General features: G+C 62.1%; 2 protein-coding genes across 3 annotated transcripts; one reads left to right on the top strand and one right to left on the bottom strand.

Moving 5' to 3' along the window:
- Positions 1 to 28,834: 28,834 nt before the first annotated feature.
- On the top strand, positions 28,835 to 131,699 carry GSE1 (Gse1 coiled-coil protein). Of its 2 annotated transcripts, none has more exons than XM_087739305.1 (17): positions 28,835 to 30,790; positions 65,291 to 65,456; positions 115,553 to 115,771; positions 119,632 to 119,831; positions 121,286 to 121,467; positions 121,609 to 121,803; positions 122,065 to 122,256; positions 122,381 to 122,703; positions 123,153 to 123,477; positions 124,861 to 125,441; positions 126,117 to 126,229; positions 126,464 to 126,734; positions 126,874 to 126,996; positions 127,121 to 127,492; positions 127,913 to 128,191; positions 128,612 to 128,715; positions 128,918 to 131,699. In XM_087739305.1, the coding sequence occupies exons 1-17, from the start codon at positions 28,835 to 28,837 to the stop codon at positions 129,050 to 129,052; spliced, it is 5,736 nt and encodes a 1,911-aa protein (XP_087595431.1). In that variant the 3' UTR covers positions 129,053 to 131,699. The 2 variants fall into 2 exon arrangements, with proteins under 2 accessions (XP_087595431.1, XP_087595432.1); XM_087739306.1 differs by having other exon boundaries at positions 29,741 to 30,790; positions 126,889 to 126,996.
- A 150-nt stretch (positions 131,700 to 131,849) lies between these two features.
- GINS2 (GINS complex subunit 2) lies at positions 131,850 to 136,751 on the bottom strand. The gene is made up of 5 exons (XM_009477424.2): positions 136,505 to 136,751; positions 135,223 to 135,337; positions 134,258 to 134,357; positions 133,056 to 133,182; positions 131,850 to 132,686 (listed from the first exon to the last, which is right to left on the bottom strand). The coding sequence occupies exons 1-5, from the start codon at positions 136,592 to 136,594 to the stop codon at positions 132,561 to 132,563; spliced, it is 558 nt and encodes a 185-aa protein (XP_009475699.1). The 5' UTR covers positions 136,595 to 136,751; the 3' UTR covers positions 131,850 to 132,560.
- Between the last annotated feature and the right edge of the window lie 619 nt (positions 136,752 to 137,370).

The raw sequence follows: 137,370 nt of genomic DNA, 5'->3' as shown, positions 1-137,370 counted from the left end.
CTGCAGGGACAGCTTCTCCTTGTCCCTCAGGGGCGATGCATGTCAGTCGTAATCCCTGAGCATCCTGCTGTTTGCTAGGGATGCTCAGAGCTGATCCTTGGCCCTGGTGTAAATCAGGAATAACGCCCTTAAAGGCAGTGGCACCGAGTTAGCATCTCCCAGTGCTGTGACAAACGAATGCTCCATGTGGGACCATGCGGGAAAGCAGGGCTGATAGGAACAATCAGGTTTTGTTTAACCGTATTGAACTTTGGGGAGAGGGACAACCCCCCGCTTCCTGGCTTTTGGGCTTTACTTTGGTTTCTCAAATGCCTGCAGGCAGCAGATCTGTCTCATCAAAAGCTCTAATGGAAAAAAATGGTTATTAATTCAGGGGAAGCGTTTTCAGGCAGGGACTCATCTCTGGAACCACCGTCAAGGTACGGGAGCCATTCAGCTCAAAGCGGGAGCGGCGATTTTCCTTCCGGCTGCATCCTGGACCGTGAGGATGCTGAGGGACAAAGCTCATTTCAGGCCTGTCCCCTCTGTCCTGGTCTCACCCCGTGCCCTTCCCAGACCAGTTTTCCACCGTGTGGAGATGTGTCCTGGCCGGGGCTGGGCAGAGCAGCCTCGCCGGGGCTTACCCGGGTCTGCTTCAGACGGGTGCTGTAGAGCTTCAGGGGCTCAATGACCTTCACATCCAGCCTCTCCACCTACAAGGAAAAGGGATGTTTGCCTGCCAGGTAGAAAGGCAGAGCAAGCATGAACAGGAGCAGGCAACAGCCAGCATGGTTGGACCAGATCCAGACCTGGAGGTCTCCCAGCTGATGATGCCAACCAGAGCATCTAAAAATGCCGCTTACCTCCAGGTACCACGTACCACGAGGTGGTACAGAGGATGTGATTTCCCCCCTTTCCACCCCAAAATGCTCTGAGAAGCAGAGATGGCTCATCATCTTGGGCAAGATCCAACCCTTGGCTTGGTTCCTCCCCAATGGGCTGAAGGACCCAGCCGGGCATCACACGAATGGGCATTTCTGCCTGTGGATGGTGAGGGCAGGAGGGAGCACGTCCCTCCCCGGCCGAGGCAGTCGCTACCGCGCTGCAGAGTACTTGCAGCTCGCTTTATTGCGGGTGTGCGTTTATTGCTTCCTGATGGGAAGGCCCACATCTGGGACCTATTTGCTTAGGACCTTGTTAGGGGGTTGTGGTCTCGACCGCTCTTTACCTCGGCCTGCCTGTAATCCTGCACTTTGGCTAACTCCCCGGCAAAGCCCTTCGCGGCACAAGGCTCTCGGTGTTGGCGTAGTCCGCAAGCTGCTTTACCAGGAGGTCCACCTCGTTGCAGAGGTTGGCCACCTTCTGCGTGTAGGAAGCTGTCAGGGTGCAGAACCGGCCAAGGACCTCTCTGTGTTGGCCACTGTCCTCTCCATGAGCTTCACCCAGCTGTCCCTGGGGGACACACACACCCGGGGGGTGGCTGGGATTGCTAGCAACACTGGGCTGGGAATTTGAGCCATGATGTTCCTCAAGGCAGGCAAGGAACCGTCTTTTGCACATCCTCAATGGCTGGGCTGCTGTTCTCCTTGACCACTGCCTTCCCAAGCGGTGATGTCCGTCCGTCAGATGGACTGCTGAAGCTGTAAAGCCAGGAGTCCTGCAGACGCACGCCTGGCCGAGGCTGGCAGGAGCTGTGCTCACTCTTCCAGTATCCCCATTGCTCCTGCCTTTCCCCAGTGCACGATGCTGGTGGTGCTGGTGGGCTGTGGGTTGGTGACTAGCAGGACCTTAAATTTCTCAAGTTCTGGAGCTCCAGTGAACTGCTGCTCCCCCCTCCCTGCTTTCAGTGACCCTCTGCCAAAAATAAAGCATTTGCAAGCAGCGCTAGTGCTCCGGTGGGCTGTAGTGCCCTAAGGAATGGGGGTCATGCCCATTTGCCTGGATGAGCTGGGAACCAGTGAGAGGAAGGAACTGGGACCAACAAGGGAGAGGTGGGGAGAGCTGAAATGCAAGTGAAGGGTGAGGGAAAGCTGGGGGGAGCTGAGGGCAGGTCTGGGAGATGCTCTTGTCTCCAGAGACAAGGGATGTTCTTGCAATAGCAAGAAGAGGCTGAGCGGCTTGGATGCTGGTGGGAGGCACTGCCTGAAGCCGTGATCCCTTGGGAACACCACCGCAGGAGCCCTCCCCACCACCTGCCAGGTAGCAGGGTGGTGGGGATGGAAAGGGCCTCTCTGCCGGGAGGAAGACCTGGGGGAGGAAGGAGGCAGCAGCCTGGTTGCAGCTGCCTGGGAACCTCTTGGGCTCTGGTGCTTTTTCCTGATGAGGCCCCGCAAATCCCACAGCGAGATCTTGGCTCGAGTTGCACGGCGTAACGTATGGATCCAATATAGCGCAAACCCTCTTTGTCAGAGCAGCCTCCGAGCTCCAGCAGATGCAAAGTTTCTAGGAAATTGTGGTTTTTGCATGTGTCTTTAAATGCCGAATCCAAACAGGGTCTTTCTCCTCCACCTCTCGCTCTTGCTGGGAGGTAGCAGGACAGCAGGCTGCTTCTCTCTCTGCTTTCCTCCCTTGAAAGGGATGCAGGAGGGGCTGCGTTTCCAAACACATGGCTTTCCTCGGGAGGGTGTGCTGCCATTTATGCCGGGGGGAGAAAAAAAATCTCATGTATTTGGGGAGCGAAGCTGTGGGACAGCCGTCGTGGCAGCCAGCTCGCAGCATCATCATGCAGGTAGCCGCGGACGGGTGTGATTGCTGTGCTCGTTTCCAATTAAAAGCTGATTTGCTACAGACCTCTCCTGACCTTCAGCCTGGCAGACTGCTGTTTTGCAGGGAAAAACAGCCCTGCTCTCCATCTCCCTCCCTCAAAGCTCCTGTTTCCTTCCACCGTGCCCGAGATAACACCCTGTCTTGCTCTGTCATCATGTCTTTATCTTAACCCTACAGATTTTTTCCTTCCCTAGTGAGCTGGATGCTTTCGTAATGCTTATTGACAGGGTTTTGCAGGCATGATATAGGACCTGGGTGTAGGACACGCAGGAAGCTGGGTCCTTGCTCCTGTCTCGGGGAAGGGAAAGCTATTTGGGGCATCTCCCTGTAGGGTTGGCCCTGGGGGTTCCTGGGGCTCAGCACAGCCCCGTGCCCCGGGGGGACTGGTGGTGGGAGGTACCATAAACACACAAGACCCTCAGCTCGACCCACGGGTGTGCCCATCCCCAACCCCTGCAGCTGCTGCTGCCGCCAGTGTTGCTGCCGCAATAACCAGGGTCCCAAGAGATTCCCCTTCCCCGGGGGTCCTGAGGCATCTCCCATCCCCACTGGTCCCAAAGCATCCCTCCTCCCCATGTGCTTTGGAGATTTTGAGGCCGTCGCATGGCCAGGAGCCAGGAATTGCCGGGCAGGGTCTGGCTCAGCATCCCTGGTGCTGAGCCTAGGGACCCGCAGGCAAGGCAGCTTTGGCTGGGCCCTCCGCCAGCACTGTGACTGCAACGACAGCTTTGAATTTAGCAAGCTGCGGACTTTGCCTTCTGGTCGCCAGCCTCTGAGTACCTCCTATTGATTTGTTTGTGAGAAGGAAAAATATTGAGCTTGGAGCAAGGGAAGGAGGAGAGAGTTACCTGTTGGGATGGAGAGCTACTGCTGTGGGGGAGATGGAGGGGTGGGAGGCAGGGTCGTCCCAGGGGCCCTGCAGCAGAGGAGGTAGGTTGCAATCCCCTGGGGATAGAGGTTTCATTTGTTTCCCAGAGATTTGATTTACTTCCCGCATGAGACCTGTCCCCCAGTTTCGCTGAGTGTCTCTGCAGGCTCAGCCTGCAGCGGTGCCTGGAAGAAAAACCCTTGTGTGAGAGAAAACACGGACCTGGGACCAGAAAGGCTCTTTGCCGGCAAGGCGGATCGAACAGCATGAGCTTGCCGAGGCGGTGGCAGCCTGGCTGAGCACGGGCGCATTCAGCGCATGTGTGACAGCAAGGGACAGCAGGGTCCCCGCCAGTCGGGGTGCCAGGCCCCGGGTGCAAGCCGGGCTGTCCCTGCTCTCCCTGTCCCTGGACCAGCAGAGGGCAACAGTGACCTTTGCAACCAGCCGTCCCCACAAAAATCACCCTGCCTGGGGGCTGCTTGGCCGGTGCATCCCCGCTGCAGGGGACAGCGGGGTCCTGGGGGTCCCGTGGAGCGGGTGGGTGCACTGGTCCTTCTCTGCGAAATACAGGCTTTCCTCATCTTCTGCTGTGCAAAGTGGTGGGGTTCATGCTTGACCTGGCATGGTCACCCCATCAATGGGGTGACGATTCCCACCTTGGAGCCCATCGATGGGATGACGATTCCCACCTTGGAGCCCATCGATGGGCTCCAAGGTGGGAATCGTCACCCCATCAGTAGGCTCCAAGGTGGGAATTGTTACCCCATCATCAGGCTCCCAGTGGCCTATATAGCAGAGAGGGCTGGCCCTGCTGTGGAGGGTGAGGGTGTTAGCAGAGGCACTGTGCTTCCTACATTGTGTGTCTTCCAGATGGATGTGATTTCAGGTAAGCACCACTATAATCCTCCTGAAAGATGTTTGGATGCTGCCTTGAAGCCTGAGTTGCAGCTGTGCTGCTTTGGGAGGTTTGTGGGTGACCATGTGTGTAGGGATGGGTGGTGGGACATGGAGGTGGTGGAGTGGCCCTTGCAGGGGTTGGGATGTGGGAGATGGTCCCAGCCAGATCCAGCTCAGCTGTATTTTGGAGGCTGGAGCAGGATGAGCACTGAGGAACCTGAAACCCAGAGTGGATGTGAACCAGCAACCCCAAGTCTCAGTTACCAACCCTTCTGCGATTAGCCTCCTGAACCAGTCAGCAGCCTGAAGTTGCAATTTTCTTAACGAAATAGCTTAGTACCTTGGCCTGCACGAAGGTCAAACCCAGAGCGGTCGTTAGCCGTGGCATCGACTTCCCATTAACGCTCCTGAGCTGCTGGGAGAGTCTGGCAGCCGCTGTCCTGCCACCCTGGCCAGCCGGAGGGGTGGGCGGGGGGGCCCTTCGATCTTCCCGCAGTCATGGGAGTCCAATCCATTTGCTGAAATGAATGGGAAATGGTTGAAAGGCTAAACCTCAAATTAGGTATTGACTGTCTGCCGAGCTGGGCAGCGCTACCTGCTGCAAAGCAAGTCGTGCTTCCCATCGCCGTGGACACGTGTGCGTGTGCATGGGGTCTGGACCCCCTGGCTGTGCCAAGGGGCTGCTGGCATCTCCTCGCGGCTAAAAGGGATGCTGGAGCTGGCTGGGCTTGGGATCAGGTTTTACCCTGCCTGCTGGAGCCGCTTGCCGGGGAGCCGGAGCCCTCGGTGAGGCTGACGCGCTCCAAGGCGAGACAGTTGGGCTGAAATCCTGCTGTCACGCTTCGGTTAATATTAAACCATTAAATGTGCTCAGCTCTTAATAGAGGGGCTGGTTGGAGCCTTAACCCTGTGCTTGCTGGTGGTGCCTCTCCCCTCATAGGGATGGCAGTCCTGGCCCCCGTTTGCACATCCTTGCTGCCGAGGCGTGTTTGCTCTTCAGGCAATTTTAATCTTTTTTTTTTTTTTTTCTCTCCTCTCCTGTTTTTTCCCCCCTCCAGATATTCTCCTGCCTCCTTCCTCGGTCACAAATTCAAGGCCACCCCGCAAAATATGTTTTTAAAAGTCTATTCATTTGAAATCCCATGATACTCTGCAAAAATGGTGTTTGAACAAACTCTAAATTGTACTTTAAAGAAAACACAGCTGTTTAATTACAGCCTGAATGCAAAGCAGCCTCCATCATGTGAGTGGTAGGAGCTGGGTGCTGACTGTGTGTTTGGCCTCTGATCCCCTTTACTCTCTGCAGTCAAAGGATTTTGGTTTGATTTCCTTTTATTTCCCCACCCGGCTTGGAATCTGCAACCAATTTGTTGTTGTTGTTTGGGAAATAAACCCCAGGGAAAAGGTCTGGATCCGGCGCAGCCGGGCTCGCACCAGCTCTGCCGTGCCGCCTCCTGGTTACCCCAGTGCCAAAAAAAAAAAAAAAGTGTTTTCCCTTTACCCATCCCACTCTGCTTTTTTATTTTTTGGTCTGTCTCTCCCCCGCCCTGAAGGAGCCGATGACTTTTGCATCTGCTGCCGCATCTGTTTTACCCATTGGGTCTGAGCGTGGCGATAACTTCAGCTGGGAATGGGAGCCCGCAGGCGAGGCAGGGCTGGGGGGGGGAAAAAAAAACTTCCTCTGAGTGTCCCTTGCTCCTGGAGGAATTAAATGGGAAGAAATGTGGGGGTATGTGAGTGGCTGGGGGCTCGGACCCCTTCGGAGGTGATAAATCCAACCTGGGATTTTAGGTGTTGAGGAGGGGATGAGGATGCTGGTTGCACTGAGCCAGGCTCCTTCCAGAGCATTAATTTTTTTTGGATGGGGAGCTCTTGGTGAGGCTGCTGGGCTGCTTGGCTTGTGAGGGCGCGGTGATGTTGTTGCAGACCTGGCCCCAGGTTCATCCCTGGTACAAATCCATTGCTTCCAGGCCTGGGCTCTTGCCTGAGGGGGATCCAGTAGCAGTTAGCAAAAAAGCAAATAAACCCCTGGCCCTGGATTAAAGCACAAAGCTCCAGACAAATCCCGGGTTTGCATCACTGGTGGGGTGGCTGGGGGCTGTCCCCGAGCTGCGGCGGCAGGGGCTGGTGTCCCGGGGGATTGCCGGCTGTGGACTGGGACCCCCAAGGCAGCAGGATGAGCTCCCTCGGCTCCAGCAGCTGGTTGCTCACCCGAACAAGATGTGGTCAAGGTGGAAAGGCTGAGCGTCCCCATGATGTCTGGGGACACCAGCTGTTGGGGACAGAGGGTAATGTCCTCTCTGGCTGCCTTGGCTCCCTGGGGTGACCCTTTGCTGCTGCATTAAGCCAGGGGTGGCTTTGGCCAGGCTCTCCTGCAGCTGTGATGCTTCAAGCAATGCAAACCTTTCCCCCTGCACCTCCTTGTCCTGCTGAGCTTTACCCTGCGGCTCCAGGCTGGTCCTGCCCAAACCCTGCACCCCTCCATGGGCCCGAGCCGTGCTCAGCTCCAGTTGCCGTCTTTGATTTCCCCTTGGAGGCTGCACCAGCCTTTCATTTTGCTCTCCTTCGCCGTGCGCGGTGCCTGTGCCATAAGCCTTTTCAGGCAAACATTAAAGCCTTTGTCTGGTTGGGAGTGCGGAGCAGACCATTTAGGAGGAATTAGTGGTTACATTGAAAGGGGAAAATAAGGGCTCCTGGGTTAAATGCACTTTAAATGTCTTAATAATTGCAATTGGCCAACTCGTTCCTCCCCGGAGCCAAAAGCCTGTAATATGGGAAGCTTTTCTCTAATCAAGAGCAGCACTGATACCTTATGTAGGAAGCCACATAGGATGGAGAGAATTATTTCTCGGAGCCTAGTGAGCAGAGCTGCCTGTCTGTCATCCCCCAGCCGCCAGCCGGCCCCTCCGAACCCGCCAGTCACCAGTGCAGCCAGGCTGGGGTGCGGGATGGCTGCGTGCCACCTTCATCCCAGGTGATGTGTCCCCATGGGACCCTGATCCAGCTCTCTGCTCTGAGGCAGGGTGGCCCTTCCCTTCCCGGTGCAAACCCCCCTCAGGGACCCCGGGTTGCCCCCTTGCCCGGGAAGCACCGTGGAGCCCCAGCAGCCGCCGTGGCACTGGCGGGGAGCCCGTTAGTGCCATCCAGGTGGTTGGCTGAGCCCCTGTGCAGACACATCCCGGCTCCCTGGCTCCAGCCGCCGTGCGGCCACGTCATCCATCAGCGATGACAAGCTCCTTTTGCAAGGAGCCTTTGTTGGCACCCTGTGCCGAGCCGGGAAGGGGTGGGGGGGGTGGGGGGGAAAATGGGCTCGCTGGCTTGCGGCAGACCTCCAAGGTGAGAGCATCGTCCCCGGCAAGGAGCAGCCCCCTTCCTGCCAGCGGCCCGGGGAGGGAGGTTAAAAGGTGCAGCTTGGAGGAGGTTAAAAGCAAAGCAGCTTTTAATTTATAATGTGGCCGAAAGAGAAATTGTAGCCAAAAAAGATAAAGATGTTGGAATAGCTGGAATTCTCCAGCCACTGTGACTCCGAAGGGTAAAGCTGCTGGAATGCGTGCGTGTCGGGGGTGTCTGTGTTTCTGCTCTGTCCCCCCTGGGGTCTCCCCCACATCCCCTCTGCAAGAGCAGGGAGCTGCCTGGGGGAGCAGCAAGAGGCAGGAGGGATGGAGGCGGCGATGCCCGAGGGTGCATCTGCACCCGCGCAGCTGCATTGGGGATGGGACCACTGGGGTGCAACCCTGCCCTTGTCCCCCCCCGGCTGCTTTCGGCGCTGAACCAAGACCTGCCGCTGTGCTGCCTGGGCAAGGGCAGGCTCGGAGGCGCTTGCAGGGGAGGAATGGGGGCCAAAGCGCCTCTGTATTTGGGCTCGGAGCTTGGCCTGGGGTTTCTGCGAAGCACAGGCAAAACAGAACGACTGCCTGAGGAAGATGGTCCGGGCTGCTCCTGCCCTGGAAAGCAGAGAGAGCAGGGGCTGCTGCCCAGCCTGCACCCCACCAGCAAAGTGGGTGGCAAAGAAGGGGTGCAAGCCAGAGGGGAGGTCTGCTCCTTTAGCGGTGGTGAGGGGCTGTAAGGATGGATCTGCCCTTTTGCAAGGTCTTTTGCATCTCAGGTTTCGCCAGTCTGGGTAACCTTCAAGCAAGGCTGGCCTTTAGCACCTGGCCGCATCGCTCAGGGCTCGGGCCACCAGCCTGCAACGAGAATGAGCCCGCTCCCCATCTGCTCCCTTCCCTCTCCCTGATCCGGTTACAATAGCCCATTCACAAAACCATCCCAGATCACGGAAGAGGGGAGGAAGGAAAGAGCCATCAAACCCCTTACAGATGGGGAAAATGCCCACAAAACGGGTCGAAGCACTCCGTCCCCTCGCTGCCGCGCTTGCAGTGATGGGGCAAAATGCATGCCTGCTCAGGCGGGAGGCTTTGAGACTGAGCTGGTGCTGCCTGTGCCACCTCCCTGCACCACGCCATCTGCTCCGTGCTGGGACAGCCGGCTGGAGCCTTTGCAGAGGTTGGGGACCAAAAGAGGACAGATGCCCCCGGAATGCCATGTGTGCGGCAGCACTGCCCCGAGGATGCTTGGTGGGAGCCGTTCGTGTCCTGGCTCCGTGCTGGAGTATCTGTGCGTCTCCCTGGACCCAGCAGCATCAGCAGGCGTGGGTCAGGGGGAGAAGGGGGCTGTTGGAGCTGTGCAAAGTGCAGAGCCTGGGTGGGGATTAATCTCCCGGCCCCTGGCAGAACAAGGAGTCCCTGTCTGCCACTGGCAGCGCAGAGCCGGGGCAGGCTCAGCCGGAGACACTTTTTTTTTTTTTTTCCCCTCTGTAAGTGGCTCCGATCTGCTCTCCTGGGTTTGAACTGGGGTGGACGTCCATGCCCGGGCTGGTGGACCAGGGCTTGGACAGGTCTGAGCCTCCTGCCCCAGCCTTGCCGGCTCTACCTGCACGGATGGATGCTCTGACCCAGTTCTTGGCTCTTTGCTATTGCAAACTCCAGCCAGGCATGAAAAGCAGAGCTGAGGCTGCCTTGACAGAGATGCAGGAGGCAGAGCCAGTCCTTCCCAGCCCATTCCCATCCCAGTACGGTACAAAATCACCCAGGGCATCCCGGGTGGTGCCGACCTGCCCAGAGCTGGTCTGGGTTGCTGCCACTTATTTCAACTCCCCGATTTCTCCTTTTCATGGTTCATTTCCCTTCCCTTCATCTGGGAGACAGGACAAAAGCTTCCTTGATTTTTTTCCATGGTGTTTGTAAGAGCAAATCTTGCACCTGCGGCCGCTTAATGGGAACGGTGTTAAAGCAATGGGGTTTATTTGTTGCTGCACCTCCAGGCTGCCCAGCATCCCCTCCCCAGCAGGGCTGGAGGCAAAATCCAGGGATGGCAGCCAAATTATCCATGCTTGGTTTATGCAACGATGGGCAGCAGCCCCTGGGGTGGCACAGCCCCGCTGTCAGGGCAGAGAAGCCCGGGATTCCTCCCTTTGCGATGTGAGTTTTGCAGAAAAAAATAACAAATATTTTCTGCTTTATGCTCCAGTATTTTGCTCCCAGCCTGGATATGGAGAGCAGCGCTGGTGAAATAAGGCAGCCCCTTGCTCCTGTGGGTGCTTAGGGAGCAGAGGTGCTGCTCAGAGCTTTTGGGTCTGGGTGGCAGCCCCCAAAAGGCACTTTTCTCCCCTTGCTGTCCCAAGGGCTCAGGGAGGGACCACGGCAGGCGTTTGGCATCGTGGTCGTGTCGGAGCGTGGCTTTGCAGAGTGAGACAGAGCTTCTGGGGTGGGGGAGACCCCGCTGTGACATTCGGGGAGGAGGGAGTGAGATTATATCCCCTTCTGGGGAAGAAAATTCCCATTTTCCAGTGCTTACAGGGGGATGTGAAAGAGAGGGTAGGGACTTCTCCCTCTCCCCACTGCCCTTGCACAGATGTAGCTTCCAGCATCCTCTCGGCTGGCGAGGAGCCTCTTCCCCTGCCTCCCCTCCAGACCAAAGCCGAGGCCTGCCCAGGCTGCGTTCATCCCAGGCCAGGCTTTAATACAAATAAGATCATTACCAGGAGCTAATGGGGCATGTGTGCCACGGCTTCCCTGCTCCATTGCTGCACCTTCCTTATTTACTTTAAGTTATTTAGGGGGAAAGAAGAAGTAAAACAAGGGCTGAGCCCTCCCCTGTTGCTGCTGCCACGTAATTAGTGTTACAGCAAAACCGCTAATATCATTGCTGGAACAGGAACTCCTCCAGCCGCTGGCCTGGGAAACAAAAGGGATTTTTTTCCCCCTATGGCTTTATTGTTGTGGGAATACCCAGCGCCTCAGCTCAAAGCCCTGTCAGGCAGATGTCGTCGGCCTGCCTAAGTCCCGGCTCCTGAAATCCCATCCCTCTTGCTCCCAGGCTTTCCTGGTCTTCCCTTCCTCTCCCCACGATGGAGGTTTGGCCCCGGTTGGCAGGAGGAGGAGGATGCAGCTCCGTCCCCCTGCACCCATCCCCGGCGGCTGCTGGTCCTCGCTCTCCTGAATCGGTGCAGACACCAGAGGAAACCTCTGCGGAGCAGCAGTGATGGGGAGGGTTACCTTCCCTGCTAGAGGCTTGTTTTGCTGCTGAAAAAGCTGCATTATTTTACCTGGGGTAAGTAACACCTGAGAGCTTTCCTGCAGCAAAAACTCCGGCTGCACCAAACCCAGCAGGTCTGGCCCCAGGAGGGTGCCCATGGCCCAGCGCAGGGAGTTATTTTGTGATAAAATTAAAGCGACTCATCTCTGCTCTGTTTTCACCCCGAGACGGCTCACAGGCACTGCTGAGCTTTCCCCAGCTTTTTAAGCTCAAGTCTAAGCTTTGAAATGGCAGCGCCGTCCCTGCGCTGGGACACCGGGTGAAAATAATGCTGGGGAGATGAAAGGGGATTTGCCATTTTTAGTTTAACTGCTGGAAGTTCTGCTTTTTGGCATGTCGTCAGGGCATTGCAAGGGGGGGCAGTTCCCGGTGTTCCCCCCCAGCGCGGGCTGTTGGCTTCGGCGGGCTGTAGGCATCGTGCGTGTGGAGCGAAAGAGAGCGGTTTTACCAGATGGGAAACCTGTCCTTTTGCAGCCTATGTTAAATAATTTCTAATCTATAATCTGTTAACAAATAAGAGCTTTGTGGTACAGGGTAAGGCTTTCTTCTCATCAAATTGAGCAGAGCTGCTGTTTTTTTTCCAGTGGTTGGGTATCAGGATGGCAGCAGGGAAAATTCACCTTCAGATCTGACTGGATTATGGTTCTACAGCCTGAGGTTTCCTCTTATGTCCATGCTTTTTATCACAATAAATGTACCCACAGATGCTCTTGCTGTCCATGTAGATGCCTAATAGATATTTATTTGTTGAAAAAGGAATTAGTCCGTGACTTTAATCCCATTGAGCTTCTGGCTTTGCTGCTGTACAGTGGTGGTGAGTCCCCCAGGTTAGCGCTGAGCTCTGTTTGGGGGGGGGGGGGGAAGGGAAATAATTTTCTTTCTGTGGGCTGGCTCCCCCTGCTTAATATTTCCTCTGCAGCTCTTCTGATCCCTCTTAACCCCATCGCCCAGGGGTTTCTCCTCCTTTTCCTCCCTGCTCTTGCACTTCTGCGCTCGGCTTCGTTGGGTGGCGGAGCTGCCTGCTCTGCCCGCTCGCCTCTGCCTGCTCCAGCTCCTCCTCCTCCTCCTCCATCGCCTTTGCTTCCTTTCTGGTTGTGCCTCTCTCCGCTGGCGTGCAGCGAGCCGAGCGATTTGCATTGATCTGTCTGCCGCCACGCTTAGATCTCCTTCCTGAGGGATTTCAACTCGTTTCGAGCCCGGCAGCGTGCAGGAATGGCTCGCTCCATCTTTCATGTGCCTTCCTCAGTGCCGAAACTCATCTGCTGCTGGCTTGCCCAAGGCCCTTCCCCAAAACCTCGCAAACGTGCTCGGCGCCGGCCCCACGGCCCTCTCCAGCACGCTCCTGCGTGCTTGGCTGAGTCAGGCCTCGATTCCTTCCCTCCGGAGCTATTTGCAGCCCTCCCGACGTCGCTGACCTCCGCGGAGGCTGTGGCAGCATCTGGCAGCGCTCGGCATCCTTTCACCCCCCACCCGCCTTGCAGCCTCCCACCCCCCGTGCCCCCCGCCATGCACTGGCTGCGGCATCTCCCTCCGTGCACGCATCCTGCTCAGCCCCTGGCGAGCTCCCATGCCAGGAGCCGTTAGTGGGAATATCTTGGCTTGGCCAACCTCCCTAATTCGAAGGTTCGCATCCAACATGCCTGTGTTGGCGCCCAGCACTGCGTCTGGGCTGCCGCGTGGGTGGTGGGGAGCAGGTTCAGATAGTTTCCCTTTATGGGGGCGGGGGGGGGGGAAAAGCTTTCCTGGGGATTTTTCAGCCATAAAGCTGCTATTTCTTTTCCACAGACTCGCCAGCGGTGACGGAGCCTGGGCCATCCTGCTCTGGTACAGCAGCAGTGAGTGATGGGGGAGAGCGGGGCCGCCAGAGCATCCCCCTTTCTGCCACCCAAGCGCCCTCTCCCAGCTGGTGATGGTGGCCTGAGGTCCCTAAATTAGGGAGGGGGAGCCTGGACCACGTTTATCCAGGTGTTTCCGAAATGTGGAGGGTTTGCCTACGCATCCCAGCCTCTCTCCCTGGGTGTGCTGCTGCCTTCTCCTCCCTCTCCGGGAGTCCTGGCCCTGGGGCAATGCTGGCGGTTCCCAGTGGGGAAGGGTGGGTTGAAGGCTGGGGGTCCCCTCTGCCCGGTTGGGGTGAGGGTGGCTGGGGGGGTCTGGGCCCGTATTTATAGGAACTGGCTGTTTCAGCGCTGGTTTGAAAAGAAAGCCCCATGTAGAGCCGGGCTGGATCTGTGTTCTCCGGGACTTTCCCTCCTGCATTTGTCAGTGTCAGCAGGAGTAATTTCATAAATATGCTGGGAGCAGGGGTGGGGACTTCACCCAGACTTTACGTCAATGTAAACAGCCCTAATTGGTGCTGGAGCCTCATAATTCCAGGATTTCCCCCCCTCCTTGCCCGCATGCATCGAGGAAATTTGCAGTGCCAAGGCGAAGCGTGTTTTCATTCATAAATCCCGGGGGGGGGCCAGGGGAGCAGGGGCTTGCTGGGGGTGCTTTTTATTTTCCCTCCCCTCGCCCTCCCAAATCTGACTTATCACTTTCTTAAAGCGGTGGCGGAAACGCATGCATGTTTAATGGTGTGAGTGCTGGGAAGAGAATATAGCCATTTACTGCTCAAAGGCCACGCCGGGGGTTGCCTTACGGCCCCTGGGAGTCTTCCTGCCTTCTCACAGTTAGTCATTTGATGGCGTACGAGCTGGTTGTATGACTGTAACCATATGGTCTTTGTTGGGAGGCAAACTGGCCTGCCTGCACCCAACCTGGGGGTGGGATTGCTGCAGGTCGGTCCGCGGGAGCAGGCAATGAGCCCTGTTTGCTCGCTGGGGTGCGTAGCCCAGGGGCTGTTTGTATTTGCAGCGGCAGAGGCGGGCTTAATGCACCCTGTGCTGGGAACCAGCTGGGATGGGGGAGAGGTGGGTGGCTGCGTCGAGCAGGGGATCACAGAGCCGGGAGCGTCTGCCTCTCGCCCGTGTCCAAATCTCTCTGCCCTGGCGTGAAGGTGAAGCCACCCAGGTCATCTGCACCCATGTATGGGCTTGGAAAGCCAGGTCAAGGCTGTGCGTGGATGTTTGCCTTGCAGGGCACTGGCCGGCCATGGCTGATGCTGCGTGGGAAGGTGCTGGGCTTGCCGGTGAGGGCAGAGCTGAGGGTGATGCTGCTGTCCCTGCCACCAAGCATCTTGCAGCGTCTTTGAGCTCCTGAGCACCAAACCAGGCAAGCTGGGCAGGTCCTGCCACGAGCTCAAGCAGACATCAAATGCCCACTCCTCCTCTGCGTCTGGGAGGGTGCAGGGGTGTGATTTGCCTGCGATTCCTGTGGGATCCAGCTTTTTCCATGTGTGGGGGGTTTTGGTTGGTGTGTGTTTTTTGGTTTTTTTGTTTGTTTTTTTTTTTCCCCGAAGGGCTTGGAGGAGGAACTGTTTGGCTGGGCAATCTCCCCACTTGCATTTCTCAGCCTCTGCCATGCAGGATTTGCAACCTGGCCGAGCTGGCAGCTGCTGGATGGGGAGCTGAAGCAGAGCAAGGGGCTGGGGGCTGCCAAGGAGGAGCAGCATAGCTGGGGGGGCTCCTCCTTGGCAGCCCCCAGCCCCAGGTACCCAGGAGCTGGCTGCCAATCACCCACTTGCATTAAAGCCTCTTTCCTTTCTATGAAATTAGGATCATAAAAGAAAAAACAAAACAAAACAAAACAAAAATCTTGGCAGCAGCCAGGGCAGAGTTATGCTTGGCTGCAATTGCACCCGGCAGCTGCCACATCCCCCTGACCCACAGCCGAGGGGCAGCAGCCTCGGGATGCGGCTTTGGTGCAATGCTGCCTGGCTGCTCTGCTGACCTGGGGGTGGGTGGGAGTGTGGTTTTTGGGGGTTCCATGGACGGCAGCATCATCCCCACTTCTCCTTTCGAGGCTGGGAGGCTGGCTTGGTGGGTGCAGGGTGACATGCAGGAGGGATTGCGGTCCCTTTTCTATGCTGCTGTTTCACTTCTGGTGCCCAGAAATAGGCTTAAATCCTTCCCCCTTCTGCCCCCACAAAGAGCTGAAGTGAAATCCAGAGCAAATCAGCCATCATGGCCGCATCTTGGCTGCTGCCAAGACCCTCTATTCCCTGAGCCCGCTCCCATCACAGCTGCCCTGCCAGCACGGGATGCAGGGATGGATGCTGGAGCAGGGCAATACACCTCAAAACATCCAGATTTTGCTCTGGATGCAGGCCCAGCTTTCAGCATCTCTTAATACTGCGGCAGAGAAGGGCTTTGCTCCCTGTCCCTCCTTCACCCCAGGGTGAGGGACCTGCTGGCTCCTGCAGCAGGGCTGAGTGGGAGCAGATTGCCCCCTTCGGGGTCTCTTTTGGCTTTTGCAGCCTGAGCAGCCCCATGCTCAAATGCACCAGGGGAGCTCTGGGTCTCCCGCAGGGTCACCTTTCCCTCTGGGTGCCAAGAGGAGAAATGCTGGCTCTGCCAAGGAGTCCCCAAATGGGACAAGGTGTTAATGCCACTGCAGAAGCTGAAGATATCATCTCGCAGACCAGGACTGGTCCTGGCAGGCTGCTGCTTAAGAGGCAGTTGGGTCCAAGCTGTTTCGCAGAGGATGTTTCGCTTGCAGTCCTGGCATCAAGTGGGTGTGATGGGAGCTGAACTGCAGGTCTGGACAGGAGATCCCCCGGTCCCCTGGGGCCAGACTTGTCCTTAGCTCTCTCCCTGGTGTGATGGGGCCCGGCCTAGCGCACTCTTGGGTTATAGCCGTGCCTTGTACAAGGTGCTTGCACGCACTGTTAGCAACGGAGATGCTGGCGCATTTGCGCAGCTGGCAGTCAGGCCCCAAACGCTGTCCCTAGCCTGGGACACCAGCACCTTTGTCCTGGGGCTTTGCTTCTGGTGATAGCTGGGACCTGCTTGCACAGAAAAATCCCATTTCCATGGTGGGATTTGCTGTTTGCTCCCCAAAGCGGTGGCTGCCCTGGAGCCAGGGGTCTGTCTGTCCCACAGCTCCATCGCTGGTGTGAAGAGATCCCGTTCACCTCCTGCATCCCAGTCCCTAGGCACCGCGATGGATGGCAAAGCCGTGCAACCATGGTGGGGGACCCCAGCTGGTCCCGGGGGGCTGCGCGTGGGTCAGACCCCTCCGCTGGCAGCACCTGCACGGGGCCGGTGTGGGTGCAGCTGAGATGTTGAGAGGAGGTCAGAAACATCTGGGATGCTGCTGCGGGTGTTGGATTTGGCTGGGGTGGGAGGGCTCGGCAGAGCTGGGGGCTGCCGGGTATGCTCCCACCCACGCTCCGGGCTTGCCAGGGTAAATCCAGCATTAAACAGAGCCGGGCTCCATCCCCCCTAACTGGCTCTGGTGGGAAAGGCAGCCTGTTTATTTAAAGCATGTTTTAGTACCTCTCAGGCTCCGCTGCTGGAGGGGAAAGCCCCGGGAAGGGCAGCGGGCAGGATCGGGGCGTCCTCGAGTGGGACCGGCTGCTCTGCTGCCAGCAGCCCCTGCCCTGGCTCAGCCGGCACCGGGCATGGGGACATGCTGGGACTCGTGTCACCCTGCCCTCCAGCACACACGCCTGTTTACGCCTTCATCCCTCTCGCTGACTTTGATGTATGGCAGATGTTTTCTTTTCGGGCTGGTCAGTGGAAGAGGAATGGCTTCGTATACATCGGAAGCACTGTAAATCACTGCGATGGGTTTCTCAGAAGGGCTTCCAGCCAGGGCCATAAACATATTGCCTTCAGCCAATATGACATCCACGGAGCTCCCTGGCCATCCACCCAGCCGGCGTGCAGCTCAACGGCTCTCTCGCATCCAGCTAGCACTCAACAGCTGATAACTATTCCTCCCCCCCACTTTTCTTCCAAGAGTTGAGCTGTTCTTCAACTAAAAAGCTCGAAAGGGCCTCCAGCCAACAGCGTATAAACCCAAGATGTAGGTTTTGTGAGCTGGGTGGTTTAGCGGTTACAAAACATACGCGTTGGTGTTCAGGTTGCTCAGGGACCCCCAACATGGGCCAGGTCCCCCCAAGCAGGAGCACAGTCCCTCCCCAGCGAGCAAAGGGTCTGGTAACTCTGGAAAAGGCAGTTTATTTCTGCTGGCCACAACAACTCCCACTTCTTTGGGGGAAAAAGTGGAAGAAAAAAATAGATCTTTGAGCACAATTAATTTTTTTTAAATTGTAGTCATCCCCCTCTGTTCTTCACAGTGTTTTCCCACCGGCAGGGTTAGGAAATTGTGTTTTACATCGCTTTGGCTGCTGACCCTTGCGAGAGATGCTGGATTTCAGACAAAAGAGCTGGAGGGGGGTCTTCTGAGCTCACCTCAGCCCGGGGCAGGAGCGGTTGTTTCATAAAGAGGTTTAGTAAGCAGCTTGGTCTAAAGAAAATGGCATGGAAAAAAATCCTGGGCGATGGACGCCCTGGTCACGTTGTGGATAGATGAAGTCTTCTGCTGGGGAGAAGGTGCTTCCCCGTGAGTGCCGCTGCTCCATGTTTTGGGGCTGCTGGGTCCTTCAGGACCTTCAGGGAAGGGTCGCCCTTCCGAAAAGTTTGCAGCAGATGTGGAAAAGAGCAAATTGGGGATTTTAATTTAAACTTGTTGATGTTTAATCACTGCAAACGTGGCGTTTTCATCCACAGGTCGCAAGCAGCCTCAGCAGGATGGCTGGGGCACGGGGGACACGATGGGGCTGGGACCAGCATGGGAGCAGGAGGGTTTTCCAGCCCCCTTTTCTGGGTGTCTCTGAGCCCTGCTGGTGTTTGCAGCAGGGTCTGGCTGGGATTTTATCCTGGCTTCCCAGTGGGTCTTTCCATATGTGTGGCTGCCTGGCATAAGCCCCTGTGCGTAGCGGAGCCGCCTGCCCTCGGGATGCTTGCGAGAGCCATAGCTTGGCCCCTAGACAGGTATTTGCTGCCTTTTAAAGGCAGGATACTGGCTTTGATGTTCTCTCCCTCTCTCCTGCAGCTTCTCTGTGTGCGCTGACCCTGCGGGGTTTGGGGACCCCTCCGTGCCTGGGGGCTCGGCATCCTCACCGCTGCTGCCGGCAGCCCGGACCACCACTGGCGCAGGTGAGCTGCTGGCAGCAGAGCAAGCCGGGAGCTGCTCCCCCCTCCTGCTCTCCCTTCCTCCCTCTCTCCCCACGGAGTGTTTGGACAAATAAAGTTCGGAAAAAATCCGAGCTGGAGCTGCTGACTCCTTGTGCAAGCGGTTTAAAATAGGCCACGCTGTTCCAGCCCGGCGGCAGCCAGCTGGCCCCGCGGCCTCCCCGCTGGAAAACAACCGGGAACAATAACACGGGAGCCCCACGCCGAGCCTGTCACCACGGCGCAGGCAGCGCTGGGACGTGACCCGCTGCCACCCTGCCTCCCTGCGCAGCCTCCTGCCTGAACATGGGGCTGCGGGTCCCCGGGGGCATCGCGGGGCTGGCAGGAGCAGAAGGGGCTGCTTGTGGCGGGGGGGAGCAATTTGGTGACGTTAATGAGACATTTCCCTTTGCTGTGCAGGTGGGATGTCACCGGGAGGGGGAACAGAGGTGCCAGCATTGGGGGTCTGGGGCGTGTAGAGGAGCATTCCCTGCCATTGCGTCTCCCCCCACCTTGCGAGGGCTGTGCCCATATCCCTGCCTCCGGTGGGGTCCTGGGCAATCAACCCGCTGCCCCTATTGTATTTCTGCATTTTTAATACAAAGTGGCGCTGCTGGCCGGGAGCCCGGCGGGAAGCGGGCCCCAGGTGGGCTGGACAGCGAGGTGCCGTGGGGTAGGACCGCATCCCCCCGGGGCCAGCCGGTGCCGTCAGCCCGCGGTGCCTTTTCCGTGCTCGGCGGTCCTTCGGGGACAGGAAGGGCTGCATTGTAAGATGGCCTTCCAGGATTTCCTCCGGCAGCCCTTGGAGCAGGATGCGGCAGCACACCGGCTTCCAGGGGAACCTGCAGCCTGCATGGATGCTGGGGTGGCCTGGGGACCCTCCACCGCTCCTTTCCAAGGCAGCCCCAGGGCAAGCCTGGGTGCTTGTGGTCCTGGTAATCCCAAGGGGACTGTGCCGAGCATGGGCCAGTTCCCATGGCACAAGGGAGGGCTGAGAGCTGGCAAAGAGGTGGGAGCCCTGTCAGCCCTGGCCTGCTCCAGCACAGCCAACAGGCTCTTGCACCACCCTGGCCCAAAAGTGTTGTGTAAAGGAGGCAACGGGCTCCCCAGTGCAGGCAGTTTAGCTCCTGTCTGCTCCTGAAGATGATCCTCGAGCATCCTTGGCAGTCTCATGGACCGGCGTGGCAGCGAGAGCTCAGCCGGACGTGGAGCAGGAGGAGCGTGGTCCCCCCGGGGTAGATCCCAAACCGCAGGCACTGCGATGCAGCTTGTGAGGATGAGAGCAATGCACCGGGGGACCAGGGACATCACCCCGTCCCAAGCTGTCTGCAAACACTGGGAGCACCCCATCGCTGTCCCTGAGTTGTTTCCTTGTCCCTGGCCACTGCCGCTGGCAGCTGCTTTGCTTCCCCTCGTCTCTGTGCTTGGGTTGTTTCTGATCTTCCTTCCACCATGGTCTGGGAAAGCGGGAGAGCAAAAGCATCCATCCACGGGGACACAGCGGCCAGAGCCATCTGCTCCGGCAGCACCACATCAGCCCGGCGTTGGGGCATGAACCAAAACCTATCTGAAGGGTTCAGCATCCTCACCGGCACCGGCCGTGCACGACATTGGCGCTGCCACTCGTCCTCTGCGCCCGCTCCCTCTGTGCTGGCTGCACCAAGAAGGATGATTCCTTGTTGCGAGGATTAATGGTTGCGTGCAACTTGCCTTGAAGAGCTCGGCACCTTGGCTTGGGGGGGAGGAGGAGGATTTGGCAGCCGGGAGCAGGGGGATTAGCAGAGATTTGTTGGATCTCAAGGAGAGAGGTGCCAAGTTTTATTTGCTGGAGTAGAAGTCCTGCGGCAGGGGACCCTGAAGGATGCTGCGTGCCCCTATCAGCTCGCTGCAGCACTCGGGGCCTGCCGAGGGGGACCGGGGCTTTTTGCATGGGGCAGCTCGTGTGCCAGTGCCGCAGGGAGATGCCACGGAGGCAGCTTTTGGCTTGCATGGTTTTAAATAGGTACCGTGGGCTCCTCGCTGGCACGGCCAGGGCTATGGGGATGTCTGGGTGCCTGCAGTCCCGAAGGCTGGAGCTTGACGGGGTGGCAGGAGATGGATCGAATGCAAAATGCCTTTGGGAGCGCAGCCCCTCGCTGGCGGGGAAAGGGGCGAGCTCGCACCCCCGGCGCTTCGCTGGGCGGCACGGCGAGCCTGCAACATCTTGTGTAACAAGGAGCGAGCATCAAAGGGAAATGCCTGAGCGAAGCAATAACCCACGCTAACAACAAAAAAAAAACCCCTCTCCCCTTTCATTTCCCTCCCTCCCCTCTTGACCTTGAAGAATGCTGGAAGGTGTCATGTCATCAGCATTTCCCAGCCGCTGGGAGCTGGGGGGGGGATTTTTTCTTCCTTCGGGGCACCCAGCCAAGAATAACAGCCGACTCCAGCAGGTCGGCACAGGAAGGGAACGGCTGGAACCTGATTTGCAGTCAGACGCTCAGAGAGCCAGAACGCGTTTTATTGAAGAGGTCTCCAGGGAGGCATAAACCTTTCCCCCAAAAAAAAAAGAAAGAAAAAAAAGCCTTTCCGATGAAGCTGTATTTTTTTTATATGTATTTAAAAAAAGCCTTTAAGATAAACTTGTTTTTAGTTCACGTTGCTGGCGTTGATGTACAGCGGGGGTGGGAGTGGGGAGGAATGAGGAGAGGTCTGGATGGGGACCCCATCCCTGGTGCACCCTGATTTTGGGCTGGGCATGCGTCGGGTCCCCTCTGGTGCTTTGCCCGCTGGGATCAGGCTTCACCTCCACTGGCAGGGCGAGCACGTCCCTTGGGATGGATGCATTTAGCAGAAGTCAGAGGGAGACACACAGGCGCAATTCCTCCCGGGAAGGGGCTGTTGCTTGCCTGGGAGACAACCTGAGCACAAGGTCAAGAGGTTCAATGTCCCCATCGTAACCGGTGCTCCTGAGTCCTGTGCTGCTGTTAAACGCCCTGTGGCTGGAGGCATGGGAAGGTCCCCAGGGCAGGGACCACTGGGTGCTGAGAGCATCTGCATGGCTGGAGGGGGAGAATCCCTGCTGGAAACCCACATTTGGTTGGGAAAGCAATTAGCAGGACGCAGGGACGCACTTGAACTGGACAGGCTGGACAGGAGCTGGCCAAGGAGGAGGTGCCCAGCCCATGTGGAAGCTGCGGGAGGATGGAGGGCTGCACGGCTGCAGAGGTACCTGCCAAGCTGGGGAGGGGGCTCTGGGGGCTGGTGATGCCTCTTGACAGGCACGGGGGCAGAAGGGCTCGGTACAGGGAAGGGATGAGCTACTGGTTGTGGGAATTTGGGAGGTCTGGGCTCACGTTCCTGCAGATGAGCCCCTTTGCCTCTGTTTCCCCAGGCGTGATGGCTGCATCCTGTGTCCGAAGGGATGTGTCCGTCGTGGCTGATGGGATCCCGTGCCGTGCGGGGAAGGTGGGCCCGCAGCGGCAGTGATGAGTGCCTGCTTGGCCTGCATGGCTGGCACCTTTCCCGTACATCAGTGCTTGCCACAGCGGGGCCGGACCCTGTGTGGGCTGCGCTCGCCACCGTGGGGCTGCAGGCTTCTGCCCTGTTATTGCCAACAAAAATCTTTCCAATAAAGCAGTTTCTCTTCTCAGGCTGCAGAAGGGGCGATTGATTCCTCATCCACTCCAGCCTGCGTTTATCAACCTGCCTTCAAAAAAGAAAGAAAACAAACCCCCCATCGCTTGGCCACCCGAAGACACAGGAGAACCTCCTAAACAAGCACTTCCACCAATTCTTAGAGCGAAGACACCGTCGGCAGCCCTTGATCTGCAGCCTCAGTGGTGAACCTGCTGAGCTCCCGGCCCTTGGTCTGCTAATCTCCTCCCGCAGCTCGCTAAATCCTGCAAGATGTTCCCAATAACGAGCTCAGGCTGGGCTCGGTTTGTTTGCAGAGCTTCATCCTTGGGGACATCTGGTACCCTTGGCTCCCCTGAGCTTCAGATAAGCAGCAGTCGGCTTTGGGGGAGCAGGGACCGTGGGTGTTCACACCCCGGTGAGCCATCACGGGGTGACAGCAGGGTTGGGGTGACGATGGGGCCGGGGTGACAGCCACCGGTGCCGGGATCCCAGGGTGCCGCTGGCTGGGTGCTGTGCTGACAACTCGACTGTCCCGGCCGATCCGCATCCCTCTACTGGGAAGCACTGGGCAGGAGCGGGGTCCTTGCTGCCGGCTTGCAGCCGGGGCCGCGGGATGTGGTGAAGCCGTGCAGCTCTCCAGCTCCCTTTTAATTCCTTTCCCAGCTGCGTTGCCTCATCACCATGACCAGGCTGTAACCGGAGCGGGTCAGCGTTTTGCTGATGGAATGTTTTTCCATCGGGAAATACCAATTTCTGTGGGAACATCTCAATTTTGACCAAATTTTTCTTTTTTGGGGGGGGAAGAATACTTAAACACCAGGCCTTTCAAGGAGGTTTGCCTTCCTCCTCACGTTGCTTTTGAGACGAGCACAGCAGGGTGGGTTGTGGAGCACGCAGGGTGCGCGCTGATGTGGGAGCAAAATCAGGGCTAAGGAAAGCCTGAGGTGCGCTTCAAAAATAGTAAGCTAGAATACTTTTTAAAAAAGTCAAAAATGGAGTAAGCTGGCATATTAACCTCCAAAAGATTTTCAGTCTGGATTTTGGAGAAAGGTTCAGCCTTTGTTTATCTCTCTCTCTCTCTGCATTTATACAGCTCGTTTTGCTTTTTCCCATGCCGTGCTATTTGGGCATCCCAGGCACCGCCGCATCTGCCTGGGTTTGACATCTCGGGTACCAGATATCGGCCGTGGGGAGAGGCAACGTCGAGGGGGATTTTAGCTGGGCAGGAGCTGTAACCTCCGCCTGCTTCCCGGGGGGATGAGGGTACCTAACTCCCTTGGCTCTTTTGGAGCTCCACCAGCCGCGGATCGGGCCCTGGCTCCCCGCGGCTGCCCGGCGGGGCAGATGGCATCTTCGACTGGTGAATAACGGGCCGGGAATAGAAAGCTGAAACTAGAGACCGCGTCTTCCTGTTGCATCTTCGGCGTCATGTGAGAGGCTCCTTCCCTCCCATCCCACTCGGCAGCAGCCAGGGTTTGCCTAGAAATAGCTCCTGGCACTTTTGCGGCAGGACCTCGACCTGCCCCGCCGCGTGCCGGGGAGCCCATGCCACGCACAGCCCTGCCGCGGCTCCCTGCATCGGGGCTCAGCGGCCGAGCAGGAGCGGAACGGGCTCGGAAAACACTCGGAGCTTGGAAAACACTTTGTGCTGCCTGCAGCAGGGATGCCAAGTCGCTGGGATGGGTTTGTGCCCCGGGCCTCTGGACCCCGGGGAGGACACGGGGTGCAGAGTCCCTGCTTGGCGTAAGCCCCTGAGGGCACTGCGGGGGCCTGGCTGCTGCTCCCCAATTTTTACTGCTGTGCAAACTGTTACTATTTGCACTGACAAACCTTTTCTTCCTTTTTTTCTCCCCCCCTCTCCCTCTCTTCTCCACCCTTTTTTAATAGCAGCCTCTAACAGCCACACTCATTCTTCTTTGTTGACACGGCCCTTTGGCATCAGCACTTGGCATTTGCAGAGCAGCTCGTTCTGGAAAGGAAAAGAGAAAAAAAAAAAAACCTTGAAAAAAAAAAAAGCAACCCGGCCCTTGTGCCTTGCAGGGGACGTGGCTCCCTCCTGCCTCGCAGGGCACGGTGCCACGGGGTGAATCAGCGCCCGGCCCCGGCAGGGATGAACCGGGAGGTGTGGTACAAGGTTAACGCCGCTGGGTGCCCACGCAGGGACTCGGAGCAGGGGCTGAGGGTGCTGGGTCTTCACTTCGCTTCCACGTATGTTCATGCACTCACACAGGCGGGTGCACGCTCGGGTGCACCTCCAGGCTGGCCCTGAGGCTCCTGGTCGGACCCAGCCACCGGCAACTGCCGGGCCAAGTGCCGAATGCGTCCCCGCGATGGCTTTGTCCTCTGGCTGTCGCAGGAACAGCAATTTCTCTGCCGCAGCATCTCCGAAAGCACTTGGCGGAGCAGAGCGGCTCCGGCTGAGCCGCAACGTGTCCCCGCAGGGCTGCGGTGGCTGTCGCTGGCCCCCTCCTCTCCCAAGAGTCACCTTTCTCCATCTTGCCTTGTGGGGACCATCCCAGCAGCATCCCTCCCTCCCAGGCATGGACCACCCTGCATCCCCCCTCACCCCAGACCCCATGCCCTGGTCTGTGGCTGCGGTTTCAGCACAGGACGGCTGCCTCTCCATCCCCTCCGCTCGCCCCACAGCTCCCCGTCGCCTTCACGCAGCTTTTCTTGGGTCATCTTCTTTTTTTAATTCAGGTCCCAAGCCGCGCAGAGGCAGATGTTCCTGCTCGCACCGGCCACGATCTTGGCTGAGAGCATCCTTAACTCACCTGCGTGGCCGCGCGAAGGACCGGGAGAAATAGTTTACAAGCAGGAGAAAACCTGGCTGGGCTTTTCCAGCAAAAGGAATAGAAGAAAAAAGATCAATTATGAAAGGAAAAAAAAGTCAAAGAAAGGTTAAAGCAGCAGTAAAGGATATATCCTGGCTATTTCCATGAGCCAGCCCTATCTTTTCTGTCTGAAAAAGCAGCACCAACCAAGTGCAGAGATCAGTCTTTTTTTTAAAAAAAAAGAAAAAAAAAAAAGAAAAAAAATAAGCTTGCAGAGAAAAATACAGCTGTTGAGCACAGAGTTCAAGGTCGTTGAACGCGAGGCCAGTGCCCCGGTGTCCCGCGGCCATGTCCTGCCAGCCTCGCCCCAGGCAGGTGACACCGTGGTGCTCAGGCTGGCTGCCCCGTGCCTCAGTTTCCCCAGGTGGCATAGCAGGGATCGTCACCCCTGCCTGCGTGCGGTGGCATTTATATGTCTCGGTTGGATTTCGAACAGGGATGACGGCAGGACTGGGCTGCCCGCCACGGTGCCCTTCCCCGCCTGGGTTTGCTCTCCAGCAGGACGCCGGGAGCCCACGGGTGGAGGTGGGAGCCTGGTCAGGCGCCGCAGCCAGGCAGCGGCTGTTCTGCCTCCCTGGCCGTGCACGGCTGGGAATTGCCTCCTTGGAGAAATATTCCCTTTTCAAACACCAGACCCCGTGGAGGATTATCCGGAAGGGGTGGCTGGGGGAACAGTCACGCTGTCTCGAAGGCACTGTGTTGTTTGAAATGCTCTTTAAGGCACTTGATGACTCACAGCAACAGCTGGAAGGAATAAGCAGTTGGTAATTTCCTATTAACCTCCCGGTCCTGGGGATGGGGGGAGAAATCTGCAGCACGTGCCTGCTCGTGAGGGTGCAGTGGCACCTCGTCGGTGTGCTGCGAGGTGGGTGCTGCTGGGCACCATCCTGCAGTGCCCGAGGGGCCGTGGGGATGGGGACAGAAATGGGGATGAGGATGAGGATGGGGATAGGGATGGCCCCAGCACTGGGCAGTCTACTCGTGTATCCATCCCTAGCCCCTGTGTGCTGCGAGGTGAGTGCTGCTGGGCACCGTCCTGCAGTGCCCGAGGGGCTGCAGGGATGGAGATGGGGATGGGGACAGTAATGGAGACAGGGATGGGGATAGGGATGGCCCCAGGGATGGCCCTGGCACCGGGCAGGCTGCTCGTGTACCTATCCCAAGCCCCTGTGTGCTGTGAGGTGGGTGCTGCTGGGCACCGTCCTGCAGTGCCTAAGGGGCCGCGGGGACGGGGATGGGGACAGGAATGGAGACAGGGATGGGGATGGCCCCAGCGCCGGGCAGGCTGCTCGTGTATCCATCCCAAGCCCCTGCCCGCTGCAAGCCGGGGGAGCGCCGCACCGTGAGGCTGCTCGGGGCTGTTTGTACAGCACCATGCACAACCGGCGCTGAGTCCTGATGCAGTAGGGTCACGCAGCGGCTGTCCGGCCCCTGCCTCGTAAGGGACATCCGTCCCTGGGGCTTGCCTTTCTGCAAGGGGACAATTCTGCATTGCAAGCCAGCAAGGAGGTCTAAGACAGGCGCAGCGAGGATGTTTGCCTCCTGAACCTGGACTGCAGCCGTCCAGCTTGAGAGAGGAGCCATCCTGCACCGCATCCCGCTCTGTCTCCATTGCATTCTGCTATCCCCACGGCATCGGGCTCGGGGGAGCAGACCTGGCTGTCACCATCCCCAACCCTCGGGTCGCTTTAAAACGCCGGCTCCAGCAGGAGGGCTGTGCGCCGGCGGGAGCCGCGGTGGAAAATCCTGTGCTAGGCTCGCCTCGATCCCCGCGCGCCCCGGGGGACGTGTTTGCCGCCAGGGCATATGTTTTCAGTTCTTGCCGAGGCCGACTTGAGAAATTTTCTCTCCCTCCCAGCTTCTCTGTTGCAAACAGCAACCGCAGGGCTGGGGCGGCACAGGATGATAAATGAGCTGCTCTGTCCGTGCGCAGCCAAGGCCCGGGAAGCTGCTCCGAGGCAGCCCGCATCCCGGTGGGACACGGGGGGAGACGGGGGCTCATGGTGCCTCTGGAGAGCAGCGGGAAGGGTTGGAGTTTTGGGGCAGGGTGGGGAGGGGGGGGTCTGGCCCTGCTGAGCTCCGGTCCTTGAATGCAGCACGTTGTTTTCTCGCCCATCTGCAGAGCAGGCGGGAGAGCATCTGTCGGCCGCACTCGAAGGGTGGGCTGAGCCGATGGCCGCGTCTCCCCGGGGAGCTCAGGCTGGGGAATCGTGGGCAGCCCGAGACCCCGCTTCCCAGGGAAAACCCAGAGGCGGCAGCAGCGAAGGGTGCACGGACGGGGTGAAGCGTTCCCCGATCCGGTGCTGCCGCCCGGGGTCAGGGACCCCATCCCGCTCGGGCGGCCCCTTCCCAGCGGGGAAAAGGGGTGTCACTGAGAGACCACATGCACCTTTAAAGAACATCTGAGTCATGTCCACCCTGACACGCGCAGCCCTCCCAACGCCCTCGGTGCATAGAGCAGCCGCCACATCAGGCCTATAAATAAATAAAATATAACAAGGCCCTGCTGTCTTCTGAAAACCCCTGAAAAAAGCCCCGTAGAGCCAGTTCTCCCAAGGTATCGTGTTCCCCGCTTTGTGTGTCGCCTCCCACCCTCCCCTTTGCTTCTTTATTGCCGGAGCCATCTGCGTGGAAACTGGATCCGGGTCCCCGAAGAGCCCTCCTGCCCCCTGCCCGCGCTCCAGCTGATGTCACACAATCTGTTTGATCTCACGGCCAGTTGCCGGGGAGCGCCGGACGCTGTCACCCGCGGTCTGGGTGGGAGATGACATCAAGGGCTGGTCAACCCCAAGCGGGGGACGCAGCCGGGGTGTCCCAAGGGCGAGGACCGCGCTTGCTCACACCAGGGGTGATGAGGAGTGGGGACGATGGGGCTTCTCCACATCAGCCGGGTGTCCCGACGCGTGGCTCGGGTGTTCAGCCCGCGGTCCCGCCTGTCCCTCTGTCCCTCCGTCCTACTGCAGTTACCCGCCTTCCCTCTTTGGGTTTGATCCCGCACAGCACCCTCCTTCAGCAGGAGAGCCTTTGCAAGGACAGGACCGGGGATGTGGCAGTGACTTGCCATGAACTCAAACTCAACAGTACTGCTGGGAGCAGGCTTCTTCCTAAAATGACCGCTTGAAAAATATCCTTACAGCTGCTAATATATTTTTTTAATCGGCTGGTGGGTATGCTGACTAGATGCTCGGGCGGTTAATAAGTCAGGTTTAATTGTGGCTGGACCTCGGTACAGTTTGCACTTCCGCGGTGCCTATTGTCCAAGGACAGCAAAGTGCTTTACAAGCATTAAATCTTATCACAGGCTGCAAGGCAGGTAAGGATATACCGGGATTATTGCATGCGTCGCTGAAAGGCGGCCAACTCCGGCTGGGAACACATCAGCTATTTACCAGCGAGTGGCAAAGCGATGCAGCATTTTAGGACCGAGCGGGAAATAGAATCTGGTATTGAACTGGAACAGCAGCAGGACTTTTTAAATGTGAAATAAATTACCGGGGCTGATCGTTGGTCGGGACACTGAGTTAATGGCCGGTGGGCAGCGCTGTAAAGGGCAGGGCCGTGGCCGGTGCAGGATCCGTCCCGCCGGCGTGAACGCGGACACGGTGCCTTTTCCACGCTGCATTTGGGGAGGGGGAGCCGTGGCGTGGGGAGGGGGCCGCGGGTGAAACGGCGGTGATGGAGGGGGAGGGAACAACGCGGGGGGGGGGCGCGAAGCCCCGCGTGGGGCCGGTTATAAACCCGGTCGGTGGGGGGGCTTTGGACCTCCCCCCCCCCCCCTCCGTGGGGTCCCTGTGCACCCCCGGCGGCGGCTGCCGGAGCTCCCCGCCGGGCTGGCGGCGGGGGGGGGCGGCAGGCGGCTCGTTCCTCCCCCCGGCTCCCCCCTTCGCGGGCAGGTCGCGGCGGGGGGGGACCGGGGAGGAGCCGGGCCGGGGGCGCCGGGGCCGGGAGGCGGCCGGCAGCCGCCCTTCCTCCGCGCCGCCAGCGGGACCCAAACTTTCGCACCGAACTTTTATTCCGTTTTTTTTTTTGGGGGGGGGAGTTGTTTGGGGATATTTTTTGTTGGTTTGGGTTTTGTTTTGTTTTTTTTTTTGCCTTCCCTCGTTGCTTTCCCGGCGGCGGGAGGAGGCGGGCTGCAGCGGGGAGCGGGGGGGGAGCGCTCCACAAACCCGCCCCCCGAGCCTGCGTGTCCGGCGGAGCCGCGGGATGAGCCGGGGGCGGCGATGAGCGCGGCGGGGCCGGGGGCGGCGGCGGCGGCGGCGGCGGCGGCGTTGCCGCTCTCCCGCAAGCAGCGGCTGATGGCCGCGCTGGCGGCCGGCGAAACGGCGGTGGCGGGCGGCCCCGGGGCTCCGCAACCCCCGGCGCCTCCGCTCTGCTGTTTTATCTGCGGCGGGGGCATCAGTCGCGGCAAAGAGCTAAAGCTTCAAGTGCGACCCCCCCGCGACCACCGACCCTTTTTCCCCTTTCTCCAGCACCAGGAGCCGGCGCCCGGCGCCCGCGCCGTCTCGGCGGAGGGCTGCGCCTTGGTCTGCGCCGTCTGCCGCTGTTTCTTGGGCGAGCAGTGGGACTCCTTCGAGCGCAGCCGCACGCCGGTGGAGAAGCGCATGTACTGGCTCAAACGGCCCCATCAGTGCGAAGCGGCGGCGGCGGCGGCGGCGGCGGGGGGAGCCGGGCTGCGGCGGGGGGCGACGGGCTGGGACCCCGCCGCGCCGCCGCGCCGCCCCGCCGGCCAGGAGGAGGAGGAGGAGGAAGAGGAGGAGGAGGAGGAGGAGGAAGGGCCAGCAGCCGGCTCCGACCTCTCCGAGCTCTCCGACGCCGAGCCCCTCTCGGAGCCCGAGGGGGCGGGCGGCGCGGCGCGGACCCCCCCGGCGGCGACGGCGGCGGGCAAGCGGGGGCCGCCCTGCTGCTCCTCGGAGGACAGCGAGATCAACATCACCAGCGAGGAGGAGGAGGAGGAGGAGGAGGAAGGCAGCGAGCGGCCCGCTTGGGTGCCGGGCACCGCCTGCTACATCTGCGGCAGCCCCTTGTCACCCACCACCCAACACCGCGTCCACGTCCAGAAGCAGGAGAAGACCTCCCCGGCACCCTTCTTCCCCTTCCTCTGGCTCCACAGCCCCCCGCCGGGCGCCCAGCCCCTCTCGCCCACCGGTAGCACCCTGGTGTGTCCCTGCTGCTTCGCCTCCCTCATGCAGCAGTGGCAAAGCTTCGAGCTGGCCAACGTGCCCGTGCTGCAGCGGCTCTACGTGGTGCCCCTCAACGCCGGTGCCATGCCCGCTAAGGGCCGGCGAGGCCTGAAGGAGGACGGGGCGGGCGCCCCGCCGGCACCCGAGGCTTGCTACCTCTGCGGGGAGGAGTGCGGCAAGGAGGCGAGGCCGGTGGCGGCCAAGATCACCAACGGCAATGCGAAGAGCACCATGCATTTCCCCTTCCTCAGCCTCCTGCCTTGCCCGCCCAGTGCCAAGGGGCTGAACAAGCACTGGGAGGTGAGCAGCTGCCGCAAGTGCTTCGGGGTCTTGCAGGACCTGTGGGCCATGTATAGGGCCTGCCACAACGAGGAGCTCATCACCTCCGTGCAGAGCTTCCTGGGGAGGTATCACCAGGTCTTCTCTGCCGGTGACCCCGGCGGCCTGGCCGGCCACCCCGCCGTCAAGCCCGGTCCCACCTCCATCTGCTACATCTGCGGGGCTGAGCTGGGAGCCGGCAAAGAGTTCCAGCTCAATGTCAACCCGCCGGGGCGATTCGGGGAGAAGGAGCCCTTTTTCCCCTTCCTGACGGTCTACCCACCCGCCCCACGGGCCAGACCGGCCGACTCGACTGGGCTGGTAGCCACCTGCGTCCTCTGCTACCATGACCTGCTGGGACAGTGGCTGCAGCACGAGGGCAGGAACTCCCACCACCCCAGCAGCGCCTGGTCCCGGCAATACAAAGTGGAGACCTTCGTCTGCTTCTTCTGCCGGCAGGAGAAGAAGCGATGCCTTGGATTAAAAGCGGTTCAAGTGGCCAGGCTCCCCGTCTTCCTCTACACTCTCCGCGTGGCCAACAGCTTGCTGGTGGATGACGGGAAGCAGCTGACCATTGGCGCCTGTGCTGAGTGCGGTGCCGTGGTCCTGGCCGGCAAGAGCATGACCCCGCCGGAGCTGCTGGCGGCAGCAGCGGCACCCCCGGCTCTCCTCCCCAAGGTAAGGCGGTTGGCCCGGACCCCATCCCTCCCTTCCCGGTGTTTCCCACTTCTGGGATCGAGGAGGAGGTAGAGCGGTGACATAGATGGATGCTCTCCTTTTGGGTCTGATCCCTGGGGATGAACGCTAATGGATGGGGTGCCTTTAGCAAGGAACTTTTGGAGCTGTCAAGCCGCGAAGGAACAGATAAAAATCCTTCCAAGAGGTGGGGAGAGCCAAGACCTGTCCTGTTGCAGAAGCGTCTATCTGTGTTATTGGCGCCTGCTTGCTCGCAGCCCTGCGTGAGGGAGGTGGGGGCCAGCACGGAGGAAATCCTGATCCTGTACCGCTTGCCGTCAAGGTGCCAGAGGGCAGGGAGGGCTGGTGGCCTGCTGGCCGCGGCAGCATCCTTGGGAAGCTCACAGGAGCGCGTGGCCTCCGCCGCCATCGGAAACTTCCCAAGTTATCTCCGGTTTTATAAAGTGCCTTAATCAAAGGCTTTCCCCTCGGAGAAACCCCAGCCCTTCCCGCAGCCTGGGGGCTGATCTGCAGGCTCGGGGCTGGGTGCCCCCCACCTGCGCTGCTCTGGTTGTCCTGCAGCGAGGGACCCCCGGGCAGCATCCCCCCGCGCCTCCAGCCCCCCGAGCCGCCGTGATGGAGCCCTGCAGCCCTGAAGGGCGTCGTGGGTGTCATCGCCCAGGTGCTGCCGGTTTCCCGGGTTGCTCTTTTCTGCACCTCCCGCCAGGGTTATGCAGGGTGCTGCGGGGGCATCACCTAGCAAGCAGCACGGCAGAGCAAAGGTTTACTAGTTGCAAGCTTGCTTTTCTCGTGGGATAGGGAAATAACTGCTTTTACCCCCAAATTTCCAGCTTGCAGGAGTGTGCTGGAGAGCCGCTGCTCTGTGTCTGCAAACCAGGCCCCAGGCCGGGCTCTGTAAAATGCCAGAATCCTAAATCCCTGAGTTCGTTTTCAAAGCCTTTTGGCTCCATCCTAGCCAGAACCCTGCGGCTCTCCAAAGCACTGGCATTTTCTTTAGAAATGTAAACTAGCCCTTCCAAGACAGCGCTCCTTTTCTCTCTGGTTGCTCTCCCTTGGCTGGTTACAAATATAATTTTTCGTTCAGCCGTGACAGCTCCCGAGCTGGGGGGATGCTGCTTGGAAAGCCACCGGGCAGGAGCCGCACGCAGCAGAGGGTCGATGCGCAGTGCCGGTGCGGAGAGTGCCAGGATGGCACGGGAGGCTGGGTTGGCGCCGGCGATGGGAATCCTTCGGAAGCCATTGCTTTCAAGCGGTTTCCCCCGGGCTCTGTCGGCCCGAGCCGGACGGTCCCGACATCGTTGCAGGTCGTTCGTGGATGCAGATGGTGTATTTTCAGGCTCACCCGCGCGGGCGTCTGCTTCCAGCCAACACAACTTGCTGTGTGCGGAGGGGTCTGAGATGGTGGAGACTTTCTGGATGTCGGAGCTGGTGTGGGGCTGCATGGGTTGCCGTGCCCGTCTGTTTGTCTGTCCCCTGGTCTGTTGGCATGTGCAAGGTGCTGGAGCCGTTGCTGGCTGGTGTCCGCAGAGGGATCGGGAGGCAGGCGAGCATCCCGCGGTGCTAACCCGGGGGGTGATGCTGGGGTGATGCTCCAGCAGAGCCTAGGGGGGTGGTACCTGCATGTCCCCAGCCGGTGTTTCACGCCTCTGCCCTGTTAATGTCCCCAGGCCTTGTTATGGGGACATGATGGACAGCAATTCTGTCCCAGTGCGGATGCCAGCGTTGGGTGCTTGGGGATGCTTCGTTGGTGCCCCTGCGGAGCCCGGCATTTCTCAGGCGTGCCAGTCCTCGTCCCTGCTGGCCCCAGCCCCAAACTCCCACTTGGGCTCCTGCCTGCAGCCCTGTCTCCGACCCGAGCGGCTCTGAAAAGCTTTTGTGTGGGACTATGAAAGGCGGAGGGGGAGGAGGAGGACGCGGAGGGTGTCCCGGGGAAGGGATGCTATTCAGTTCCTCCCTCTTGTTCCCGGGTTTGCTAATGAGCAAATTAAGGGGCTGCTACAAGGGGCAGGGTGGCAGGAGGCAAGGCAGAGCTCTTCCACCGCACGGCTGGTCTGGGGACCATTTCGCTTAGCTGGGCTCTGCCGTGTCCTGGTGGTGACTCTGGCTGGCCAGAAGGTCCTCTTGCCTTATCCCTCCCCATCTCCATACCCTTGCCATCAGGCTGAGACCTCACAGACATCAAGGTTATTTAAAACATGGCTTAATGCTTGGGTAGAGTGCTTGGCTAATTTAACTGTACCCTCATTCAGCCACACTGCCTGCTGGAAGTCACCCTGGGCAAGCCTTTCACCCTTGTGGGACACCCAGGTCCCTGTTCAGATGGGACCAGGCAGGAGGGAATGAGCCTGAGGGGTTAAAACCATCTTCCCATTCCTGCTGGCAGCTCTGCAACTTCATTTTTTGAATGCAGGTGCTTTTCCACACTCCCCCGCACATAGAGCTGGTGGTTTGCTACTGTCCTGCCTGCAGGTGTTTGACCCAGGTGGCTCAAAGTTTGAGGCACTGGGTAGATGCACAAAATGCCACCAGGCACCCCCACAGCCCCTTCTCTTAGCAGGGCAGCAAGAGCAGGATGGGGCTCAGGTCCTCTCTATTACAGCTTGGAGGTGCTAACGAGGGAATCTCACATCTGAGGCTCGTCAGGAGGGTGGAGGCTCTGGTATTTTGGGTGGAGTGGTGCCTCTGCTGCTGGTTTGGTGGTGGGGAGCAATGGGGCAGGTGATGCTCTCTGGAGGTGTGGTGGTGCCTGTGGTCCTGGCTGCGGCAGGAGGGTCTCCTGGAGGTGAGCTCTGCGGGCAGAGGGGCTGCTGCAGAAACCCCGCTGTTGTTGGCTTGTGTGGGGTGGGTTTGGGTTCTCCCACCGAGAAAAAATGGGCAATTTTTGATAAGGGTACCCTGGCGTGGGTGTCCTTTGCCTTGTCACCCTTGGTCCTCTCCAAGGTGTGCAAATGTGCGCCGTGACAATGCGTCTTCTCTCCAGCTGTGCCCCTTGCAAGGGGGACCCGTGCAGATCTATGCCCCCATCAGTGCAGGGCTCCTGAATGTGGGGTGGCTGCTGCCACCAGGTACGATGCCTTGTTCTCCTGATCCGGCAAAACGGTCTGTGCATCTCACTGTCGAGCCCCCGCTGCCGGCCAGGAGGAGCCGGCTCCCTGGGGCGCTGCGGGACCGGCAGCCGCTGCGAGCAGAGCAGGTGTAGAGGTCGATTGCTTTGAATAAACCGTAAAACGCCCAGGCTTGGCCGGTGTCCAGAGGCGATGCTGACCTGTGTCCCCGGCCGGCCGTGCCTGCTGAAGAGGCCTCTGAAGCCGCCCCTCGAGCCCTCCTGCCCTCTCTAAGGGGTGAAGCGCTGCATCGCCGGTGGTCCCAGGTCAAGGGCTGCTTGTGCTTGACCTGGCTGGGGTTTTCTGTGCTTGCTCCGATCCTTTCTCTCTGCCAACACTGGGAAGAGCTTCCCCTGCCTTTCTGACTTTTCCCATCTTTCCCTGCCACCGTTCTCGCTGCAGTTACATACCTGTAAGAGTGAGCTCCGTTGGCTTGGTTTGGTTTTGTTTTGTTTTTTTTTCCCTTGCATGCAACTTTCTGTAAATACCTTCAGGTTTTTGGAAAGCTCTCAGATCCCTCCATAACTCGAGCAAAGCTGTTCCAAGTTTCCTTTGGGTGCTGCATGGCACCGTGCAAAATTTGCAGCTGGTGCCATCCCGCTCCTTGGGAGGACCCAGAACTTTCTGCCGTGTCTCCAGCCCTGTCCTCAGGCTGGTTCCTGAGCATTGCCCCGTGTTTTCCATGTCCTGCTTTGTGGGGGTCACTTGAGTCTCCTTGCATGGGCACAGTCAGACTCACGGGGCCGAGTCTGCTGCATCTATCGCTCAGCAGGGGTGGTGTTAGCTCAGCTGGGGATTTGGCCCCTTTTTTCAGGTTACAAGCTTCAAAGGTCATGCTGCCTTTCCAAAATGCTACGTCGAGCTTACAGCTGTTGGTGGGCATTTTCTTTTTGCCTTTTGAAAAAGGTTTTGGGTGAACATCAAAGAGTTCTTGTGTTCTCGTCTAAGCGTTATCCTGATGAAGCTGAGCAGCAGCAGAAACACCTGGATGCCACGAAAGCAAACCCAGGAGGTGGAGGGTGATGCCTGACCCTCCTCCTGCATTGCACCGGGCCGTATTCCTGGTGAGGGGATGGATATTTGGGTGTATCGTGGCATGAGAAATAAGAAGCCTGTGCAGCAAGGGTCCCAGGTCGTGGCTGGGCAGGCAGGACCTCTGGCTTGTTTGCATCTTTTATTAATTTTGAAGCAAACCAAAAACCTTCTGGCGACTGGCAGTGTTTTGGGTGGTTGCACTTTCTCTGCCAAGCTGATGGCTCCTCCATGTGTCCCCAGCCTGGGCTTCGTGTGTGGGCTCCAGAGGGGTGGCAGGGGATGCACCAGGCTTCTGCTCGTCCCTTAAACGTAAGGGAGGAGCAGAGCCGGTCTCACTCATCTCAGTTTTTTGGCTTCCAGCTTTGGTGGTAATATCTGTGCTTGTGCCAATTTTTGACATCGCTAATTCTAGCGGATGTAGAGCAAAATCAGGCCAAGGTATTTTAAGCCAACTTTATTGGGATAAACCTGGTTTGCTTGCAGCATATGTCTGTGTAAAGATGTTTTTAGCGAGGCTTGCGTTGCCTTTCAGCAAAGCGGCTTCCTCCGCAGTGCCTGCTGTGGCTAACACCGACCGGGTCTGGCATTTTCGGATGAGATCTCAATCCCGGCACGGAGGTGGCAATATAATCGTGATATGACTTCATGTCTTGGGGCATGGCCTCCCGCGGGATCGTGTTCCCAGATGGCAAACAAAGAAACAACACGAGGAAAATGTGCTGCTTGCTTTTTCCTGCCGATGAGGTCAGGGCGGGTTTGGTATGTACCCGGCCGGGCTGGAAATCCGCGCCCCTCCGTCCCTCCTCATCCTCACCCCCCGCTTAGGCTGTTTCGGAGTCACCCCATGGGCCGGTGGCTCGTCCCCTCGGGGTCTCCGTACGGGGGTGCGTGTCCTTCAACCATGGCAGGGGGGGAACAGCAAAGGGGCCTTTTGCTTTGGCCAGGCTGACCTTGCTGTACCAGCTGTCCAAAATACCAGGGCTCCCGCGCCGCTGCCAGCCGCCCTGTCCTCCAGACCTTGTGCTGACTCCACAGCTCACCAGCTGGCTGCTATATATTTATTTTTTACCCACCCCTCCCCTGCCCCTTGCCTTCTCTCTGCCTTTCCCAAAAGCAGGAGCGGAGGACTGGCAGCTTGAGCGTTGCCTCTCTTCTGCAGGCACTTGCCAAAAACGTTGGCCTGAAATGTGTGCTGCCCAGGAAACCCTGCCTGCACCCCCTGAAATATCCGCCGCAGCCCCCCCCGGGAGAGGGACCGGCTCCGCTCCGGCCCCCTGCAGCAAAAATGCTTTCGCAACCACTGGAGCATCTTGGAGTAGCTTCCCTGTCTGCCCTTCGTGCGAAGCCGCAGCCAAGTTGGGAGATGCGGTAGAGGGACGGATGGCTCTGGCTGTTGCAGACGGACAGATGTTTTGTCCAGATACTTGGCCTTTCTCGGCCGTCCGGGAAGCACGGTCGCAGAGGGCAGCCTGGGATGCTCTTTGGCCGTTTCCCAGCGCGGAGGGACCTCCCTGCAGTAGCAGCGTGGATGCCTGGTTTTGCAACCGCGTTGGTGATGGCAGGAGCCGGTTTTTCACCGACCTCTGCCCCTCGGTGCACCAGCTAGGTCCTGTGCCAACACCCCTGCTGTCATCGTCCTCGGAGGCTGAGCTGGGGCCAGGGGGATGTCTCCATCTCCTGAGCAGGTTTTGGGGACCACCTGGGCACAGAGCGTAGCTGGTTTGCCAGGAGCCTGTTTGTACCTTGGCTGCGATGGGTGCCTGCAGTGCCCTGGGTCTGTGCCCATGCTGGTTTTGAGTTGGGGGGGATCTGTTTGCTCCCTGCTGGCACCCTTGGCACATGCCACTCAGAGTGGGGTGCTCCCTGAGGCTCCCTGGCTCCCCAGGAAGGGCCGTCGGCCATACAGCTCCTGCTAGGCAGCATCTGGCCAGATGTTGCCCTTCCTCCCTGCAGCAAAAGGCCTGTTGCTGCACGCTGGCATCCTGAGCTTGAAGGGATGGCATGGAAATGTCCCTTTGGTGTGTCTGGGGGACACACTGCCCTTCTTGGGGACTGCCAGGCTGGGGGTTTTGGGGGGACCAGGGGCAAATCTGGGAGGGTGGTAGGGCAGGAGCATCTCGGTGCATGGCGAGCAGGGTGGGAGCTTGAGAAAGAGCCACCGGAGCTCGACCGGCGGTGGCAGGCTCCCAGCCATGCTGGGCTTTCCTCTGCCATGAGCAGCTGGTGACGGGAGACCTTCCAGCGGCGCAATCCTCCCGGGCCCCGGCCCAGGGCTCTGACAGCTCCGGGTCCCCCCGCCGCCAAGGCGGGCGGCAGCGGTGCCTCGAGCGTGCCTTGGCTCCTTGCAGAGCCGGCGCTGTGCGTTGGCAGGTGCCAGCCCGGCTTTCGGGGATGCAGTGCTGCTCCTTACTTACATCCCTGTTTGCAAAAGGCGTCGCTCCCGGCCATCAGAGCCTGGTTCCCCTCCTTGTGCCACGGAGAGGATGCCGGAGCCCCGGTGCCAGCCAGTTTGCTCCCGCTGCTGGGCGAGCAGCTGCTCCGGCGCGGCGCCGGTGGCCGCACCAGCCTCTCCCCCCACCCCAGCCGCCCCGGCGCACACGAGCCTTGCTGCGGCATGGCTGGATAAACAGCCTCGTGCAGCTGGCCTGGCCTTGGTGTGACTTTTTCCCCCTGGATCTTCAGTAGCAGAGTGGGGAGGGAGTTTTGGCTGGGCTGGGAGGAGGAGGACATTACCTGGGTGTGCTTTGCAGCCTGGCATGAATATGACGCTGCTTCTCTTTATTTTCCTTATTTTCCTCCCCCCTTCCATGTTAATGCAAGTGCTGCCGGGCTTTAGTAGCTCTCGGGAGACTGAAGTCATCTGTTTACCCGTGGAGCTGGCGTGCTCAGAGCAGCAGCTGCCCCGGCTTTCCTCTCTAACCTGCCAGCCCGCGGCGAGGTGCCTGTGCCGAGCGTGCCACGACCTGCGCCGGGGCAGAGCGAGCACCGCGGCTGCCCCAGGCTGCCTTGCATCGCATGCCGGCGGCACGTGCAAAACGGAGCTGGGGGTATCCGCACTGTCATGCCGCAGGTGTAGGAGCTCCCTCCAGCTGGAGAACTGCCGAGACGCCATGTTTCAGTGCCTATATACAAGCACCGGTGCTGGACGGGCCATTCCCGGTTGCAGTGGGGACCCGCCGGAGGATTTACCAGGGGTTATTCAAGCCCTTGCACCCAAACTGAGGAAATCGCCATCTGGCCTGGTGCTGCCTCTTCCCACTGGCTTCTGGCAGGGCCAGCCATGGCATTGCCCACGCCGGTACCCAGGGAGAGCCAGGCGCTGCCGTGGCTGGCAGGGGTGAGCAGCAGGGTGCTGTGTCTTGGGGCTGGCTTTGACTGGGGGTGCATGAGGAGGGTCCCAGCACCCCCCATGAGGGATGCAGAAGGGGACAGGAGGGCTCGCAGGGACCGGTTTGCACCCCATGCTCTCTCCCAGCTCCTCCTGGTGAATTTTTGGCTTCTAGTTTAGAGCTAAACCAAGACTGAGACCCAGCTGGGATGCAAGGGAAGGTCATTAGGGGAGATGGGTGCTGGCGACCCTGCAGCCAGGAGCATCCCCCCCTTGCTGTGGGGACAGGCAGCTGCCTGCTGTGGCCAGTGGCCAGGAGCATGGTGGTGGTTTCCAGCCAGAGACGATGCCAGGGCTGCCTGAGCACAGAGCCTGGGCTGTTCCCAGGGCTGCCTGCCCCTCTGTGATCCCCCTCGAGGCTGCGTCCCAGCACAGTGGCACCTGGTGTGTCCCTGGCACCTGCTGCTTTTGGAGTTGGGGACTTCCATCGTGGGGGCATCTCGCCCCTTTGAGCCCCGGCCGGGGCTGGGTCCTGTCCCTGCAGGACCTGCTGCACCCCATGGCACAGCCTGGGCTCTGCCGCAGCCCTGTGCAGGGTGGCTTCCCCCGTTAACCCTCCAAAATGGTTTTGATCGTCCCCCCCTCCGGCTTTGCCCCCCTCGGAAGGGGGGAGCGCAACAGCTGATGGCTCTGGAGGGCCACCGGCAGCCACCTCGGTCCCCAGGGAGCCGGACACGAGGATGCTGCGGTTGCTGGCAGGGACCTTGGAGCCAGGGACATTTTGGTGACAGCCAAGGCGTCAGCTTCTCGCCCGGCTGTTTGCAGCCGCGGCTGGGTGGACGGACCCAGGGAGGGATGGATGGACAGACAGCTGCGCGAGGCGTCTCGGGGGCCGCGTGCAGGGTGTGGGGCAAGCAGCAAATTGCCACCGTCACCTCCCATCTGCCTGCGGCATGTTTCTGGAAGTGGGCTTACTTCAGTCGGCCGTGAAGCTTTTCATCGAGTGATGATCAAGTGCTAGTGATTTCAGTTATTACCCTGGCCAGGAATAAAAATATATATATATATGTATGTCTCCCACCCTCCCTCCTTGTCTTCACTGCTAAAACAGCTGCATTTTCTTCTCTCCATCTCTTCTCCCCCCTCCCTGGAGCAGGCAGCATGAGTTATCCCGAAGTGAAAACACGGCGAAGACAAGGCCCTTCAGTTTTCCCGGGAGGTAACGGTGCCAAGGTCAACCCGGCACGGGGACGGGGCCCTGGCTGCCGCTGCCGCCCCGGCTCTCGGCCGCGGGTGGCAGCCCGGGGGGCTCGGCGTGCCCCGGCCGTCCCCGGTGCGGAGGGCTCCCCGGAGAGCTGCGGGGGAAACCGCCTCTCCTGCCTGCAGACAGAGTCCAGATGCCCTGGCTGCGGCGTCTCTGGAGGGGGAGATGAATTCGCTCCTGCCGTCTTCTGTTTTCAGTCCAGAACATCTGTACAGTAACTGGGAAATCTGGGCTTTCTCCTGCTTCTCGGCCAGGTCCTGTCAGTCCTTTCCTCTTCCAAAAAGGGGTTTGGTGGTGGTGGTTTTTTTTTTTTTGCTTTTTTTTTTTTTCCCCTCTGTTGCTTGTGCCGTGTAACTTGCTCCCTGCCGTGTATCCTGTCAAGGCTGTGCCTGGATTTTACTCCATGCAGCAGCTGCTGCAAAGCAGGGGTGGCTTTTGGGGACCCCCTGTCTCAGCCACCCGCTGAGCACGGGGGACATGGACTCCCCCGGGAGCAGGTTTTCCCGCGGGGCTGTCCCCAAGGCGTGTGGCTGGTGGTACGGAGATGCACTGGGGTCACACAAGCTGCTACATCACTTATTTATTCCAGCCGGTTTTCCCTTGCTGATCCCCCCCGCCTTCAGGCCTGATCCTGCATCCCCAGAGCCCGGGCACTGCTTGCAGCGTGCTTGGGACTGTGTAACGCCTTTGCTGCCTGCAGCTCCCCCCCAAGAGCTTGCACGGGGACGCACGCAGGGCTGCGGCAGGGTGGGGGCCACCCTGGTCCCAAACCACCCCCCCCCAGCTCCCTGTTATTTCCAGCAGCGGGCAGCTTGGCGAGCCTGGCCCCGGGCTGGCCAGGATGGCTCTTGGCAGGGCTGCGCTTGGGTGCTGGGCGCCTCCTCTTCCTCGCTGTTGCTTCCACAGTGCTGTGCCATGGGGACCCTCGGCAATGCGTCGCCCTGATATTTGCAGCCCTCGAGGAGGAGTAAATCCTGTTGCATCTCTCCTCCTTCCTCCCCTTCCCCTGCATGGGCAACCCTTGCTCTCAGCAACCTGCCCTTCCTGCACCTGAGCTGCTGGGGTCCTGCGAGCCCTAACCCCGCTCTGTCCTTTATTGTTCCCCCTTCTCCTTTGTGCACAACGCTTCCCTCCCTCTTCGCTCGCCTCTGTGTCCCTTTGCTGTGTTCCCCTGGCTTCGCTGGCCTATTTCTGGCCGCGTTGGCCCCGTGCCCGGCGCCCTCCGCTTGGAGCGGAAGGAAGGGCTCCGGGGGAAGGAGGGCAAAGCCTGGGTGATGCCAGCGGAGGTTTGACCCCAGCTTGGAGAATGGACCGACTGATCAGAGGGGGTTCGGGGCCATGGGTATCGTGGGTGCTGGCTCCCCTGTGGGTCCCCATGTGTGGAGCCATGGCTGGGTTGCAGCCGGGGCAGCCCAGGGTGAGCTGGGGTCTTACAGCACCCAAAGAGACAGCAGAGGAGAGTGATGCCACCCCTCTTTTGGCACTTTGGGGACCTCGGGGTAAGTGCCTAAATATGCAAGCGGTGCTGCCTCCCCTTGGGTTTCCCGCTCCCAGAGGAGGGGACATCCCTTGGGATGGGGTGATTTTGGGTGGGCTGCAGGGCCAGCACGCTGCCTGGAGGAAAAGGCCGGGCAGGATGGCTTGGGGCTGGGCACCCCTCGGCACCTGGAGGTGACGTGCGCCCGATGTCCCCGTCCTCGGGACAGCCGTGAGGCGCTGGCTTCGCAGCTGCTATTTCTGACCAGTCCATGGCCTCTGTGCCGCGGTCACCAGCGCCGGGGCAGGCAGGGTCCCGCTGCCGGCAGCTGCTGCCCTTTTCATTCCTTGGGACCCGTGGGATGGATGGGGACAGGATGAGGAATCCCCCCCAGCGCGGGCAGTGATGGAGAAGCTCGAGACCTCTTGGGATCTCCCGCCCTCTGCCCCAGCCCTGTTTTCCTCCCGTTTAAACCCGGCATACGGCTCTGTTTGGTGGGCGGCTGTAAAAATAGCACTTGGTTTGAGTTAGGAGGGTGGCGGGGAAGGGCTGGGAGGGGGCCAGGGTGCGGGGGGGAGGTCCGGTTTCTCCCTTTCCTGGAGGAATTAGGGAGGCCACATGCTGCCAGGAGTGTTTGGCTGGTAGAGGCAAGCGGAGGCTCCGAGGAGGCGAGCAGGCGTCCGCACAGATGGAAATTTGATCACCCACGGCTCAACAGATTGTTTGATTTATTTTAAAATCAAGCAGATGGCTGCAACAGGAGTTTGTTTAAGTTCAGCTCCGAGCTGGGCCAACGGCCAGGATACTCGGGGGTAGGCGTGCCAAAAAATGTTCAATGACTTTGGTCATCACCCACCTCTCCTCCTCCTCCTCCCCTCTCCCTCGCTCCAGCGCACACACCCCGGCTCCCCCTCTTATCGCATCCTTGCCTTCATCTCTTGGCTCTAGCATCTCGCTTTGTCTCTCCCGGGCGGGTGCCCTCCACTTTTCCTCCCCATCAGCTCGCTCGGGAGGGTTTAACTCTTCCCCATCCATCCCCTTGGCCTGGCTCTCTTGTACCAGGGGGGTGCAGGGAGGGCCCCCCCCAATGGGGAGAGGGAGCAGCCCCTTCCATGAGCTCCCTCCTTGTTGTCGTCTTCTCTGGGTCCGACTTGGGGTGCGGTGCAGGGGTGGGGGTCCTGGCTGGGTGCCCGGAGGACCCCCATGGCCGTCCCTCCATGGTGGGGAGGAGGTGGATGAGTCCTGGTGTCCCCCCACCCTGCCCCAACTCAGTGGTGGCCTGAATGGGGACGGGGTCCCAGCAGCGTGTGATGCTGCTGGACAGGGGGACGTTGAGTGCTTGGCCTGGGTCCCTCATCTTGGGGTGCAAGGGGTGACCTGGGGATGGGGAAGAGACCCCGATGCAGCACGTGGTGGCTCTGGACGTGTTTCTGGCCTTGCTGCCATATGCCTGGCAGGGAAGGGGCTGGAGGAGCCGGTGGGAAGCAGCCTGGGATGTGCTAAACCATCATAAACAGGACGGGGGAGGCTGTGCTCAGGGCTTTAAATAGCTCCGGGCCACCGGCCTGGCTCTGGGGGAGGGTCCAGCCACCCTGGGGCGACACAGGGTCCCCAGCACACGTGGCCATGTCCCCTCGCCCTGCCAAGGGGCGTCTTGGATGCTCTCTGTCACAGGGACGAGGACCTCTCTGCATCTCCTGGGGCGAGCAAGTGGGATGCTCCAGGAGCACCAGGCATCCTGCTCCTTGGTGGCCTTGGGATGTCCCTTTGCCCCATGGCAGCCCCATGCACCTCGTGGTACCACGGCAGGTTCGGCACACGGCTGGCACACCCTCTCGCTCTGGGTTTTCACGTCGGGGAATTGCCCGTCATCCCATTTCTAGGAGCAGGGTGGCCAAGCGGTGGGATGAGGCTTTTCCCCAGTACCCGACCCCTCTCCATGGTGGGGCTGAGGGCAGCGGGTCCCGCTGGGGAGAGGGGCCAGGGCTGGAAGGGGTTAAGGCAGGCGAAGGAAAACAAGAGTGCTGCAGGGCCTGGGTGGCTGACAAGCCAAACAACTGTTTTTGACTCACTGTTGCTGCCTTGCCAAGTGCAATTGCTTCCACATTCCCATCCCTTGGCTGGAGGGGCGCGGGAGACGTTGGCTTTTCGCGGTTGGGAGGGGAAGGGGGATGCCGGGGGGAGCGGCAGTGGGAAGGGCTGGCTCCACACTGCTTTTTCTCGGCTCTTCTCTCTTTTATTCCCCTCCCTGTTGAGCAGTGGGAAGGGGCAGGGGATGATGCTGCTGGGGGGTGATGCTGCTGGGGGGGTGATGCTACCAGGGATGATGCTACCAGGGTCACTCGTGCCAGCTCCCGGTGGAGCATCCCTTTCGCCAAGCCCTAAAGGTGGGAGACGGAATGGGGGGGGGCTGAAATGCACCCCCAGGGTTGGGCTGCCCTCCTGTCTCTTGCTGTTTGCCTGCAGGAGGGACCCTGAAGGGTGGCTTCTTCCCTGCCAGGGGGTGCTGAGGGGTGCTGGGGGGCAGCAGCATCCCTTTGCCCTCTCTCCAGCTCCTGTACCCCCTCTCCCGTGGCAGCCAGGGATAGAGCCCCGCATCCTCAATGTCCCTATTGCAGCTGCATGTAGGGATGGAGAGTGACTCCACTGCAACTTTGCTCGGAGACGTGGGGTCTTATGTGGGGCCGAGCCCCCCACCGTGCCTGGCCGAGGCAGTGAGCTGAGCGTGCTGGGGGGGCAAATCTGCCAGCGGGGTTTGGGGGATGCTCATAAAATCCCCAGGCCTCCGAGCGCTGGTGCCGTTGTGTTGCAGACAGCAAGAAATAAGCCCTTGGAGAAGGGGCTTGGTAGTTACAGCGAAGATTTGAACTACTTGGGATCGCTGCTTTGTGGAGTTAATTATCTTCTGAGTCTCGGTTTTTGGTCTTTTTTTTTTTTTTTTTGTTCCTTGGGATTATTTCTTGGCAAACGAGGCGTCGTTTTAAAGCACTGAGCTCTGCTCCTTCTGAACTGCTGGCTGCTAAGTGGTATGTAGGAGATCCTGGTCTTAAAAAAAAAAAAAAAAAACAAAAAAAAAAAACCCAAAAAACACACCCTCAAAAAAGCCCTGCTGCCTTTGCAGTGCAAATATGGGGTCTGGGGCAGCTCAGGAAGATTTTGTGTGTGTTCCTGGAGCCGTTTCCTCAGGGGAGATGGAGCAGCATCCTCCTGCCATGGCCCCGGCATGGTGCATCCGTCCTGCGTGGCACTGGGATGGAGCGTGGTGCTTTCCTGGGAGCACCCAGCAGCACTGGGCCGGCTGGGAGCGACCGAGGGGCTGGCAGCAGGGGAGGATGCGGAGGTTCCCTGGGAGCAGCATCCAGGGGGGTGCTTGGTCCCTGTGGGGCTGGGGGCTGTTTGGTGTCCCCCCCAGGATTGGGGTGCCTGGAGGGAAACCCCCAGCCTTTGGGAAGGCGTGAGGGTCATGCTGCGAGCCGCCCCTTGGGCGAGGAGGGGGTTTACGGGGCATCTTGGCTGGCAGCCCTTTCCCCTGTTGGGATGCTGCAGGGCTGGGACATCGCTCTGGCATCGCATCCCCCTCACCTGCAGGCTCCTGGGGCTCTGCAGCCGCCTCTCCCCACTTTGCAGAGGTCGTTTCCCTGCTCCTGGCTGCGGTGAAGGTCCATGCGTGCCCGGGGAGCCAGGGCCGTGGTGCAGGGGGGCTGGCCTGGATGCTGTCAGCCGCATGGGATAAACATGGTCCCCTGACAGGAGGGAAGGCAAATGCACGCCTGGCTCCTGGTCTGCCCCTGGAGCCGCTCCTGTGGGATGCGACGCTTGGGAGCGACTCCTCTCGCTTCTGCTGCTGGTACCTGTTTAATCTCAGCCTTGCGTGCTGAAACCCAGGGGAACGGACGCAGCGGCAGCCTTCGGGTGTTGCAGAGCAGGAGCTGGCAGCGATGGAGGTCAGGAGGAACAGCCCTTCCCTGTTAACGCTGCAGGAAGGACTCGCAGAGCTTTGCCTGGAACATCCCGCATCTGCCGGGGATGCGGGAGAACTGGCTCGCGCTTCGGTCCGGCAGCCGTGATGGTGTACCGCTGGGATAGACACACTATCTATCATCCTTGCAGCAGGAGGGCTGCCTGGCTGACCTCTGCCTGTATCCCACATGTATCCACGCCGTCCCGCGGGGTTCATCCCCACTGCACCCATCACCCTGGTGTCGCGTCACCCGAGGCAAATCCTCCAAACTCCCCTCTGGGGGCTTTGCAAGGGAAGCAAAAGGCCCTCCCGGTGCTCCTCAACCACAAGTGGCAGGGGATGCCCGCGTCCCCCTTGTCGGACACCTTGTCGGCTCCTAATCTGGACATGAGAAGGCAATTAGGGGCTGGGATCCCCTTCGGAGGCAGCAGATGGGGCGCGGCGACGCGCCGTGGGGCTGGGGAGCAGCGGCGGAGGGGCCGGCGCGCAGCGGCTCTGCCTCCTAATGTGTTTGCAAATCCTCACCAGCTGAGGGGATTAAAGCCGGCATCTGGCTCGCTTTATAATATTAAAACAAAGGGAGTTGTAGGCGCCATGATCGGGGGCAGGCGAGGGAGGGAGGGGGCTGCTGCTCTGCTTGCCGTGCTGGGAAAGTCTGCAGGAATCCCCCCCCGCCCAGCCCTTCCCGGGAGGTTTTCCCTGGAGAATAAAAGAAGCCGATGGGGGTGTCCTCGCTCCGCCATCCCCACCGGGCTGCACAGCCCTTCTGCAGCGGGGTGCAGGAGCCGGCCCCCGCCCCAGCCCTCCAGAACGAAGGGCAACGCTGGGGATGCCCGAGGCGGGTGGGCTGCAGGGGCTTTTTTTTGGGGGGGGGTGGTTAGATTTGCTTTTTTCCACCCCGTTGCGCTGCTCTGGAAGTGGCAAGAATTCAGGAAGCCGGCGTGCGGCGAGTGCCAAGTCAGGCTGTACCACAGCCAAGCCCCTGCTTGTTTTCTCGTCTTGCTGGAGCCAGTAAGTGACCTTATTAGCTTAGGGGGCAGCTGCCTTATTAACACACATCTGGCGGCGAGGAGGCCGCATAGTCCCTATATTGTCTCCCTGCCTGCTCCTAACCCGGCGGTACGTTGCTGGGGGGGCTCACCCCACGGCTTCTCCCCCCCTCCCCGGTAGCCGGGTTGGCACCTGGGCGGCCCCACTCGCCCCAGCCAGGGCGTAAACCCGGGGGGGGTTATACCGCGGGGTGGGCAGGATTAGGCAGATGGGGTTTTGGGTCTGTTGAAGATTATAATTTAAGATTATAATCTGTGCAAGGTTATAATCTGCGGTGGGGGGGTAGGGCCCCCCCTGCAGCATAGGGGCTGTGCTGCTGGCGTTCCCATGGATGCCGCCCCATCTCCCACGGTCCTTTCTTCTTTCCTATGGGGCAGGCTCTGCTTTTTGGGGCGCAGCATCGCCCCTTGCGACAGGGGGTTACTCCGAGGGGCTGGACCACCCGTGCAGCATCCTCGCATCCCTGCCAGCAGCCGGGGTGGGCACTGGGATTTCCCTCTGGCGTGCGGCAGGGATCAGCGTCGGAGCATCCCACAGCAAGGAGAGCCTCCAGTGCGCTGGCTTCGGGGCTTTTCCAGCAGATTTGGCCTTTGAAGGGGGCAGGTTCCCGAGGGGATGCGAGCCGGGGGCTTTGCCATGCACCGGATCGCCCCGAGCTCTGCTCTGGGCTGTCCCGGTGGGTGCACATCCCACCCGCAGCGGCTCATCATCCCTGTGTGGGACCTGCCTGCACAGCCACCGCCAGCCCCACGCCCGGTGCCTGCCCTCGCCCGGCACCGCCACGTTTCCTCTTCCCGGCTATAATTAGAGCCGAGCTGGACGGGGCCCCTGCGCTGCATCGCCCCGGCGCTGCGCATCCCGGGCGAGCGAGGGCGAGCGGGGATGGGGGAGAGCCGGGGTGCCTGCCCACGCCTCCACTGCGCAGGGATGCCCTTTGTCCTTCTTGGCGTGCGGGGGAACTCGGCAGCTCTTGGCTTCTCCCTCCTGTTTTGGAAATTCAAAACATTTACAGGGCGGCCCACTCGCGCCCTGCCTGCCACGGAGCGAGGCACTTGGCTGACTCCTCTGCTTTCCTTGGCTGCTTCTCCCTCGCCTTCAGGCTCGGGGGGGGCCTTTTCTCCACCCCCTCCCCCTTTTTTTTTCTTTTTTCTTTTCTTTTTTTCCTATAGTATAAGCTTGAAAAAACACCACCAGCCTGCAGGAAAGGCTGTTGAGGGGGGACGGGAGGCAAAGCCCGGGGCGAGCGCGGTGGCGATGCCAATGCTGGACGGCCTCTTGTGCTGACCTTGCTCTCCGCTGGGAAGGGCGGCCGTGCTGGGCAGCCGGAGCAGCCCTGCGCTGCACCACTGCTAATGAGCTCTGCCTGAGCAGGAGGATTAATTAGCTGCTGGGAGAGGGAAGGCATCCTGCTGCGGTGACTCTGGTGCCGCTGGGTGCAGCGGTGGAGCCTGGCGTGGCACCGTGCCCGGTGCTGCGGCACCCGCGGTGCTTTTGCTCGGGGCCGGGGGCTGCTGGGGGATGCTCCGAAAGGAGCCGCGGGTCTTCCCAGAGCAAACGCCGTGGGCCAGGCAGCGAGAGAAAATCCCTGAGTGAGCCAGCGCTGGGAAGCTGCAAGAGCTGCTGCTCGCCTGCACTCCTGCCTTCTTTTTTTCATTTTTTTTCAAAAAAAAAAGCCGTGCAGGGTTGTGGTTTTTTTCTCCATGGTTGTTCCTGTGCTGTTATCCCCCTGGGAATGGGCACTGAGAGTGGGACCTGGACGTGGCAGGAGCGCTTAAATACGTCCTGTGGGGTCTAAAATGACCCTAATGGGGATGAGGTGGCCGCTGGCCTGGAGCTGTGCATGGGCAGGGTCCGCTCAGCCCTGGCCCCGATTCTGCTGCGGCCAGGACGAAATCGGAAGGGCTCAAGTATGCGCAGAGCGTTGTGCTGGGGACTGTCACCCTCCTGTCCTTGAGAGAGGGACACCGGACCTGGCTTGGGGCTTTTGGCATCCCATTTAGCTGGGGGGGAGGTTTGGGGGGACAGTGGGGCTGCTCTGTGCCCCATTCTCCGTACCCCTCTCCCCTCCGGCATGCAGGAGATCCAGGCACGGGGCAGGAGGGGACATCGGGGGGGCCCCTGGAGAGACGAGCAGGGACATCTTGTCGAGGCCGGGAAGGTCGTGAGGACGTGGAGCTTGAACTTGAATTAGATGGTAATTGCGACGTGCCTAATTACAGGGAAAGAGCAAATCACTCTGGTGCTTCATAAAGTGTCTGACACGGAATAACGAGGATAATTAGCAATCAGACGGGAAGCTGCTACCTCCCTGCTTGCGTGTCGTCCCCCGAAAGCCCCGGGGAGCCCGGCTCCCCCTCCTGCCTCGCAGGTCCCGCTCTGCAAAGCATCTGCCCCCATGCCGGGTGGTTGCATCGCTTTTGCCCTCCTCCACCCCCCAGCATGGGACACCTGCCCCCCCCAGCATGGGACACCTGCCCTGCAAAGCCACCCGTGCAGGGGTGAGGTGCAGCTGGTGGCCGTGTCCCCCTCCACGGGGGTCTGGTGGCCGTGCTAGGCATGTGCGCGCGTCCCTGCTGTGCGGCACCAGCAATGCATTAATGCTGGCTGACGCTAGAGCGCACCAGAAGCATGCCATGGCATCCTCCTGGGGACACGGCACCCAGCAGGGCCACCTGCCCGTGGGCACCCTGGGGTGGCCCCAGAGGCACCCGCTGCCGCCCCGCTGGGGACCCCGGCTGCTCTCGGTGGCCGCAGGGGACATCGTTAGCAGATGTCGGGGTTGTGATTGATGCTGCCTAATTGCACCTGGGGCTTTACCCCTTGGAGGAGCCATGAGGGGTGGAGGGATGTGGCACCCCGAAAAACACCCCTACCCTCCCAGCCCGGCCAGCATCACCCGCAGGGGACCAGGAGGAGGGCGAGGAGCATCCAGCTCCCAAGTAGCTGCACCTTTTAATGATGCTGTAGTTGGCTTAGGGAGTGCATCCCCCTCAGGGAGGCTGGGCTGTGCTGGGGGGCTCATCCCAAACCTCCTGTCCTCCCATCCCAGAGTAGGGGGGATGGAGGAGCATCTGCTGGACAGCATTGCCCCAGGCAGGGGCTGATCCCGCAGCCTCCAGCCCCCTCCCCAGCGTCCCCCACCTGCCCCCCCCATGGGGGACCTCTTCCCTCCTCCACCCGGGGAGGACTTGCTGCAGGTGGCCGGCACCCGAAGGCTGAGGAATAACCTCCCTCCGGGGCACGAAGGGACCTTCCACCGGTGGGGGGGTGCCAGGCTGCTTTGGTGTCTTTTCTCCAGCTCCCACTTGCCCTGGAGGTCCTGCAGCCACCTCGCTCCTGTCCCCAGCCACCACAGCGTCTGTCCCCCCCCCAGGGACCATCCCTCTGCCACCTTCCTGGCACTGCCCGGGAAGCCCGCAGCGGATCCCAGCACGGTTTTCGGACTGGTCCCTCCGCTGGGCTTGGAGAGAGGGCTGGGCATGCCGGTGGCACCGCAGGGATGGGTGCGGGTGTCCCCGGGTGCCGGGGCAGGGTGGAGGTCACCCTTCCCACCCTGTGCTCCCATGTACGTGTCTCCATGCCGTCTCTCCTCCTGTTTTTTTTTTTTTTTTCTTCCCCCTCTTTGAGCAGCTGTTCTCTAATAAGCTGTTAATGATGATACAGTAAGTAGAAGCGGAGAGTCCTGCGGGAGCTGCCACGATTTGTGTAATTGGTCTCGGAGGAGACAAAAGTATCTAATATTTACATGCCGGTATTAGTCCCCTGGGAGCGCTGTCTGGGCTGGCACAGGGAAGGCAGCTCCCAGCCTCAACCTGTCTGCTCCCAGCTGATGGATTGTCAGATCTCTAATGTATGGAAATTGCTGCTCGGCGGAGCGGGGGGGTCCCTGTGCCGTGCTGCCGGCCAGGCATGAGGGTCCCCCGAGAGCTCGGGGACAGCCGAGCATCCCTGTGGCTTGGCACCCGCAGCAGGCTTTGGCTGAGCTGCTTCCAGAGGGCAGAGGGAGGATGCTCTGGTGCGGGGAGCCCTGCGCCGATGCGGGACGGAGGCAGGACCAGCCCCTGCCTGGGTCAGGGCTCCCCAGGGTGGGTTTATGAGGGCTTTGGCCGGGCTCGCAAGGTGCAAATGGGCTCCCAAGCTGGCCGGTGCCTGGAGCGAGGAGCGGGAGCTGGAGAGGGGTGCTTGCAGTCTGGCTGCCAAGAGCCCTCTCCCCTATGCCAACAGGTGGGGTGGCTCGGCCAGGTCCGCCGGGAGCTGTGCCGGAGCTCCCGGGTGGGCAGGTTCGAAGGCAGCGCTGGCGTCTTGCTCCCAGCCAGCCAGGTGAGCCATGGGGCTGGTAAAACTGCCTGTAGCCTTCCTGCCTGCAGCTGGTAAGGCCTTAATGGCAGGGGAAACTGAGGCACGGCAGGGCTGGGGGAGCAGCCTGCCCTCCTTTCTGGCAACCCTCACCCTGCTGGGGTCTTGCCCTGGGCCCCATCCTGCACTAAAGCACGGACAGGGTGCCCACCGGGGCTTTCCTGCTTCCCCCGGTACCCGTAGCCCCTGAATGCAGCATGTCCCCAAGGCTTTGGGGCTCTCCCCTCTTGCTGGGGGTCAGACACTGGCTGGGTTTGCCTCGGTGTCACTGCCACTGAGACAAGCTGTCCTGGGGTGCTGGGATGCTCTGGTGATCCCATTCCTGCACCCCCAAACCTGCCAGCAGCCCCCCAGGGAGAGATGCCAGCGGGAGGGGGGTGGCGTGGAGGCACCCAGCCCCGAACAGGGGGGCCAGGCTGGGTGTGGAGGTGGGTGCATCCTTATTCCCTGCCTGGGGAAGAAGATGGGGGGGTGCCATGGCACCCCGACCCACCTCCCATTGCACACTGAGGCTCTGGAGGGGGGGCCCCCAGCACGGTGCTGTGCCCCCGCAGCCCTGCGGGATCGCATCCTCCCCCCTTTTCCACCCGGATTCCCGCTTTCCCATTGCCGTGGCAACCTCTGGCATGGTAACGCGGAGCCTTCTGCAAAGGGATGTCTCATATGTGCCCTCCCCATCCCTGAGGTCCCCCCTCCCGGGGCGGGACGAGGGAGGCTGGTGCGGGTGGCCGGGGAGGGGGTTCGTTTGCAGGGTGCCAGGCTGGGCATCGCTGTTTGCCCTCAGCTGCCCCGCCACCCGCAGAATCAAAGGCGCAGTGTTTTGCAACAGCTTAAAAGGAGAGTGGGCAGGTTTGCTTTGGAGGCTGCTGGTCTCATCCTGCCCGCTGGGGCCGGGCTGGGCGCCGTCGGGACCTGGCAGCTGCGGCTGGGGTTATCCTGGGGCTCCAGGGGGGCCGTGGCGGGAAACAGCTGCCAGGCGAGGGCCGCTGAGCCCTGCCGAGCTCATGGCAGGGATGGAGGCACTCGGGCAGAGTCTTGTGGGTACACGCTGGTGTCGAAGCGATGTTGGCTCCTGTCCATCCTCTTCATCCATCCCTTCATCCATCCATCAGCTGCTTCAATATCCCCGAGCCAGGCAAGTGGGACCTGGCCCCTGACCTCCCGGAGAAATGAGGGGGGGCGGCAGGTTTGGCATGGGGACAGCATCCAGCCTGGGTGTCCCCAGGTCTTGGCCTTGTCTGCCACCCCTTGTCCAGGGCAGGATGGATGGACATCCGTGTTTCCAAAGGGTTTGGTGCATACTGGGCACATCCTGCACGCTCCGCACCCTCCGGTGCCCATGGCGAGCAGGGCAGCATCCCCTGCTGCTCGCAGGCTCTCATGGCTTGGGGGGGTGGGGGTTTATTGCCCCCCTATGCCCCTGCTGTGTGTGTATTTTGGGGGGAGGATCCCCCCGCCTCCTTCCCTCCCTCCTGCCTTATCTGTTAAATCTGCTAAGCAGGGGAATCGGTGCAGTCGCCATCTGTGAGCTTGCCAATAATGGGATTAACTCTTTCCCCTGGCCGGGGCTGAGCCTGATGGTGTTTCTGGCACCCCTTTCCCGGGGTACCCCCTCTCCTCCTGCCTGCCGGGAGATGCCGGGGGTGATGTCCCAGGGTCGCAGGGCTCGCTGGGGACAGCCGCAATCTGCCCCCGTGAAGATCTGAGCCGCCGGCATGGGCTGACTGCCCGCCTGCCTCAGTTTCCCTGTCTGCCTCAGTTTCCCCTCCTGCCTCAGTTTCCCCTCCTGCCAAGCAGGGTGGTTTTGGGCATCGTGAAGGAGCCGTTTTGCCTGCGGGGGGGGACACACGCACACACGCGGGGGGGTCCACGCTGAGCTGTGCCTCCGTGCACCACATCCGTGCGTGACCGTGGGCCCCGGTCCTCGAGGCGGTGGGAAGCAGGGATGCCTGCCCACCCCCCCCGGGGATGCTGGGTGCCCCCTGCCCGGGGCTGGGGCAGAGGTGGGACCCCACGGGGTGTCCGTCCCCCCAGCCCTGCAGCTTCAGGCCTGTTTCGGGGGGGGGTATACCCCGCTAATCCTCTTAGGCGCTGGCGGCCCGGAGCAGCTGGCGAGGCTGGATCCGGCCTCTGCCCATCCTCCCCGCCCAACAGGTGCCCCCCCCCGGACCCCCCCGGCCCCCCGCAATGCCGGGGCCGTCGCACCCCCCCTCCCCGTCGGGGCTGGGCGCGGGGCGAAGGGCTCCCCGCAGCAGGCAGCCCCCTCCCCCCGAGGCCGGCCCGGGAGCGCTCATTAATTATCTAATCTTCCCTTTATGTTTAATTTACAGCCCCGCGCGGCTCTGGCCATATGCTGCTTTTGTTGTGTCTGGCTCTTTGTTGTGGCAGGCAGCGGGGGCTGGCGAGACCCCCCCCCCCCCCCGCCAGCCTTTGATCCCCCCCATCCTCCCCAGCGCCACCCTCCAGCCACCCCCGCGGCACGGTGGCGAGCCCCGCCGAGGGGGTAAGTGCCTTTTTTTTTTTTTTTTTTTTAGATTATTAATGTCCCTGACCCCCCCTTCCTGCCCCTCCTCACCGTGTGTGTGTGTCCCCGTCCCCCGTCCCCCCCCGCCTCTCGCCGGCGGTTCGGGATTTGATCGTGCGTGTGCGTGTGCGCGGCGCTGCCTCCTCCCGCTCGCTGCCGTGGGGTCACCGCTCCTGCCCGCACCGCCGCTGCCGCCCAGGTAGGTGCAGGGCAGGCAGCTGCCTGTACCCCCTCCACCACCCCCCCCCCAGCCCCCTCGGAGGGGGGGGGGGCACCGCGCCAGCCCTTGGAGGGGGGAGTTCTTACTGGGGTACTGGGGTTGGGGGGGAGTGGGGTGGTGTAGGAGGATGTACCCACCCACCCCCCCCCCCGGGACTTGTTGCGTGTGGCCCCCAAACTGCGAGGTTGGGGGGGTCCTCTTGGGGGCAGGGTGGCCAGGCGTTGCCCCCGCTGTGGGTGGGTGTGAGCACATGGCGGGGGGCTCAGCGGTGGGACCCCCGCGGCACCCTGACCCGCCGTGGGCACCCGGGGGGGGGGGGGGCTCTGCGCAACTTGCTGCAAACTTTGTGCGGTGCTGGTGGGCCAGGCTGCCGCCGCCGCTGGAGTTCTGTATGTTTGGTTTTTTTTAAAAAGTGGTAAAATGGTCTTTCTGCACCCCGGAAGGCCCATACGCAGCTCTGCGGGGGTGCATGGGGGGCACCCCGGGGCTGCAGCACATGTGCTCATCCTCGGGGGGGGTTTGGGTCTGGCTTCTTGGGGGGCAGCGGTGTTTGGGAGGGGGGCGAAGGGTCCGTGTGGCCGCTGCCTCCCTGGCAGCGCGAGGCTGCGTTTGTGGATGATGGGGGACAAAGCTTTGCCCCCCCACGCCACGACCCCCGGGTGCTCCGCTGGGTGTGCTGGGGTTGGAGCCGTCTGTCCCCGAGGGATGCTCGTGGCCCTGGGAGCGGGCAGCGCCAGGCAGCATCCCCACGGGCGCTGCCTTTGCCAGGTCCTGGCGCGGGCAGGAGACGCCCAAACCGCCACCCCAGGGCTTGGGGCAGAGCGCGCAGGGGTCTGTGGTCTTGCTGTCTGGCTGTCTGTCTGCACCTCCTGCAGCTCCTGCCCGCCTCCCCGCCAGCCCTGGGGAGAGGAGGGCGGATGCGCGGTGGGAGCCGCGGGCAGGCGGCAGGCAGGGTGGGTGCCAAGCCGCGGGCCTGCCTTGGCCACGGGAGCTGTGTGCCGGGCCAAGCACTGGGCTGGCGGCAAGGCACAGGCTCTCTCCCCGCAGCGACACATAAGGTCACCGCGACCGCCGGGGAGGTGGCCCTGCCAGGGCGTGCTGGCTCCAGCAGTGGCTCCTGCGTGCCGGGAGCCACGAGGCGGTGGCAGGGGCTGGCCCCGAGGGCCACCGAGCCGCTCACCAGGTGAACAAACTGCCTTTCATGCTGGCTGGAGGTAGCTGGCTCGGCATGCGTCCTGCTGCCGGGCATCCTGGACGCACTGCCCGCCGTGGGGGTCTCCAGGGGCGGATGAGGGACCCCTCGTCCCTGGGGATGCTGCAAGGGGATGCAGCGGCCGGGGGAGCCCCGCGTCCTGGGGTGGGATGTGGCACCGAGGGACAGTGCCAGCTGCTGGCACAGCCTTGGCGGGGGCGATGGCACAGGGGCAGCGGCGGCTGACCCATGCACATGTCCTGGCAGCGAGGCGACATCCCTGCTGTAGAGAGAGGGACAGGGTGGACACCACTCCACCAGCACCCCACATCCTTGCATTTGGGGCTGGCTGTCCCCGTCAGCCCACCGGCGTGGCTGAGCTGTCCCTTTTCGGGGTTGTTTTCCGCCTGCCGGCTGTGGGGAGCAGAGGAGGGGCTGTGCCACCATGGCGGCTCATGGCAGGTGGCCACTGCCGCTGTCTCGCCGGGGCCCATCCCCATACAAAGCCCCGTTCCCTCCCTCCCTCCCTCCTGGCCCCACGCCGCAGGGCCGCTTGCCAAGCGAGACGCCGGGCCTTCGTGCCGCGGTGGGTTTGCACCGCGTGTCGCAAGAAGCAGCCGGGACGTGGAGCTGGGCTCCCCCCGTGGCTGCCCACCCCCTGCATGTTGCCCCCCTGCCAGCTCCTGGGTGCTGGGGAAACTGAGGCAGCGGGGCAGGAGGCGGCTTGCCCGAGGGAGCCGGTGCCAGGGCTGGGGAGAGAAAACAGGATTCTTGGCACGGGCTGGCGTTGCCGCGCTCTCTGCCCGCAGGCGAGGGTTGCTCTTTGCCGGGTGTTGCAGGCTAGCTCTCCCTGCCGGCGCCGCGGCGAGGTTCGCTGCTGCTCTGAGCCCTTGATTTTGCAGGGCTGCCCTGCACGGGGGGCACCCCAGCGACCGTGGCTCCGTCCCCGCAAGTGCCACCCTCCCCTCGGCGCTGGTGAAAGGGGCGATTGTTCCCCCCCGGGGGTGGCCGGCCGCTGGCGCTGTGTGTGGCGAGGCTGGCGTGGGCAGCGGGTTGGCCTTGGCCCCCTGCCCGCTGCCGTGCCCTTTTCCAGAGGCAGCTGCCTGTGGGCATGGCTTGGCAGCCGTCCTGCCTGTGGGCTCGGCTGGGGCAGGACCCGTGCTCTCCTGGGCTACCGGATCACCTCTGCTCGGGGTTGTAACACCCGGGGCTGGTGCCACGGCTGTCACGAGTTTGCAGTTCTCAGCCCAGCGGTGGCTTTTCTCCGCACCAGCTCCGTCCCTAAAGCAGAGCCTGGCCTGGGTGGGCTCGGAGGGGATGAGTGGGGAGCCGGTTCTCCCTGCCCTGCCGAAAAGTCCCTCTGGAGAGGTGCCTGGTGGCTTCACCCCTGCAGAAGTGATGTGTCAGCTCTGAAAGCCCCTGGTTTTCCATCCCGGAGCCGTGTGCAGGAGGGGGCTGCTCTGCCCCCCCTTCCTGGGCGCACTGGAACTCTTGGGGGACCAGAGCATCTCTCCCAGGGGGTTTGTGGGCACCCCACGGCATGTAGGGTGGTGAGATCCCCCAGTCCACGCCTGGCTCGCCCCGCCACCGCTGCGCATCCCTCCCCTCCCGGCTTGCTTGTCAGCTAATGGCGCGGCTTATTCGTATGGCTTTTTAAGTGCTTAATGGCGCGCGGGGCTAATGATGCGGCTCCCTCTGTTCGTGCCGCCTGGATAGATGGATGGTGTCGGGGCTTGGCGCTGCCCGAACCTGCGGGGATGGGGACAGGGATGAGAAGGGGCCCAGCCGGTGCCCCACGGAGCTGGGGGCTACGAGCGGGCGTCCGCCTGCCCGCCTCTCCTCCCTCCTCCGCGCGGCTGCTCCGAGCAGTAATGTCACCGTAAACGATATTTATCACGAGGTGATAAAAATCTATTTCCAGCGACCTCTTGGAAATGGCCCTCGTAAAACCAGGCAGCAGACGGAGGCAGGAGGCAGACAGCGGGGAGGGGGAACGGGCAGGGAAATGGCTGTAATCAGCCGCGGAGCAGGGGCTGGCTGTGCTGGGGAGCCAGCTCTGCCGTTCCCAACCCCAGTAAATCGATGGCAGCCGCAAAGGCCGGAGGGCTGCCCGGGCACGGCTGGGTGGATGCTCGGGCATCCCAGGGCTCGAGCATCCTGGGGATGCAGCATCTCTCTCCAGGCCATGAGGGGAGGACCAGAGTGACACTTGTGTTTAAGAGAGCGGGATGGGGGGCTTTGCATGCCATCGCTGCATCCCGGGGTTGTTTGCCAGAGCTTTCCCAAAGTGACACCTCGAGGGACTGACTCAGAGATGCTGGGCCAGAGCTGGGCCCGGAGGAGTGGGTCGGGGATGGGATGCTGGGCTAGCCAGCTTTTCCCCAATGCTCACGGCCGGAGGGATGACCCCCCTCCCAGCAAGTGCTACTGGGCCTACCCATTGCCCCCTGTACCCCGGGGGGCTGCCGTCAGTCCCGCAGCCCCCCCAGCTCGGGGCCGCAGGAACCCCCTCCTCCAGTTCCATCCCTTTGGTGCCGATTGCTGGGTGCTGATTCAGCCATTTCCCTCCCGGCACTAATTACTCAGCCCGTCGCAGAGTCCTGGCCGTAAATTCTCCAGCAGGAGCGGGCCGGGAGGCAGAAAGCCTCCTTGGCTCCTTTCCCCGCTGACCTGAGCAGAGACCTGTAATCCGGTGTAATTCATCGGCGCGCTGAGTCGGCAGGCGGCTGCCCCGTCCTCCCCCACCCGCCTTTGGGGTGCGCTGTCCCCCGCCAGCATCCCTCCTCCCTGCTGAGCGGTACCCGGCGTCCGTCATCGGTGTGACACTCAGCCTAGCTCTGTTCCCCCCATCACTAGGGACAAGCCTGGGTGACCCCGTGTCCCTGCTGTGGCCCGGGTGATGCTGCTGGCCTGGGGCTTTGCCGAGCTGGGGGGGCAAAAGGCACCTGGGCCACCTTTGCGGGGTTGGAGAGGTGGGAATTGCTCCTAAAAATGGGGACAGGGCAGGATCCCCCTCGCCATGTTGTCCCCTGGGGGGAGGAGGGCTGCAGGGGAAGGCAGCTCCCGGCTGCAGGGTCTAATCTGCTGTCCTGACGAAGAGACTCGTAATCGCTTAAAGTAATTACCCAGGTGGGATGGTGGCTGGACCACCCTGAGCGCCTGGGTGTCCCCTGCCTGGGGGTAGCTGCCACAGCGGGGACACAGGGGCTGGTGCGGAGGGGGCTGGCCGGGGATGCAGCTCCTGCCGCAGCCAGACGTGGGTCCCTGCGGGGCTGTGGCGGGAGGGGACAGCGGGGAGGATTGGGACATCCAGCCTGGGTACCGCTCGCATGTGCAAAGCCCTTGAAATCCTCGCTGAGGGGCATGGCGCTGCTAAGGGACTTCATGCCACTGAGGGGCTTCGTGCCCGCCCGCCTGGCATGCCCGGGGCGCGCGGTGACACGGCAGAGTGTGTGCTGCAGGTATTATCCTGTATTAAAGTTTCCCTTTGCAGATGGTGTGCGTTTAATCTGCGGCTTAACGAAGCGCCGGACCTGGCGGTAAGTCCGTCTTTAGATGGCAGGCGGGAGCTGAGAAGCAGCGTGCTAAGCCGCCCGGCTGGATAAAGAAGGGGGACACGGGGGGGATTGAGGCTTTAATGCCGCTGCGTCGCAAGCTGATTGCCTGGACGGCGTGTGGCCCTCGCCGGGACCTGTGCTGAGGCAGGCGAGGGCTTTTGCCGCATGTTATTGCCGTAATGTGCCCCCCCCCTTGAGTCGGATGGGGTCCCCCAGCTGGGTCTCCTCGCACGGTGCCGTCCCCCTGCTCCCCAGCAGAGCCTTGCACCGACCTGGCTGCTCCTCCCTGCCTCAGTTTCCCCCCGAGTGCGCCGTGGGGCTTTGCATGTGTGGGAATGCCCCGAAAACATGAGCCGCCGTGGGGCGGGTGGGATTTTCCAGAGTGAAAAGCCCCTTGGGGCAGCCGCCTCTCCCCGCAGCAGGTATTTAGGGTGGCAGGGAGGGGACGGCAGCCGCAGACTGCTCGGCAGCTCTGGAGCTGGAGGTGGGTGAGCTGGGTGCCGTGATGGCTTGCAGGGTGGTGGTGTCCCTGAGATGGGGATGGGGGGAGCGTGGGAGACGGAGCAGGGTCCCGGGGCTGAGCAGCAGCATGTCCCGCGCAGTCTCTGCAGGATTTGGGTAGCAGGCCCTACTCCGCAGAGAGCTGCATCCCTCCCCTCCTGGCCTGGGGCCTCATGGTCCCGGGGACACAGAGGCATTGGTGGTCTGGAGCCAGGGCTGTGGTGTGGTGGCAGAGGGTGATGGGAGCTGCAGGGACAGCCAAGGCTGGGGGGTCGCTGATCCGGCCACGGTAGTTTGTCTCAGTGTGGAATGGCACTATTTCATCTGTTTACTCTGGAGTCTAATGATGACAGTGTGGGCACTGTGCTGCACAGCCTTGGGGAAATCCTTGTGGGTTTGAGAGGGTTGGTTGTTCTCTGCAGGACCAGCTCCCTTTTCAGTGCCTGGAGTGGAGGTGCGGCTGCCAGCCCTGCTCTCCGTGCATGGATGGGATGCTCACATCCTTCCCTGCCTCAGTTTCCCTGCCTTGAAAGCAGGGTGGAGGGAACATTTCCCACTCTGGCAGGGACCAGCAGACGTAAGCAAGGGCTGCATGTCCCCACAGTGGGACGGGGGCTGCTCCGACACCGAGCAGGGTGCGGGTCCCATCCTGCCCAGCCAGCCTGGCTCTGGGGTGACAGGGTGGCGAGCACAGGGGACTTTTGGTGTGGAAACGGGGTGGCACGGGACCCAGCACCGCCTGGGCAGCGGGGTGGAGGTGCTGGCGTCCCCCCAGGGCCTCGTGCATCGCCACCAGCCATGGCTCATCCCACAACCTGGGGAAACTGAGGCATGGAAGGGGACGCGGTGTGGCCGGGGCTGCCGAAACAGCGAGCAGCCACCGATCCCCACACCCAGAGCCCCGGAGGGCTCGAGGAAAGCCGGGAGCGAGCGGCTGCGCACCCCCCGCCTCCCCCTCCATCACCTCCCCGCTCGCTGGCGAACAAATGTCTGTTCTTGCAAAAAAAAGAAGTGACAGGGGTCGGCGCAGCGCTTTCCACATGACCTGCCCGGGAACAGAGGACGTCTTTGTTAATCCAGCAAGCTGTCAGTTCAGCCTCTTCACAAAAGGCATAAACCACTTATTGCTGCTCTCACCCCTGACCCCGGATCCGCCTGCGCGCCCTCCATTGTGCCGTCTCGAGGAAGCTGGCAAACAATTTCGGCTCTGGCTCCCCTCCCCGCCGGCGGCTGCACGCGGGGGCCGCCTCTCACCCCGCCGGCGTGGGGAGCCGCCGCGGGGGACCCCCCTCCCACCCCACCACCAACCCCCCCCCCAGCCGCATCTGCGCGCCCGCCGCCTCGCCTGGCAGCTGCTGCGAGGGGACGGGGGGCTGCCACAAAGGGATGGGGGCCGGCAGCAGGACCACCTCCCTCCCTGCATCCCACCATCCCTCCCTCCCGGGGCTGCCGGAGCAGCTGGCCGGAGCCCGCAGGCTGCAGTGAGGGGGTGCTGGGTGCTGCACCCCACGGACCCCCCGGCTGAAACCCCTTAATGAGAGGGGACAAAAGCTCCTTAGGGCCCCTGGCTGGGATGGGCTGGGGCGACAGCTTTAGCCAAAGCCGCTTACGGCCTGGCACAAAGCCGGCGAGAACAGCCCCGCTTCCCGGAGCCGGCGTGGGATGGGGCGATGCTCGCGCCCCGCCAGCCTCAGGGGGCCCGGCGGCTCACGTGGGGTGACGGCCAGAGGGGGGACAGAGCATGTGCCGCCCGCCCCATCCCTCTGCGCCCAGCACCCAGACCTTGCGGCGGGGCCAGCGCGCGCTGGAGCAATTAGATGCAGTCACTTTGGGGCTATATATAACCCAAATTGCTGCCTGCAGCTCGTTAGCTGGCTGTCAGAGCCACTGCGGCCGTGGCGGGTGAGATGGTGTTGCTGGCGGGGGGGGCAGGAGGGCGATGCGGGGACCTGCTGCTCCCCGGGGACGGGGACACAAGGGGGAGGACGTGGCCATGCTGGGGTGGGTGCAGGGTCAGGCTCTTGCTGGGGACGGGCTCCGAAAAGCAGCAGGGAGCGGGGCGGTGCTGCACCCGCTTCCGCCGGGCGCTTCCTCCGCCATGCTGGCGGTGGGTGGTTGCAAACCTGCTTTGCCAGTGCGGTGAGGGGGGGGGAACTGTGGTGACACTGGGGTCAGGGTCAGGCCTTTCCCCCTGCCTGGTGTTCCCCAGGCTCGCGGCACAGCCTGGCCCCCGGGTCAGGGTGCTCGAGCACAGGGGGTCACGGGCGCATCCATTCCCAGTGCCGGCGGCGTTTCCAGCATCGTCTCCCCATGTGGCGTCCAGCCTGACCGCAGTCTCCGGTGCTGCCTGTCCAGCCCCCTCCATCCCTGCCTGTCCCGCTGCCGGTTCCCGCCTGGGCTCGCCGGCGCGCCGCAGCTCTGCCGGCACACACCGGCCCCCGCGCCGGGGAGGAGCGCGGCACCTCGGGCTGTCTGGGGGCAGCTGCGAGATGAGTGCGAACATATTGTGTGGGCTCCTGCAGCAGGCGTCACGGTGTCGCTGCTGGAGAGCGAGCAGGAACCGCAGCCTCGCCGTGACAAACGGCTCCGGCACAGCCGCAGCCGTGCCCACGCGGGCGCCGCCGGCGAGCTGGGCCATGCCACGGCACAGCCGGCTTTGCCACTGCACCGGGACCCGGAGGGGGGAATCCAGGTGGGCAGCGATGCCCGTGGCTGCGGGGACGGGCTGACCCCTGGCACATGGTGTCACCGCCGGCTCCCTGCCACCACTGCAATGCGTCCCCACAGCCGTGTTAATTTACCGGGGGGGCTACCTGGCTTGGACACATCCCCAGCTTGGGAAGGGTTAACGGCACCGTGTGTCTCTCTCTGGAGCCTTTTGTTTCTTTCCCATTCCCCCTCCTTCCCCTTTTTAATGAGGGGTTAGCACAGCTGTAATTGCAGGTTCCAACTTTCTGCCAGCAAACACAGCTGAGAAACTTTAAACACGGCGGCAGGGGTGCACGGATCTGGCCACCGCCCCTCCTGCGGGCACCCAGCAGGGTGACAGGGACCCGCAGGGTGACAGGGACCCACGGGGTGCTGAGCCCTGCCACCAGCGGGGACCCCTGCTGCACCAGGTCTCCGGGCACAGCCTGCTTTTGGGGGAAAACCCTCTGGTTTCAGGCCGCCAGGAGGAGGATGAGGAGGAGCAGGGTGAAGGCTCCTGGGAAGAGCAGCAGAAACTGCCTGGGTGAACACACGGCAGGGGTTGTGCCTGTGGCGGCGGCAATAAAGCCCCAGTGTGAGCCGGGGGGCTCGGCGGCCTCGCCAACAAAGGGAGCCGGGGGACCCCACTCCCCACAGCCCTAAACGCTCCAAAACCACCTTTTATTCTGGTGCCTCCTAGGCCCGGGGGGCGGCGGGGGTTTGACTCCCTCACCCTTGAAGTTGGGTGCTGGGGTGCGCTGCTCCCGCTGTGCCGAGGCTCCTCCTTCTGCAGCCAGCTCACTGCATCCCCCGGGAGGTGCAGGATGCGGCCCCTCCATGCTGAGCATCCTCCCCACCTCGGCCCTTGCTCGCTCATGGGAGCTTGCACGCAGGGCTGTGCCAAAAAACATCGCGGGTGCAGCTGTGCCGGTGCTCGCCGGGCTCCGTGCCCGCCGCCCTGCCAGGGTGATGCCAGCCAAGAGGCAAAGCGCCGCGACCGCATCCACCCCCGGTGCCCTGGCTGCTGGGAGCGCGGGGGCTTTCCAGGGCGCTGCCACCCGGGAGGGTGGAGGTTGGGGCTGTGCGGGGACGATGGTGCTGGGACGGGGGGGGATCTTTGCCGTGCCCGCAGCACCCCGTGGGCGGCATCGCCGCTGCGTGCGGTGCAGCCCGCCCCGGTGGCAGGCGAGGCGCAGGGGAGGTGGAACGGGGAAGCCGCGTTTTCTGGTGTCCTGAAGGCACAGGAAACACGCCGGCGCGGCCGCCTGCGTGCCGGATCCCTCGCCAGAGAGCCGCTGTGGCCTTTTGCTTTCCCACTCTGTCACCGCCGTCCCGAAGCCGAGGCCAGGGGGAGAGCCGAGTGCCGCTGCAGGTATTTATCCCGGTGACGGGAGCAGAAGGAATGTGCCCTTGGCAGGGAGAGACGGACGCGGGGACACCGATCCCTGCCCTTGCCGCCATCGTGTCCCTGGGCTGCGAAGCTGCCTGACCCAGGCACCGAGCCGAGGGCAGTGGGGCACTGCGGTACTGCCGTGCTGGTGGTGGGGGGCACGGGTGACATGGGGTCTGGCAGTGCCTCTCTGTGCCTGTCCCTCGAGGCCACCAGCTGTATTTTCACCCAGCTCAAGCTCTCCGCATGCTTCGTGCCGAGGACCTGCCGGGGGAGATGGAGGCCAATGCCACACAGCGAGGTTTGAGGGGCCGTGGGGCCATCCGTGCCAGCTCCAGTGGGAGCCTTTTCTCCGCCAGTTTTGTCACCTGTGGAGCTGCCCTGCCGTCCCTGCCCACCTCCCCTGCCTCGCAGCCCTTGCCTGCATGCCAGCTCAATTTTTCCTCTGTTAATAACATCACATAACGATGTCACATTGATGTCACCTTGCCGCACACATACTCTGGACCTGGATGCTTCCCAGGGCTGTGCCCTATGGCCCTGGGTCCCCGCTGGTGCTGTGCATGGCCGGTGCGTGCTGCAGGCTCATCCCTGAGTCCCTCTGTCCGTGTGCATGCTCCCTGGTGCGTTTCTGCAAAAGCCACCCATGCAATGAGTGGGCCGGCCTCAGCTCAGCACCGTTGGGCAGGCGCAGCCGGCTGGTCCCCTCTCGCCACCCGCGGGGATGTGCATCTCCCCGAGCCCCGGGCTGGGCTGAGCATCGCCACGGTGGGATGTGGGGGGGCTGCCAGCCCTCCCCTCGAATTTCGGCGCTTGGTGGCAGAGCACCCTTCCCTCCTGGCCTCTGCCTGAGCACCTCGGGGTGCTGCTTAGCAAATTAGCACCCAAATCAACCCGCTTGCCTCTAATTGGGGGTGAGTCTTTGAGGACGTGGTCGGGGAGGAAGGCCCCCCCTCCGAGGGGCTGCCGCTTTATCTGGGTGGACAGATCCCTCCTAATTGAGCAGATATTCCGTGTTCGCAAACAGATGGCTCCTTTGCATCAATTATTCCTTATCTGTGTAACCGGGGATGATTTGCTGACAGATAGCGCGGGGTGAAGTTAAAGCAAGGAGGTGGCCGGTGCTCTGTGCTGGCTCCGGCTGCTGCCTGGGGGGTCCCAGGGGTCCCAGGCAGCGAGGGGGGATGGATCCTGGCTGCCCCTTGGGCAGGTGGGACCCATCTCTGGTGCTTTTGCATCTCGGCATCCCCCGGCGGGAAAAGAGAAAGGGTGGGGGCTGCAGGCTGGCACCGGCGCGGGGCTGGGGTCTGGGGTGCTGCTGGGGCTCCCCGGAGAGCAGGAGGGTGCCAGCCTTGGCCTGGCAACTGCTGCCAAAATCCGCCTTCCCCGCCGTGACCCCGGCACGACTCGCTGCTCCCTGACTGCAACTTGCCCAATGATGCTGTGACGCATGACGGGGGATGATTAATGCTAATTAATGATTAGTTGCTCCGGGTATCAAAGTGTGCCCCAGCCCTTTCCCGTGCCCACAGGTAGGGGATTGGTGCCTGCTGCTGCCAGTGGCATCGCCCCGGGAGGAGGAGTGGTGGCATGGCATCCCCCCTGGGACCCCGGGGAGACGTCCTTGCCATCTCCAGGGATCCCACGCCAAGCTTTTGGGGATGGGGACGGGTCCCTGGGCTTGTCCCCTGCCCAGTGTGAAAGTCGTCTTCTGTTAATCATTGGGAAAGGGAAGAGCATCCCGCCATTGCCGGGGCACCCGTTGGCACCCCGCCAGCTGGAGCCAGTACGTGGTGGCACTCGAGGACTCACGGGATGTGCCAAGCACTCGCAGTTGTGCGCCACTGCCATATGGATTCCATAAATTAAACCTTTCCAGGAAGCGAACAGTAAATTTATACGTCCGCTCGCGTGCGTGCCTCATTGAGTCTAAGGGCTTCCCAGCAAAAAATTCACCTACCATCCATCTCACTTCGGCTCTCCACGTTTATAGGACTAATCCCAAGAAAAACGGGATCAACATAAAATCCTCGCTGTGCTGCAACCCTGACCCTAAAGTCCCCAAATCAGGAGCGAGGTGTCCCCTGTGGGTGTCCCCTATGGCAGGAGGGGATGTTGCCCTCATCCTGCTGTGCCCAGGGTGGGCGCAGCATCCTGGGGACCTGCTTGGACCCGGGGCCGGGTTGTCCGTGCGTCTGTCCCAGAGCGGCACAGCGGTGCTGGGATGCGCGCGGCGTCGATGGCTGTTGCTTTATTAAAGATAAACGGAAGCGGTGACAGCCCAAGCTGTGGGCCTGGGCACGCCTGATGTGAGAGGGTGACAGCTACAATGAACACAGGGCCACAGCAGCGCCTGGGGACGCCGGGGTTTGGGGAGGGGGACTGTCCCTAAACCGAGTGAGAAGCAGCGGCAACACCGTCCCCATCCTTGCTGCACGTTTGCCTCGCCCGCCCAGCAGGGACGGCAACGAGGGGGTTGTTGATCTCCAGTAAACACTGCCCGGTTGAGTAATCGGGAGCTGCCTAACCGGCCAGCTGCCGCCGGCGAGCAAGGGGACGCCGCTTTGATTCATGTCCTCTCCCCCCCCTCCAGCCTTTCTTGTCTGGCCGCGCTGGGAGCCATCGGCCGGATCCAGCTGTAGCCCGGCGGCGCGGGCTGGCGTGCGGCTCCCCGCGCCGGCCACGTGCACCGGCCGGCAGGAAAACAAAAGCATCCTGTGTCTGTGCGCCCCGGTCCCCCCTGTGCCCCCCACCCGTGCCGGCCGCGCTCCGACCCTGCCGCGCTCGGGCCGGGGAAGGGAAAGGCGCTGAGTCTCTGTCCTGCTTCTCTTCCAGGCGTCCTCTTCGTCCCTCGAGACAGCCACCGCCAAGCCTGCTGCCGGCGAGCCCCGGCACCGGGCGGCCAGCACCGGGGAGAGCCCAGGGACGGGTGGCGGTGCTGCCCTGGACATCGGCCAGCGGACGGCTTTGGATGCGGAGGGTGCGGACGCTGGAGCCACAAGTAGGTGATGCCGGGGATTGCCGGGGGGTGCGGGGATGCACGGTGCGGGGAGCCAGCCCCGTGTGCCGCTACGGTTTGGGTCTCCTGGCGAAGCCTTGCGCCCAGCGGTTTGGTGTTCGGGCTCCGAAACCTGCAGCCCTGCCGGGGAGGTGACCCCCAATGGCACCTCGGTCCCTGCCTGCCGTCCCCGGGGCCGTGAGTCAGGCCGTGGGTGCCGGGGAGAGCCGCGGTGTTGGGCTGGCTGTGCCAGCGAGCTGGGGGGGCCCCCGGGGCTGGGCCAGGCCGCGGCTCCCGGGACTCGGCCGCCCTGTCCATCAGGAGCGGCAGCATTTTTGGGAGAGGTATCACGCGTGCTTCCCTCCTGCCGCCTCCCTGGACCGGCTTGTTTGCCAGCCCTTCCTGGCGGGTGCGCCGTGCCGCGCTGTGCCGCGCTGTGCCGTGCCACGCCAGGCTGCTTTGATCTGGCAACAACCGCCGATGCCGGTTCCTGGCGCTGGGCTGGGGAGAGCCGGGAACCGCAAGGTGCAGCGGGCAGGGAGCTGGCGCAGGCAGGGAGCTGGGGCAGGCAGGGAGCTGGGGCAGGCAGGGAGCTGGGGCAGGCAGCACTGCCTCCATGGGGCGAGGGGGCTGCTTGGTGGGGGGGTGTGTGTGACCCCTGCCATGTCCCTGAGGAAGGGCACTTCCCGGGGACACGGTGGCCCGCGTCGGCTGTCAATCAGTCCCGCGGGGATTCGGCCCCGGTTTGGGACCCTGCAAGGCGCTGTGTCCCCCGGGGGGGCCGGGAGGCATTTGCAAGCTGCTCACAGCCCAGGCAGCAGCAGCACGGAGGCAAGCTGGGAGCCGTGGCCTGGAACGGGCCCGCCGGAGTCAGCTCGGGATTTATTACCCTGCCAGTGGCTGCCGGGCAAAGGTGACAGTGACTAATGGCTTGTTACACGCCTGCCACATCTCATCTGCGCAGCGCGGCCGGCTGCTGGCGCTCCCAGCCCCGGTGTGCGGGCAGCCTGCACCCGCCCTCCCTTCCCTGAGGGGGACAGGGGTGAACCCCCCCCGTGTCTCCGTGGGGACCTCGGCCGGAGCCAGCGACGGTGACGGCTGGCTGGCTTGGCATGGGAATCCATCCCCGTGCAGAGGATGAGGACCCGCTCCGGCAGCGTCCCCATGGCGCTTGCCGCCTGGCAGAGCCGGGCTGGCATCCCCAGGCGTACCACCATATCTCGGGGTTTTCCAGCTGGTGGCACATCCCAAGATGTCCCGGTGAGCCTCGTGTGACACACAGGACTTTCCGGCACATGAAACTCCTTCGTGGTTGCAAAACCATGAGCTGTGTTTGCTGCTGCTCTGCTGGCACCGCGGCAATCCCATGCCGGCGTTGCCGGGCTGGGACGCGGAGGAGAGCGTGCGTGTGCGGATGGATGCTGACAAAGCCACAAATGCATTCACTAGGAAAATTAAAAAATTAACAGGCATTGGCTCGCTCTAGATTAGTAAAGGAAGGGAGATAAAAGCAGCTCTTTATACCTTGTGAGAATTGCTGATAAGGGCATTTGTTCCTCTGTATTCTTTAAAAAGAATGCAATAAAAATTTAAAATAGAATGGGAAAAGAGAGATGGAGGGGAGAAAGCGCTGGCGGAGAGGAGGGCCGGGGGAGGCGGTGGGCAGGACCGGCGCCGGCGTGGTGGGCAGCGGGGCCTGTTGGAGGACGAGGAGGAGGATGGAGGGGAAGCGGAGGTGAGGGTGAGCGGGGAAGGGGCTCGGGTGGGTTGGGGGTGTGTGGTGGTGTGGCAGCTTGCTTGGGGACGGCTGGATGTCCCCGCCGTGGCCTGCGTCTCCTGCTGCAGAGATGCAAGTTCATGGCCAGCAGCACCAGGACAGAATTTTTCGCCGGAGCCTCCCTTCTTCCCCAGGGAAGGTCGGGGTCCTGCCTGTTGGAGCCTGCCGAGCCTGTTGGGCATGCAGAGCCGACCGGCATGGCTTGTAATGGCCGGTAAATGATCGGTAACTTCCTCCACTTGCGAGTGGGCTGAGCCCCACCCCGCTCGTTTCACTGGTGTCTCCAAACTTGGGTGCAGGCAGAGCCTGCAGGGTGATGGCGAGATGGCACGGGGGTGACCACCGCTCTCCCTGTCTGGTGGGGACGGTGCTGTCCCCAATCCTGCACCCAGTGCAAGGGGTGCACGGAGGGGGCCGTCACGGCAACACCCCTTATCTCCGCAGGGTGCGGACTCAGGACCGGCATGGGCGCTCGCCGTGGCGGGTCGGGCTGGCACCTCTGAGCTCTGGGGTGTCCCAGAGCCTGTTTGGAGGTCCAAGCAGTTTTGGGGTGGGGGCGAAAGGGCTGGATGCCACCCCAACCTCTTGCACCCATGGGTGCCTGGCACACGCATCCCCTCGAGTGCCGCTTTTGGGGAGGGGCGGAGGGAGGGCGAGGGGTGCACCCCTCGCCCTCCCTCCGCCCCCCCCCAAAAGCAGCGCTGGGGAGGGATGCCCGTGCCGTGGGGTCAGGACTGTCACCCCCCATCACCCTAATTCTTGGCGACACCGTCCCCAGTGCTTCACCGCGACCCCCGGGGGGGGGCGGTGTCCCCCATCCCCGCCGCACCACGACCCCCATGTGGGGGTGTCCCCCCCCATTCCCCAGCATCCCTTTAGGGATCCCTCGGTGCCCCTCTCTCTCCCCCACGATGGGGGAAGGTGCCAGCCCCCCCTCCCCTCCGCCCCGTCGGGGCCCTGCCCTGCCCGGCCCGGCCCCCGGTGAGTCACGCTCCAGCCGTGCGGCTCCCGGGGCGGCGGGCGGGCGCCGAGGGAAGCAGGAAGCGGCGGGGGGGAAGGCTCGGCTCGGCTCGGCTCGGCTCGGCTCCCGTCCCCTCCCTCCACCGCTCTGCCCATGGAGGAGCGCAGCCCCCGCTGGACGGCGCGGCCGATGGGTGAGTCCTGACCTCCCACCCCGGGTACCCCCCCCCCCACCGCGCCCCGGGGCGGGGGGGGAACGGGGGGGGTGCCCCCCACCCCGCGGGGGGCTGCGGTGACCGGCTGTGCTGGAGGGGTGGGATGGGGTCGGTGTGTCCTCGCCACCCATGGACCCCCCCCCCCCCCGCCGCCGCCGCCTCAGTGCCTTCGCCTCTGCTGCTGGTTGGGGGGCTCCGGCACGGGGGACGCCGTGGCATGGGGGACGGAGGTCACCCTGGGCTTGAGAGACCCCGTGGTGTGGAGGATGGAGGTCACCCTGGAGTGAGGGGACCCCGTTGAGCAGGGGACAGAGGTCACCCTGGGCCTGGGGGAACCCATGTTCTGGGGGATGAAGGTCACCCTGGGGTTGAGAGACCCCATGGTGTGGAGGACAAGAGATTGCCCTGGGGTTGGGGGTCCCCGTGATGTGGGGGACTGAGGTCACCCTGGAGTTTGGGGACCCCATGGTGTGGGGGACTGAGGTCACCCTGGAGTTGCGGGACCCCATGGCATAGGGGGCTGAGGTCGCCCTGGGCTTGAGGGACACCGTCGTTTGGGGGATGGAGGTCACCCTGAGGTTGGGGGACCCCGTGGTGTGGGGGATGGAGGTCGCCTTTGGCTTGGGGGACCCCCATGGTGTGAGGGGTGGAGGTTGCCATGGGGTTGGGGGGGGGGCCCTGTGGTGTGGGGCACGGAGGTTGCCCTGGGCTTGGGGGACACAGTCATGTGGGGGACAGAGGTGGCCCTGGGCTTCAGGGACCCCATGGTGTGGGGGACAGAGGTCGCCCTGGGCTTGGGGGACCCCGTCGTGTGGGGGTTGGGGGACGCCATGGCGTGAAGGATGGAGGTTGCCCTGGAGTTGGGGGTCCAGCCGGGGGATGTTGGGGGTAGATGAGACCCACTGGGTGCTGCGGGCTCAGGGTCTGGTGTCAGCCAAGCTGCTCGGTCCCCATGTCCCACATGGCCACAGAGACCCTTTGGGTTGTGTCCCACGGGGGGAGTCCGGCCCGTGGGCTGGCAGGACACTGGGGTGTGCAGGGCCACGCTGGGTCCTTGGCCGGTGGCACTGACCTTGGCATGTCTCCTCGCCTTGCTGTCTGTACGTTTCCTGAGCCGAGCGCACGGGGAGCTGCCGCAGGGCCGTGCCTCAGTTTACCCACGCGCCGCTCCACCCGAGCGGGCAGCTCTTGTATTATCCGTGTTTCTGGACACCCGGGACCGCCGGCGCTGGGGAGGGAGCGTGTTGCCGAACAAACCATGCAGCCTGACATGGGGAGGCCGGGCACCGCACGCTGCATCGGGGTGATGCCGCGGCCCCGGCGTCTCGCCTGGCTCATCGTCTGCCGCCGTGTTTATTGCTCTGCTCCATCCTCGCTCTTCCACCCCTGCCTGCACCGCCTGCCTTGCCCTTTGCCCCAGGGCCCGGCGGTTCACCGCGCCGTGCCCGCGGCCACGCTCGCGCCCTATGTTGTGCTGCGTCCCAGCGACTACTTTGCATGGTGGAGCCGGTGCCAGCGCCCGGCTGCTGTCCCCAAACCCCGCGCAAGTGCCCGCTGCCAGCCCATGGAGCGGCAGGGCGAGTGCCCGGCTCTCTTCCATCCTCCTCCTCCAGCGCTGAGCCGGGGCAGGGGGCACGGAGCTGGGGTGGGTGCCAGGATGCCGTGTGGGTGCCCGTCGGGCCACGAGCGGGAGCCACGGAGGGAGTTAATGGAGGGAAAAGGCAGCGGGAAGCCAGTGCCTCTTCCTGCAAGCGTGCGCGTGCGTGCTGGCCCGTGCGAGCATCGAGCATCGGGGTGAGCCGGTGTGGTTTGTGGGTGTGCCCCCGCGGGGCCGCGCGCGGGCGAGGCAAGCGTGCGCCGGGCTGCGTGTGCTCTTGGCAGCCCGTTTGTGTAACCTGGTGGGGAGGTGTTGGGTGTGACGACCGCGAGTGGCGGCGGTGGCACGGCAGGGCTGGCCAGCCAAGGCCAGCGGCTCCTGCAGGGCTGGGGGGTGGCGGCGGTGTGCGTGCCGGGGCTGTCTGTGCACACGCGTGTGCATGCCTTGCACTACCCAAGGGTGTGCTGGCAGCTGCCGGTGCAAGCGGTGTGCGCTGAGCGTGCTCACCTCCCCTGGCTGAGGGCACACCGGGGTGTGCGTACGTGCATGCACACGAGCGTGTGCGTGCACGTCCCTGTGTGCCTGCACTTGCGTGTGCACGCCCGGGGCCTTTTTCGGGTGGTTGGGGGTTTGGGTGCGAGCGCCTGTGTGTGTGTGTGTTGGCTGCAGGGCAGGGAGCATTACAGCGGAGACAGTGGCTTTGGCGGGGGGCCAGGCTGCTGGGGGGCGCGGGGGGGTGCCTCAGGACATGGGACAGTTTTATCGCTTCCTGACGTGCCGGCACCCGGGACGGGGCTGCAGGTTGGGGGACAGCTCTAGGGGGGGGCATTATTTTTAATTTCCACTCTGCTGATCCTTCCCTCCGGCCCCCCAGCCCTCTCCCCCAGGCGCTGCCCCTCACCCTGGCGTCTGGCAGCAGCCCGTGGGAGGTGGGGGTCTGGGTTGGCTGTGCCTGGGAGGTTTCTGCTCCAGCTGGGTGCAAGGTGGTGGTGCTCCCATCACAAATCGGGGGGCACAGTGCCATGGGTCACACCTCTGTCCCCGAGCCCCGGCGCTGACGCCAGCCCCGGGTGCAAGGTTTGGCGTCACAGCGTGGGCAGGGGGAAATGGCCTTTGCCTGCCTCTGCCTTCACGTCCCAGTGGGGAGATCCAACCTAGACCCCCGTGTGCTGGCGTTGCTCGGGTGCGTCACCCGCCTGCAGGGTGGTGGGTGTCCCCGGGGGTCGCAGGGCAGCACTGCCGAGCCCCAGCTCCCGTCCGGGAAGGGACAGCCGGGACGGAGCTTGGCACGCCGCGGCCGCCTGGGCAAGCTGCCAGGGGGATTGCCCTTGAAATAGCCCTTGCTGTGCCTCGTGCCTCGGCTGCCCTGGCTGCTCGGCCGCGGGGCCGCCCCATGTTCCCCCCCTCCCAGCACCCCATTGCCTGCTGGCGGTTGCAACGCGGTGCGGGAGGAAGCGCGCCCCGGCACTCCCGCGCCGATAACGGCGGCCGCCTTATCGCGGGGCCTTCTGCGAGGGCGGACGGCTCAGCCCCCCCGGCCCTTATCTGCCTCGGCCGTTGGCCCCGGCTCGGCTCGCAGCCCCCCTTGACCCACCCCAGCACCCGGCGTAGCGCCCGTGGGGTCGGCCCTTCGGGGGCGGCCGCTTGGCAGCTTGCCCCCTCTATCCTTTTTGAAGTTTAAAATCCATTTAAGTCAAGAGGAGGGAAAGTTATTGCCTCTAAAGCCCCTTGCGTTGAGCAGTAAATCCTCTTTGCTGTGCTGACGCCGCCTCTTAGCACCCGCGGGACCGGGGGTGACTCCTGGGGGGGCCAGGCTGTGTGTCCCCCTCCCCTGGCCCTGGCACCCTGCAGGCGGGCGCTGCGGCTGCTTTCATGGCTGGCAGAGAGCGGGGAGCACTGCATACCCCCCCTAAAGCATGGCCAGCATGGGGTTGGGGTCCCTTTGAAGCCCCCCAGCCTCACTGAGCTGGCAGGAGCATCACTGCCGCTTGCTTGCTGCTTGCTTGCCGCTTGCTTGCTTCTTGCTTGCCACTTGTTTGCTGCTTGCACACCACTTGCTTGCCGCTTGCTCACCATTTGCACGTCACCTCCTTGCTCACACCGATTTGGTGCAGAAAGGGGGTTCTCCTCGTGGCATCGGTGACCCGGTGTCCTCCACGGTGTGGCACGGCACGGGAGCCTGCACCCCCCCGCTGCTGTGCACCCGGCGGGGTTTGAGGCCGATGGAGCGGGAGCTTGATGCGCTGCCGGCACGCCGGCGTTTTTATTTGATTTCCCTTTTGCAGAGCTGGCAATATTTAAATATTAATGCCTGCCTCTAATTGCTGTGTCAGAGGAGGGGGTCTGCGTGGGAGCGGGCGCAGGGGCGGCAGCGCCGGCTAATTTTGTTGTCTTGGGGAGTGTTTGCCGAGGAGAAATGTTTGTGCACACACACATGTGGATTTTTACTCCCTTGGGATTTGCTTGGCCCTGGCAGCGACGTGCGGTGGTGGGGGGGGCTGTGATGCCACCGGGGTGGGGTGGCCTCAGGGCCCGACCCCCCCCACCATTTTGCAGTGGGGTTTGCAGTGGGGCACCCCCAGCATCCGGGGGCCCCTCTCTGCGCCTGGGGCGGGAGTGTTCATGGCAAGGGGTTGTTGTTTTTTGTTTTTTTTTTTTTTTCTTCGGGCAGAGCGGCGTCAGATGCTTGCGTGCTCGCTTCCTGTAATAAAGCGACCGCCGGCGCGCTTGTCACCTGCTCTCTGTTGTGCTGCCAAGCAGCAGACATGCCGCTTCTTGCTGCGGGCCCTGGCGTGCTCCCCGCCGCCACCGCTCCTCCCGCCCGCCCCGGGCGCTCGCCCCGTGCCAGCGCGGCATTAGCAGGTGTTTTGGGGAGGGTGCGACGGTGCCTGTTGCCGCACGTCCCGTGCGGGCGGGGGCCCTGCCTCCCCCGGCGTGTAGCGGCGATGCTGGGGATTGGCACTTGGGTGCTTGCACCCAGGGCCCCACGCTGCCCATCTCCCCTGGGACCCACCGCTGGGGTGCCATGTCCTCCCCGCGGCATCCTTGCTTTGTGGCCCTGCTTCTCCCCGGCATTTGGGGTGCGGAGCCGCACCGGACGTTGGCAAAGCCCCTTGGCAGAGCCAGTCCAGCTGCAGGCAGGTGTCTCCGGTTGTCCCTGGCTCTGCCGTGCTGTGCTGCACAGTTGGACCAGAGGGGGTTTGTGCAACACATGCCCTGCACAGGCTGTGCAAGCTGCTCGGCACTGCTGCTGCCTGCTGTGCCGTGCTGTGCAACCCCCTTGGATGCACAGGGCACTGCTGCTGCCTGCTGTGCTGTGCCATGCAACCCCCTTGGATGCACAGGGCACTGCTGCTGCCTGCTGTGCTGTGCCATGCAACCCCCTTGGATGCACAGGGCACTGCTGCTGCCCACCATGCCGTGCCATGCAACCCCCTTGGACACAGAGCCCTGGTGCCAGCATCTCCCCAGGCTTTCCAGCCCTGTTGGGGGGATTTTCCCTGTTGGGGGTTATCTCTGCTCGCCCTCTGGATCCCCACCCGCTTTGCCACCCACGCCTGCGGCCATTGCTCCCTGCCTGCTCCCGCCAAGGCCCCCAGCTGTGCAATCTCCTTCCTCCCACCCGGCACAGCACGGCACCTCCGTCCCCATTAACCCTGCGGTGAGGCGCTGTGTTTGCTACGGTCCTGCTCCCGTTAACCCTGGCTGTGGGGAATCGGCACCGCCGTAACCTGGCAGGGAGGCTCATTGGAAGAGGCTAACATCAGGTCTGCTCCCGAGGGACAGCTGGTGCCTCTCCCCAGCCACTCGCAGGCTGGAGCATGGTAGATGTGGGGTGCAGGGAGGCCTGGGGGTGAATGGCACCCAAATATCCCCCGTGGAGGAGGCAGGATGGGTTTTGCTCCTTCCCACTCGCATCCTGCGCCGGTCCAGCCCTGGCTCCTGGCACCGGCTTTGTTTCTGCCGTATAACAAGATGATGGGTTAGGGTCAAGCTGCGGGTTCGTAACTTGTTGGAAGACTTTGCCGAACAATAAAGGTGTCTGGTTTTATATCTGCTCGTATTTTATCCGCACCACGGCCTTTCCCCAGTGCTGGCCGGGATTTACGGCGGGGGATATTTGAACGTGTCGAGGCGAGCTGGGGAAGCCGAGGCCGACCCCCCTCCCCACGCCTTTGCATTCAGTGCCTGTGCGCTGAAATATTTACCTTCCAGCTCCTCTGACAGTTCAAGCCGTCTCGTGAAGCAAAGGTTATTGAACTGCGAATGTTATGACATTACATTTTTGTGTCTGCACTTTCAAGATGCGTGATGCAGCCTGAATGATAAGTGATCTCGGGGTTAAGGGTGGGTTGGTTTTTTTTTTTTTTTCCCTTCTCCTTTCCCTCCCTCCTGCTCTCCTCCCCGCCTCGGTGCTGGCTGTCTGCTCTGCTGGGGCTTGATAACGCTCCCTTTTATTGCCCTGCCTTTGCATTCCTGCAGCTGGTCTCCCTGCGGTTGGTGTGAGTGCTGGGGACGGTTTTAGGAGGTGGGAGAGGGACATTCCCAGCACAGAAGCTGGCTACACTGGTGCGTGCCTCAGTTTCCCTAACCCTAGGCTCATCCCTCATGCCATGGGGTGGGCAGACCCCTGCGCAGGAGGGTGACGGTGGCACCCATGCCAGCAGGCCCTCTTGTTGGAGGATGCTGATGCCAACCCGGGTACCCCGACCCCTCCTGCATCCCGGAGTGGAGGGAAATGTGGCGTCCCGCGTCCCACCGGGGCTGTGCCGCAGGGCAGGAGGTGATGTGCCAGTCTGCGCCCCGGTGCCGAACTTGCCGGCCCCATTAGCGGTGTTTTTGGGAGCCGGCGGGGCTCCAGGCTGGGGTGCTGGGGCGATGCTCCCCAGTACCCTATCCCTCTGGGCTCTGAGCATCTCAGCATCCTGCCTGGCCAAGTGGCCCTGGGGGACATGTGAGGAGGGGGACAAGTGACAGCGGGTCTGGCCTGTCCTGTACACACTAGAGGGCAGCAACAAACTGGATCAGCGGGCTGCGTTCGTCCTTGGGGGCGTCGAGGGGTCTAACCCCCCAAATTTGCCCCGGCACAGCGGGTTTGCAGCAGGGGAGCTGCTTGTTTCTAAGGGGCGCTTAAACAAACCTGTTTGCAAACCGAATTCAATCGAGCAGCAGGACAAGGGCCCTCAAACCAGTCCGACCCACGGTGTCATGTCGTTCCGGGAGCAAATTAATTAAGTCATTCCATAAATTTGGCTGTGTTTGCTGCTGGTGAATCACATCTGCCCCCTCCCTCTTTCCCCGGGCTCCCCCTTCCCGCTCCGTCTCGGCTCCCTGCTAGAGTCAACATCTCACCCCGCAGCGCCTGGAGATTTCTATCGGCTCGGGGCTGGCCGAGCATCCCGAGCATCCCGGGTTGGGGCCGGCCGCCAGCGCTAACAGAAACCAGCTGGGCGGGCGGGCGGGCAGGGGGGGCCGCCGGGGAAGGGGGGAAAAAAAAAAAAAGAGGTCAGGGCCCGGGAAATTAAATGTTCATAAACGTAGGCCCGAGCGCTTAAAAAGTAGGGCAGTGCCATTAAATCTCATTAAAGTTTAATACCTATCAGTGCCACTTCAGGCAGCCCTTGGACATTGCTTTAATTTGATGGGTGTTAAGGGAGAATTATCAAATAATTGTGCTGGCTGGGGACTTGCTTTTATCATGTTACATGGAAAGCTCTCCCGGCTTTGTGCCGCACATCAAAACAGCGGCGGATAGGTATTGTTCTGGGGAGGGGATGGGGGGGGCTGCAGGGGGGGTCCCTGCCATCCCCATCGCCCTCGGCGGTGGCAGGAGGGATGAGGGACACCGGATCACGTTGTTACAGGGATTAGCAGCCCTGTGGATCTGGTTTTTCTGCCCCAAATTTAACTCATCTTCCTGCGAGGGGGGGGTCCGCTGCCCTGAGCCAGCATCCCTGGGGGTGGCTTGGGGACAGCGAGCATCCTGCCATCGTCCCCACGGGTCCTACCGCTGTCCCCATGTCCCAGCGGAGCTGTGGGCGCTGCTAATTACTGATTTTTGGAGAGGCTCTGGGGGCCGGAGGGAATTGCTGATGGGAGGTGCCAAGCGCGCTGGGGATCACCGGCTCCGTGCGGAGGCGAGCACATGGGCCCGTGCATTTTTTTATAGGGTGCACCCAGGGTTATTTTTATTTCTTTCTATTTCCTTCCTCCTCCCCTCGCCGTAAAAGTCCCGGTTGATAAAGAATTAGTGCCAGGTCGTTAGTCCTGGTTTTTATGAGATAAACCCGGGCGCAAGGTGCTGTCGTGTAAACGCCAGGGCCAGGGGAGCGCGGGGACAGGGAGAGCGGAGCTGCTGCCATGAATTATTCAGCAGTGCCTGATTTCACATTATTCTCACTGATACTTTTACAACCTGTCAGTAAATAAAAAGATTCTACATTATTTATAGAAATGGACCCGAATTGGTTAGGAGAATTTACTGTTGCTATTATTAGGGGCTGCTCAGCACTGCGTTAATGAGAGCCGGGTGATGGCAAACGCTGCTTCCCGCCGGCTCGGCGTCCCCTGCACCCTCCCGGGCTGCCGCCTTGCTCCCCAATGGCGGCTGCGTCCCCGCGGCCGTCACCACTGCCGGCTCCCTGGGCTGGGGCCCCTTCGTGCGTCCCCAGCTGCAGGCTGGACATGGAGGGATGGGCGTCTCCCTGGCTTTGGGCTGCTTGAAGGGGGGACGTCTGCTTCCCAGGGACATCTTCATCCCAGGGACACCTCCCTGCGGATGACACCTTCCCAGGGACATCTCCTTCCCGGGGATGACACCTTCCTGGGGATGACACCTTCCCAGGGACATCTCCTTCATGGGGATGACACCTTCCCGGGGATGACACCTTCCCAGCGACATCTCCTTGCTGGGGACATCTCCTTCCTGGGGATGACACCTTCCCAGGCATGTCTCCTTCCCAGGGACATCTCCTTCCCAAAGACATCTGCTTCCTGGGGACATCTTCCTGGGAATATCTCCTTCCTGGGGACCACATCTTCCCAAGGATGTCTCCATCTCAGGCACATCTCCTTCCTGGGGATCACGTCTCCTTCCCAGGGACGTCTCCTTCCCAGGGACGTCTCCTTCCCAGGTGCCAGCCCTGGGACACACATCTCTGCCAGAGGGGGATGCTTTCCAGGCACGGTGCAGTTAGCCTTTCTACCCCACCAAGTGAAGCAGCCCCCCCATGCATGTGCCCTCCTGGCCCTGCATCCCGGCACGGCGCAGGAGCCATCCCACCCACACGCCTGCCAGCCCGCCGGATCCCATCTGGGCTTCCCGCATCCCTGATGTGACAGCTCCGGGGAGGTGGAAAACCATTGCACGGGGTTGGAAAGCCCCGGGGAGGGGGGCTCGCCTGCGGGTAAACCGAGGCACGGCGGCGATGCGCCGTACAGACAAACGGATGGAAAAACCAAGAGGAAACCCAAGAGCGTAATGGTTTGTCTGCGGTGTCCTAAGGTGGCTGCTCCCAGCCTGCCGGTGACAGGTTTATTGGCAGGCAGGCCGGGCTGGAAGGATTGTCGGCTATTTACAGTGCTGGGGCCGTGACTTTGCGAGCAGACAGTTAACATAAATTCACATGATGGATCAGTTATCACTTCATTGAACTTGTGGCGGATCCATTGAAGGCTGTGCAGTAACATACTGTTTCCTGGCTCTGCGCAGCGCTGGGATACATTAAATACACTTTATTTATAGCTTACCATTGCTGCACTGTGGGCAGGAGAATGCAGCTTTTGCAACTATCATCTAATTTTATGATGAGCATTAAAGCAAGGCCTATAATTTGCACCTTTTTATTCATTAGACACTGGTGCAGCCATAAGTCAAGAATGCCCAGGGATTTAGATGCAGATCCAGAAGATAAACTATTGACAAGCCAGATGTATTTTTACATTAGTGTGCCTTTACAATAGTTTATGTTGAGAGTGGAATATAAATTGCATTATTAAATACGAACCACTCTTGTAACCGCTGCTCTGCCTGCTTCTGTGCAGGCAGGGCGGGATTCGGAGCCGCAGAGCAAGGAGGCTTTGCCTAATGGCTCGAGGTTGGGTGGGGGATTTTTATTTTGACTTTATTTTAGCCTCGGATGTGCCGACGCAGCGGGGCAGGGGTCTATCCCGGGGCTGTCCCTGGGAGGAGGCGGTGGCCCTGCGGGATGTCCCCATTCGGAGCAAAGCCATCCCAGCCACGTGCCCCCGCCGGAGACCTCCGCTCGGCCGCTGCCACCCGGCCAGCAGCGAGTTAAATCCTTTTGTTTCTGAGGCAATACAGTTTATATTATGAGCATGAATAAAAGATGGTTGTGCTAGGGGTAGCTGTCAGGATCTTCGCCGCCTATAAAGGCTTCTACTGTAGCTTGACAGTAAAAGACTGTGTTTGGGGACTGATGTGGTTTCTCAAAGGAGCTAAATAAATAAGGGACGCTTATTTTTACACCAGTAAAGGCTGCTGAAAATTTAAAGCCCTGTTTATCTCGCTGAAATCGTGGTGTTTATTGTTATCTCATGTAGGGGGAATTTGCATGTTCGCTAATAATTAACCGAACCCAGTGCTTCTCTCTCCTGTACGTGCCGCGGCCCTGCTGTTATCTGGGGGGAGGAAAAGCTTGCAAATCAAATGCAAATATTGACCATGCCTGGGCCAGGCGCGCTGCGAGGGCCGGGTGCTCCCCAGTACCCCGTCCCGCGGCCGCTTCGGGGGGCAGGGGCAGGACGGAGGGGCTGGGTGCTTGTGTGCGGCACGAGAGGGCTGATGGGAGCCATCCCCATGGCCACCCCGTCCCCGTTGCCACCCCGTCCCCGTTGCCACCCTGTCCTCATTTCCACCTCATTGCTACCCTGTCCCCATTGCCACCCCGTCCCCATTGCCACCCCATCCTTATTGCCACCCCAACCCCATTGCCACCCCATTGCCACCTCATCTTTATTGCCACCCCATCCTTATTGCCACCCCAACCCCATTACCACCCCATTGCCACCCCGTCCCCATTGCTACCCCATCCTTATTGCCACCCCAACTCCATTGCCACCCCATCCTTATTGCCACCCTGTCCCCATTGCCACCCCATCTTTATTGCCACCCCGTCCCCATTGCCACCCCATCCTTATTGCCACCCCAACCCCATTGCCACCTCATTGCCACCCCATCTTTATTGCCACCCTATCCTTATTGCCACCCCATCTTTATTGCCACCCCGTCCCCATTGCCACCCCATCCTTATTGCCACCCCATTGCCACCCCGTCCCCATTGCCACCCCATCCTTATTGCCACCCCAACCCCATTGCCACCTCATTGCCACCCCATCTTTATTGCCACCCTATCCTTATTGCCACCCCATCTTTATTGCCACCCCGTCCCCATTGCCACCCCATCCTTATTGCCACCCCATTGCCGCCCCGTCCCCATTGCTGCCCTGTCTTCACTGCCACCCTGTCCCCATCCTTATTTCCACCCCGTCCCCATTGCCACCCCATCCTTATTGCCACCCCATCCTCATTTCTACCCCATCCTCATCGCCACCCCATCCTTATTATTGCCACCCCGTCCCCATTGCCACCCCTTTGTGCCCGGTGCTAACAGGCGTCCCGTCCTGGTTGCCGGTCCCTGTGCCACCAGATGCTGCCGCTCCGTGTCACACCATCATGTCACTAGCGGAGTGTAACGGGGAGAGCAGTCGGTGCCTTTGTTTCTCCTGCTCTCCGCACAGCTGTCACTTCCAGTGATCAGTAGAAAAATCATCACCCCACCGGATCATACATATGGAACGGTGTCTGTGCGGAATATTTATTGTAACATGTGTTGGGGCCGTGCTGGTCACAGGCCCCGGGCTTGGCTCACACCACGCCAGCCCTGGAAGGATGCTCTGGTCCCCTGGGCTCTGCCTGCCGGGGTGGTGCATGTATCACCGCGGCGGTGTCCCCGCGGCGGTGTCCCCGTTGTGGCTGGGGGACTCAGGGCTAATTGCGCTCGGTGGCCTTGGGCTGTGCAGCATCCTCTGCCTCGTGGGGGACTGGGAAAGCCCTACCTCTCCCAGCCTGTTCCCAAAGGATGTCCCCAAGCTGGCGGGGTGGCTGAGATGTGGGGGTGTGCAGAGCCCCAGCTGGTGAACCTGCAGGCTCCTTCTTTGGGGAGCAGAAGCCGAGGGGCTCCCCCTTTGTGGGGTCACCTGTGGGGTGGCCTTTTGGGTCTTCAAGGGCAGGAGGCGAAGGCACTCGGGAGCCTCGGCCCCATCAGTGTCTCGGGAGCTCTCTGCCGTCTCCGGAGCTGTCAGCTCGGCACCTTTTGCGTGTGATGGGTAAACAGCGCGGCGCGCCCGCCGGGGAAGGCTGTTGGATCCCTGCTGGTGCTAAAGTGGCGTCTGGCAGGGACGGGGAACGTGCCGTCGCCTGCGCGAGGCACGGCGGACGTGACGCCCCGCTGGGGCTCCTTGCGGCTTTCCCGATGGAGAGGAGAGACCGAGCCGCCCCAGTGCCGGGAGCAGGGCAAAGCCAGGCTGGCTGGGGTCCGCAACATCCCCCAGGGGCATGGGTGCGAGCATGGCAAAGCCGCTCCCATCACCTCCCATCACCAAAAACCGGTACCCACGTCCCCATCCCATCCACCAGTAGCTGCCAGGGACGCGGAGCCCCCCATGCCCCATCGCTGTGCGTTTTCCCTCGCCGGCGTGGACAGATGCCATGCGGGTGGCGGGGGGTCACCGGGTCCCCCCAGCACATGGCTGGGGGAAGGTGTTGCCGGCGCCTTTTGGCACCCGCCGCCACACGAGCGCGCTCCTCTGACAGCTTTATCAAGCCTCCAGACTTCCCAATTCCATTGTTCCTGACATCTGTTTCGGTAAGTGATTAATTGCAATTAGTGAACGGTTTGAAAGCCCGTGGAAGAATATTCAGCAGAAAACTCGTCAAGATTAATGAGTGGTGGCAGTTGTCAGAAGGGCTGCTGCCTCGCCGGGATGCGGCGGCGGCGGGGAGGTGCGGGAGGCTGGGCAAGCGGGGTGCCCCCCTCCCCGCACCCGTGTCCCCCCCCCACCGTGTCCCCCCTCCCGGAGAATAACACAGGCTGATTTTTCATCCGAATGCATGAATTATCCGCTAATGCGCTATTAATAAAGCGCTGTGGAGTTTCACTGAGATTAGGTCCTAAATCATGCAGAATGAATTTTAATCAGTCCGAAAGACACTGGTGCTAGCCACTCCCGGGGACCTGTGGGAAACCAGGCTGGATCCAGCCGGGATCTGCTGCCTGCACCTTTGCTCCCGTGCCGTGCCGTGCCGTGCCGTGCCATGTGCGTGCAGCGTCAGAGCCAGGCTGCCTTTGTGCGGTGCTTGCAGGGCGGGGGGTTTGCAGGGCTGTGGCCGCGGTGCCTGGGGTGCTGGGAGGGACCAGGGATCCTCTGCGCCGCTGCCCCATGCTCAAATTCCCAAAGGAGCCCCATCCTGGGGGGGGTGTCACTCCTGCAGTGAGTTTCCCAGGTCTTTGCAAGACGCCTTTGCTCTCGTCCTGGTTTTGCCCCCAGCTCGGTGCAAGGGTCCACCCCGAGGTGCCGGGGACTCGCGGCGGTGCCGAGCCCGGGGAGTGACACAGCCGCGGCTGCGCAGGGAGCGAGGGTGCGACATCTGCTCCTGCAAACGGCCACACCGAGGTCAGGGTGGCTCAGCAGCCCCAGGTCCTGCGAGCAGATGGCTCTGGCACGCTCCCCGGCCGGGCTCCGCGGTACCGCACCCATGAAATTCCCAATTAATAGGCTGTGACTGGAGGGTGTAGGGGGGGAGAAGCATCCTTCACCCCCCTGCCTTGCCATGCTCAGCCCAAGGGCAGCAGGGACAGGTCCCCTCCGCCGGGGAGGGGGATCCCCCACCGTGCTTTGCACAGCCTCGCCAATCCTGGGGGGTTCATCGCCCCGATGCAGGGGGTGCACCCATGTGTTGGTGGTGGAGGGAGTCCCTCTCCCCATCCGCCAGCCCATCCCCGTCCCGACCCATCCCATCCCATCCCATCCCATCCCATCCCATCCCTTTGATTTATTGCTCTTTTGGCAGAGGGGCCGACGGAGGGCAGGGGGTTGCAGGGGTCAGCAGGGGCTGGCAGGGGTCGGGAGGTCCCGCCGTCGGTCGCCCTTTGTTGGTGTCCGGCACAATGACCCGGCGCAGGCTGTTTGCTCGGCGCGGCGGGTAATTACCGTGCCCGGGGAGGATGGGGGGGTCAGGGCCAGCAGAACCGCCACGACCCGCCGCCGGCGAGGCCCTGGTGTGGCAGCGGCTTGTCCTTCCCCTGGCACCATCTGCTCGGAGGCGGCTGCTCCGAGCGGTGGGGCTGCGGCTCCGGCGGCGGCGCTCAGACGGACGGACAGATGGTGGTGGGTTTGAAGAGGTAGAGTGTGTACTTTGTTCTGGAGAGCTTTGATAAAAAAAAAAAAAAAAGGAGAAAAAGAGAGGGAGAGGAGAGGGAGGGGACATCCTCCTGTCCCTGTCCCTCTTGTCGTGTCCCCCCCCCCCCCCCGCCACCCTGCCGCACTTCGTAGTGGGGAGCTGGGGATTGTCACCATGCCAGGGACGGGGCTGCGGATGCTGGTACCTGCAGTGTGCTGGGGTTGAAATGATGGGGAGCGGGGAAGGGTCCTGGTGGCTACTTGCGCGGAGTCACCGCTTGCCCTGAGCGTCCCCCACCCGTGCTGCCTCGTGCCACCGTCCCCGGGGGACGCGGGGGTTCCTGCGGTGCGATGCCAGGGATGCCTTTATCCCCGCTGCGTCTCTCCCAGGGTCTGGCCCCGGCGTGCTGCCTGCCTGCCTGCCTGCCGGCACGGCACGTACCTGCCTGCAAGCGGTGCCAGCTGGGCCGGGGCTGATGCAAGCGGCGTTCCCGGGCAAGCCCGGCCACTTCCCAACCGGCTGGGGCGGCCGGACTGGGGGTGAGGCGCAGGCGTGGGGTCCCTGCAGCGGTGCTGCGGACGCCAGGCCCAGGCGGGGCGACGCGGCGCTCAGCGGCTCCCCGAGGCGCTCCCGACCCGCTGGACCCGCTCGGGGAGCGGTGGCGTGGGTTGGCGGCTTTGGCTCTGGGACAAGAGGTGGGGCCGGCCGCCCCCGCCGCCCTGCAGACGCCTTTTCCAGCGGCGCCTGCCCTCCGCGTCCCGGCATCGCCTCCCGCCGCTCAGCGGACCTCTTTCGACGCCCATGCAACGGTGCCTCCCTGGCGCCCGCGGCCAAGGTGGGGTGTGCCGGCATCGCACCCAAGCACCCGGTTCGGCCCCAGGCTTTACTGGAGCACGCCGGCATCGTGCCAGCAGCGGAGGGAGGTTGCAAAGGGATTTGCCGTGGGCAGGTGGGGCTTGGGCCAACGTCCCGGCGTGGGGATGTGACCACCCCATCTTGGGGGCTCACCAAGGACGGGTCCCCAGGGGAGCCAGCGGTCTTCAGGCCCGTGTTTGGGTTACCCACCGGAAGCGTGGGGACCCCTGCCCGCTGCCTGCCCCTGCCTGCGGCCATTGCAATCCTGGCTTTGCCATCTCTTAATTACCGCCTGCGCCAAGCCTGGCCCCGTGTTACACTTCATTACGCGATTGCGATCGGGGCCGCTCCTCCCTCCCGTCCGACTCCGGCTGGATAATTAGGTGTGTTTTCTCCCGCGTGCAGACAGACACTGTGGCTTTAATCACCTGCTCCGGTGGCTCCCACCCACTGCCCTGCGCCCGCGCCGCTGCGCTGCTGCTGCCCAGAAACCGCGCGGCTGGGGTAATTACAGGCTGCAGATGCCCGGTGCAAATGCCTGGTGCTAACGCCCTGTGCAAATAATACCCAGTGCAGATGCAGGATGCAAACGCCCGGTGCAGATGCCCGGTGTAAATGGCCGGCGCAAAGACCCTGTGCAAATGCCCAGTGCAGATGCATAATGCAAACACGCCATGCAAATGCCTGGTGCAGATGAATGGTGCAAACAACCCGTGCAAATGCCCCATGCAAATACCAGGTGCAAATGCCTGGTGAACACGTATGGTGCAAATGCCTGGTGCAAAGACCGTCCGGACTGGGATTCGGCTTGTAAAGGGGTGTCATCGTGCTGGCAGGCAGTGCTGCCCGGCTCGCCGGCCGGCAGAGCCGGAGCAGGCGGCCCGGCGGCTCCTCGCAGGTGTAAGCACAGACTCTGCGGCGCTCAAGCTTCTGTGCGGCGGGCGCGTGCCAGCACACTGCTGTGCCTTGCGAAGGTAGCAGCCATCTGCACTGTGATAAAAAGCCCTGAGGATGATAAATAGACAAGTAGCACTTTTATTGGATTGCCGTTTCGAAGCAGCCACTTTGGGTTTGGCACGGTGCTAACGACAGACTCGCTGCATGCTGCGCCCAGCCACCCCGGACGGGGGAAAGGGGCTGCCCGGCAGCAAAGCCGGCACCTGGCCGGGCACCTCGGCTGCATCCTGGAGCGCTCCCAGCTGCCTCTTTCTCCCCCATTTTTTAGGGGGAGAACATCTCTGGATTCGTGCGACCCAGAGCGGGCTCGAAACCGAAGCGATTCAGGGTGCAGCAGACTGGAGGGCATCGTCTCCGGCACCGTGCCGGGGGGCAGGAGGGGCCGAGCGGGACAGGCCAGCTGGCACGGCACGGGGCCGGCACGTGCCGCGGTGCCCCAGCTGCTGCGCTGGCCTCGCCGTCACCTGTGCGAAGCAGCTTGTTTGTCAATAATGGAGCAGAGAAAATTGCAGCCGAAACGCCTCTCGGCTCTGCTTTGTGTTGCCTTAATGCGTCCACCCTGGAGGTGCCGGCTCGGAGGCGGCACAAAGGCTGCTGGGAGGGGAGGAAGGGGCAGGGGGGCTTGGCGAGGCTCCGCGGGGGCTTTACTCCCCCCCTGCCCCGGGCAGACCCCCAGTGCCGGGGTGCGGGGGCAGAGAGGGGCTCTGACCCCCGCGGTTGGCACCATCATGCTCGCGCGGCTTGGCCGTGCCCGGTGCCGGGGACATCAGCCCAGCAGGATCGGTCCCAGAAGGACCGCCTGTCCTGCCGGAGCCCCGGCAGGGAGGTGATGCCAGCTTTTGGGGTGGTGTGGGAAAGATGGTGACCCCCCTGCTCGCTGGTTTGGGTGGGGAGACGTTGGCATGGGTGGCTCTTGCAGGTGAGCGTTGGGGTGGTTGGGAGCATCCCTGTCCCTGTGGTGGCAGCTTGTGCCTGGCACAGGGCACGGCTCAGGGGTGCTGCGGGATGGGGACATCATTTCCAGGAGCAGTCGTCCCCATGGCAGGGGGTGACAAGGGGAGACTGGGCGAGTAGCGCAGGGACTCGGGGTGCCGGGGGGGAGCTATCCCCACACCCTGCCAGCCCCCCACCTGCGGGGCAGCAGCCGCGGGCAGCTGCCTGCCCGGGCGTGCATCCCAGGAATTTGGCAGCGCAGAGGGGGCTGGCTGCCTCCCCTGCCCTCTGACCCGCTGGGAAGATACAAGCCCTCTTCTGTTTCTCCTCAGCCCGCCGGCGGGGTCAGGACGACGGCTGGCGCTGGCTCCCTCGCCGCGATAAAACAGCTCGTCTGTCACGACACAATAGATCCGTCAGGCTGCTGGCACGGCTGGGGGGGCACGGCCGGGGGACCCACGTGGGCGGGTGCTGGGGTGCTGCTGCAAGCCCAGCATGGCCGTGCTGCGGCTCCCTGGGGTGCACACAAGCGTCACGATTTTTGCAAGGTCTCAGCAGGGGGGTGGCCAGGGCCGCGGGCAGGGACGGGGACAGGACCCAGGTGTCCCGGCTGATACCCTGCACCCGCGCCCGAGCCAGCCCCTGCTCTGCTGCAGGGAGATACGGCCGTGTGTCTTGGCTCCGTGCCGTGCCCGCTGCCCTCGCTGCTCCTCGCCATCCAAAAATACATTGGGAGGCACCAGCACGAGGTGCCCCCCACCCTTCCCAGCCTGGGGATGCTCCCGGGGGAATCGCTCACCTCCTTCCGCCCCCTCCCCACTTTCCTTCTGACTTCAAGGCCTTTTTATCCCATTGTGCATCACCTTTGCAATAATTCCTGCCTGTACGTGGGAGCCTGGTGGCCAGGGTGCCGATGGGTGTGGGCAGGGTGCCGCGTCCCCCTGCAGCACCACCACCACCCGGCATGGGCGCAAACCCCCAACCCAGACCCCCCCAACCCTGAGACGGCGGCTATTGAGAAATAAAAAACCGTCTCCAATTAGAAGCGGCGGTGTTGCAAACTGGCGGCGAGGCACTTGAACTGTCACTGTGCAGCCTTAATTAGCAGCGGCGGGGCAGGGGTCAGCAGCAACTCAGCAGTCTTGACAAGGCTGCTATCAAGTGCAAGGAGGGAGGAGGAGGGAAGGGAGGGAAAAGCAAAGCTCCCCGAACTCAGGACCAGCCCTGGGCGGCGGGGAGGGGGAGGACGAGCGCGCCGGAGACACGCAGGCAGAGTTAAAAGGGAATAAAATGGTCGCTATCTCCCGCCGGCGGCTCATCGCCGGTGCCGTGCATCCCGCCGCCGGAGCGTGCGGCCGGTCTCGGGCCCCGCCGGCAGCCTGAGCGCCAGGGCGGGGAGGGGGCCGCGGGACCCCCGCCATGCTGGAGATGAAGAGCTGGTCGTCTTTGCTGCACAGCCTCAGTAAGTGATGGGGGCTGCAAGGCTGGGGGCTGTGGGGATACCCCCCCCAGCGGGATCCTCACCGGCCACCACCTCCCCGGTCCCACCGTGCAAGGGTGGGTGGCATGGCTGGGGTGAGGGTCCTGCACCCCATGGCCCCGTGTGCCGCCCCGTCCCCTCCCCGGTGTCCCCCTCCTCGGGGTCAGTGCCCGACCGCGGCCAGGCTTAACCTCTGCCCTTCCCCTCCCGACCTCCAGCCCTGTTAAAAAGGGTTTAAATGCAAAGTTATTTGATAGCTAATCCTGGCCCAGGGCCAGGGGCAGCCCTGGGCTTTGGTGCTGGGAATTGCCCTGAGCTGGGACCCTCCGGCGTCACCGCTGGCATGGACGTGGTTTCACCAGGATGGAGGTCGGGCAAACGTGCCGATTAAAGTCTGGCGGGTGAAAAGAGCTTAAACAAATCCCAAATCCCTCGGCTGCCAGATGAGGCTGTTCGAAATTTGCTCAGGAGCCGCTACGGGGAGGGGGAGAGACTCTGAAACCCCCGGGAGCTGTGCTACTGTCCCTGCGGGATGTCATGCGGCTGCTGAACTGGGAGCACTGGGAAGGCTGGAGCTGTGTGGGTGCTGGGAGGGCTTAGGGCTGGGCAGGGTGCTCGGTCGATGTTATGGGAGCCAGGGCAGTGTCTGGGGGCCCTGCGTGCCTTCCTGCCCTACACCCCATTGCTGCTGGGCCAGGAGAGACCAGCATCAGGAGACCCCCCCCCCTCATTTTACAAGCATCTCCCCATTTTAGCCCACACCTCTCCTCCCAAATACCAATTTTGGGGTGCCAAGGGGAGACATGTGGGTGTCCCCACTGCCGAGCAGTCACCCCCCCCAGGCTGCTTGCTTGGGAGCAAAAATCTTGATTTTTTCCCTTCCAGACGTCGTGCCGTGGAGGTGCTCGCTCGGCCCCCGGGACCGTGCCGCTGCTGTGCTGCAGAGCAGGTCGCGAGCCCCTGGCTCGCCATGTCCCCTTGCTTCCCCGAGGGACACAAAACATGGCTGGCTTGCGGGTATGGGGGTGCTGGGGGGTGCTGGGATGCAGCACCCCCCCCAGGACCAGAAGGATGGGGACCAAGCTGTCCCCAGGGAGACAGACCCTGTTGTTCCCGTTGTGATGGCGTTAGGGAAACTGAGGCAGGTGCCGGTGTGGTGGGACCTGCAGTGTGGAGTGGAATGGCTGGGACGGGGGCTGTGGGTGGGAGGCAGCTGGGTGCCAAGGGCAGGAGGAACAGGGGGGGCAATTCCTGGTGACAGCCGTCCGCCCTGGTGCTGGGGTGCCTGGACAGGCTCTGTCCCCTCAGTCCTTACCTGTCCCCTTTGGTAATGAGTCCCCACATGACTGGCCGGGCCAGCTGAACCCCAGCCCAGGGGTGGGGGGGAGAGGCCGGCATGAAGGTCACCGATGCTGTGGCTGTGTGGAGCCACACAGGCCCGTTAGCCCCTTAACTGGGGAGGATGGATGGGCTGCAGGGAGGGTCTGGGGACATGCTGTCCTGCCCGGCCAGCGGCTGTGGGGTGCCCTGCTCTCCCATGCCAGCCTCTCCCCCATGTGTGCACGCTGCATCCTTGTGCACACGCCATCGTGCAAGCTCCATCATTGTGCACGCTCTGTCTTTGGGTGTGCTCCGTCATCTTGCACGCTCCATCTTAGTACGTGCTCCATCGTTGTGCATGCTCCATCATTTTGCACACTCCATCTTCATGCGTGCTCCATCTTTGCACATGCTTCATCGTTGTGCATGCTCCATCACTGTGCGCAGTCATGCAAGCTCCATCATTGTGCATGCTCTATCTTCATGTATGCTGCATCATGCGCGCTCCAGCATCTTGCACGCTCCATCTTTGTGCACGCTCCATCATTATGCACGCTCTGTCTTCGTGTGTGCTCTGTCATGCATGTTCCACCCTGCATGCTCCATCACTGTGCCCGCTCCATCGTTGTGCACGCACCTGTGGCCACCAAGGACAACCCCGAATTAGGCAGCCGGTGGCAGGGTGGGCTCTGCTCCGTCTCCCCAGCCACTGCTGCCCCGGCTCCGGCACATCCCCGGCCAGCAAGGGTTAACGCCGGGGGGGAGGATGCCTGCGAGCCCTCGTGCCAGTTCAGAAATGAATGTTGCCTTTAATATACCATCCTTCAATCCTTATCTCTCCTAATTTATTGGACATAACTGGTTGCGCTGATGGATTCGTGGCTTAGACCTTGGCTTCTAAATTTCAGCATTAATAATCTGCCCCTTCATTCTGCTCTCCAGATGTCTTTCATTTATCTGCTTATTCAGTAGGGGTGCAACCTCGCGTCCTCAGTGCCAGCGCTAATGTGGCCCGGTGACAATAAATTTGGACTTGTAATAACATGGCCAGATGAATGAATTGACCTCTTGGTGACTGTCACTCCCAGCCTCCCCCCTCGTTAGGTGCCGGTGGGAACAAGCGGGCCCCTAATAACGGATGCCGGTGTCAGCCCCCTCCTCCCCACCTCCTTTTTTCTCTCTTTTTCTCTTTTTTTTTTTTTCAAAGGAGAAATTTGTAGGAAAGTGTAGACGAGGGGATTGCTTAATCTTTAATCAGCTTTGGAGTACAGGGCGAGAGCAGCCGTCCCCATCCCTGGGGAGAGCTCCGGTCCTAATAACGAGGAGCCCTAATAATGTCCCCGTAACCCCCGCCAGGGGCTGGGACCCCTCGGCCAGGCGGGGATGCGGCGCCAGCATCCGCACCGTGCCGGGCTGAACCGCGCCGGGCAGGTTGCACACCTGAGAGCGTGCCGAGGAATGTGTTTTCTTAATTAATTGGCGGCGGGAGCGCGCTGGGGGTGTAAATCTAACGTGGTCCTTGGCAGCCTGCAGTGCCGCGCACGCAAGACTAGACTTTAAATAAGGGTGCAATTATTGTTTGAATAATTGACGAACAACGGGCGCGCATCGGCGCTCAGTCTAATGGGCTTTGATCGCTCGCCAGGGCTGCCCGGCGCGCCGGCATCCCGCCGGTGAAGGATGCTCGGGGTCCGGCGAGGGGCGTGGGTGGGTGGGTGGTTGAAATGGGGGTGCTGCTCCCCCCTGGGTGGGTGTTGTGGGGTCGGTGGTGGAAATTGGGGTGCTATTCCCTCCCCGGCTGGCCCTGCGGCACCGCGGAGGGGGCTTTGCCCCTCCGCGGCGCCGCGGGGTCGGCCGGGGAGGGGGAGGACCCTGCACGTACCAATTGATTTAAATCATTTTAGAGAGGACCTATGGAAAATAAAAAGCCTTTAATCACATTTGTATCCATTTCCAGCCTCGGTAAATCAATTTGGATTGAGCTGGGTGCCACGGTTACAGCTGATTAGCGCGCGGCGGATGGGGTCAAATTAATGCTAGCTAGGTTCGCTTAATGGGGTCATGGTTGCTAGCTTCTCGCGAGCATCTCTCCTCGGGGGCGACGGTGGGGGGATGAATGTTTCGGTTCTGCCCATACCGTGGAGGGTTTTTCTGGTGAGGAAGCACCAGGACTTGGGCTCCGTGCTGCTCTGTGCCTCAGTTTCCCCTTGCACCAGCCATAACCATTGCAGAGGAGCTGGCGAGCAGCGTGGGGGGACATTTGGGCTGTCCCACCTTCCTCCTCCCAATCCCATGGGACCATGCCGGTCCTCGCCGTCATTGCCAGCATGCCAGAGCCGCTCACGTGTCCTCCCCACCGCCCCGCGGAGGAGCCGTAAACAGGTCCCTGCGCCCCAGTGCCGGTTAATTTGTTTTCAATAGGTTCCAATCAATTAAGCGTGGTCCCGGCAAAGGGAAAAGTGCCCTGGTAATTGGTGAAAATAAATCACTCGTTGCAGCCATGGCGGAGCCACGGCGGTGGCTGGGAACCTGGGCTGCGTCCGTGTAGCACTGTGGGGACGGGGACAGCGGGGATGGACCCCACTTTGCCTGGCTGGCATTTGCGCGATCCGCTGGGGATGCTTGCGAGCTCCCGGCTCGCTTCCTTAGCATCTCCGTCCCTGCCCCGCTGGCTCCTTGCACGCGATGCCTGCCTGCACCCCGGGGCGAGGGCGATGCCTCCCTGCCCGTTCCCTGCCCATTCCCTGCCTGTCCCCGTGGTGGGGAGCATCCCCCCGCATCCCTTCGCCTGGGCACCGCTGCCTCCCCCAGCCCCGCTCCAACCCAGGCTGTAATTACCGCACGCGGCGCTTTGATTGCTCCATTCCAATTAATTAAACCCGGCGGTGACCCAAATTATGATCCCTTGTCTTGTCGAGCGCCGTATTTTTAACCTTAACCGGCTGGGCTGTGTTTAGATTTCCAATCCGGGCAGAAATGTCACCGGGGGAGAGTGACTGGCGTTGAACCCAGCCTTCCCGTGACGAACCCCGTAATTAGAAACCCTCGTGTCCCTGAGACGGGTCTTTAAAGCTGTCAGAAGCCAAGATCCAGCCATTTGATACAAGACTATCATTAGCTGTGCCCAACCTATTAGCTGCAGGTAAATAACAGGCTGTACTGGAGCTGGGGAACAGGCGGGTTGGGGAATTGGTTGGTTCTTAATTAGGAGAAGCGGCGCGAGGAATGCTTTCCCCTCTAATTGCTTTCGTTAGGAGCCCTGGGTATGTGTCCCCATGCCTGTATCCCCTTTCCCGGCATGGTGACAGCTCCTGCGCCCCGTCTTCCCACCGCGGTGCCCATCCCACCCGCTGTCCCGGGTGGGATGGGCACCGCGGTGGGAAGACAGGGATGTTAAGCGATTTACCAGGGATGGATAGGGATTGATGGTCTCCGGTCCAAGCGGAGGATAAATCTGGGCTTGCCGCGGCTTTCCGAGGGCTTGTCTGGGTGACATATTCGGTTGGTTTGAATGCCTGGATGGAAAATCAATCACCGGGGCTGTTTCCGTCCCCCCCTTTCGCGCTACGTTTTAATTTGCCAGGCTGCGGGGTTCATACATCGAGGATCCATCTATATTTGTGTCAAGCTCCGGCGTCTTTGTCTCCCTGGCGTGGCATCGTCCTTCCCAGCCTGGTACGCTCTGCCCTGGGCACAGTGTTGGGGTGCAGGTGGGCGCAGGAGGGGTCTCCATCCCTCCTGGGACTTTTTCCTGGTGTGGAGCTGTCCTCCTTCCCCAGGGGAGGTGGCAAGGGGGCCTGGGATGCCCTGTGTGGGGAAACTGAGGCACGGCGCAACGCAATGTGCTCTGGGCTCTGCTTTCCCTGCCAGCTGGATGGGAATCCCATCCTGCTCTGCCCCCCATGGCAGCGGGAGGACCCCCAGACCCACTGTGTGGGGCTGGCCAGTGCTGTGGGGGGCCAGGAGAGACCCAGCAGTGCCACGGCAGTGGTGCCGACCGCCTGGCCCTGCCGGCCTGCCCCCGCCTGATCCCTCTCCCGCAGACGCTCTCCCTGACACCGGCTGACAAGAGCCATTTCCAAGATGGATTGATTCAATTTAGCACCGATTTTTTGCCGGGGCTGGTGACGTACGACTCCCCAGCCGGCGCTGGGCAGCACGTGACTCCCCAGCGCCCGCCGTCATTAGAGCAGCTCAGCACCGGCTGCCGCAACCCACCTTGCCTAATCAGCCCCGTGTGTGCCGCTGGCACAGGAGGAGGCTGTATCCTGCCCTGGTGCGGCTCCACAAGGCTGCCTGCCACCAGCATCCCCGGCAGGATCCGGCCCCAGGGGCACTGGGGCCATGGTACCCAGGGCTGGTACCCAGGGATGCTGGCGGCGGTACCTAGGGATGCTGGTGGGGGTACCCGAGGATGCTGGTGGTGGTACCCAGGGATGCTGGTGATGATACCCAGGGATGCTGGCAGCAATACCCAGGGATGCTGGCGGCGGTACCCAGCGGTGCCGGAGCTGCTGGTGGGGCTGCACGGGGGGGATTTTGTTTTGTTCCTTCGCTTTCTGGGTTTTTCTCCAGGCTTGATGAGTACGTCTGGTTCTCTCTCGCTGTCTGTCTTCTCCTCTCTCCTTCCTTTCGAGGCAAATGGCTGACTGATTGCTTTTCATCTCCCGCTCTGAGGAGCTGTAAGAGCTACTTTATACAAACATCAATTACAGGCACGTAATAAATTAAGGCTCCCTTACACCGAACCCATTAGAGTCCACTCTCATATCAAAGCGCTCCCATCACACACGGATTGGGGTGGAGTGGGGGGGAGGAGGGAGAGGGAGGAAAATGTCTTATTAGCCGGCAGATTGTTAGCAGAACACTGATTTAATTGTATCCCCGTGCCCGAGCGCGGGAGGAGGACGGGGGGTGTGAGGCGGGGGCACCCAGGGCCTGCCAAAAAAGAAATGCCCGGGGATTGTTCCCTTCCCTGGGGTGCTGGGGGGCAGCCTCCCTCCCGGGCTTGTCCCCGTGCCAGTGCCGGCTGCCAGCGCTTCTCCTGGTAACGGCCGAGGGGGCCGTGTTTCGGAGATGCCCCCCACCCTGGCTGACGATGCTGAGCGGCAAAGCCCAGGGTTGGGTGCCCACCCTCCTCCTGCCCCCAGCCACCTTTGGGGTGCCACCTCCAGACCCTTGGCCATGTGGCGGGTGATGGCGAGGGGTGCCGGGGACGGGGGGAGCGTGGCAGCTGCCTGGCATCCCTGCGTGCCGGGGCCTTGTGACAAGTCCTGCCGTGCCACAGTGAGCATCGGGGCTGGGACCCCCCCCGGCTGGGAACCGCCCCGGTGCCCTCCTGGGGTTCAGACGATGCATTGGGGCGCACAGGCGGAAAGAGGGGCCAGGGGGAGATGGGGGGCGGCCCGGGGGGGTGAGGAGCAAACCTCCCTGTAGGACAAAGGCGCCTGCATCCGCCAGCAGCTCCCGCTGCCTCTGCCTGCGAATAAATAGCCTCCAGGCTGTCAGTCTGGCACTACCCCCGGGGCTGGAGGCTCTTGGAGAGGAACGGAGCCCGGGAACAGCAGGCATGGCTGGAGCGCTGCCCGACGGGGCTTTGCAGGCGCTGGCACGCCGCATCGGCGTGCTTCGCCCAGGCGGGGCTTTCTCCCAAACCAGCAGCGCCCGGTCGCGGCCCGTGGCCTTGCCGCGGCCCATGGCCTCGCCACGCGTCCCCCAGGACGGGCATGGCCCCCGGCCGGCGGGCAGGGAGCGAGGGTGCGGGCCGCGGTGGGGTGCGTGGGGGTCCCTGTGCTGTCAGGGCTGGTGGGTGTGCGCGGGTGTGCGTGCACTCCTTGTTGTAGGGGTAGCGTGTGGATGCGTGTGCACGCATGTCGGTCTGCTGAGGTTGTCCGTCATTCTGCAGAGGTGCTGGTGATGCATGCATGCATCCTGCTCTGCAGAGATGACGTGTTTGTGCGTGTGCACGTGCATGCATCCCGCTCTGCAGAGGGTGTACGTTGCGCACGCGTGTGTGCGCGCGCACGCATCCCGCTCTGCAGAGGGTGCATGTTGTGCACGCGTGTGCGCGCGCACGCATCCCGCTCTGCAGAGGGTGCATGTTGTGCACGCGTGTGTGCGCACACACGCATCCCGCTCTGCAGCAGCTCCGTCCCAGGTGAGCATGCGTGTGCGCATGTGTGTGCCCCTGCCTCCCCTGCTCCTGCACACCCACGGGTGTGGGGTGGGGGTCCTGTTCTCCCCCCTCCCTTTCAGGACAGGTTTTATCTCCCCTGCACGGCTCCTGCAGCCCGCCGTTCCCTTGCTGCCCTCCCGAGCCTGACATTTACATATTAATATTTTCCAAGGGAGGCAATGCGTTGCGGTGCAAGTGTCTGCATTGTGGTTGCACATAATGTAAAGTGAGATAAAGCGCCCGGCTCCGCTATGAATAACTGCAAATGAAAACCCATGTGGCCATAAAAGCCTTCACATTTGCCCTGTCAGCATGTGGTACATCGGCTAAACAACTGATTTAGCTTTTCTTTTTTTTCAAGGTTTATCGCCACTTACAGAGGACATGCTCTTTGTGTACTGCCTGTCGCTTTCTGCTCAGCTTCCTTGTCACTTCCCCTCGGCGTCCTCCGAGCCGGGCCCCGAAACGATGCTCTGCTCCTCTAAACCGCCCTGACAGCCCCTATTAGCTTCTGGCCGAGTACAGCTTGGCGCTGCTGGGGCTATTTATCTCGCCGGCGCAGAGGGCTGTTATCACCCTCGCTCCTTACGGCCCCGCTCCTTCGCTTCTGCTGATGGCGGGGATTTGGGATGGGGTCCTGGTGGGGTCTGGGGGGGAGAGAGGGGACCTGGTAGCGCTTATCCCTCCTCCCAAAGGGGCCAGATCTGGCCTGCTGGCTTTGCTTTTGGCCGTGGTGGTTCCTCATCCCGGTGCTGCCGGGCTCTGACCCCTCCATGCCGGGGAGATGCGGCCAAAACCGCTCGGGATAACCGCGCATGCCACGGGCAGGGAATTATTCCCGCTCCTACGCGGCGCGGCCGGTGCCGTCCCCATGACAGTGGCCCCAGGCGGGGGTGATGTCCCCGCGGGACCGCTGGCTCCCGAAGGCGCCGGCTTGGGTGCCAGACCTGAAATACCGGGTGGGGAGCTTGGTGGGGTGATGACGCCAGGGAACAGGACGAGCAGCTCTGCGCTGTGCCGGCGGGAAGCGGGGAGGACGGGGGTCCCCGCTCGGCACCCGCGGAGCCGCCTGGCCCTCGGCCAAGGGCCCTGGCACCCAGCCGGCGCCCGGCACCGCCGGTAACCAGAGCTGCCTCCCCTCGCTGTTATTTCAGCAGGCGGGGGCAGATCGGTTTACGTGGCCAGGCAGATGCCTATCGGTCCTCTCCTGCCGCATCGTCCCCGTGCCACCACCACACCACTGCCGCCGCGGCCACGTTACCAGGGCTGGACATCACCGGTGATGGCGATTGCCACCAGTGCCCAGGTCTCCTTGCCCGGGCATGCTGCCCTCTGGGGTGTACCCGTCCCTTCTGCTGGCTTGTGCTGGCAGAGGGACTGCGGTGTCACCCGGCATGGCGGGCTTTGCTCCTGGCCGCCCCGTGTCGCCGGCAGGCACCATGCCAGCTTGTCCCCTTGAGTCACGCCGGCAGCTGGGGCGGCGTGGCGGGCGCTGGCGAGGTGTTGTCCCGTGGGGCCGGCTGGGGCTGGTGCAAGCTCTGCGTCACCCCACGCCCTGCCCGGGGTGCCAGCGTCCCCGAGGGCCGGGCAGGGGCTGGGGGGGCCCCGTCCCCCCACCGGGGCTTGCGTCAGCGCATGGGGGGGTGTTTCAGAAGCGCTTTCCTGTCTCAACCTGCCCCTGGCCGGTGCCTGGGGGGGCCGTGGGGGGCCGTGGGTGGGAAGCGGGGGGCCGGGGGGGTTGTTTACAGCCACGGAGCTTGTTTCCTTCCACCTGCCTCGGGGGAAGCAGTTAGCGATTTGTTAGTCAAACCAGATGAGCCTTCCTGGAGCAGCTTCCTGCCAGGCTCGGCATTGCACGGCCGCCCCGCCGGTGGGTCCCCCTGCGTCCCCCCGGCTCTGCCGTGCCCCCCGCCGCAGCCGGCGTAGCGCCGTGCCGCAGCCTGCGCGGGCGGGATGCGGGGAGCCTCGGCGCGGTTTCCCGCCGGCAGCTTCCAGGCATTGCCGGTTGGCGCGGGCACCCCGCGAGCTGGCCAGGTGGGAGCACCGGAGCCATGCTTGAAAAACCGGGGCGACACTTGCTTTCGGGGCCTCTGCCCAAATATCTATGGGGAGGTTGTGCTGGGCACGGCAGAGCTGATGGTGGCTTGGCAGGACGGCGGGGTTGGTGGGGTGCTCTCCTGGGCTGCTTGGGCGATGGTTGGCTGCTTGGGCGATGGTTGGGTGCTGCCAAGCTCGCCCTGCCGTGCTGCTGGGTGCTGTGGGGGCCTGATGCACTGAGCACCATGCCTTGCGCACCACCCAGCACCATGCGCCGAGCACCACGCGCGGCTCACCACGCGTCGAGCCCCGCGCGCCGCGCACCACGTGCGCGGCCAGCACCGTTGCCCGAGGAGCACGGCCAGCACCCCTGCAGAAACGGGGCCCGCGCATGGACAAGGAAGCGCCAGCCCGCGCCCCCTCGCTAATCGAGTGGCGCCGGGTGATAAATAAGGAAGTTAACACCCAACCCGGGCTGCTAATTAGCTTTTAACCTGTACTAGCAGTTAACTACAAAAGGCAGTCATTTGTTCCGGGGAGCTGGTAGCGTAGAAAGAACGAAACATGGCCAATTTTGTTCAGGATGAATTAAGACTTGCAAATGTAAAATGAGTTCATCTATTTAATTAAGTAGCGGCAATATGGATGTTAAATTAAGTTAATGGCAGGCATGCCAAAACAAGGTTATAAAAATCTTGTCCTGGCGGGGTGGGTTCCGGATCCGGCCTGTGGATGGGGGGGACGGGGGCTCTGCCCTGCCTGCCGGCAGCCCTGGGGCGGGCTGGGGGCTGCTGGCTGGTGGCCCTGGGGACACCCCTGCGGCCACCACAGGGCTGGAGGCAGAGGGAGAAGGGGATGGAGAAGAAAAAAAAAAAAAAAAAAAGGCAGGAGAGGAAAAGCGTGTCTCACCCAGCGCCGCAATCTTATCAGGGCTGAACTTTACTCTCCTGCTAAAGATATAGGATACTTTAGGGACATTGGAAAGAAATAATAACCCTCTGATTTGTAGCTGTCGGGCTCTGGCAGCCGAGGGGGAAGGAAGACTGTCTTCTGCCATTACCATTTTTTGTATGAACTATTCCCCAAAGAAATCAAACCCTTGTACAAGCCCTCCTGTGCGGCAGCCCCTGCTCCGGCGCTGACCCGCGCCGTGCGGATTATCACCGCGCATCGCAGCCGGAGACAGGAACATTCATTAAAATTTGAAACACAAATGGAAAATTGCTACTTGAAGCCTCCTTGCCGGAGAGCCAGCCGCTTGATCAGAGACCTCATTAATGTATCTAATGTGTAAGGAACAATTAGACTTTTCAAAGACATCCTTTTCCCAGCCAGGGAAAAAAAAAAAAAAAAAAGAAGCGGCTTGAATCCCCCATCCAAAGCCAAACCCGCCTTGTGGGATCAGGGTGCACAACCCCAGCGGGAACCTACGAGCCGCCAGAGAGTCTCGGATCCATCCCGGCACCCGAAATGCCCGTTTCTCCTTAAGTTAGATGGGGAGGAAAGTGGGCTGATTAAAAAGCTGATTTCTTTTCCCAGCGACCGGCGGGGTTTTGCCATCCTCCCGTAATTAGCCGGTTACGCGGCCGTATGTTTTATTTATGAGCCGAGGGCGGAGGGAAGGGGAAGCGGAGGAACGACCGTGCCCTATATATCTGCAAATAAAACACTTCATTTCCCTCCTGGGGAATGTCACCTCGAGAAACCATCGCTTTCCTGCTCACTGCCCCGTCCAAATCGCAGGCTGTAAATGGCTTTGTGGGCCTGGCTGGCGCTCAGATGGGTTTAAAATATGGATTTATGTCTTTATTCTGCATAGTCAAAGGTCAACAAGAGCAGGAAATCATCGCTGAGCCGCTTATTTACGGCGAGAGGCGGCCGCTCGCTCCTCTTCTTGCTCGTGCATCCCCGCCAGCGGATGCTTTCGGGGTGCTGGGTTGCGGGGAGTATGACGGAGCCCAGTGCCGGCTGGCAGAAACCGGCCGTGCCTCAGTTTCCCTAGAGTGGGCTGCGTGGGGGTGGGCATCACATCACACTGGGGATGGCAGCCTGGATGTCCCCAGCACGGCTGCATCCCCTTCCCTGGGGACACCTGGACGAGCGTCCCCGAGGAGGCCGGGCATCCCCGGCCCACGGCATCCCCGTGGCGAGGGTACCGAGCGAGCCGGGAGCGCCCTGTGCCCATCCGCCATCGCCCCGGCTCGCTGGCCCGGCGTGGGCAGGGCCGGCGGCGCGCTTGCCCGGCCGGCCCCGCGAGCTGCGCTCTCATGCTTTGCTAATCCCGCCTGGCACCTGCCCCAGCTCCCGGCGGTGGCTTCGTGCGAGCAAGGAACCAATTAATCCTCCCGGCGCTCGGGGAAGTGGGTCAGGCTCGTCAAGCTCTCCCGCTAACAAGGGGTGAGGCGAGGCGCGGCAGAGCCGGCTGCCGGGTGGCCGGGCGGGTGTCTCACGCCGGTGCCCTGCGTCCTGTCTCCCGCGGGGTGGTAAGTGGGTAAACTGAGGCAGGGCGACGCTCGCTGCTGGTGCGCGCATGCAATCGCCCGCAGAGCGGGGATGACCGAGGAGGAGGAGGGTTGGCGGGTAATTCGGTTGGGCCGATGTCGCAAAGAGCCGGGCTGGTTTCCCAATGGGGCTGCCCAGCCGCCGTGCCTCGGTTTCCCCATCCCGACGAAGCAACGGGGGCTCCCAGCTCGGGGTGCTGGGTGCTGGCGGGGTTGGGGCCTTCTTGGCGGGGTGGGGAGCGCAGGCAGCGCACCCCTTTGAAGTGCAGCCCAACTTCCAGGAGTGAAGCAATTCTCGTTTGCATAAATGAACAAAGGGAGCAGGGGGGAGGCGAAACCCCAAAGCCCGAGCTGGCAGGCAGGCCTGCCCTCCCTGCCTGCCCTCCCTGCCTGCCTGCCCGCTCCCCCAGCCGCCTGTAATTACAGGTTTATTGCCTGTACAGCTATTGTGTAATGACATGTTTGCAAATTAATTTTTACAGCTCATGGCATGGGGTGGCGGGGGGAGCAGAGGAGGGGTCCCCCGGTGCTTGCGTGAGCCCAGCAAATTAAACCCCTATAAAATTATGGGGGCTGCGAGGGGGGTAGTAACGGGGGCCCAGGGGAATTGGGTGACGCGGTGACCCCGCACCCTTTCCAGCCCAGGGTGGGGGGTCCCCCTTGCACCCACGCTATGGGGAGGCATTGGGTTTGGGGTACCCAGAGCCGTGTCACCCCATAAGTGACATTTCCTAAGGCAGAGGCAAGGCGTGGGGAGGGGGGTTTGGCCGGGGAGGGGGGAAGCTGTGGCTGAGCACCAGCACCCAGCACCCCATGGCTGGGAGCACGGCGGCGCAGGGGAGCTGCCTGGGAGGGAGCGGGACACGGGCGATGACTCAGGGGATGGGCCAGAAATACTCCCAGCGCCGATCTTGACAGATGTAGGTTAGGAAGGAAGAAAATACATAATAATAATCCCCCGACCTGGAATTAGAGAAGCGATATTTAACGTGGGGGGCAGGGGGAGGAGGAGGGTGCAGTTTTTCACCGGCTCCGTCTTTGCCAAATGGGTTCCTGGGGAGCTCGGCTGAAAGGGTGCGTGTGCACGCGTGTGTTTGCACACGTGTGCGTGTGTGAGTGCGTGCGTGTGTGTATGCATGTGCGTTATGCATGCGAGCGCATGCATACATATGAGTGCATGCAGGCATGCATGTGCATGTGTGCAGGCGTGCATAAGCATGCACACGTGTGCATTTGCAACCAGAAGACCTTTGCAGAGGCCCTCCTGCTCGCTTGCACCGTGTACCAGGCCCAACCTCTGCACCATGGGGCCGGATAGGGCCGGGGGAGTACCGGGACCCCCGGGACCCCCCGGGGCCCACGACCGGGAGCCGGGCAGGGGCAGGCAGGGGCAGGCAGCCGGGGCCTGGGAATGGCCTGTATCTTTAAGCTGTTTGAAGGGCTGGTCATTATCATACAGGATGTGGCTTCTCTTGCAGGGGCGAGATATCACACGTCGCCTTCGTGAACTTTGGTGTTAAAAGCAGTTTGGGAAGAGAGGGCCGGAGCTGGGGGGGGCAGGAGGGGGGGAAGCGCACACGCGCACCCATAAGCACGCACCCATGCAAGCGTGCACCCATGCAGGCGCTCCTATGCAAGCGTGCTCCCGTGCAAGCGCTCCCATGCAAACACGCTCCCATGCAAACACGCTCCCATGCAAGCGCTGCCATGCAAGCAAGCGCGCCCATACAAGCGCGCCCATGCAAGCGCGCCCGTGCGTGCCGGGAGCGCGCAACGCTTCCCCCCTCCTTTTCCACCCCGCCTTGGCTGATCGTTTGCTTAAAGCAAATTAAGCCGGGCCCTCGTTACTATGGTGCAGCCAGGATCTCCAGCCTCCCTCACTCTCCCAGTAATAGCATTTATTAGCCCTATTTGCTTGCAAGCATGTCTTCCCGGATCTGCTAATGCATCAGCGGAGAGGGAATGGGGGAGATCCTATCGGGCGGCTGATTACAGCCCCCGCCGGGCAAGCGGGGCCGGGCAGGGGGGATTTGGGGGCGCAGGGGGGGCGGTGGGAGCTCGCCCCCAGCCCCCTGCGCAGGGGCCGGGGCAGGCAGCCTTCCTGCGCCTGCCTTTTGTGAAGCAGCGGGCAGGAAAGTTAGGTTATTTATTGGTTTATTTCCTAATTTTCCCCCTGAAGCGACTGGGGGGGGGCTTGATTTTCTATTTTTGTTCTATCCCCCCCCCCCCCCCCGCCCTCCTCAGCAGCTGTTTGAAAACAGCATCCCGGAAAAGACTAAAAAAAAAAAAAAAATAAAAATTATTCTGTCTGTAGGCGAGGAGGAGGAGCGGGGTTTGAGGGGGAAGGAGGCTTCTCCTGGCCTCCCGTCCCCGGCTGGCGGGGTGCCCCGGGGCTCGCCTCCCCGAAAACGCTGGGGATGAAGGTCGAAGCCCGGGGGAAGCGGGGCGGCGTGAGGCGGGGAGGAGGGTGCCGGGGCGAGCAGCTGCCTGCCGCTCTCCTGCCCGCTCCCCTTCATTAGGGGAGACAAATCTGCTGTCAAGTAGCCAGATTTCCAATTTACCGATAATGATTCTTGCATGAAAATTGATCGAGGGGCAAGTCTGCCGCCTCTCGCCCGCCCAGCTTGGCGCAGCCCGGGGGAGTCTGGGCTTTCTGCTCGCTTCGGGACGCGCCGCTCGGACGGACGGACGGACGTCGGCTCGCAGCCCCGCGTGGGTCACCCACCCCACGCCACCAGCACCCTTCTCCGCTGGGGGGGGACGACCCGGCTGCACCATCCAGCTCAGGGGGTGCGTCCCCCCCACGCCGAGGGTCCCACCACCGCCGCCTCCTCCTCCTCGCTGCCTTTTTGTGTGCCTGCGACTCGCAGCTCGGGGCTGGAGCAGCAGGAAAACCCCCCCGGGAAGGCGTCACGCCATGGCAGCCAGGCTCCTGCCCTGGCCCCGCCGGTGACAGCCGCCACCGCCGCCACCCCTCCGCCGGCACCCTGGGCTTGCTGCTATTTCAATTTTTATTTTTCCTCCTCCCCCCACGCACTTGATTCCCCACCGCTCCTCCTCCTCCTCCTCCTCCTCCTCCTCCCCGCTCCACCGTATTTTTTCGCCTCTGGTTTATTTTTCCAACCCCCTCCGTGTGGCTTGGTGCTAATTTTTTTTTTTTTTTTTTTTCCCTTGCTTTCTGACACATCCTCTTCACCTTGGGGTTTTTATTTTTATTTTTATTTTTTTCCTGCCCGCAATGGAACTGTAACATAAATCATGTTTGGGTTGAAACCACCTCTCTATTACTTACCAGGTAAGGCACCGTGCGATGCTGCCGCCGGCCCCCCCTGGCCCCTCTCCCCCCTGGGGTCTCCCTGCAGGGTTCCCCCCCAGCTTGGGGACACCCCTTTGTCTGCCCCGGCCAGCGGCAGCCGAGGGCGATTTTGGGGTGAAGTTACTTTCTCCCAGCACCTAACAGGGGTTTTGGGGTCTGGCGAGCCTTAGGGGGGGAGCAGGCAGCCTTGGTGCGGCGCTGCAAGGCTCTGCGGGGTTTCGGGGTGCTTGGATCCCCCCCTCTTCTCCTGCTGCCGCTCCCCCGCCCTGGGGGGTTTCTCCCCTCCCTGAGGGTTTCTGGCCGAGGAGGGATGGGGGGAAATGGTGGGTGCGCTGTGTTTTGGGGTGGGGGTCCCCACTCGCGGCCCCGCTGCCACCAGGGCGCGGGGACTTGGGGCACCAAAGTTTGCTGTGCCGCCCCAGCCGGCAGCACCGGCCCCCGCGGCAGCTGGTGAGGGAGGGGGACCCCCGCTCTGGGGGTGTTTGGGGTGTTTTGAGAGCATCGGTGGTGAGGGGGGCTGGGGTGCGAGCTGCGGCGCGCTCGGGGAGCAGACTCAGGGTGCATGTTTAGGGTGCGTGCTCGGGGTGCACGCTTAGGATGTGTGCTCAGGGTACGAGCTTGGGGTGGGAGCTCGAGGTGCTCCTGGGGTGCAGGCTCGGGGTTAAGGCTCAGGGTGCATGTTTGGGGTGCACACTTGGGGTGTACACTCAGGATATTCAGGCTGTGAGCTCAGGGCATGAGCTCGAGGTGCTCTTGGGGTGCACACTTGGGATTCACGCTCGGGATGCACCCTCTGGATGCAGCCTTGGGCTGTGAGCTCGGGCTGTGAACTCGAGGTGCTCATGGGGTGCAGGCTCGGGGTGCGCGCTCAGGGTGCACACTCAGGCTGTGAACTCAGGCTGCGAGCTTGAGGTGCTCTTGGGGTGCACGCTCGGGGTGCACACTTGGGGTGTGCACGCTCCGGGTGCGAGCCTGGGTTGGGAGCTCAGGCTGGGAGCTCAAGGTGCTCTGGGGGTGCAGTCTCGGGGTGCAGGCTCAGGCTGCGAGCTCGGGGCGCGCTCGGGGGCGCGCTCCAAGAGGCGGGGGGCGGCGGCGGGGCCCCTCTCTTGGGGGACCGTGCCCCCGCACGGCGGTTTCCCCGCAGAAGGTTGTTTGTTTCAGGAAATGGCTTTTGCATGTGGCAGTTGTTACAGGAACGAGCAGCTCTGCCCAAGCGCGCCTGCGCCGGAGCGTGCGAAGGCGAGCCGGGAAGGGCGCCGGAGGGGCGACGGGGTTGAACTTGGGGGGCCTCCCCCCCCGGTAGGGGTTGCGGTGTGATTCCCCCCCCCCCCAGGGCTGTGCCACGGCAGGGACACGGGTGACCTGCTTGCCCGTGGCACCCAGCACGGTCCGACCCTGCGCCCTCCTCCCCGCCGGCCGTGAGGGTCCCGCTCCCCGTCCCCCCCGTGACACCGTCCCCTTGCCCGCTCCTTGCTGGTTCTCAGCTGCCTGCAGTGGCCGCCGGCAATGCCTGCTCGGCCGCGGTGCCGTCCCCTGCGGCGGGGACTCCTCCGAAGGCTGCAGGTGCAGGGAGACGGGTTGGGGGTTGGTGTTTTTTTTTTTTTCCCCTTAAATTCCATATTAAGCACGCTCCGGTCGAGCGGGGGTTCCCGGTGGCGGCTCCTGTTGCGTGAAACTTCTGGCTTTGCCGTTGTTGCTAATGCACTAATTCCTGCGCCCTGGAAAACCCTGCTCCGGCTGGCTCTTTGCTTTCCAGCCACCTCGGAGAGGAAATAAAAAAATTGGAGGAGAAAAGCAAGACAGAGAGGAGCATGGAAGTGTCAGGCTGTGAGATTTAAAGCAATTAAGGGAAATTATGTTTGAGGCGCTGGCAAGCAGAGAAATCGCCGGCGGCAGCTGCCGGGGCGTTGGGAGATGCTGGTGGGCCAGGTCGGGTGGGAGCAGATGGAGATGTGAACCTTCCCCCGTGGGCTCGCAGGGGTTTCAGGAGCGCTGGGCTGGTGGCGGTGACTCAGCGGCCCGAGTCCTGCTGGGGACTGTCACCGCCGCGGGGACTGCCTGGCCGTGGCCTGTGTCACACGCTCTTCGGTGGCTTGTTCTCCTGGCTCGGCTGGCACGGGATCTGGCCGGCTCCTCGGTGTCCCCTGCATCCTGCTGGTCACCGATGCTTCTGTCCCCTGCATCCCGCTGGTCATGGGGCTGGAGATGTGCAATGGGACTCAGCCGGCTGCAAGGGGACACCGGGTACGGTGGGGACACGGCATCAAGCATAGCTGAGAACGGGGGGACAGGGAGGGAACCCCATTCTCTGCTGGTACATATGGGAACCATGCGCAGGCTGGCTTTCCTTGAGATATGTGAGTGCAGTTGTCACCCTATGGCTGGTGCCAGCGTCCCTCGGGGACAGCAGCATCCCCTGGGGACAGCGGCACCCCTTGGGGACACAGAGCATCCCCCGGAGGGCCTGGCTGTCTGCTCCAGCAGGCACGAGGGTGACACCCAAATGCACGCAGCCTTTTGGGGTCCCCCCTCTCTATGAGTGTCCCCAAATCGCCAGCGGCCCCCGGGTGCCGGAGGGACCCTGGGGCTCCCGGCACATCCCCCGGCGGGGTGGGACGGGGCCCTCAGTGCCTCGGCGTGCCGGGAGGATGGCGACGGGTGCCGGCGGCGGATGCTGCTGACTCAGGACCTTCCCAAATGGTTCCTATTTTTACACCGGGGCCGGTAATATTTAGCCCGTGGATCAAAGCAGATGGAGGGAGCTGGGTGATGCCGTGTAAACACCCGCTCGGCGGGTGCCGCTGGCGCGAGGCGTGAGTCACCGGCGGCTTTCGGCAGCGCCGGGTGGGGACAGCTGCCCCTGGGCTGGGTTTGGGGTGCTCGGGGCTGAGCCCCCTTCTTGGCAGCCCCCGGCTGGGTGCTGGGGTTGGGGGTTGTCCTTCCTCATCCTCGCTGGGTGTGTGGTCGAGGGGTGCTCGAGGGTGATGCTCATGGGATGCTGGGGGAGGTGGTGGGTGATGCTGGGGGGTCTGGGCTGTGTTGGGGTGCCGGGAAGCCCTCCCGCCTTCCTCTCTTGCCTGCCCCACCATCCTCCTCCTCCTCCTCCTCCTCCTCTTGCCAGTCCTAAATTCGGTCGTCATGGCAACCATGTCAACCACTTTCCAGCTTCCCTGTGATGGTTTGAGGAGGGGAGGGGAGGGAAGAGGGGAGCCAGGGGAAGGGGGGCGGCGGGCGAGGGCTGCACGCAGGGAGGGGGACCGGGGGGCATCGCTCCCGCATCAGGGCTCGGGGTGACGCTTCCCAGATGGTTTTTCCCTGCTGGGTCCCGTCTGGCGAGCAGGGGCCAGTGCCAGCCCGGTGCATGCCAAGGGGTCAGGGCTGGGGGTCCTGCCCTGGTGAGGGGGCTCAATCGCAGCCCCCCAGCCCCGAGCGGGTGGGTGGGCACCCCTAAAACTCAGTGCCTGTCTGCAGCCATCCCACTCATGCCAGGGCCCTGCTGGCCCCCAGGATGTCGGTAGCCACACGGCTTGGAGGGAGGTGAATTATTCCCAGACACCCCCTTTTCTTCCTTCTTTTCTTCCCGCTACCCCCTCTCCATAATCTCTTTATTCCTGGGCTAAGCCTGGTTCCCAATGGTTTTAAAGGCAGATTTGCCTGTAGCTATATAGGACAGGGTGTAAAGCCGGGCGACTGCGCGGGTGGGTGTGTAACGCCAGCGCCGGCATCGCCTCGTGGCGGGTGGGCGCCCGGCTGCCCCCCGGGGCTGGCTGTGCCGGTGCGGAGCCGCGGTGCCGCCAGGGGAGAGCAGGCGAGGTGTAACTACCCCAGCCGGAGTTTGGCCTGCGATGAAAGCGGGGTACCGCTGCCGCCTCCCCACTACCGTGCAGTCGGCCCTCCCCAGTATCCCCCCTCCCGGTGCTGCCAGACCCCGATGCCCGGGGGTCCGCGGGGTGCTGTGGGCATCGCTCACCTCCAAACCCATGCCGGATTTTTGGGGGGGGAGCAGGTGCTTCTTTTCTTTATGGCGTGTCCCCCCGTTTCCCTTTCCTTGGCACCGGCTGGCGGCACCTGCCGAGGACGCTCCTCCTTGGCACGGCACCGTGGCACGTGCGCGGGCACCGCCGGCGGCACCCACGCTCGAGGCACCGCCAGCAGCCGGGGGGAGCAGGGCCAGCCCTGCCCTGAGCCTGGCAGCGGGGTGCATACCCCCTCCTCATTTTATTATTAATTTTTAACTTTATTTCCTGAACGCCGCGCTTAATTAAACGCCGCCGCCTCTTGCTGCGAGCCAACGCGGGGTATTTATTACTCCAAACGTCGATGGGAAGGATGCTCCCCCCGCTGCAACACCCCTCCGACGGATTATTTCACCAGCATTAAAGGGGGGGGTGACACCCCAACCCGCCCACCCCCCCTGCAAGGGGCTTTGGGGGGGAAGGATGCTGCCTTTCTGCATCACCGAGCTTTCTCCTTCCCCCCTTCTTTTAATAATAACGCTTTAAAGATGTTTGACATCTGTAACAAACAGCTGGCATCCTGTTATGGAAGAATGTCCTTTTCTTTCCGAGCAGGTTGAACTGTCATTAATAGTATAATTAGGTGATTATCGGCGTACAGCAGAAAACTGCTTAATTGCACAGCCAGCTTTGCGAGGATCCCCGGCTCCTTTATTGCTGGATTTGTTTTAGCCGCCTGAATATTTCGCGCTGTGTTGTTGTTTTTTTCCACGTTGATTATTATTTTTTAATGCGTGTGGCAGCTGGGGGAGCGTGGCAGCACCTGCGGCGCCGGAGGGGGGGGGACACGCCGGCGCTGGCACTGGTCCCCCTGTGCGTGTGTCCCCCCCCCCCCAGGACCCCAGGGGATTTATGTTTAACCCCGTGCGTGCTGAAGTTGGCGAAAGGGATCTCAGAGGTGGGGTTGGTGGGGTTTTGCTGGGTGCAGCACCCATGGGTGGGAACACCTGTGGGTGGGAGCACCCATGGGTGGGAGCTGACTGGGTGCAGAGTTGTTCGAGGGAATAAAGGAGATGTCTTTGTTAGCGGCTTCGTGCCATCGGCGGCCGGCGGGGAGCAGAGCCGCGGCACCGCTCGGTGCGGGGCAGGAGGGCACCCATCGTGCCAGGGAGCCTTCACCCACCTTCACCCATCCCCGCAGGCTGGGACCCTCTCCTTGGGGCACCATGCCCCTCTCCATCCCCGCACGCGTGGGGTACACACGTGGCTCGCTGCGGCGCTCGGGCGGCTGCGATGGAGTCGGTCCATCCCCATCCCCGTCCCCATCTCTGGGATGCGGCATTTTGGGGGCAGAGCAGATTTTTTGGCGCCCGCCAGACAATAGCGCTTTGTATCTCCCCCCGGTGCCGCCAAACACACTTGTTAGCGCCGCAGCTTTGTGCTGTAAATTTCCATGGAGTAATTACGTCTTAATTTATGATAATCCCGGGCGGGCGGTGGAGGGGGGCAAGCGCCAGTCAAGTTTGGAAGTTGCCTGCCGGGTCCGGGTTCCCCCGTGGCTCAGGCCGACCATGAACTTCTCCATCTCAGTACAAAGCCGGTGGATGGGGACAGCATCCCTGAGCGGGAACCGGGGCTGTCCCCAGGGGAATGGGGAGTGAGGCCACATGGGAGTTGGGTATCGGTCCCAGTTTGCAGAACAGGAGTGTCCCCAGCACGGTGGCCGGTGGTGCTGCCCATCCCGCCACCCATCCAGGAGCTCAGGACCCCATGGGCTCATGGGTTCGGGTCATCCCAGGATGATGCCGGGATGTCGTGCCTGTCCCGGTGCCTGCTCCCCCAAGCAGGAGGGAACCTCTCCCTTCCCGCAAGCCCCCGGCACCGCTCTGGCATGGGACCGGACCCTTCCCCCTTCCCACTGCTGAATGGCTCATCCCGCCTTTGTCTGGAGGGCTTATTACCAGCAAAATAGAGGCTCTTTTCCCTCAGCCTTCCCGGCGGGCAAATTAGACGCTTTGGCAATTTTCAAGGAGGATGATGGGGAGGGGAGGAAGGCTCTCATCGCCCAGCGCAGGACCCCAGCACCAGGCGGGGTGCTGGCATTCTCCGGCGAGGGTGTGGGGTGGGAAGCGAGGGGCTCCCCATGTCCACTCCAAAGCCATTGAGGGACAGCCAGGAGCTGCCACAGGAATCCCGTGGGATTTGGGGATCGTTTAATGCACGCCCTATGGAGGGAGGCAGGTTTGGGGGACGCATGCCCGGTGCCACCGAGCATCTCCCGCAGAGCTGGGAGGGTGCTGGCACCCATGCATCCCACTGCCCATTCTAATGGGGGCTGTGGGTGCCACGGGCACCCTGTCCCACACCCCAGGGTGGATTTTTCCCCTGGAGAGGGGTAAAAACCCAGGGGCTGCACCCACTGCACCTGCAGCCGGGTCCCCGTTGGGAGGCAGCGCACACCCAGTGACATTTGCCAAGCGTAAAAATTCAATTAATTCCAGCAGGCAGATTAAATATAAGTGAATTTTAATAATTTGCTCGAAAGGCTGAGGATTACTGTAGGCAAAAAGGGAAGATGCTGTGTGCGCGGGGGCACTGGCCAGCCTTCTCAGCACCAGCACGTGGGATTGCCAGCGCTAATCACCCTAAATCCCAGCGTGGGAAGGGGGGGCTGCTCGCCTTGGCACCGAACGCCCGGACCTGGGTTTTGGTTGTTGTTCCCCTGTGATGAAGAACATCCCGGAGCTGTCCCTGTGGTGCTGGCAGCATGTTGTGCCTGTCCCCGGCACAGTCCGGCTCCGTGGGCACCGCTGCTGCTTCAGACCCTCCTTGCTGGTGCCCATTTCTTGGGGGGCTTCATGGAAAGGGTGAGACCCATCGAGGTGGGAGCCTGGGCTTTCCCCTGGGGACCCCATGGGACATTGCATGCGGACCCGGGGCTCCCAGGTGAGGAGCAAGCTCAGGTCTCACCAAGGCCTTCGCAGCATCTTGTAAATAAAAAGCCGGTGACGTGGGGCACCAATTGCTAGCAGATGGCGCCAGTATTAGGAAAATGAAAATACATGCAGTAAATTTGCCGTTTGCCAGCGTTAATTTCTTATCCCAAGGTAAAACCTTCCCTCTGGCCCGTGCCGGGCCATCTGTACGGTTGTAAACTGCGGCGCTGCGGTGCGTGCGGGGGGACCCCGGGAGCATGGGGGGGACCCCCCATCCCGCCCGGCCCCCCGGCTTTGCCGACGGTGCAGTGGGATTGATGGAGATTGCCCGTGACCTTTGCTAGGACACGAGGTATTACCATTAATACTTCTGTATTTCCGGAGTTCGTGCCATGCATAAATCTCATATCAAGCTGGGCGGGCAGAGTAATCTGCCAGGCGGCGTTATTAATACCCGTTATTAATACCCGTTATTAATACCTGCCGTCCCCCAGCGCCGGAGCCCTTCATTAGCTGCTCATGGATGGGGTGAGGGATGGGGGCTCTGCCGTGTAACCCCCCCCCCCACACACACACTGTTTTGGGGTGCAGCTGGGGTGGGCTCTGGGAAATCCCCAGTGCCGGCTGCGTCACCGGCTGCTTTCCGCCAGCGATGGGGGGTCCCCTGCGGGCACCCACCCTTGTGATGGGGGACAGTTTTTGGCTACGGACCCCCTTGGCTCTTCCAGGTCGAACAGGAGTGTCTCAAAGGCAGCAGGGTGGCAGGAGGCATCCCCTCTCCTTGCCCTGGCACCTCCTAACTCTGCCCCATAGCCCCCAGCTCAGCTGGGTCCTGGCCCCCTGCCCCTGCCTGCAGCCCCCTGCCCTGCCCCTGCCTCCCCCTGCCCCGCCAGGACCTGCCCTGTGCAAGATCCAGCCTGCGTGAAACTCTAATCTTCAATTTTATTCGCTCGGCTCCAGCCGATTTGCATAATCCACATAATCACCCCGGTTTTAATTGCCCACAACTCTGCAGAAAGATCATGTGGTTAAGTGGTAAATCATAATTAGATAAATAATTGGCTTGGCCGCAGCAAGCTGCTTTGTTATACCTGCCATCTGCTGGGCAAGGGCTTCTCGCACCGAGAACAATGCGCCGCTGACGGCAAAGCCTGCGCTGCCCGCGGCAGGGCTGCACCGAGCTGCCGGCACGGGGACTGGGATGGGAATGGGGATGGGAGACATGGATGGGAGGGCAGCCTGGCTGCACTGGGCATTGCCCGCTCCCGGCCTGTGCCATGCCCGGTAGTGCCGTGCGAGGTTCGACAGCACCGCGCAGTGCCTGGCCCTGACCCACGCGTTGCCCAGTGGCACTGTGCAATGCCCAACGGTGCTGTGCAATGCCCAATGGCGCCGTGCAATGCCCAGCAGCACCGTGCAATGCCTGGCAGCCCCATGCAGTGCCCAGCAGCACCATGCAGTTCCCAGCAGCACCGTGCAATGTCTGGCAGCCCCGTGCAGTGCCCAGGAGCACCATGCAGTGCCCAGCAGCACCGTGCAATGCCTGGCAGCTCCGTGCAGCCCCCAGGAGCACCATGCAGTGCCCAGCAGCCCCATGCAATGTTTGGCAGCCCTGTGCAGTGCCCAGGAGCACCATGCAGTGCCCAGGAGCCCCATGCAATGCCTGGCAGCCCTGTGCAGTGCCCAGGAGCACCATGCAGTGCCCAGCAGCACCGTGCAATGCTTGGCAGCCCTGTGCAGTGCCCAGCAGCCCCACGTGATGCCCAGCAGCCCCATGCAATGCCTGTCTCTGTCCCGTGCGATGCCTGGCAGCCCCGTGCAGTGCCCAGGGGTGCTGCATGATGCCTGGCACCCACCCACACACCCCACATAGCCGTTCAGCCCCCAGCTCATGCCAAGAGGAGGGGTGGGGTCTGTACCCCGCTTCTCCCAAGGCGGGGGGGGCCTCGAGAGATGGCTGGCACCCGGACCCGGGCAGCGGGTGTGGAGAGGGGCCTGGGGGCCAGCAGCATCCTTTGGACACAGGCACTTTATTTTTGAAGCCCCCAGCTCGCTCTGCCAGGGTAGAAAGAGGGAAGAAAGTTGCTTTGAAGTGAATCTTCCACTGGAATAATTTCCTACGGGCTTAAAAAGCACCCGGGGCTGGTTGGGCTGGGCACGGGAAGGCAAGGAAGGGAGAAAAATAATCCCACACCGTGCTGGCCCTGGCCTCTTCTTGGCGCTGTGAGCTCTTATTAGTTTGCTTGTTGTCATTTGCCAGATCAATGGTCCATGGAGGAGTGATTGATGGAGACCCAGCCGGCTAATAGCGCGGCGTGTTTGGATGCTCGGGGCCGTGCCGGGCTCCCCAGGGAGCCCTGAATCCCATCCCCAGGTGTCAAGGTGCTCCTCACCCCGGGGGACCCATCCAGACCCCTCCAAGGGGGCTGGCAGTGGGCTGGGTGCTGGGGAGCCGGCCAAGAGGGGGGGATGCTCCCGGGATGGGTCTTGGGCTCTGCCCTGAGGACCCCAAAAATGAGCAAAGGCTGCGTCAGCATCTGTCCATCCCTGGGGACACTTGGGGACACCAAGCCAGGCCACCTCCCTTCGTTTCGGCTGCGTGGCAGGCGGTGGGGCGGCAGGGCAGGAGCGCGGGCTCTGATCGATCAATTAATTCATTAATGGAGCGTGTTGTAGGTACGGCGGCAGAGCTGTTTTAATGAGGGGTGGAAGATGTGCGGCAGCTCGATGGGTCATCACCGGGGAGAGGAGGTGGTCCCCGCTGCCTGTCCCCTGCCTGTCCCCTGCCTGTCCCCTGGCTGCTGGCTCTAAAGGGGGTGACAGGGTGCGTGGCAGGGGGACGACGGGCACGCGCTGCCCCTGGCCGCCTGTCCTCCCTCCTGCCCGCACAGGCAGCCGCTGGGGCCCTGCCTGCTGCATTCAGGCAGCGCAGGGGGGGCTTGACAATGCGAGGCCATTAGCATTGAAAATCCATGCAAAGCAGCTGTTCCCGCTCGGAGCGTGCAGCTGGATGCGGTTCCCGAGCGGGAGCCGAGGCGCTGAGAGGAGGGGAAAGGCTGGAGGACCATGGAGCATCACCACCCCAAATTCCTCAGGGACCCATCCAGAGGGAGGATGGAGGAGACGAGGTCCTGCGCGGTGGGTGCGGATCCGTCCCGGGGGAGGATGCAGGATGCTCATCTCTCCCTGCTCCCTCGCTCTCCCGCCGCGCTGGGTTTTTTTCCGCTCCATTTGCCAGGGGCTGGAGCTGCTGCCTGATCGTATTTGGTAATAAATTATTAGTTCCAGCGCTTGGGAGCCCGGGAGCTCAAAATAGCTGCTTTTAAAGCGGGCGGCTGGTGCAGGTTGAGTTCAATGGCAATCTGCTCTGAAGGGCACTTCATGCTCATTAGGGGCTTTTCAAGGTGCTGGGTGGGGGGGAGCTGAAACCAAGGTGCTAAACCTGCCTGCGCCCGCATTTCCCGGCAGCTGCCTGCAGCAGGGACGGGGAGGCCGGTACCGAGCCCCCCTGCCCACGCACCCTCGCTCCTCCGGGAGGGATCCTGGCGTTTCGGGGTGCTGGGAGCCCATCCCTGCCCCAGCACTGCCCGCTCCTGCCTGCCCGCGGCGGCTGCCGGCATGTTTATTTGTCTCCAGCCCCACCAGGCAGCCAGACTGGTTCTGCTTTCGCTGCCGGAGGAGGCTCCCGCTGCCAAAAAACCCGCCAGCGTCATCAGGAGCAGATGGAGAGAAGATGGCACGTTCCCAGCTCCCAGCCCTGCGCCGGGGATGCGGGGGACCGGGGGAGTAGTGGGGGGCCGTGGGGCAGGGATACCCCCCCGGCAGCCGGGGGCTCGGGGTCCTGCATTGTTAGGGATGCCAATCCCATGGCTGGTGACATGTGCGGCACCGTGGGAAGGGGTGGCACAGGGAAGGGTGGGGGGGACATGGCGATGGCCCCGCTGTCCCCCTCCTCCTCCTCCTGCCGGGCAGGGACCTGCCTGCTCCCGCGGGCAGGCAGCCAGCAGGCACCAGGAATGCCAGACACTCCCTGCACATGCTGTGGGACGGACGGGGACGGGGTGGCACGTTGCCTGGTCCCCGGTCCCCAACCTCCCCTGTGGCCTCAGCAGGGGACCCAGGCGTCCTGCGGCCCCTGCACGCCCCACCCTGCCTTGGCTTGGGGTGCCAGCCCCTCTCCCTGCACCCAGGGGGGGATGGGGGCAGTGGAGGAGCAACCTGCCCCGTTTCGGGGCTCGGCTCCCCACCCCGGTGAGGCCACCGCCGGCGTGACCCCGGGCTGCTGCCAGGCTCCGAACTTGACCTGTTTTTCCACACGGATCTGCCTGCTGGGAAAAGCAGGAGGGGCGGGAGGAGGGCGAGAGCTGGGGTGAGGCCCCACCTCGCTGGCGCGGCGTCCCCAGCTGCCGCGGGGACAGCGGCACCCGCAGAGGCGAGTGGCACCTGCGCCGTGCCGGTGGTGGGATGCCAGGGGGACGCGATGCGGTCCTGCATCCCCATCCCCACGCGGATGCTCGTGCCTGGCCCAGCTCTCCACTGTGGCGTGCCTCAGTTTCCCCAGCTGGCAGTTCTTCTATGGAGCAGCCTGGGGACACCCGGACAGACGGACGCCACCTCCGTCAGGGCAAGGCGGGTGAGCGGCACTGCTTGGGCCCCAGCCGGGGCGGAGGCGCCGATTTTATCACCGGGCAGGAGCGGCAAAACTGGTTTGGAGCCCGGCTGGAGCAGCGGCACAGCTGGTGTTAGCGAGCCAGCCCTGGGGGGAACGCGAGCTCCCCGCACGCTTCCCAGCAAGCTGCTGGCTCGGAGCTGCCCCATGCTCACCCGGCAAATCCCAGCGGGATCATGAGTTTGTTGGGAGGCGTCTGGGGCCGCCGAGATCAGCTGAGCATCACACGGGTGATGCTCCGCCGCCAGCCCTGTGCCCTGGCGAGCATGTGCGAGCGTGCTAATCCCCGACGGCTGGTTAGCAAATGGTCTCCTGCCTTGGATTGGGGCTGGGGGGGGGGAGGGGTTATGCGGGGTTAATAGCTGGGGAGAAGCTGGGGGGCACGGGGAAGTGCCCGGGGGGTGCAGGGCTGTGCCAAGGGGATGCCAGGGAGTGTCCAGGGGGTGCAGGGCTGTGCTCAGCTGATGCAGGGTTGTGTCTTGGGGATGTGGGGCAGTGCCCGGGGGATGTGGGGCAGTGCCCGGGACGCGTGGGGCTATGCCTGGGGCTGCAGAGCACTGCCCAGGGGATGCCAGGCTGTGCCCGGGGTGCTGCAGCCGCTTGGGACAGTGCATGGGTGCATGGCACTGCAGGCAGAGCCGGGAGCCCCGCTCTCTGGGTGAGCACCCAGACGCTTATCTGGGGGTCCCCAGGCTGGTGCAAAGCCCGGGGGTGCCTGGGCCCGGCCGGCGCGGCGGGTTGGCTTCCCAGCTGTTCTGGTAATGAATTTACATGAGCTGAGCGTGTCGACAAGGCGGCAGTCAATGGCTGAGAGCACCGGAGTTAATAAATGCTTGTATAATGAGGGCAGAGGGGAGCGCGCGCCGCCGTGCCGGCCGCCTCTCCTGGGGCCGGGGGGCAAAGATTAATCAACGCTGAGTGGCACTCGCAGCCCCCCCGCCCCGGCTCCCGCGGCACCCGGCCACCCTCTGCTGCGGGATGCTCCAGGGGTCTTCGGCATCACCGGTGCCTCGAGCTGCCCCCAGCCCTGCTGGGAGCTGGGGGGCTTGCCCTGGGCCCCCGCCCACCTGCCCACCTGGGAGCGGGGCTAATTTTAGGCTGGTGTTAATGAAGCTGCTCGTTTGGAAGTCTATTTTAAGGGCCCTGACATCAGCAGTTGCTGTTTTGGGAGGTGGGGAGCCCTGGAGCGGCTGGCTGTGACAGCTGGGGAGGGGGCATGGGGTGGGCTGCACCCTCCTGCTCAGCAGCACCCAAACCCCCACCCTTAGAGGTCGCCGTGCCCTATAGCGGCTCTGTGCTTTGGGGTGCGGTGATGGGGACTTGGGGGTACCATGGTGAGGATTTGAAGGTGCCATGGTGGGGAGGTGGGGGTGCTGTGGTGCGGATTTGGGGGTGCCGTGGTGAGGATTTGAAGATGCAGCGGTGGGGATGTGGGACTGCAGTGCTGGGGACCCAGGGATGCAATGTTGGGGATTTGAGAGTTCAGTGGCAGGGATTTGGGGGTGCAATGGTGGCAATTAGGGGTGCAGCGGTGGTGACTTGGGTTTTGGCAGCACCACGTGAGTCAGGGGAGTGCCCCCCTCCCCATGGCCTCCATCAGGATGCTGAAGTCCCCGTGTCCCCCCGAGACACTCCTCTCCCTCCTTGTGGGGCTCCACTGAGCCCTCCTACCCCGTTATCTGGGAGCAGCCCAGCCTGCGGGATCAGCGGGGCCGTGGGACGCTGGCGGCAGCTGCTGGCCCCCGTGTCGCCCTGTTTTCTGCAGGCAAGCAGCCCGGTCGCACTCGCTTTGTTAAATAAGCTGCCACCCTGCAAGCATGCAGGGCTCGCACCCACCTGCTCGCTTCCCCTCCGTTGCATGGGCTCGGGGTGCGTTTTGGGGTGGGGGGGATGAACTAGAGGGAAGGTCTTGCTTGTCCTGCTGGTTGTTCCTGCTCCCGGGGGGATTTGGGGATCTGCTGTCCCTGTCTAACGCAAGCTGCTCTTGTTCGCAGGCATGAGCCATGAGCCGAAGTCACCGTCCCTAGGAATGCTCTCCACCGCCACCCGCACCACCGCCACCGTCAGCCCCCTCACCCCCTCGCCACTCAATGGCTCCATCGTCCCCAATGGCAGCCCGGCAGCCAGCAGCACTTTGTCCGTCCAGGCAGCACCTTCCTCCAGCTTTGCCGCCGCTCTCCGCAAGCTCGCCAAGCAAGCCGAGGAGCCCAGAGGTAAGGGACAGGGACGGCGATGGGGACAAGGGCCAGGGGATGCTGAGCATCACTGCCTTTCCCCGCCACCACCCGGCAGCCGGCGGACGGCATTTTCTCGCCATTTCCCGAGCTAATGTCTTTCCCCGGTGTTGTGTCTCGAGGGGGCAGTTTAGAAATTCAATTCAGCTGGAGTAATCCAAATGCCGTATCACTTGCTGTACCCCGGGAGAAAGTCTGGGCGAGCACGGCGCAGGGGGGCCTGTCTCTGCCTCCCTGCCCCGCTCCCTCCCTCTGTGCTTCGCTGAAATGCTGTTTTTTCCAGAGGCTCCTCAAATCTGTTCCTTCCCCAGCCAAATTGCCCAGCTAAACAGCAAATTTGGGCATTCCCCGGGGTGTCCCCGTCCCTCGTCACCCTGCGATGGCCTGGCCGCTGCATCCTCCATTGCACCTCCCCTCTCTGCTCGGCTGTGGGGTGCAGCTCGCGATGGGGGGTGTGAGCTGCTGCCGCGGTGCCGGAGCACGCCGAGGTCCCCACCACCACAGGGAGCGTGTCCTGCGGGAATCACCGGGGCTGTCCCACGTTCCCGGGCTGCGAAGCATTTCACCAGGAGACTGCTGGCATCATCAGTTTGCAGCAAAATAGTATTTATCCCTGGTATTTCCATTGGTGGGTGCTCCCGGTTGGGTCATTGCCCACTGCCTGGGCACTTCTGTCCCTGGGGAGGACACCCAACCCTTTGGAAGATGTCTTTTGCGAGGCCCTGTTTGCAGGGTCTTTTTGGAAGACGCTTTTTGGAAGATCCTTTTTGCAAGGCCCTTTTTGCAAGACCCGTTTTGTAAGGTTCTTTTTGGAAGACCCTTCTGGCAAGCACCATCTGCGAGACCCTCCTTGCAGCCCCCTGCCATGAAATGCCCTGGCACGGCCATGACCCGAAGCGTCGGCAGCTCCCGAGGAAGCATGTGGGGACACCGGGACCCCGTGATGCCGAGGGGACCAGGTCTCGGTGATGCTTCAGCCTCGCTGCAAGCTCCAGGCTCTCCCCAGACGCCTGCTCTGCAGCCCATCGGCTTCCTTTGGGCTGGTCGGTTGGGTTTGGGGGATTATTTTGCGTTTCTGCCCCCGCCGCCCTGCTCAGCCCATCTGAAGGGACGTCAGTGGGTTTTGGCATGGATTTTGTGGCGCTGGGGAGAAGAAGCTGCGTTCCCTTTGGATTTCCCCTTAATTGCTCCTTAGTTTGTTTGCAAAAAAACCCCCTGTCCTTGCCCATCTGGGTGCCTGAAGTGGCTTATCCCGGAGGTTTTTAATAGGCGTGGGTTCAGATGTGTGTTGGGAAGGGGGTTTCTCTCCACACCACGGCTTTTACCCCTGGGAAACGAATTGCTTTGCCCCCAAATCCTCGCCCTGCTTCCCTTCCCGCAATGGGAGATGCTCTGCCGTGGCAGATGCAGCCGATGGGGTGATGCCGACCGGGTCCATCCAGGATCGGCACCTTTTTTACCGGCTTTATGGACTGACAATTGTGCCGCGACCGGGGTGTCCGTAGGGCTGTCCCCAGCTGCGGGGGCTCATCCCGACCGACTCCATCCCCGCAAAACCCCAAGAAGCCACCGAAGCCATTGCCTGGCCGGGGGCTCCTGCCTCCCGTCCTACCCAGGGCTGTCTGCAGGGTGGGTTTTATTCCCCCACCCGTCTTCCTTTCATTTCCCCCCCCTCCTCCTTCAGGGTCTCAGCTGTTAATTACATTTGCCTGTCAGCCTGGGCTGCTAATCTGCTATCGCTGAGCGGAAAGCGGGAGGTCAGAAAACAAAGGTGACACCATCACATTGTGCCTCTTGTCATCTCCAATCCAGATTAGTTTCATTGACTAACTCCTGGCTGAATACCACCAGTTAATTATAACGATCACAAACCCTCCCGTTTAAAGCCACACAGCGAGAATTAAGGTTCTGAAGTAAGACTTTAGCTTCATTAATTGCCGGGCTCATTGTGATGGTATTGATTGTTAACGCTATCGCGTGGTGAGTAATGGCTTCCCAGCTCAGAGGGGATTAGGCTGCTAATTGTTGTTGGCCTTGCGCTGACAAGATAGACTTCAGTGGGTGTCAAATCCGTATCGGCGGCTTCCTTTGTCGCGGGCAGCCTTTCTCTTTCCCCGAGTGTTGCCGCTCTTGAAATGAAAGCGATTCGGAGCGACTCGGGAATAATTAATAAGACAGGGCGGCCGGCAGCGGGCTGCTCCGCTTGGCCGCTCTGCTCCGCCGAGCATCCTTCCCGGGGCCTGGGGATGCTCCTGCCTCCCTGCAGCATTCCCGGCCCCGCTGTGTCCCGGCTCCCTCCCGGTGTTACCCTGGCGCTGGGGGCAAGCGTGGCGAGGATGGAGATGGGTTGCATGCTTGCAGGGCGAGGAGCTGCCTTGCATGCTCAGGGGAGCCAGCTTGCACGCTTACAGGGCAAGGGGCTGGCTTGCACACTCAGGGGAGCCAAACTGCACGCTTGCAGAGCGAGGAGATGGCTCGCATGCTCAGGGGAGCCAATGTGCACACTTGGAGGGTGAGGAGGCAGCTTACACTAAAGGGTAAGGGGCTGGCTTGCACACACAGGGGAGCCAATTTGCACACTTGGAGGGTGAGGAGGCAGCTTACACACTTACAGGGTAAGGGGCTGGCTTGCACACACAGGGGAGCCAATTTGCACACTTGGAGGGTGAGGAGGCAGCTTACATACTTACAGGGTAAGGGGCTGGCTTGCACACACAGGGGAGCCAACTTGCACACTTGTAGGGCGAGGAGCCAGCTTGCATGCTCAGAGAAGCTGGCTTGCACACTCAGGGGGGCCAACTTGCACACCTGCAGGGCGAGGAGCTGGCTTGCACGCTCAGGGGAGCTGGCGTGCACACTCAGGGGAGCCAACTTGCACACTTGCAGGGTGAGGAGCTGGCTTGCACGCTCAGGGGAGACAAGGCCTCTCTTGGTGCCAGGCTCAGTGCTGTGATGGGGAGCATTGTCACCTCTCGGCTGGCATCCTGTGGTGGCCACGGGCCACCCCTCGGCGGCCAGTAGCCGCTCCCTTCGGGCATGTCGGAAACCTTCCCTCAGCCCAGACTCTGGGCTGGTGGGAGCAGGGTTTTGGGGGGTAGGAGCCCCCCAGACTGCCGGGGTGGGTTTTAGGAGTGGGCAATGTGCTGCGGGGGCAGATGCCGGCTGCCGTGTGCCCTAGTTAACGTTGAATTTGTATTTCTGCTCCAGCTCTGCTTTTATACCCACATCGCACTCTCCGCTTTAATTCCATTTTTATTTTTCCCTTGCAAATATCGCCAGCATCCCCAGGGTGGGTATAATTTAAAATACAGATGTATTATGGAAATACAGCCAAAGCCTTGCCCAAGGGTTACAGGGAGTGACTCCTTCATCCCAACATCTCCAAGTGCCCTGGCTCCTGCATGGTGACTTTTGCAGCCGGATTAAGGAGTCTGCGGGTTCGGCCTGAGAAGATGGGGCCTCCTGGGATTGGCATCGCGTCGGTGTCGCTCATGCCAGGCCGTGGCAGGGCTTGCTGTGCCCATAGAGGGTTTTATGGGAGGCAGGGGGGTTGGCAGTCCCGGTTAAAGAGGAGCAAGAGCGTGCCCGTCCCACTGCGTGGGCCAAAGCCTTTTAGCACTGGGGGTACCTCCCTTGGGACAGGGCTCCCCGGGATGGGAGGATGGGGGTCCAGCCTGGGGGGCTGGAGGGATGCCGACCACCCTGCGTGTATCCCCGTGCCCCATCCCTGGTCCCTGCAGTGGGGCATCCCGCCAGGGATGGCGTGGGATGGCTTCAGCTTATTCGGAGGGTGTTTTCAGCTGGTTAACCTTTTTCCCCCACTTATTTACGTTTTTCAGGGTCCTCGATAAGCAGCGAGTCGTCCCCGGTCTCCTCGCCAGCCACCAACCACAGCTCCCCCGCCAGCACGCCCAAGCGCGGCCCCATGGGCCCCATCATCGTGCCCCCGGGGGGGCACAGCGTGCCCAGCACGCCGCCCGTCGTCACCATCGCCCCCACGAAGACGGTCAACGGGGTCTGGAGGAGCGAGGGCAGACAGGTACGGCCGCGTTTGGGGTGTAGCAAAGGATGGAGGCAGTGGAATGCCATGCATGGCACTGATTGTGCCAACCGTGGTCCAAGGTGCTGGGAGCCACACCGCCACGCTGCTCCTGAGAGGCCATGGGGCCGCCCCCCCATTTTGTCCCTTCTCCTCCCTGCCATCGTCCCCGGGCTGCCATCCGAAGGGGAGAGTGAGGAAGAAGGGGAGGGGGGGGGTTGGCTAATTAAGAAGCATCGTTAGTGGTTCTCCTCTCCTCCGCACGCTACAAGCAGATTCCCGGGGGGATTATGCCACTTGGAAAGACTAATTAAACCACAGAGAGGCGATGGGAGGGGATGAGAAACGCTGAGGGCAGGGGGGAGAAAAATAAATTCAGCGATCCCCGGGTGCTCGGAGGGGTGCGTGGGGTGTCCAGGTGCTCCCCGCCCCCGCGTGTCCCCCTCCGTGTCGCCTCCTCCCCAGTGACCCCCGCAGCACGGGGGTTAACCGAGCGTGGGTTATTGTCTGGCAGAGCTGCGCTCGCAGCGTGACGCCCCGAGACGGGGAGGTAATTAGAGCAGAGCCTGGCACGCACAATAAGCCTTAATGCAGGCGGCAGGAGGGGACACACACGCCCTTTGTGCCGGCCGCGGTGACCTTGGGACTGTCCCTGACGGCCGGGGACCTGGACCTGCCCTGGAGGGTCTGGGGGACAGGATTGGATGGGGAGGGGATGCACAGCGGAGGGGATGCTGGGGGCTGCCACCATCCTCCTCATATAGCCACCGAATGGAGAAGATGCAAGGAAAAATAATCATTTTTAAACCCAGCCTTGCCTTGCTGGAGGTCACCCCCCTAATTACCGGACCCTGTGTGGTCCCTTGTCACCCCCATGGGTCCCTCCTGGCCAGTGGGTCCCTCCCCAGCCGGCGTGGGCATGAGGAGGGAGCAACCTTCGTCCTGGCGCCGGGGATGGGGAGTTGATGGAAGACGGGTGAGGCCCCGTGGCGCGGCAGGGTGCTGATGCCGGCCTGTCGGCGGGGCCTGGGGGACGCCAAGCTGACCCCCGGTTTATGGCCGTTATCAAAGGGCCGCTGGATTTCCACCGGCCGTGTCTGTATCCTCCCCAGATGATTAATAGCTCTGGAGAACAAAGTGGCCCGTAAATCTCCAGGCAGGTAACATGTCCTGCTGTCAGCCCTGCCCTGGCTTCAGCACCCCCTCTCCTGCCAGCATAGCTCCCCCTGGACCTTCATGCCCCTCCGGCCCGCCCTTCGACAGGAGGGATGCGGGAGGATGCTCCGGTGGATGCATCCTCCCCCGGGTACCGGTGCCAGCCGGGGACCCTGCGGGCAGCCTGGGAACCTGCTGAGGGTCCTGGGGTGGGGAGATAACAGGGGACCCCCATCCTTTGTGGGGTCCCTGCCACCCCCTAACACCCGGCTTGGTGTTTCTGCCTCTTTGCCTTCCAGCAAGAAGCAGGGTCACGAGGCAGCAGCAGCAGCAGTGGCCGTGAGCGCCTCATCTCCGAGCCCCCCCTCGTGCAGGAGAAAGCGGGGGGCCCTGCTGTCCCCTCCCACCTCCTGGGGACACCCTACTCCTTCGGGCTGCCCCCCAGCTCCGTGGTCCAGGACTCCCGCTTCCCGCCTCTCAAGTGAGTCTGGTGGCAATGGATGGGGGGGTGTCACAGGGTGCGGGCATCCCCTGTGAGGTCTGGTCCCACCGAGCATCCCAGGGGGGTGACATCTCCCCAGGAGGACAGGGTGGGATGGTGACCATCTCCCCGCTCCCTCAGCCTGCAGCGGCCGGTTCACCACGTGGTGCCTCCCAGCGCCGTCACCGAGGATTACCTGCGCAGCTTCCGTCCCTACCACACCGCCGAGGACCTCCGCATGTCCTCCCTGCCGCCCCTCAGCCTGGATCCAGCCGCCGCTGCTTACTACCACCCCAGCTACCTGACACATCACCCCTTCCCGCACCCTGCCTTCAGGTGGGCATCGCCGAGCTCGGACCTGGGGGTCCCCGGGGGGGTGTCGGTGGCCGGAGGACGAGCCCTGGGGGCTGGGGAGGTGGGAGCCTGATCCGGAGAGGATGGCTGGGCTGCGCTGGGGGCATTTTGGGGCTCTCCAAACCCCTCTCCCAGCAGAAGGCAGTCCCCATCCAGCCTGGGATCGCTCCCAGAGCGGGGAATTGGGGGTTTCTTTCCCCCACCCTGAGCAGCACATCCCGCTGAGCATCCCCATCTCCCCAGGATGGACGAGTCATACTGCCTGTCAGCGCTGCGGTCCCCCTTCTACCCGCTGCCAGCCCCAGGCTCGCTGCCGCCCCTGCACCCCTCGGCCATGCACCTGCACCTCTCGGGGGTACGGTACCCCCCTGAGCTCTCGCACTCCTCCCTCTCCGCCCTGCAGTCTGAGCGCATCTCCAGCCTCGCCGCCGAGAGGTAAGGGGCGGGGGGATGATGGCCGGGGGACGGGGACGGACAGGGCACCCCAGGGGATGCTAACAGGCATTTGGGGGTTGTTTGGGGTTTGGGTTTTTTTTTTTTTTTTGGCTCTTCTTTGCAGGCTGCAAATGGACGAGGAGCTGCGGCAGAGGGAGCGGGAGCGGGAACGGGAGCGGGAGAAGGAGCGGGAGCGAGAAGCCGACCGGGAGCGGGAGAAGGAGCGCGAACGGGAGCGGGAACGAGAGAAAGAGCTGGAGCGGGAGCGGGAGAAAGAACGGGAACGGGAGCTGGAGAGGCAGCGGGAACGCGCCCGGGAGAAGGAGCTGAGCATGGTGAAAGCCATGGAGGGGCCCTTCCTTCCCGTGGCCGAGCTGCACGGGCTGCGGGGACACCCAGCCGAGGAGCGGGGCAAACCGGCGGAGCCACTGGCGCCCGGCAGACCAGGTAACGTCCCCGCGGGTGACACTGGGGGGGCTGCCGCCTTCGGCGCAGCTTGCCACGGTCCCCTTTCCCCTCCAGATGGCAAAGCCGAGGGGGTCGGTGGCCCCGGGAGGTGGCTTGGAACGGAGCTGGGCTCACCCGGCTGCCAGCTCGCATTGCCAAAAGCCCAGCTGCCACGGCTCTCAGAGAGGCGACGCGGTGCCTGTGCCATCTGACTCGGTCCGGGGCGGCAACGCGCCCGGTGCCGTGGCATGCCTGGCAGCTGGGCTGGCAGCGAGCGGGCAGTGCTGGGCTCTGGCTGGCGGCTGCCCCATGGCTTCGGGTGCCTCTTGCCTGCAGGGATGCTCGGGGGGGGCCCTGCGCACCCCAAAACAGCCTGATAGCCAACAGATGGCCACGGCTAGCCCCCTCTTTCCGTGCCCTGACTCTCTGGCACCCCCTTTCCAACCCAGAGAAACTCAAGGACTCAGTGCTGCCGACGCCAAAGCCCATCCAGCACCCGCTGCACCCGCCGCCGGCCACCCACCACCCTGTGCCCAGCCTCATCCCCAACCACAACGTGTTCCCGCTGCCGGGGAGCAGCGCGGCCACGGCGCTGCTCATCCACCGCACCAATGAGGAGGAGAAGTGGCTGGCCCGGCAACGCCGGCTGCGCCAGGAGAAGGAAGATCGGCAATCCCAAGTCTCAGAGTTTCGGCAACAAGTGCTGGAGCAGCACCTTGACATGGGGCGCACCCCGAGCCAGCCCGAGCCCGAGCATCGGCCTGAGCACCCCAGGTAGGGACACTGCCAGCCCCGCTCCAGGGATAGAGCTTCCCCCTAAAACCTAGTTGCATTTTCCCACGTCGCAGCCATCCCTGTTGCAATATCTATAGGATTTTCCCCCCATTGCCCTGCGGCTTTGCACCCCCCCGTTAGCTGGCTCCAGCCCCCCTGTTAGGTAGCCAGCATCCCACAGCCGTGCCCCTCGCTCCTTGCACGTCCCTGTGAGCAGAAGCCGCCGTGCTTGGCCGGCGCCAGCAGGTCCCTGTCATGCGGTGCCAGCCAGGCCGGCTGCGCTGGCAACGCCGGGCGTTGCCGGTGCCCGACATCTGCGCGGCGGCAGGCAACGAGCCTGGGAGGTGGCCGGGGGCCAGCGGCGAGCAGCCAGGTGCTGCCCAGGCACCCGGCACCGCTAATTGCAGCTCCCTGCCGTGCAGCGGACCCAGGCGGTGGGATGCCCTGTTCTGGGGGGCACCCGCCCCGAACCCGGGTGGTTTGGGGGGGGCAGAGGAGCGTGCCTGCACCCCCTGATTGACAGGGGCTTGCTCACCCCCATTGCTGAGCACTTAAGCAGCACAGGCTCATCCAGCCGGCTCTGCCGCCAGCTCCCTTTGTTATTTTTGGGTATCCAGGGGATTAGCGTGGCTCATCGAGGATAATAAGGAGCAGATCGCGGGGCAGCACAAAAGACAGTGCCTGCCGCAGGCTCCCTTCTCCATCCGCTCCTCCCGCCCCAAACCGGAGAGAAGAGAGCAAGGTCACCCCAAAATGCCTGCAGCTGGGGGATACCCCATCCCCATTCCCATTCTGTCCATCCTCATCCCAGAGCTGCCCGCATCCAGTGGGGAGGGAGAGGGCCCGATCCCCGGCAGGGCAGGTGATGCTTCCCATCCGCGGTGACACGGTGCCGGGGCAGCGGATGGCGGCGCGGAGCTGAACTCACTGCTCTGTGCACGGAGGTTCAGGGCACTGGAGCGGAAAAGCGTTAAATGCACAGCTTGGGCGCATGAAATATTTATCCCGCTAACGGGCTGGCTCCGTCCCTGGCTGTCGGAGGAGGGTTGCACCAAGGTGCTGCCCTTGCTGCGGGGAGAGCAGGGCTGTGCCAGCACCCGTGGCTTTCTTGTCCCCGTGGTGGGCAGCCGGGGGGGGTCAAGCCTGGGGTCCGCTGCCTGGCACGCTGGGGATGCAGCCACGTCCCTGCTCAACCCTGCCCCCCATCCCTCGGGGTGGTGGCACAGGAGGGGACGAGTCTGGCAGCCCCATGTGCACAAACCCCTCCGGGTGGCCCTAACCGGCACGTTTTCTCCCCCAAAAGCAGCCCAGTGCCAGGGTGCGTCCGGCTCTCCGGCAGCAGTGCCAGCCCCTCACCTCTCCGGTCCTCTCCTCTCCCCGCAGGTCAGGATCGAGCCGCCACGAGCCGAGCGGCCGGGAGCCAGCGCAGCACTTCGGCGGGCCCCCACCGCTCATCTCCCCCAAGCCCCAGCACCACCCCGTCACCACGTCCCTCTGGAACCCCGTCTCGCTGATGGAGAGCCCCCCTGAGCCCCCCCGGCGCCTCCCCGAGCCCCACGCTCTCCACGGCCACCCAGCCCCCTTCGAGCCCAGCCGTCAGGGCATCCCGCTGGTGAAGGTGGAGAGGGTCTTCTGCCCCGAGAAGCTGGAGGAGGGGGCAAAGAAGAGGGAAACTCTGGAGAAATACCCGCCGGGACGGGAGCCCGGCGCCCCGGAGCACGGGGGCTTCACCCACGCCCCCTTCCTAGCCGAGCTGGAGAAGTCCACGCAGAGCATCCTGAGCCAGCAAAGACCCCCGGCCGCCCCCTTCGCCGAGGCCACCAAGCCCAGCTCGCCCTACCGGCCCCCCCCGCCCCGCGCCCAGGACCCCATGTACATCTACGACGAGTTCGTGCAGCAGCACCGCAGGCTGGTCAGCAAACTCGACCTGGAGGAGCGCCGGCGGCGGGAGGCCCGTGAGAAAGGTGAGATGCCGGGTTTGCACCATGTCGGGGACCCCCCCGTCGGCACCGGGACCTGGCGGTGGTGGGGGCGGATGGCGGGTCTCCCGGGGATGCCGGCAGCCTGCGATGGAAATGCTCCTGCAAGCCGAGTGGCTCTGTAAATCCTCCTCTCTAGACATGCCCAATTAATAAATGATGAACTGAGGCTAATAAGCGGGCTTTAAATATTAATGGGACTGCGCGAGCGGGGATAAGAGCAGCGGTGAGGAGGAGATGGAGCTCTTGGGGGGGGGGGGAAACAGGCGTTGCTATTCCCCCTCCAGTGGGGATGGGGGCTCAGCCGCAGCCTCCCCTGGGCCGTGCCCCATTAACCTGCCTGTTGAGCCCCCGCCACCCGTCCCAAAGCGATGCTGAGCGGGGCCGCAGGGGTGGGCGATGCCCTCCAGGGTCCCACAGCCGGCAAGGGGGGGACAGGGCTCGGTTGGGTTACACTCCGTACCCCACTGGGTCCCACATTGGACCCCCACCGCTCCCCCCAGCATCCCGCCTCGCTGCACAGCACCCTGCTGCACCCCTGTCCCCAGCGGGGTCCCAGCAGGTTCCCCAGGGTCCCAGCATAGTCCTTGGGGTCCCAGCAGGTCCCTGTGGGGTCCCCATGGTCTCCCCAGTCTCATGCCAGCCTCTCTCCATCCCCAGGTTACTACTATGACCTGGACGACTCCTGCGATGACAGCGATGAGGAGGAGGTGCGGGCCCATCTCCGCTGCGTGGCCGAGCAGCCCCCGCTGAAGCTGGACACGTCCTCCGAGGTACAGCCAGCGCTCGCTGTCCCCCGTCCCCCCGGGGAGTAGCCCCTCCGCGGGCACCAGCTCCCAGTGCTGCGGTGCAGCCACCGTCCCCAGCCAGCTGCAGAGGTGCCAGGGGGTCAGGGATGGGGATGAGGATGATGGGGATGGGATGGAGATGATGGAGATGGAGATGAGGATGGGCATAGGGACCAGTCTGGGGGTGACCCTGCTCTGCTCTCCCCCTCGGTGTCCCAGAAGCTGGAGTTCCTGCAGCTCTTCGGCCTCACCACGCAGCAGCAGAAGGAGGAATTGCTGAGCCAGAAGCGGCGCAAGCGCCGGCGGATGCTGCGGGAGAGGAGCCCCTCGCCGCCGACGGTGCAGAACAAGCGCCGCACGCCCTCCCCGCGCCTCCCGCTCTCCACCCGCTACAGCCCCGACGAGATGAACAACAGCCCCAACTTCGAGGAGAAGAAGCGCTTCCTCACCATCTTCAACCTCACGCACATCAGCGCCGAGAAGAGGAAAGGTAACAGCCATGCCCCGCGCATGTTCGGGGCCAGCCCTGGCTCGGGGGGTCCCCGCTCCCTGCTTTGGGGGTGCCGTGGAGGGGTCCCGCCTGGGGCCATGAGCTTGCTCTGCTGAGCAGAGGCTACACTAAACCTCAGCTTCCCATGCCGCAGACAAGGAGAAGCTGGTGGAGATGCTCCAGGCCATGAAGCAGAAGACCACGCCGGCTGCCGTGGTGGTGAAGAGCTCCCCGCGGGACAGCCCCAGCGGCCTCGCCACCGGTAAGCGCCCCCGGTCCTTCCCTTCCGGAGCATCCCCTGTCTGGCGGGACGGGGGGCACGGCTTTGCCTTGCGGGGGACACGGAGCCCCGACTGCAGCCGACTCTGCTCCTCCTCTGCCCAAAGAGCTGCCGGTGCCACCGCTCCTGCTGGATCTGGATAAACCTGTGGGCATCGCCGTCTCCATGCCAGAGGCGCAGAAGACGGCGGAACCCGGCAGGTTAGACCAGCTGAGACCCCAGGAGCTACCGAGGGCTAAGGATTCGGCCACCGCGCCGGCGGAGAAGCCCCGGCTGAGTGACGGGCACCCCGGGAAGAAGGCGCTGAGCATCCTCAGCTACGTCAGGGGTCCCCTGCCCAAGGACATCCCGGTGCCGCTGTCCCACAGCATGAACGGCAAGAGCAAGCCCTGGGAGCCCTTCATCGCCGAGGAGTTTGCCCACCAGTTCCACGAGTCGGTACTGCAGTCCACCCAGAAGGCGTTGCAGAAGCACAAAGGTAACGGCAGACGCGGGAAGCTGGCTGGGTACCACCAGGATAGCATCCCTGCAGGGTGGGAGACCCCCCCCTCGGCCTCCCGCTGGGGTTTGGCATCGCCAAGGGCACAAAATCCACCAGCAACCTTGTTTCTGGAGCATTCCAGGAGCTCATGGATGAAGATAAATATAAGGCGCTGGGATAATACAGCTCCATTCCCCGCAAATTCATTCGTGTCAATGAGTGAGGAAAATCAAGTTATTCCAGTGCGTGGGGTGGGGGGTGATGAAAACCCACAGAAGATGCTGCAGCCCCCCCAAAAATGGCCTGGGGGGTGGAAATTAATACCTCGAGGGGAGCATCTTAATGCAGCTTCAGGGAGGGCAGCGCTGGGGCGGGGGACGCGGGGAGCGGGTGGGGGCTGACGCTCAGTGCCCGCAGGGGGGACGACGGCGCTGACGGCGGAGCAGAACCACAAGCTCGACGCCTCCATCCACTACAACATCCCCGAGCTGCAGGCGTCCAGCCGCCTGGCCGCCCCCCCGCACAACGGCACGGCCGAGGGGCCGCTGCCCCACCGGCCACTGCCCCCGCTGCCCCGCGACTCGGCCTCCGAGGAAGAGGAGGAGGAGGAGGAGGAGGAAGAGGAGGAAGAGTACCCCAGGCCCAAGTGGCAAGGGATCGAGGCAATTTTTGAAGCTTACCAGGAACATATAGAAGGTAGGGGATGGAGGGGATAAACCCTCACTTCATGCCTCAGTTTCCCCTGGGTGAAACCACTCCGTGCCCTGACCAGGCACCCCTGGCTCCTGCTGGGATGGGCTGGGGAAGCACTGGTGCCTCCCCGGCACTGCTGGAGTGGCATAAAAGCAACAGGCGCCAGTGAAAATTGATGTATACATGAAAAATTCATGTATCCGTGGCTGCCCGGCACCCTCCCCGCGGGACCTGGAGGCTCCCCGCGGGCAGTGCAGGGGCCAGGGATGCTCTGGGATGCTGGAGGCAATCGCCTTCAGCTGGGCAGAGCCTCGCACAGGGCTGGCATCCTCCGCAGCAGCACCGTGGGGCTCGGGCACGGTCCTGGGCCGTGCACGGAGCCAGAGGAGCCGGCGTTCACCCCCTCTCCTTTGGGCCTTGCAGAACAAAACCTGGAGCGCCAAGTGCTGCAGACCCAGTGCCGGCGGCTGGAGGCCCAGCACTACAGCCTGAGCTTGACGGCAGAGCAGCTTTCGCACAGCATGGCGGTGAGTGGCGTCGGGGCACCCGGCCTCTACGAGGCACCCAGTCCTCCCATAGCGCACCCATCCACCTACAGTGCACCCGTCCCCTGCACCACCCTGCATCCCCCGTGGGGCATCCCGGCGAGCCCAGCGCCCCCCGGAGCGATCCCACCCCTGCACCGCTGGCCTGCCCTGACGGCGTTTTCTCCCCTTTCGCTGCCTGCAGGAATTAAGGACCCAGAAGCAGAAGATGGTCTCGGAGCGCGAGCGCCTGCAAGCCGAGCTGGATCACCTGCGGAAGTGCCTTGCCTTGCCTGCAATGCAGTGGTCTAGGGGTTATTTCAAGGGGTATCCCAGGTGACGCTCCTTGGGCTAGGCCGAACATATAGTCTAGAAATAATAATCTATTTTATTACCTTGAATATTTAATATTTTTCACTGGGAGGTTTGAAGCTAAAAAAATAAAATTAAAAAAAAAAAATAAAAATAAAAATAAACGGAGAATGTGCCATGCATGAAGCAAAGGAGCACGGGAGCCGGGAGCCCACCCAACGGCGAGCAGACCCCGTCCCGTCCCCTCCCGCGCCGCCGGCCCTCTGCAAGCCACCGCCAGCCCGGCTGGGGCTCTCCTCCCCTCCACCCACCCACACTTTATAGCGCTCAATTTTTGTTGTTTTTTTGGTTTTGTTTTTGTTTTCTTTTTTTTAAATTACAATTAAAGACTCCACCGACAACACTACGGCCGGAGGAGCCCTGCGGGGCCGGGTGTGGGACGGCTGGCCAGCAGCCACCGAGCCCCCCGCTCCCCGGCACGGCACCGGGAGCCTCCCCCCGCCCCGATCCCGGGGCTTTCCACTGGAAATGCACTTCGCTATAAAACAATAAAGTCAATAAACTGGTTGAAGGTACCTTTTTGTTCCTGTTTGGCGGGGAAGGGGCACAGACACGCGCCGGCGGTGGGCCCCGGCGGGGTGAGCTTGTCGGAGCTGGTCACCGGGGTTTTGCGATTTAAGAGGCAAAAAAAGGTGCTTCAGCCTTGTACTGTGTATATATATTTAAAAAAAAAAAAGTTTTGTATGTTTTTATTACTTTAATTATTGTTATAAAAAGCTTGCCTTTTTTTTAATATGTTTCTGCTTTTTTTTTTCTTTTCTTTTCCTCCCCCCCGCCTTCTCCCTCCCCCTTTTTATTTTCTTTCTTTTTTTGGCAAAAGGATTAACTTGCTTTTAGTGTTTGTACTGCTGCTGGTCAGGACAGAAAAGATATTGAAGTGTTTTAAAAGAACTTAAAGCCAGGAAAAACAAATCCCCTCTTCCAGCGGGGCAGGTGCTGTCCCACCGCCAGTCCCTCAGGAACCCGGAGCCGAGCCCTTCCACTGGTTGTTATTTTATTTTTTTTTTTACCTTTTTCTTTGGTTTCGGGGTCTTTTTCTGGTCCCTCTGGGCAGCTGTGGGTGTTGTGGTGCCGGGCGGTTTCTCAGCCTTACGCGGGCTCCATCTGCCAAATTAGAAACACAAAGCAATTGCGCCGAGAGGGCTGGCGGGTTTGGGGACGGGTGGCACTGGGGCGTCCTTGTCCCCCCCCCCAAAACACCGAGACAATCAGAGAGCGGCGCTGGGGCAGGGGGAGCCGGGGTTTGCCCGTGGGGTCCGCGCCTTGGCACGGGGTCGGTGGCACGACGGGGACAAGCCGCGCCGAGCCCTTCCCGCCCGTTCCTCGGGCAGGAGCTGCCTGCGGCTCACGCGGCGCCGTTTTTAGCCACTTTGTAATCATCGTGTGCCCCAGCTCCCCGGGGAGGCTTTTTTATTATTATTATTTTTAAATTATTTATGATTTTTTTTTTTAATTTGCCAGGAGACAAGCTCACGTCTACGGGAAAAGGTGACCTCTGCTTTCTGCTTTAAATTCCCTTGTTGCACTCGCAAAGAAAGCATTAACCCCCCCTACCCCTCCCCGTCTCCCATTGGCTTCACCAAAAAAAAAAAAAAAAAGCTGTGCAAGATTAAAAAGCAAAATGCCCTTGTGACAGAAATTAGTTTAATCTTTTTTAAATCCTCAATTGCATCGCCAGCCTCTGGCCTAGCCGCTGCCAACTCCGGGCTTCACAATGAATTTTAACACGGCAAAATACGCTTGCTGCTCGCTTTTTCCCTTCCCGTGTGCTGTGGCGGAGGCGGGGGAAAGGAGCCAGGGATGGAAAATCATCGGCAATTTATCCCTCGCCACCGCTGTGCCACGGCGAGGCCGCGGGCAGGAGCCTGGCCGGGAGGGAGCCTCGCTTCGTAGCAGCTCCTGTGCCGACTTTCCCCCCTCACCAGCCCATAATCACGTAGTTTGGACCCATTTCTCAGCATTATTCCCCCCAGGGCCGCGGCGAGCGGCTGTGTCTGTCTGTACGTACCCCGTGCAGAGTCGCTGGAGCAGCTGCGCCAGAGCCTGGGAGGGCTGCGAGGAGGGAAAGGCAGGAGCAGAGCCCGCTGGGGGCAGTTTAGATGCTGTGAAAGAAAACAAAACAAAAAAACCCCAAAAAGGAGGAAAAAAAACAACCCTAAACATGTTCTAAGTGTACTTGTTTGAATTAATTGTAATGTAATATATTATTTGTTGAATGTAGTAATTAGGTATTTATGAATATATTGCTGTAATTTCTGAAAACATCCAAAAAAACAAAAATAAACTCTTCCACCAAGATGGCAAAGGATTCTTTCTCCCCCGCCACCGGCGATGGGAAAGCAGCCCTGCTCCGAGCATCCCCCAGCCTCCCCGGGGGCAGCTCCTGCCCTCCTCGCCTTGCGGGAGCCCTTCGCCTGCGGGCAGCGCCGGGGGAAGCGGCGGAGGCAGGCAGGGCACAGATGGCAGGCAGGAGCCGCGCGGAGGCTGGCCCAGATGCTCCGGGAAGGGCACCGCTCGCGGCTTGCAGCCGCCCTTGGGTTCGAGCCGGCATTTCCCCCTTGCCCGTACTAATTACATCTGCCATCAACACAACCCGACGCCGGCGAGGATCCTGCCCTCGCCTGTCGGTCGGTCTGCTGCAGGGGAACGGGGCCCGAGCCAAAGGAGGAGAGCTGCGGGTTTTTCCAAGCGTTGTTTAACCCACGTACGCTTGACGCGCAGCGCGCGACAAAACACGGGGACTAATTTGATGCCGTTCACTCAGCTGCAATTATTTGTTTTTTATTTTTTATACACAGTTTCAGATTTAAAAAAAACACAGAAAAATAAAGGCAGACGTATGATATTACAAGACAGCCTGGCTTTGGAGAGGGAAAGCCATTTTCTTTTGTCCTTCTCCAAAGAGCAGATGGATCTGCTTCCCAGCTGATCTCCCCAGCAGAGCAGCAGACACCTCTCATTGCCCGCACACCTTCCCCCCTTTTCAAGGCTCTGAGAAAATTCATGGCGAAGCACCGCCTAGAAATTTATTGCTTTCAAGCCAGTGTGTGGCCTGTGCTGCCCTCAGAAGTTCCCTCTATGAAGTACACCCACGCTCTCCAGGGCCTGACATCATCAGACAGCAGCCTAGCGCTGGCAAGCCACCACCTGCACCCAGCAGATCTCGGGAACCCAAGAGAGAGGCCCACCTCTGGAAAGAGGGAGCGCGTAGGAGCTACCGCGCAGGGATGCTCCCGTGCCATCGGCAGCTCTGGAGCGATTCCCGGCTGGCTGCGAGGCTGCCTGCTCTCTCCCCTGCCCGCAGCTACTGCCGAGGAGGCTTGGGTGGCTTCAGGAGATCCATGCAGGGAGGTGGAGGTACCTTCAGGTGCGGGGAGGTGGAGGCTGGCCAGATGAAGGTCCAGGGGCGAGGAGGGGAGCCTGCTCCCTTCCACTGCTCTCTCCTGGGAGGTTTGAGGGCTAGCGTGGCTAGTACCTCAGAAATCCTGGGAGCGGGCACTCTCGCCAGGCTGAAGGTTAGTCCGGAGCTTGTACATGTGATCTAAGGCTTGAGTAAGGAAAGTCCCAGTCGTGTTGATCTCCATCAAGGTTAAGTTATCCAGCTAAAAGAGAAAATAGCAGAATGTGGGGAAACAGCCCTGCCGCAGCAGAGGACAAGGAACTCGGAAAGCAGCTCGGCAGCCCACGCTTTTCCTCCGGTGACACCCCAAGGGACCAGCCCAGCTGCCACCCCCGGTCAAGAGAAGCACGCGAGCAACGAGAGCGCTATTTCCATAACGCTAGCCCATAAAGCCAGGTTTCAGCATACGGCTTTAGCTCCCAACTGACGTACCCACAGCCCAGGAAAAACATGCCCCAACCAGCATTTTCACGAGCAGCTCTCATCAGTCACAAGCCCACACAATCACACGGCATCTGGAATCCTCCCAGCGCGGAGCTGGCAAACCTCTCCCCGCGCGTCCCCGCCGCACCTTGGCGTGAGCCTCCTGCTGCCTGACGAAGCTGTCCGCAGACAGCCGCAGCTTGGCTATCCGGGTGTCCCAGGTATCCTTCACCAGCGTTCGAATCTCATCGGCTTTGGGGATGTTGTCTGAGGCACTAGAGGAGGAAAGAGCGGATCAGAACCGGCTGCGAGGGACTCGTACGTTATGTCACCGGCGTAAGTAATGTTGGCAGTTCTTCAGCCCTCTGAGGCATAAGCAGAGCAGTTTGCTATACAGAAAAAAACCCTGCAATTCAACATTAAAATCCAGCCTGGTACTTCTGCTGCTGGGATTTTTGGGATAGTTTATTTACCCAGGAATGCTCAGCTCTGATGCAGCATCTGGTTCTCACTAGAATCCTTCTGCTCTTTAATTGCCCAGCTGGTACGAGGTACACGGAGGGCCAATAACCCGGCCAAAGTCACAGGCAGCCAGGGAATTGAAAGGGCTCGGCTGCGATTACAGCCCCGGCCCCGTGCTCTCGTGGCTCTATCAGAGAGTATTAAGTTGAAAGGACCGTACGAGTTGTGCCACATCCTCCCATTAAGGCAATTCAGTGCTGCCATAAGGACCTCGAGAGATCAGATCAATTCACGCGGACAGAGCTGTCAGGGTTATTCTAGCGTGAGGGAAGGAGCCGCACGCCAAGAGCGTCATCTCCAGAGGAAAAGCCAGTGCTTTAAACGACCGCCCCGCCATAATCGAGGGCTTCAAAGTCAGAAGAGTCCGCGCTGAGAAAAATACCAGCCAGCACATTTTACAAGTGAAATGCCTCAGCAGGCAGGAGTTCAGACTCGGAATATCCCTGGTCTCCTGCTTCTCAGGCTGAGGAAAGAGGAGCTTTCCTCCTGAAGGAGAGCCAAGGAAGAAGCCTGGAGGGTTTAGGCTGCTGAACAGATTGCAGCTATGGAACGTGTTGCTGATCCTCAAGGCCTCTACGCTTAGCTGCCGCTCAATAAAGCGGCACAGCCCCAATTATCAGGCTGCAGAACAAGCAATCCCCAAGTTACTGAAACGCAAAGTTACCATGAGAAAACTGCTGCAACGAGATCTTGGCACGCTGTGAAATAAACCTCCATTAACTCTCACTTTCCCACCGCCCTCTGGGGTTGCTGCCAACGAAAGCTTGAAAAATTGTCTATGCAAGCATGTACTCGGGCGGAAACTGTTACAATACATTTCCTACTTACTAGTTTAAGAGCAGCTTTGTGAGTTCCATATAATAGGGACTGGGCATCGGAGTGAAGGTGTCCTCTTTACGTTCCTGTTCCCGGATTTCCTCCAGTTTTTCTAAAATACAACCAGGAACGGTCAGGCATTGCCGGACCTTCAACGCTGCAGGCACATTTTTACCCCCCAGGAACACCCACACGCTCTTTCTGCAGGAACAGCTCTACGGCCAAGCTTGAATCACCGTGCGAGCAGAAAAAGGGTTCTGTAATGAAGCACACAAGGATGCTGACAGGGACATCGAAGCCGGGAGGCTGGATCTACACCAGCTTGATCCCCAATCCGATCGCCTGTCGGGAGACGGTCCCTTCACCCACAAAGCACTTGTGGTAATTAGCATTGAACGAATAAAGCAGGAATGCTTGGTGCGGGCCTCCCTCTTACTGCAGCTCCACGAGTGTTTACTTCTTCTCTTTCTCAGTTTCCCTCGAGACGGAAGGGTGCCACGATTCTCACGTTTTAGAGTGAGACGACCTCCCATTTCCAATGCCCTCGAGGAAAACGATTTCATGGAGCGAATGAACCGGTGATTAACACACATACATGCTCTCCAAGGTCTCTCTCCTCCCACAGTGTCCTCCGAGGTCCCCAAAGCTCCTTCTGAACAGGCCTTGCAAGAGAGGCAAGCGCTGTTCAGAAAGACCAGCGGCCGCTGCTGAAGACGAGTGTCAGGGCTGGGGATTCAATCTAACCCTTGTCCTTCCTCCTCACCAGAGGAAGAGAGGTTAAATACCTGACTTAACTGGGAAGATTACGTCTCCTGTAAATATAAAGAATTCCAGTGGGGGAACATTAGACCCTTCTCTCAGAGCGACTTTATGTTTGTTGAATTAAGCTTCCCACTAATGGTGAAAACCAGAGGGTTTTTTTATTTCGTGTTTCTGCCGCACCCACTGAAGCCCAGGGCCGAAGCTGCCATCCTTACCAACGTCCATCCATTCCGGAGGAATCAGCCGACACTTCTGCCTCTGCTTCAGATTAATGGCCAGCCAGACAGGCACTTCCACCGGCAAGCCAGGGTTGAAAGGACCCAGATCTCCCTGGAAGATGCATCGAAGAGGACAGTAAGGCAGCAGTGAGGGCTAGGACACCGCAGCACTCGTCTGCTAATTTGGCCTCGGCTGTCTCTAGAGAGCATGAGTTTCCAGGGGATTTTGAAAAGCCTGAGTCAAATAGCATCTGAATTTCTTCCTCTTGCTTCCATAATTTTTGCTCTCAGACTTCTCCTGCTTTCCCTCGTCATAACTTTCCCCGGCGATAACTAACTTTTCCAGTGCATTTTCTATTTCAAAGCATTTCACAGAAGTCATAGCCAGAAATTACATCTACCCTGGAAACGCAGCCCCCCGGGCTAAGGCCCAGGCGCTTTCAGAGGCACGGGGCAGCGGAGCACAGCTCGCACCACCAGCACGGCAGGTCCCGGCACCCGCTGCCAGAGCTGGGGGCTCAGCACCCAGGGCAGCCAGCCACCCCATCGCCCCCAGCCGAGGCTCAGGTGCGAGGGGCGAAGGCACCAGAGAGGCGGGGGACAGCACTGCCCCCTCCCAAACCTCCTGGGGGGTGCCCTACCCCGCTCCCAACCTGCTCCCCCCTCTCCCCCTCCGCCCCCCGATCCCTTCATTCCCCCATCACACCAGACCCCCAATCCCTCCGGTTCCCCCCCCGTGCCCCCCAGACCCTCTCCTTGTTCCCAAACGCCCCAGCCCGTCCACAATCCCCTCAGCCCGTGCCCCCCAACCTCTCCATCCCCTGCCCCTCAATCCCCATCCCCTGCTTCTCAATCCCCCCTGCTCCTGCCCCCCAAACCCTGTCCATAAGCCCCCAGACCCTATCCTCAATCTCCCCAGCCTCTGTCCCCCAAGCCCCCCAGCTCCTGACCCCCAAACCCTGTCCCCAAGACCCCCAAACCCTGCCCTTAATCTCCTAGAGCTCCTGACCCCCAGGCCCTGTCCCTAAGCCCCCCAGCCCCGTCCCCAAGCCCCTAGGCCCTGACCCCCAGACTCTGTCCCCAAGACCCCCAGGCCCTGTCCCCGAGCCCCCAGACCCCGTCCCCCAAGCCCTCTCCCCCCAACCCCTGACCCCCAGGCCCCGTCCCCAAGCCCCCGAGCCCCTCAGGCCCTGGCCCCCAAGCCGCCCCCAGACCCAGGCCCCCCCGGCCCCCCAGGGCCTGTCACTGTCCCTGTCCCCCCCGCCTCGGCCCCGCCAACCCCGATGAGGTGGATCCGGTCGAGGCTGAAGTTGGGCACGATCGTCACCAGCTCCTTCTCGGCCAGGAACTCCGCCTCGGCCGGCTCCATGCCGGGAGCGGGGGGCGGGGGCGGAGCCGAGACCGGCACCGAACCGGCACCGGGGCCGAACCGGAACCGGAACCGAGCTCAGGCCCGCCGAGCGCCCGCCTTCCTCATTGGCTGCGCAGCGGCGAGGCCCCGCCCACAGCGCCCCGCTTCCCGCCGCCGGGCGTGTTTTCGCGGTCTCCGCGTGGGGGCGGGGTCTGGCGCAGCTCGGAGCACGCTGATTGGTTTCTCAGGGGCGGCGCTGGCCGGCCATTGGTTACCGTGGCGCACCCTTTCCTGATTGGCTGGCCTACTCGCACCGCCCGGCGGCGGGAAGGCGGGGTCGGCGGCAGAGGGACCAATCCCAATGCTCTTCGGGCGGCGCTCGACCAATCAGCGCTCAGCACTTGTTGCCGGGCGCTTCGGGGCCCGCAGCGTCCCCGCCTTCACCCTCTGCGCATGTCCGCGGCCACCGCCGCTACCGCCCCCTGGCGGCCGGGAGGGGCAGCGCCCTGCGGGGACACGCGTGGGGACCGCGGCCGCGGGTGGGTGTCCCGGGGCCGCCTCCCCCCCCCGGGGCCGGGGGTCCCGCCTGTGCACCCTCCCTCCTGCGCACGGAGCGGCGGCAGCCATCTGTCTGCGCGTCCGTGCAGGCGTCCCTGCGCAGCCAGCCGCGTGCAGGAACCCGCCATCGCCCCTCCGTCCCTTCCCTCCGTTCATTGGCCCGTCTGTCCGTCCGTCCGTCCGTCCATCCACCCGTCCAGCGAACCATCCATGCCTCCATCCACCCACCCACCCAT

Source organism: Nipponia nippon, unplaced genomic scaffold (assembly GCF_047370975.1).
Source record: "Nipponia nippon isolate SJK-2023a ecotype South Korea unplaced genomic scaffold, ASM4737097v1 scaffold_7, whole genome shotgun sequence".
Classification (NCBI taxonomy): Eukaryota; Metazoa; Chordata; class Aves; order Pelecaniformes; family Threskiornithidae; genus Nipponia; species Nipponia nippon.
This window is presented reverse-complemented; position numbering and strand designations above follow the sequence as displayed.

Bases quoted from the DNA above. Each gene is read 5' to 3' on its own strand.
- GSE1 (XM_087739305.1), top strand. From the start codon at position 28,835: ATGAGCGCGGCGGGGCCGGGGGCGGCGGCGGCGGCGGCGGCGGCGGCG. The intron at 121,804-122,064 runs GTGGGCATCGCC...CCATCTCCCCAG, and splicing joins TTCCCGCACCCTGCCTTCAG to GATGGACGAGTCATACTGCC. The intron at 126,230-126,463 runs GTACAGCCAGCG...TCGGTGTCCCAG, and splicing joins AGCTGGACACGTCCTCCGAG to AAGCTGGAGTTCCTGCAGCT.
- GINS2 (XM_009477424.2), bottom strand. From the start codon at position 136,594: ATGGAGCCGGCCGAGGCGGAGTTCCTGGCCGAGAAGGAGCTGGTGACG. The intron at 134,358-135,222 runs GTAAGGATGGCA...GTTGTATTTTAG, and splicing joins TCCGGAATGGATGGACGTTG to AAAAACTGGAGGAAATCCGG. The intron at 133,183-134,257 runs GTAAGTAGGAAA...TTCCTCCTCTAG, and splicing joins ACAAAGCTGCTCTTAAACTA to TGCCTCAGACAACATCCCCA.